Source organism: Pongo pygmaeus, chromosome 8 (assembly GCF_028885625.2).
Source record: "Pongo pygmaeus isolate AG05252 chromosome 8, NHGRI_mPonPyg2-v2.0_pri, whole genome shotgun sequence".
NCBI lineage: Eukaryota > Metazoa > Chordata > Mammalia > Primates > Hominidae > Pongo > Pongo pygmaeus.
In genome coordinates, this window is record NC_072381.2 from 10485125 (window position 1) to 10629303 (window position 144179).

The 144179-nt window shown below is 38.8% G+C and overlaps 1 long non-coding RNA gene across 1 annotated transcript; it reads right to left on the reverse strand.

Annotated features, from left to right (window-relative positions):
- Nucleotides 1–34318: 34318 nt before the first annotated feature.
- LOC129006662 (uncharacterized) lies at nucleotides 34319–106838 on the reverse strand. Its single transcript, XR_008492046.1, has 3 exons — nucleotides 106759–106838; nucleotides 67494–67670; nucleotides 34319–34442 (listed from the first exon to the last, which is right to left on the reverse strand). It is a non-coding gene; the product is annotated as an uncharacterized LOC129006662 (long non-coding RNA).
- Nucleotides 106839–144179: the final 37341 nt, after the last annotated feature.

Below are 144179 nucleotides of genomic sequence, written 5' to 3' on the forward strand. Positions count from 1 at the left end.
GGAGCTACTAAAATCTCTTTCCACTGTCTCAGCTTTAAATGGCTCTTTTCTCCTGAGCCCCTTGGTGTCTCATCTCACAAATACACGGTTCAAGGTTTAAGGTATTTGAAAGGTATTTGTAGGCCAATTTGGGGGTTCTTCCTTCTGTGGTTCTATTCTTTCTGGGATTCCTTCTACCTCTCTCAATTTACAGCTACCTTGTATCCCCTGACTTTATCCTCTACGTCATCAGGCTAATAATATTGTGTTTCCATGGTTGATTGTATGTATCCATCCCTGGTAGGGGGAATCGGGGATTGTCTTCAGGGGAAAGCTGTGTTGCCCAGATTCCACCCATTGTGTTTTCCTGCGTTCAAGAGTCGAATCCTTTCCAGCTTCTATCTGAATTGGGTCATTCTCCAGTGCCTTCAAACAACTTTTTAAATATAATTGTTATTAGTAGAAAACTGCCCAGTGCAAGCGACTCTGAAATCACTGAAAATTGGAACCAATGATACATTCTAAAACATTTTATCTAAAACAATTAATTATGTCTATAAAAGAACACAAGGATCAGATGATAACCGTGAATAGATCTGGCTCTGAATCCTAACTTACTTCTGTGATTGCAGGAAAGTTACTTCATCTGTAGATTTCATTTCTAAGGTAGCTATTTTCCCAGGAATATTGTAAGTCTCAAAAATATTAATTCCTTATCCCATCCCATTGTTAAGGGCAACTGAAGAAGATTGAGTTTAACATTTTGAAGCAATTTGAACACTGCAGAGGAGACAGAACCTCTCAGAGTTAATATAGCTCCCCAGGTTGCTAAAGCAACTGAGAGGCTTATGTACTGTAAGAATATGATTCGTTCAGTTCTATAAATAACACTGCATCCTTGCACTTGGCATAGCTTCTTTTTTGGGAACAGGGAGGGGAAGGAAAGAACGTCAAGACAAATTTACTTTTCCAAATAATTTTTAATGAATAAAAGTGATGGTACTAGTATGTCTTCTCTCATTTTCATTAAGTCCTCTTTGAGAAACAAAGGAATAGAAATTTGTGGGTTCTTTAGAAGCATAAGTCACACACACATAAAAATGACAGCAAGAGGTTTTTTTAAAAAAAAAACCCATAATTATTTTTCTATTTCAGATATATCTTAGAGATGGGTCGTTAGGTTGATTGAAGCCAGTAAGCATGTCAGATGACCCCTCTTTTGCTCAAAACATTTTGTTTTCCAACCTATAGATAGTGGTACTTTCTAGCTCTCTCAATTTGCTTTTTTGTGTTATCTGTGTAGTCAACCATTGAAAAATAGTTTTTAAAGTATTGCATATATGTGTATTTTATTTACTACTAGGAGAAAATTCTACTTGTGAAATGTTGGATATTGAAGCTTATAAACCAGATTTGGATTTGTGATAAAGTTTATATTCCCAAAGTTTTGATGTCTCCTAGTCCATGAATTTGTATATATATGTATATATAATATATATATACACACATAAATATATATGTTTATGCATATACATATATACATATACATATTCATATATACATATATATGACTTTACACAATGTAGACATGAAACTAAAATTGAAAAGGAAAATAGGAATAAAACATGCACGTTTTCTTGCCTATACTTAGGATTTGTGCTTAAGTTTGGGCAGAAAGGGGTGAGGAAGCTAAGACAGTGGTTTTGGAGTGAGACTGCACTCTTCAGCAATGATACTTTTCAAAAGTCTTTGAGGATAGAAGACATACTAAACTTACTAAATTAGGCAGAAATGCAGGTATTTCAGGTAGGGACAATATGCATGTGAAAAAAGAGGAAGGAAGGAGACAGGAAGGGAGGGAAGGAGGAAGAATAAAGAACATGAGATTATAAAACTACTGTAATACTAAGAAGGTGAAGTAGTATTACATTATGAGACTAGGTCATGTCATAAAAAAGAATACTCTTAATGATCAGTCAGCTGGGTTTGAATCTTGATTCTGCCTAATTCTTGGTGAAATTATGAAAATTCTCTGAGTTTTAGTCCTCATCTGTAGAAATGGAAATAATATCCAACCCCCACATGTGTTTCAATGTTATGATGGAGATTAAATTAACTGATGTGAGAATATGTGCCACAATATCATATGGCAAATGTCCATAGGTAAATTGCAGAGGAGTGATCAAATCAGTCAACCAGACTTCCACATTCACTCTTACTTAGACATAGGCTTTTGGCCCTTTTTTTTTTCTTTTCAGAGAAAAACAAAACAGGCAAACAAAAAATCTGACTCCACAGTTTATACAGAATAATTACTTTTTGTCCAATACATAATTATCCTGCAATATACAGCTATGTCACTAAGGTTGCTTTAGCATTTTATGTTTTTTCAATAAACAAGTTAACATTTGTATTTCTAAGTGTTAGAGAGAAGACTGAAAACAAGCTGCTGCGAAAGATACTTTTGAAATTATGTGTTCTGACAAGGATCAGAGCTAAAGAGATAGCTAACAGTTATTAGTGTTCAAATCCTCAATGATGTTCCAGGTGGTAAAACAATACATGACCCAATTCATCCACCCATCCCTTCGATCAATGCAATGGAAGGTTTAGCAGCAGTGTTCGCTGGAGATGACCTCATATAGACAGGATGTGCTTGGTTCATCCCTTCTGTAGCTCCATTTTACTGAACATTTATTGACCTTAAGAATCTTATCTATATAACTTCATATAATGCTGTCAATAATCCCCTAAGGCTTGTTCCTTCTTCACAGGGGAGGCAGCTGAGGCTCAATAAAGTTTCCCAAAGTCACACTACCATCAAGAAGTGAAGCTAGGTTCAAAATCAGACCATTTGCCCATCAGAGCTCCACAGTGGCATATACCTTCCCCAAGTGGACTGTCATGGAAATTTCTGTGGTTTCTCTCTATTGGATGGAGGGATCAGAATAATACATGCTGGCCTTTTATTCTACCTGTTTCCCCTTGGCTGTTTCAAAGTGTTGTAAGTTGGAGGTATGTGAAACTAAACACAAATGGAGTCTTTGAATGAGAAAGCCGGCTGCCAGGGGACAGCCTCAGGAATGTGTGAATGTACTGAGGCTTTGTGAATATGCATGCTTCTCCCTGCAAGTCGGGAGGGCTTCCAGATACTGTACTTTGCCCACATTCATTTGTCTCAAGATAATTGTATGTGTATACTGGCCTCAGGTGATTTTGTTTCTGTAGCAATAGTCAGATGGAGGTTACCTATTACCCTTTCCCTTGACTTCTTCTCCCTCGAATGCAACCTGAACTCATTGACTAAAAACTCTGAGTCTATGCCCAGACCCCCAGTGGCAGCAGCATATGAGTCCTTAAAAACATGGTCTGAGAACATCCGGACACAGATTCACCAGGGAAAGGCTTTGTCCACATCATTAAACAGATGGTTTCAAAGAAAGACTATTTTTCTACAGATGATTAGTGATCAGAATAGACATCAGATAAGTTTCTCAGAAGAAAGAGAGATTTTAGTCTGAAGGCTAAGAAAATATTGTCTGTGTAGATGCCTGTATGTTTGCAGGCTTCAGAACTTTAACCTTTCAGCATACTTTGCAACCCCCTATATTACTTGAAAATTTCATGTTCTCCAATGTAATTGTTTAGAACAAAAGTAGTACTGGACACCTCCATAAGGTTAATTGGCACAAACTAGGTTTTCATAAAAGGAAGGATGAAACAAGAAGTTACCAAAAACTTCTCAGGGTACCCATGAAGGAATACGTTAAGGTATTTCTATTTAATGGTTTATTTTATGTGCAGGTCCACTTTTATTAATTTGTGTTTCAATACATATTTGCTGGAGATAAAATAATGAATAAAACTGTACAGTTTTGCCCTCTTAAAATGAAGAGACAAGTAAATAGACAATTACAATGCAGTAGGATGTGAACTTTAATAATAGAGCATGCCTTGATAGCCCTTAAGAGAGGCCCCTGAATCAAGGATAAGGAGGCTTTCTTGGTGGAATTAGTGATTAAAATGTGCTTAAAGAATAAGTAGGGGCCAAGACAGGCATATCACGAGGTCAACAGTTCGAGACCAGCCTGGCCAACACGGCGAAACCGTGTCTTTACTAAAGACAGAAAAATTAGCTGGGTGTGGTGGTGGGCACCTGTAATCCCAGCTACTTGGGAGGCTGAGGCAGGAGAATTGCTTGAATCTGGGAGGCAGAGTTTGCAGTGAGCTGAGATCATGCCACTGCACTCAAGCCTGGGTGACAGAGCAAGACTCTGTCTCAGAAAAAAAAAAAAAAAAAGTAGGAGATTTACAGAGAAGGAATCAATGGGAAGGAACACTGTGAGGAGAAGTCAGTTTCACTTTGCACATGCTGTCTTGAAGGTGTCTCAAATACATACTAATAATAGCTCACATTTCTGCTGAGTTCTGGGAATGTGTCAGACAAGTTTTAAATGTTGTCTCCAATGCTCTCAACAACCTAAGGAGGAAGATTTTCTTTTATCGTGCATTTTATGAGGTTGAAATAAATGTTTGTGAGTCGTTCACATATTGACTGTAATGGAAACGATGGGAGGGTGTAAGGGTGCCCAAGGGAGGTACAAAGTGAAAGAAGAAGAGAATCATGGAAGGTCCTGAGGATGATCACCCAGGTGACAGAGGCTGAACAACTGAACAGATGGAAGACAAGCCAGGACAATGCCCTATCGTGGAATCAAGAAAAGGGTTGGCATCAAGAAAGCAGGTGTCATCATCCACCATGCTGGATGAGAAGACAGTCACTCCGAGGGCGGAGTGTGGTTGCCGGGAGTCGGAACATCTTCCAGGAAACTGAAGGGAGGACAGAAAGTAAGGAAGGAGAGACAGGAAGGAGAGCAACTTTCCTCTTAATAAATACCAGGCTGAAAGGAGAGAAGAAATAGAGGGCAGTACGAAAGTGGAGCACGGGATTGGGAAGCTTTGCTGGTGTGTGTTTTTTAGGTTGGAAGAGACCAAAGCGTATTTACATACTGAGGATGAGAACAGCAGGAGTGAAGGAAAGGTTGAAGAAGGAACAGGGGAGAAAGTGGAAGTACCTATAGGAAGGCATCTCAGGGAACCAAAGGAGGTGGGAACTGGATGCAAGCAGGGCCTTAGCTTAGGCTGGGAGGAGGAGGAAAGATTATTTAATACAGCCAAAAGGAAGGAGAGAAGGCTGCAATGTGGACATGGATAGATCGCTATATTCGGCTCTCTCTGCCATAACCCTCACTCCTCATGTAGATTGTTTGACAAAATTTAATCCCGTACAGCAGGTCCTCCAATGTGGTCATTTCATTGCACAGTTTCATTACAACATTGATGATAAAAACAAATAATAATGATTCTTTGCTTGGGCCACTGTCTGTGTGGAGTTTGCACATTATTCCCATATCTGTGTGGGTTTTCTCTGGGGACTCCAGTTTGTTCCCACGTCCCCAAGATATGCATGTTAGGTGAATTGATGTGTCTAAACTGTCGCCATCTGTGTGAGCATGGGTGCGTGTGTGAGTGAGCCCTGCGGTGGGATGGGGTCCTGTTTGGGTTGACTCTGAACTGTAATAATTGGGTAAATAATTCTCTGACTTGTTTTTATGAATCTTTAAAAAATATGAGTGTAGCTCACGTTTAGTTTAATGTTTAATATTAGAAGGGTTTTGGTCTTTGTATAGACATTTGGTGTCATTTTTGTGGCCAGAAATATGCCACAGGAATGTAACTTGTTTATATCAATTAGTCTATGGAAAAATTGGTTTCACTCTACACAGTTTCGTTTAGAGTTGCAGTTTTCAGAAACCTATAGACAACATTAAGTGAGGGCTTACTAGAATGGATTAGTTAACCAAAACTACCACAATGTAATTGAGATTCACTGAGATGTTTAGTTGTGTTTGCTTCTTGTTCAGCCAGACACATACTAGTTAGTATTTGCTAACCAACAGCAAAAACAGTTTAAAAAATCAAGGGTGAGCATAAAATTAACATATTCCAACACCTCACTTATTCATATGTCTGGCTTGGTCAGCCTTCTTAAACATTAGGAAATATTGTCAGGATTTTCCACCTACATTAATATGTCAAAATCAGGGGGAGTGAAGAAGTTTGGTGACTTAGATACAGCTTTGAAACAAACAGGTCTACACCATCTTGGTTCTTGTATTGGAATACTTTTTGTTCAGCATTGCCGCTGAAGTTATTTTCGGAACATCATATGGATTTTTCATTGAAACATCTGTGTTAACTTTTATTATCCCTGGTCTGTTTTGTAATTTTGGAAACAGATATAAAAAATTGCAACCCAAAGCACAGTAATATAGTGGGAAGCATCCTTCATAAGTCAATTGAGGAATTTAATAATCTCTTTAGAAATAAGCTCTGCAGCTATGAGAAAAATGTGTGGGTTAAAGGCCTTCCAATTAAGAAAGGTTTCTCTGTGGATTTATAGGCTGGTGGTTCACTCTTCCTGTTCGTGTTTCCATAGCAACTGTCAGGTAGATTTTCTGCTGCTTGCTAGGAAGTTGGAAATGTTGAGTCTGGTTGAGCCTTTTCAATTCAGTGAAGCTTAAATGAAATTCTTTGCAAGGAACTGGCATTTAGCCTGGGTCATTTATTCATATCTAGAAAAAAAAAATCAATTATAGTAATCAAATGTGCAAATTTTTTATTGGGATTATTTTTGGTACATATTTTGTGCTGTAATCTATTTTTAATGGCAGGGTACTAAAGGTTTGAAGGGCTGCAGCTGGACTCTTCACTATCTGATGGCTTGTGGCTTTAATTACAGCCCAAGACATAGGAAGGCATGCCTTTTTCTAGTATACTTTTGCAAGCTATAATCACCCCTGGTGATATTCAGAAGCAAACTAGGATCCAGGAGCCTCATTAGGTTGAGACATCTATATTGCAGCAAATACAATATATAATCTTTTATTCTTTCATTTTTCCTGTCCTGTTGGTTATTTGAACTAAAGCTTTGGAAAATAAATCATGTATATGCCACCGTTTAAACTTCTTTGGAGTATATTGTCTTCATTTTCCCTTCAGATTAAACCCACTTGAGCGTCACTCACTATGGTTAATTTCAACCCACATTGACTGATGCCTGACAGCTCCACGTAGGACGGTCTCCTTTAATCCAAAGAAAAAAAAATCAAGCATGTAGGTGGGCAAAATGAACTCTTTACATAACATACAACACATGCCACACAAAGGGAAGATATCTAAGGGACCATGCTTAGTGCGTTCTTTTGTTAGCATCTTTTCTCACTGGCAGAGAAACAGCAGCTTCTACAGAAAATAAGTCACAGTCCTTATTTCACACAGTGGTGCTATTTTTATCTCCCAGCTCTCCTGTGGATATTTATTATAAGATATATTATTTACAACAATGGCTTTAGATGCATATTTTAGTTCATTTTGTTACATTTCTCCTTTGTCATTTGTATACCATGCCTTTACCTATTACAATGATGCTTCATACGATATATAGTAATTGATTGCTGGCAGGAATACAAATAAAACAGAGAAAGAGAGAGAGGGAGAGAGATTTAAAAAGTCAGAGCTGAAATGTCCTTTACTTACTTGCCTTGCCTTGTCTTATTTTCTTCCTCTTTGGTCTAGAAACTGTGCTTTCTTCTATTAAGCCAAATAAAAACTTTCTGAGAAGAGCAATTGAAGCTGAAGGAAGCTCACTCTTCAGTTCCTACAGTAGGAAGTGGAAATGAAGTTGCTGGGTTCTGCTCTCAACTTTATTTACTCTAAAAGGTGGGCAATTTTCTCTTAAAATAAATCGTACTTGGAGTTACCATGGCTCAGCCAGCCCAAGATGCATCTATACCCAGGAGCTGAGAGTCAGAGAAAGGGGATGTTCCGTTGAGATCTGGAGAGCTGGACAGGAAACAGACTTGCTTGGTTACAGCATATGCTAGAATATCCACATGCATGAATGGATGCATCGTTTGACCCAACATATACTAGAATATCCACATGCACAGATGGATGCATCGTTTGACCACAGACATCACTGGAACTCGGCTCTACCACTTGTAAACAGAGCCATCCTTAGTAAAAGCATGTGGTGGAAGCCTCTTGCTTTGGGGAAACAGAAAGACAGATGTTGGCCGCCACCCATCTGAGGCAAACATCAGGCATTCCTTGCTGCCAGCATCTATATGTTGAGTCAGAGCTCTCCCCTCCTCCACCTGCTCCTCAGTCCAGGCAAATGCCTCTGCCACCTCCAGTAGCTTTGGTCCAGTATGTGATCAGACTGTCCCTGAGCTGTCCCCATGGCCACTCAGGGGATGGGGGACAAACCATTGAGGGGGCCACTGCCCTATGCTACTCCTTAGCTCAGTGCAGCTTTAATTCAGAAAAGGTGCCCTTTGGGGCCCTCTCTGTGTCCTTGACTTCCAGGCCGCATGCCCAGTCCATGAGGCTGTGACACCTGCTGCATGCACTCCAGGCCTCCAGGCTGCCCTGAGCTCTCTCCTTCTAGACTTTAGTTCCTGGGAAAATGGAGACCTCTTCTGAGTGGGCCTCAGAACCACTTCTTGGGCTTTGCAGTGAGATGACTTTCCATGGACTATGCCTCCCGCCTACCCAGCTCCTGTCCTGCCTCTGGCTCATGGCAGGCATCTTGCTTAGTGCCACTGAGCTGAGCTGCAAAGACACTAGGGTCCTCTCTTCCCTCCACTTCCCCACCTTCACTCCCAGTACCCTGGCCTGATTTTTCTCTTTCTTTTTGTAAGGCTGTTTCCTCCAGTCCCTCTGCTCTGGCTTAGCTCATTCTTCATTTTCCCAGTGACAACATGGCAGGGTCAGGAGTCCTCACAGTAGTCAAGCGTCCGCTCCCTGCAGTTCAGATCACCACCTCTTCCTGCCACTCCCCAGTACCCACACATCAAGACTTTGTGTAAATACCAATTCAAATGTTAGTAAAAATCACTCTTTACCCCTGGCAGTTGTCTCTCAAATGTCTCTTTTCAGAGCTGTAATGATTATTAGCAAGTTACTTACATTCTCTAAGCCTCAGGTTCTGAATTCATGAAGTAGGCATAATTGTTTATAAATCACATTGCTGTGAAGATTGAATTAACTGATGCATATAAAATCTGTAAAGAAGTGGTTGGCACTTTCTAAAGTGCTTGATAAATATTAGCTTTTATTGTTGTTCTTTGTGGGGTTTTTGTTTGCAAAGAGCCGAAGCTTTCAAATCCTACAGATATGTGTTTGAATCTGTCCTCTGCCATTGACTGCCTGTATAATTTTGAGTAAGTTTTAAAATTTTGCTGAGCCTGTTTTTCTTCTAGTAAAATGAGGGAATTCAGACTTGCTTCCTAGGACTGCTAAGGGCATTAAATGAAAGGAGGCTTTTGTGTTTTCTAGAAAAGCAGTTCCCATCATCCCACAGTAATAACTGGTTTTTCTCCTTCAGCAGGTTGTTTTTTAAAAACTCTTAGTATTCTTTTTTATCTTTAGCTCCCCATTGGGTGCTTAAAACACTAACTCATAATCCTCCTCCATCTTATTAGCTCTCTTCTTGGAAATGATTTCCCTTTCCTCTTTGATCCTTAGCAAAACCTCTGCTCCATCCATGCCACCCCTCTTAGAATACCAGAAGGCAAGTGATCCACCTTTCAGCGCCTTCCCCCTTGTAAAGCTGGGTGAGTTTTTTTTTGTTTGTTTTTGTTTTGTTTTGTTTTGTTTTGTTTGAGACGGAGTTTAGCTCTTGTTGCCCAGGCTGGAGTGGAATGGCGCGATCTCGGCTCACTGCAAGCTCTGCCTCCCAGGTTCAAGCGATTCTCCTGCCTCAGCCTCCCGAGTAGCTGGGATGACAGGCATGCACCACCATGCCTGGCTAATTTTGCATTTTTAGTAGAGACAGGGTTTCTCCATGTTGGCCAGGCTGGTCTCGAACTCCTGACCTCAGGTGATCCACCCGCCTCAGCCTCCCAAAGTGCTGGGATTATAGGTGTGAGCTACCGCACCCGGCCTGGGTGAGTATTTTTAAGAGGCTGCTTCTAAAAGCAACACAGTGGCTCCCCTCACTGGGGTAGGATGCCATGTCAGAATGAGGACATGTGTTAGCACAATGCAGAGAGTAGTGACTAAAAAGGATGCCTTCCAAGCACCTCTCACCCCAGGGAGCCCACTCCCAACTCTAAGCATGAGGCTGCCCCACTGGCAAAGGTGGGAAATGCCCAGGATATCTTATGTCCAGTTTCTCCTATCTCTAGCCCAGTTTCACATTTGGGATTTTTAGGGTTTTTATTTTCCTAGCTCCTCAATCCCAGGTGTGGTCCTCATTTCCTTGCTATGCCTGCAATCCCTGCAAGTGCAGAATGTGGAATTATTCTTGTCAAATCTGCCCCTTCCAGATGGGCTAACTTGAAGATCAGAGCTTTCTGCAGAAGAAAAGACTTCCTGGCTCAATGTGTCAGCTCCGTTTCATGTAGCTAGATCTTTCAATTTGTAGCATAACCCCTGCAGCACTAGAGAGAAAAGATGATATGTCTGAAATGCTGAACTATGGTCACCCCTGTCTACCATTATGTTTCCACAGGCATTTCTATAAAAAGCTGCAAAACCAAGGGGTCTGAGATCTGACACCTGAAATGGCTGCAGTCACACAAAGGCACCCCTTTTCACGTCCCTTGTTGATTGACCCATCCCATCCTGCCTTTCAACACACAGCCTGTAACTCTATATTTAGGGCAATGGCCAGCCATGTGCTGTATACATGTTCCAGACACGTCTCACTCCTCTCTTGGATGGCTTCCCCTGTGAATTTGGTGTTAAACTCAGGACTGTGTTCCTAGCTCAGCTCAGCTGCTTATTGTGTGACATTACACACTTTTCTGGAGCTTTCCTATGTTTCATGCTCTACAAAATAATAAACAATAGTGACGGCTCATATATTGAGTGCTTTCTGTCTGCCCAGATCTTATTTTAAATGTGTCCTATGCGTGAGTTTCTGTGGATGCACCAATTCCTTTACACTTCACAACAGTCTTATGAATGAGATATTACTGCAGGGAGGAAATGGAATCCGAAGTGCTCCCAGGTAGTAAAAGGTAAAGCTGGAATTTGCACTCAGAGCCTATATGCTTAATCCTAAATTATTTGATTTCTTTGAATTTGCAGGTTGTAATACATGCAACTACAATCAATTCTCGTTATTCACAGTAGTTATATTCTATAAAGTCACTGCAAACACTGAATTAGCAAATACTGAACACTTGCTGCTAGGAGAAATACAGGGCTAGGTGCCCATGAGTGTCTGATTACAACATTTTCATCAACTAATCAATATGTGACCTTGTTTTGTGTATGTTCTTGTTTAAAGCCATTTGATATACATGTCGATGCATTAACGTTGAACTTATGGCCCACAGCACCAAAACTCATGCCTGAAGAAAGCTTATATAACACACAGATTTTCTCCAAAAGGCACACCACAGCCTTCTTGCACTTAGGGACACTAGATAAGACTCCAACATTACTCTTGGGGGCTGTTTTAAACAGTAAAATCACTAACAAAAGGCACAAAACCATGAAAAATAGACCACGAGAAGGATACTTGTCTACAGTATGAGAACTGAGACACAGGTACAGCCTCGTGCCTTATTCAGCCTCACCTGGGAAGGCAGGTGGGCAACTTTAGATTTTTTGGTTGTTCTGCATTTGTTTGCAGACTGCTGAAAAAGCAACAGTGAGTACTCATTTGGAGGGTTACAAATACATTTCAGTGAGTAGGTGAATTTGCAAATATGCAATCTGTGAATAATAAAAATCTGTACATATTAATGAGGGGAAGAACGTCTCAGAAGATCTTAAAACAAGATCTTCTTCATTACAGAATACATTAGAATATCCACATGCATAGATGGATGCATCGTGTGGCCACAGAGTTCACTGTGACTCACCTCTGCCACTTGTAAACAGAGCCATTGTGAGTAAAAGCCTGTGTTGAACTAGGAGTTGGATTTGAGGGGAGCATAGTAGAGGCAGGGGCTCTCCTACTTGCAAAGGCACAGGTCTATTCTACTGTTTTTCTGACTGAAAAAAAAAAGGAAATATTTTGGTCACCTCTTTGCATGATGGATGAAGCTTTATCTCTCAGAAATACCTGTGTATCTTGACTGCTCTTTTTGGATTTTAGAAACATGTTTTCATTTGTGGATACACAGGCTCTGTGTCTACGAGTTATATTTCTGTTTCTCGGCAATGGATTGGAATGGCATCGAGTAGCAGATACTAAGTCGTATTTTCTCTAGGGAGAAGATAAATGACTGGTAAAATAAAACAATGGAGATTACTCCATTCCCATCCCATAAGCTAGCTCTTGGGATTTGTAAGCCAAGAAGTAGAAGTGGCTGAACTGGGATTAGAGGGAAGCTAGGTTCCTGGTGTGGTTCTTTATAATCTTGCTATTCAAAGATGGTCTGTGGACCAGCATCAGTAGTCTCACCTAGGAGGCTGCAAAAAAAAAAAAAAAAAAAAAAAATGCAGATGCTTAGGCCTCCCTGCAGATCCGCTGAATTCAAATCTGAATTTTAAAAAGATCCAAGTGCGCTTCCTAGGTCCATGAAATTGAGAGAAGCAGAACTTTGCAAAACCAACCCCACATCCCAGCTTGCCATTGCTTCATAATACCATTCACCTGTGAATTCTCTTCTGGGCTCTCTAGTCATCTCTCTGACCACAGCTTTTGCGCAGTGCCAAGGTCACTGGGACCCCACTATAAAACTCTAGAACCCTCTGTGGCTCTGGCACTGGGACATCACTGAGCCTTCTTGCTCTCAGCGGCTAGTTGTGTTCATTATCCGCGACCAATATCTATGATGAAATATTTAAGTTACAAAATAGCTCACTCGGCCCTCTTGATCAACCACATGGTGTTCCCCTTGTCGTAGATCCTAGAAGTCAAATTGTGACTTTCTTAGCTAACTAACTCATAGCAGAATAGATGCATGAGAGTTTAATATGTCAAATTTTTTAAAATCAAAGTTGTACCAAGTTTTTGTCTAACTCAGACATCCATGACTCTCAACGCTAGACTATCATCAAGGATCAGAAATTCAGTGCAGATTCTTAACTTTAACTTCTCTTATCTACAGTTTCCCAATCTGTAAAATAAATGGAAGATAATGGACTCCTCTATTTCACAGACGCTTTATAAAGATCAAATTAGAATGTGAAGAAGTACACTCTAAAACATGACATGCTATGCAAATGCCCATTATAGTAATTGCTATTTCTAGTAAAGATAACACAGTATTAATACTCCTAAAAATTCAACAATTTACTAATACACAGGAGAATATAAATGTATATATTCATTTTCAGGCAGAAAAATGTTATTAAAATTTTTGGTGTTACATTTCTAGAATTGCCTTTTGCAATGTATGGAATGAGATCACATCTTGTAGCCATTTAGATATTGCCTTTGACAGTGACTGCTGGTCGACTGGAACGGACAGAGAGACATCTTGGCTTCTTTCTGTAGTCTGAGGTTTTTAAAATGCAATGAAAGTATTTGGGCCATTTTTAATGGAAATGTCATTCTTGATACTTGTGAAACCATCAGAGACCAGCAAACCTTCTAAAAAGCTCCTTTTTGTGTTGCCCTTGCAAAGCACGAATGGTTGTCACATTAAATACCCAGCCATGTAGTCCTTCCCTGCGCAGACAGCAATATATTTTCCAAGAAAGCTCATGGGTGGCTGTAATGGATAACCTTAACTCCTCCTCAGATTCAAAATCTGACTGGCCCTCCGTTTGCAAAAGTTAAGTAAGATGTGTGCCATTTGGAAAGCCATTGAATAGCTTCTGAACACACAACCCTTTAACTCATATTGGTTAATGAAGAGTGGTCCCTACTGCATAACTCATTTCCTTCTGGTAAGTGAGGTGTTTGTTGGGGCACGCTTACTTGTCTGAGCCATTAGAAACTAATTTATGCCATCCTGCCTCTGGAATGCAGTGTAACCAGCACATCTGGCCATGTCTGCTCAAACACTCAGTGGTGCCCAGTGGAATGAAGGAGTGTGGAATGCACCACCCAGAGCTGGGAGCTCAGGCTAGCAAGCAGTGGGTTCATCACTGGAGATCACAGAACCTAAAGGTTTGGGGTTTATTTTTCCCTCTTTCCTTAATACCCAGGAGTATTGTTTCCTCCTGGATACCATGTGGTCTACAGCTCTGTGTTCCTACGCAGCATGTTACCCCATGTGCCCACAGGAACAATATCCAGAAACTGCTCAAATCTGTGCTGCAAAGAGCAGGCAATAGTATCTTCTTTTTAAAACTTGACACTGCCTTCTTTTCAGTATTCTTTTTCACTTTTAAGTTTGATTCAAAATGAGATGTCTAATAAGAACATTTAATAAAAAAATTTCTTAACTGAAAAAGAGTTAGCAGACAACTACACCAGAAGTAATAGCATCATATCAATAACCTTAAATTATATTACCTAATATTTAATCCTGTTAAAAGGTTGGCTTTCTCTCCTCAGAGAAGTTTTAGTTTGTTTGTTTTGTTTTGTTTTGTTTGTTTTGAGACAGGGTCTCACTCTGACACCCAGGCTGGAGTGCAAGTGGCATGATCTTGGCTCACTGCAACCTCTCCCTCCTGGGTTAAAGCAATTCTCAAGCCTCAGCCTCCTGAGTAGCTGGGATTACAGGTGTGCACCACCACACCCAGTTAATTTTTGATGTTTTTAGTAGAGGGTGGGTTTTTCCATGTTGCCCAGGCTGGTCTTAAACTTCTGGCCTCAAATGACCTGCCCTCCTCAGCCTCCCAAAGTGCTGGGATTTCAGGCATAAGCCACCGCACCCAGCCATCTCAGAGAGGCTTGATGCCAGGCACTGAAGATTCAAAGATAGGAAAGATCTGTTCCTGACTTTGTGATGGTTACAGTAGAGCAAAGACCCAAACATAGATTGAATAGGGTGATGGGTGCTATGGTAAAGATTAGTAACAGCTTCTATGGAAGCAGAGAGACAGGGAACTCACCTAGTGTATCCTGGAGGCCTCCTGGAAGAGAGGCTGCTTGTGGTTTAATAGGATGAGTAAAAAAAAAAATCAGAGGAAGGACTTAGGAAAGAAAATGACAGGAAAGAGTGATTGCACCAGCAAAGACACAAAAGTGAGAAGAGGCTTCATGTGCAACAACGACAAGCAGCGTGGAATTACTAGACATAGGCATCTCTTTGGAGCATGAAGGAAAGTGAGGGTGGAGAGGAGGGCAGAGGCCGGGTCAATGTCGTGTGAAACAGTTTTGATGGTCTTTAGTCAGCGGGAGTGATGGAAGAGGATTGGGTGAGAAAATGAGAGTTTATTGTTAACATTAGTGCTCTGCCATTACTCTGTGGAGGATACAGATGGGAGCCAAGACCAGAAGAAGAGAGAGAGACCACTGGGGAAACTACTGTAGTCACCCAGATAGGAAGGAAGGAGGGGTTCGTTTTGTTTTGTTTTGTTTTGAGACAGAGTTTCCCTCCTGTTTCCCAGGCTGGAGTGCAGTGGCGTGATCTCAGCTCTCTGCAACCTCCACCTCCCGGGTTCAAGAGATTCTCCTGCCTCACGAGTAGCTGGGATTACAGGTGTCCTCCACCAAGCCCGGCTAATTTTTGTATTTTCAGCAGAGACAGTGTTTTGCCATGTTGGCCAGGCTGGTCTCGAACTCCTGATCTCGGGCAATCTGCCTGCCTTGGCCTTCCGGAGTCCTGAGATTACAGGTGTGAGCCACTGCGCCTGGACAGAGGGGTTCATTTTAGAAAGCTGAAGTCAGAAAGAAGACAGGGCAACGAATTCAGAAAATAATTAGTAGGCAAACAATTGTCAGGTTATTGAGTGGTTTTGAACGGGTGCAGAGGGAGTCTTTTTATTTTTTTGAGACGGAGTCTCCCTCTGTCGCCCAGGCTGGAGTGCAGTGGCACCATCTCTGCTCACTGCAAGCTCCGCCTCCCAGGTTCACGCCATTCTCCTGCCTCAGCCTCCGGAGTAGCTGGGATTACAAGCGCCCGCCACCACGCCCGGCTAATTTTTGTATTTTTAGTAGAGACGGGGTTTCACCATGTTGGCCAGGATGGTCTCGATCTCTTGACCTCGTGATCCGCCCGGAGGAGGGAGTCTTTAAGGATACTGTAAGACACTCTGTAAGAAGGTCCTGGTGTTTCTTAAGCCCGTGGACAAATGTGCTGCCATTTATGGAGATGGAAAAGCAGGAAGGGAGAATAGGTAGAGGGTGGTTGGAGACCATAACTTCAGCTCGGGGCTGCAGAACCTGTGAAACATCCAAGCAGAGCCGAGCACTCAGATGAAGCTTTAAGTCCAAAGCTACAAGGGAAAGCATAGGATATAACTGTAGGACTTTTAGAAAAACACAGTATTGCTTGGTGACTCTCCTAATTGAGTATCTGAATGTTTCAATTCAATATTTTAAAAACCAACTTAAATTCTCCATCCTAACCAGTATAATAGTATGCTCATCATTTCAACGTCTGTAATTCTTCTATTTCCTTCAGAGTCTTTCTTAATTTCTTCAACGGTTAATTTTTCTTTTAAATGAGGTACATTTTGGTCATTAATGTATTGTTTATTTAAAAAACATAAAACATGCTCCTTTGTTATTGGAAGTTATATATAAAAAAGGAAAGCATTCAGCGTTTAAGAGATGATTATTTATATTTCAAGTTTCTGGTATTTTTCTCTTAAAATAAATCTGACTCCATTTCATATCCAAATAGCAAAAACAAAATATTATTTGCCCTACCCTGGAAGGTTTCATGTTATTTGGAAATATATGTGACTTGATGGTTTTGCGTGTGTGTGTGATAGTTCAATGACTTTTTATTAAGAAAGATTCTTATATTCCCATTTTAACATATTCTTTCAAGTATCTTAGAGGATCACAAAAATATTCTCCTAGACATCAATGGCAAAGTTTATTATAAAATATTTCAGCTTCTGCATTTTTTTAATAATAAAAAGAGAATAAGTGAATCTATAACACTTGTTGCTATGGTAACTCACATATTTCTATATTGAGAAAGAACATGGAAATTTCTAAATGCATTTTTATCCTTAAGACATATGTCTCTGTATAGACAAGACCATATACTTTGAGTGACTTTAAGTCCAGGAGACTAGGAGATGGCTTCTTTTAGATATTTCATATTAACTTTCCTGCAGAGACAGATGCCATCAGACCTGGGTCTTGTAATTAGTTGGTGTATATATATATATTGTACACATGGTTCAAGAAGAAAATTGATCGCTGTTATTTTAAAGTAAGATTAGAAATTATCCCTAACAGAATATTTATGCTTTAACTGTTTATTAAATCTGTTTAATTTTTGCTTTAACTATTTATTAAAACTGTTTTTTCGAGGCATTTCAAATTTGAAATTTATTGGTAAATAAATCATCTGTCTGCCTGAACCTTAGCCTAGGTTGGCTCTAAATCAAACATGTTGCACATACATTCATTTATTAAGAAATGTTTATGACAACTACATTTAAAATCTCTGCTAGATTTATAATCTGGAGGAGGTGACAGTCACAAGCGGATCATTATACAAAATATGCAAAATGATATGTGCCAGGAAAGAAGTATAAACAGGTATCATTGGAACACAGAGAAAGGTCATTAATTTAGCCTGAAGGCATCAGGAAAACTTTGGTAGGAAGAAGAGTAGGGAGAGGAAAGAGAGAGAGAGAGCTGATGCCTGAATTAAGTCTTAATGAATGAGGCTCACCCTATAGGATATTTTTGTCTAAATAAAAATGAATACTTATATAGACAACAACTAATATTAAATGCTAATATTTAACAACTACCAGAAAATACCCTTTATGTACCCACAAAAGCAGCTCTTTGTGCATGAAGGAAAAAAATCAAGAGAGATGCGTGATTGGGTAACGAGAGTTCAGTTCAGTTTATTGAGTTTCTATTATTGCCAGACATGACCCAGAAACAAAGGTGGCTCCCAAGGAGTTCACCTTGTATGAAACTTAAACAAGCTTAGAAAGGAGTTATAACCTTACCCTACAATCGAACTCCTTAAATACAGCTCTATTTAAGTAGAATTTCACTAAAAACTAATGGTGAATAAATGTAAATATTCAGAACATTTATATGATTTAAATCTTCTCCTTAAAAACAGGAATGGGTGAGAAAAATCAGAAAACAGAGCAATTACATTGGTAATCAACCTGAGGAAATAACTATCTCTCTTTTTTCCTTTATCTTTATTTCTTTGCTGTTGTTGTTGACAACAGAAACTGTAGTGTCTACACAGGTAAATGAGAAATTCAAATGATCTGAAAAACAAATTAAAAGTAAGAAACAATGGACTAGACTTTAAAAGATATGAGAACTATTTCTACCTCTGCTGTTTATTAATTTGCAATATGGCTTGGGCAATGCCCTCACCTCATGCTATGATCTGAATATTTGTGTCTCTCCAAAACTCATGTTGAAAGCTCATCCCCATTGTTGACATAGTAAGACATGGTGACTTTAGGGGATGATTTGATCATGAGGGCTCCACCCTCATGAATGAGATTAATGCCTTTAAAAAAGTGACTTGAAGAAGGCTCCTGCCCCTTCTCCTACAAGAGGAGGCAGCAAGAAGGAATCATTTAGAAGCAGACGACAGCCCTCACCAGACACTGTATCTGCTGATGCCTTAGAATTGCACTATATATAGTGCAATTCTAAGCACTATATATAGTGCTTAGAGAACTATAAGCAATAAGTTTATAGTGCATATAAATCACCAGTCCAAGATATTCTGTTATATCAACCTGGACTGATTAAGACACCCCATAAAATCAGATACTAGATCTAAGCTAGGCGCAGAGGAATCAAGAATGGGGGTGGTGCTTGACCTTGGGACACATACAGTCTAGGGTAGAGATAACAGGAAGAATCAACAGGGCAATGAGGCTGCTGTGGAACGGAAAGAAAGGAACCTAAAACCAGCCATTCTATGACTCCATTTCTTTATACCAGATAATGCCATATGAGCAACGGGGTCATTTCACCTGAAACTTACCGACTCATTACAGAATGAGGTACAAAGCCAGAACATTTTTTTAAGTAGAATTATATGAAACGTTACTCTTACATATTTACAATATTTTAAGGGCTGTGGAGGGAATATGCAGAAACATCAACAGAACAAATTGAAAGTATAAAATGTTCCCCAAATAGTACTTTTATCATAAGTTAAAGCCAGCACTTCAAATCAATAAGAAAATGAAATATTATTTAAGAAATATTGTTAACCAACTACATGGCAACTTGTCTGAATTAAATATTTAAATATTAACATGAAAAACAATTCCCTAAATGTAAAAATAATATGAAAGATGTTCTATTTTTTTGTTTGTTTGGTTTTGAAACAGAGTCTCACTCTGTCATCCAGGCTGGAGTGCAGTGGTGCAATCTCGGCTTACTGCAACCTCTACCTCTTGGGTTCAAGTGATTCTCCTGCCACAGCCTCCCGAGTAGCTGGGATTACAGACACCCACCACCAAGCCCAGATAATTTTTGTATTTTTAGTAGAGATAGGGTTTCACCATGTTGGCCAGGCTGGTCTCAAACTCCTGACCTCAGGTGATCCTCCTGCCTCAGCCTCCCAAATGCTGGAATTATAGGCGTGAGTCATCATGCCCAGCCGAAAGATGTTCTAAAATGATATCTACACTGGAAAACTAACATGGGAAGAAAAAACCAACAAATAGAATACTTGAGTCCACAAATTTTTTTAAAGCTTCTGTGACATAAGATTTAAATCATAAAATTTAGAGATTCCACAAACTGAGAAAATAGTTAGAAAGTATATGTTAGGAAAAAAAATCTAATGTCCTTAATAATTCTTAATGCATAATATTTTTTACCTATTTATTTAGAAGTTTAGTTTTTTAAAATTGCTAATACCCAGCATTGGCTTGCCTGAGAAGAAAGTATTTAATACACTACTCACAGAGGTAAAAATTGATAAAACTTTCTGTAGGATAATTTTGGAATGGTAATAAATAGTCCTTGCAATATGCAAAAATGTCAATGCAGCATTCCCAGCTTGAGGAACATATTTTAAGGAAATAACTAAGCATCGATGTGTACAAGGAAGCAGTCACGATAATTTTCCACCGAGTGCTATTAGTAAAAGTGAAAAGAAATACCACCACCCAAAATAGCCAAAAATAGATGACTGAGTCAATAAATGATCATATACAGCTTTACATATGTTGTTATGGACTAATAATTTTATTATATATATATTGATTAAATATTGATAATATTGATTATCAAAAAATATTAGTGACCAAGCCACTACATAGAACATAGGTATAATATGCCAGTACATAGAATAATAGGTATAAATATGCCTACATTTTTGGATTTCTTAAATTATCTGCTATTCTGAGATAACCACCATTGACTGCTTATATTGCAGTTTAAAATGTATTTTGTATCTAAAACTGTATTGTACTATAGAGGCCAAAGACATGGAGAAAAAGTAGAATCACAAAAATGGAACAGGAGACACAATGGTGAAAAAGATTTATCAATATTTCAAGAGTCCTCTGGAATAGGAGAATTCCACTGGGAAGAGATTGGTATAGAACAAGTAAAGAAAAGCAGGAGTTGGAAATAAGTTTCAGGTAAAGAATAAGAAGAACTTTGCGTAAGAAAACATGGCAGGAGTAGGCAAAGGACAGGAGATGAAGATCAAGTTGAATAACATATTGATGATTAATCTAGGCTTCTGGCTTGGAAAGTCAGTCATACAATAGAAAACCTAATCTGAAGAACAAAGATGGAGTCTGAGGAAGACAGGAACAAAACTTCCTGAGGGAGAAAAAGTAGAATGTTTAAGGAGCCTTGGAGCAAGGGTTGGCAAACGATGACAGTCCTGTTTCTGTATAAACTGTGAGTTAAGAATTTTTAAGTGGCTTTAAAAAATTAAAAGAGTAATATTTCTTGAAACAAGAAAACTATATGAGATTCAGATCCCACTGTCAATAAATAAAGTTTTATTGGAATACTGCCATGCTCATTTTATGTTGCCATGGCTGCTTTAGGTCCACAAAACAGAGTTGAGTGCTATTAGTAGCAACAGGTATCTCACAAAACTTAAAATATTTACTATCTGGCTCTCCACGGAGTTTTCTGACACCCCTTCCCCTGCCCCAGTCTAAAGTCTAAAGGAGACATTAAGGAGCACGCAAATCTTTAGGAAAGACATTAAATAAGGATTGCCCTCATGAAATCTAGAGCATAGGAGATTCCGAAAACTAAAATAACTATTATTCATGCTTGAGAAGATGTGGAAGACATATTAGGCAGTTCTTGTATTGCTATAAAGAAATACCTGAGGCTGGGTAATTTATAAGAAAAGAGGTTTAATTGGCTTACGGTTCTGTGGGCTATACAGGAGGCATAGCATCGGGTGTCTGCTCACCTTCTGATGAGGCCTCAGGAAGCTTACATTCATGGTGGAAGGCAAAGGGGCAGCAGACATATCCCATGGTGAAAGCAGGGGCAAGAGAGAAAGTAAGAGAGAGAGAGAGACAGAGAGAGGTAGGGGGACGCACCATACAATTTTAATGACCAGATCTCACAAGAGCTCAGAGCCAGAGCTCACTTATGAGCAAGGTGATGGCCCAAACCATTTGTGATCCAAACACCTCCCACCAGGCCCCACCTCTAGTATTGGAAATTTGGGCAAGGACAAATAGCCAGACTACATCAGAAGGTGAGAACCTTGTTCCAAACTCAGCCCTATCACGCACTAGTTTTGTGACCTTGGGCACGTTGCTCGATTGCTTCAACTTCAGTGTCCTGGATTATAAAATGGAAAAATGATTATATCTACTTCATAAGAAATTCGTAAGGATTAAATGAGATAGAACGAGTAAAGCTCTTGGCACAATCACTAGCATAAAACAAGTTCTCAAAAATTATAGCTATTATTATCATTCTTTATTATAGGCATGTAGTTAATGTCATGGATTGTACTTTTATGGATATAAACTTGAAGGAATTGTTTATCCAGGGGCAAATTGTAGTCACTGACATAGAGCTGTTCCACTTTGCTTATAGCTGCAAAGTGTCCAATATCCAACACACCCACTCTGCTTACATTTGGCTTTAACTTTGCATTTAGAGGGATGTGCTCTATAATGTCCTAGCAAACTACTATTGCTGCCTTCCCCACCAACTTAAGAGTCCCCCATCAGCTCCATTCCACCCTGATGACACAATCAGTCCCACATTGTCTCGAGGGTCTGTTGGTCCAAACCCTGGTATTAAATGTTGAGTATAATCAAGGCTCTTTGGCTTTCAAGGCTCAGAAATCCTCCCTAACTGGCCCAAATAAAAAGTTAAGTTTGTGATAAAGTCATACAACGAGCTTAAGAAAGTGAAGTTCAGGCAGGGTGTGGTGGCTCACGCCTGTAATTTCAGCTCTTTGGGAGGCCGAGGTGGGCGAATCACAAGGTCAGGAGTCCAAGACCAGCCTGGCCAACCTGGTGAAACCTCGTCTCTACTAAAGATACAAAAAAAAAAAAAAAAAAAAAAATTAGCTGGGCATGGTGGCAGGCGCCTGTAATCCCGGTTACTCAGGAGGCTGAGGCAGGAGAATCGCTTGAACCAGGGAGGTGAAGGTTGCAGTGAGCTGAGATCGCGCCACTGTACTCCACCCAGGTGACAGTGCAAGACTCCAACTCAAAAAAATAAAATAAAATAAAAATTTAAAAAAAATAAGTGAAGTTCAAGTGGACCTTATAGGAACTAGAAAATTACCAGGTTCTAAGGAGCCCAGTTTCTCAGCTTCTCCATTCCCTTCCCTCGGGGTCCTGCATCTTTCTTCTCTTCCTGCTCTCATTAAAGATGGGATTTTCCTGTTGATTGTTTAACTTACACATAGCAACAGGTGGAAGCCAACTCACTGTGTCTACCATAACCTCCTGCTTTCGAGTACAATGCTAAGGACTGGACCACTCCCCATATTACTGGGAAGAGAATGACATGCCTTATCCCAAGCAGTGAATTCATTGCTCTGATTCAGTCAACTGTGGAGGGCTGGGTGAGTTATAAAGTTACTTCTCACTCCCTAGGGCCTTAAACGGGATAAGTAATGTTAGGTAAGGGGAGAAGGTGGTAATGTGTATACTACATTTATGTAGACCTTTCCTTCAAGCCTCAGCTCCAGCCACCTCCTCCAAGAAGCCTTCACTCACCACACACACTAATTCGCATGCCCTTTCTCAACACACCCAGAGCATATTGGTTATACCTCAAGCCTGAATAAGTTCACTAAGGATAAAGTTTCTCCTTTATCACTTGGGTCTAGTCCACATTTTCAACATATTTTGCGTTTAATAAACATTGAATTGAAAGAGTTAATTAGTATAAAATGAATAACAAGCCATTGTGGGGTGAAACACAGGCAAAGTTCAATAGGTATATGAAAAAATATTCCACATCGCTCATCACCAGGGAAATGCAAAATCAAAAACCACAATGAGGTATCACCTCACCCAAGTTAGGAGAGCTATTATCAAAAACACAAAAAATAATAAATGCTGGTGAGGGTGCAAAGAAAAGGGAACTCTTATACATTGTTGATGGGAATGTAAACTAGTCAGTCCTTATGGAGAACAATATGAAGATTCCTCAAAAAACTAAATGTAGAACTACCATATGATTCAGCAACACACTACTGGATATATATCCAAAGAAAATGAAATCAGTATGTTGAAGAGACATCTGCAATAAACCCCATGTTTATTGCAGCACTATTCACAATAGCTAAGATGTGGAATCAACTTCACTGTCCATCAACAGGTGAATGAATAAAGAAAATGTGGTATATATACACAGTGGAATACTATTCAGCCATAAAAAGAATGAAATCCTGTCATTCCCAGCAACTTAGATGAGCCTGGAGGACATTATGCTAAGTGAAATAAGTCAAGAACAGAAAGATAAACATTGCATGTTGTCACTCACGTGTGGAAGATATAAAGTTGATCTCACAGAAGAGAGGAGTAAAAGAGTGGTTACTAGAGTCTGGGAAGGATGGAGGGGGCAGAGGATAGAGAGCTATTGGTTGAAGGATATAAAATTACAGCTGGATAGGAGAAATAAGTTCAAATGCTGTATAGCACTGTAGAATGACAATAGTTAACAATAATATATTTTCAAATAGCTAGAAGAGAGGAGTTTGAATGTTCTAATACAAAAAATACTGTGTTCGAGGTCATGGATATGCTAATTACCCTGATTTACTCACCATACATTGTGTATATCAGAACATCATTATGTACCTCATAAATACATACAATTATTATATTATGTGTCAATTAAAAAATGACTTTAAAAAAGTAAAATTGATTAGGTAGATGAGAGGTAGACTAGATATTTTTAAGGATATTCAAATTAAATTAATTTTTGACTTAATTTAAGGAACTGAACTGCCTTTTATAAACCCTAAATATATGTGCATTATATATATAATATATGAGTGTGTGTGTTTGTGCGTGTATATATATATATATATATATATATATATTTCAACTTTAGGAAAGCAAATAAAGTTAGTGATGATAAGAACAAATAATTTCTATGAATTAACATTGTCCCATTGGGAATGCAAGACTGGTTCAACATTAAAAATTCAGTCAATGTAATTTACTATAACATGCTTAAGAAGAAAAAAAGTCACCTCAATGGGGGTTCCAGAAACATGGCAAACTGGGAATAGAAGTTTACCTTATAAAGAGTTTACCTATCAGAAGTATACCTGATAAAAAGCACCCATTTATATCAATAGATAGCATATGCTTAATGAGGAAAAACTGAGTAATTGCTCTTAAGATCATGGATAAGGCAAAAATGTTCTCTTACCACTCCTATTCAACATCATACTGGGAGCATTAGACAGTGTAATAAGCCATATTAAAAACTTCCCAAAAATCTTTAAAATTACTCTGAGAACTATTAAGTGAATTTTAGAAAAGTCACAGAATACAAGGATAATATACAAAAATAAATATTTGTATATGGCAGTGGTAAAAAATTGAAAATCTAAAATTTTTAGTTAAACTTTACGTATAATAACACCGAAACACAACAATATTTAGGTATAAGAAAATCTAAAAATGTGTAGGATTTCTATGTTAACAACTACAAAACACCAATTAAATAAGTCAAAGAAGATCTAAATAAATGGAGATACAAACTGTGTTTGAGGCACAGAAGAGTCGGTACTGTTACGATGTCAATCTTCCCAAACTGAAAAATTGGTTAAATGCAATCCCAGGCAAAATCCCATCAGATTTTCTTGTAAATATCACCAGCAATTATAAAATGTATGTAGAAAGTCAAAGGAATTAAAATCAAGAAAATAATTTCTGACAAATAACTTGTATCCAGAATACATAAAGAACTCTCAAAACTCAACAAGAAAACATCAAACAAACAAAAAAAATTTTGAGAATGGGCAAAACATTTGTACAGACACTTCACCAAAGAAGACATACAGATGGAAAATGAGCACATAAACAGATGCTCAAAATTATTAGCCATTAGGGAAATGCAAATTAAAACAACAATGAAATACACATTTCATTAAAAAAAAAAAAAAAACAAAAAACACTGACGATACCAAATGCTGACAAAGATTTAGAGCAAATGAAATTCTCTTACACTACTGGTAGGAATGCAAAATGGTAGAGAAACTGTAAAAAACAGTTTGGCAGTTGCTTACAAAGCTACACTTACACTTACGATATGACCCACTTATTCCAGTCTTCAATATTTACCCTAGCCAAGTGAAAACTTACTTTCACACAAACACCTGGGCACAAGTGTTTATTGAAACTTTATTTATAACTACCGCTGATTGGAAACAATCCAAATGTCCTTAAATCAAGGAAAAGATTACAAATAGAAAATGAATGTTTTCCATGCATACAATGGAATACTATGCAGCAGTAAAAATGAATGAGCTGTTGATTCATGCAGCGACATGAATAAATCTTAAATGCACTTTGCTCAGTGAAAGAAGCATGTCGCCAAAAGCTAAATAGCCTGTGATTTATTATGCACGACATTCTGGTAAAGGCAAAACTACTGTGGTGGTTGCCAGGATTTGGTGAGGGGTGAGCAGGTGGATGAAAGGACTGGTCACATAGGGGCATCACAAAGGCAACGTTCGGGTGAGAGATTGTTATGTATGGAAATGTAGTGATCGTTACATGACTACGTGTCTATCAAAACCCTTAGAACTGAACACCAGAAAGAGTGAATTTTACCCCAGGTAAATAATTTTTTTAAAAAAATTCCTATTGGTCATGAAATAAAAAGGTTATCCTCTCCCTCTCCCTCTCCCTCTCCCTCTCCCTCTCCCCCTCCCCCTCCCCCTCCCCCTCCCCCTCCCCCTCCCCCTCCCCCTCTCCCTCTCCCTTCTTCAGTCTCCCTCTCCCTTCTTCGGTCTCCCTCTCCTTCTTTTTTCGGTCTCCCGCTGTTATCGAAGCTGGACTGTACTGCCATGATCTCGGCTCGCTGCAACCTCCCTGCCTCGGGCTCCTGTGACTCTCCTGCCTCGGCCTGCCGAGTGCATGGGATTGCAGGCGCACGCCGCCACGCCTGAATGGTTTTTGTATTTTTGGTGGAGACGGGGTTTCGCAGTGTTGACCGGGCTGGTCTCCAGCTCCTGGCCTCGAGTGATCTGCCTGCCTCGGCCTCCCGAGGTACTGGGATTGCAGACGGAGTCTTGCTAACTCAACGCTCAATGGTGCTCAGGCTGGAGTGCAGTGGTGTGATCTCGGCTCGCTGCAACCTCCACCTACCAGCCTCCTGCCTTGGCCTCTTAAAGTGCTAAGATTACAGCCTCTGCCCCGCCGCCACCCCATCTAGGAAGTGAGGAGCATCTCTGCCTGGCCGCCCATCGTCTGGGATGTGAGGAGCCCCTCTGCCCGGCCGCCCTATCTGGGAAGTGAAGAGCGCCTCTGCCTGGCCGCCCATCGTCTGGGATGTGAGGAGCACCTCTGCCCGGCTGCCACCCCGTCTGGGAGGAAGTGAGGAGCGCCTCTGCCCGGCTGCCCCGTCTGGGAGATGAGGAGCACCTCTGCCCGGCCGCCCCGTCTGGGAGGTGAGGAGCGCCTCTGCCTGGCTGCCACCCCGTCTGGGAGGAAGTGAGGAGCGCCTCTGCCCGGCTGCCCCGTCTGGGAGATGAGGAGCACCTCTGCCCGGCTGCCCCGTCTGGGAGATGAGGAGCACCTCTGCCCGGTTGCCCCATCTGGGAAGTGAGGAGCGTCTCTGCCCGGCTGCCACCCCATATGGGAAGTGAGGAGCGCCTCTGCCCAGCCACCCCTTCCTTCTGGGAGGTGAGGTGCGCCTCTGCCCAGCCGCCCCGTCTGGGAGGTGAGGAGCGCCTCTGCCTGGCCACTACCCCGTCTGGGAGGAAGTGAGGAGCGCCTCTGCCCGGCCGCCCACGCTGGGAGGTGAGGAGTGCCTCTGCCCGGCCGCCCCGTCTGGGAGGTGAGGAGCGCCTCTGCCTGGCCGCCACCCCGTCTGGGAGGAAGTGAGGAGCACCTCTGCCCAGCTGCCCCATCTGGGAAGTGAGGAGCGCCTCTGCCCGGCTGCCACCCCCTATGGGAAGTGAGGAGCGCCTCTGCCCGGCCGCCCACTCTGGGAAGTGAGGAGCGCCTCTGCCCGGCCGCCCCGTCTGGGAGGTGAGGAGCGCCTCTGCCTGGCCACTCCGTCTGGGAAGGGAGGAGCGCCTCTGCCCGGCCGCCACCCCGTCTGGGAGGAAGTGAGGAGCACCTCTGCCCAGCCACCCCGTCTGGGAAGTGAGGAGCGCCTCTGCCCGGCCGCCCCGTCTGGGAGGTGAGGAGCACCTCTGCCCGGCCGCCACCCCGTCTGGGAGGAAGTGAGGAGCACCTCTGCCCAGCCGCCCCGTCTGGGAAGTGAGGAGCGCCTCTGCCTGGCCGCCACCCCGTCTGGGAGGAAGTGAGGAGCGCCTCTGCCCGGCTGCCCCATCTGGGAAGTGAGGAGCGCCTCTGCCCGGTTGCCACCCCGTATGGGAAGTGAGGAGCCCCTCTGCCCGGCCGCCCCGTCTGGGAGATGAGGAGCACCTCTGCCCGGCCGCCCCGTCTGGGAGGTGAGGAGTGCCTCTGCCTGGCTGCCACCCCGTCTGGGAGGAAGTGAGGAGCACCTCTGCCCGGCTGCCCCGTCTGGGAGATGAGGAGCACCTCTGCCCGGCTGCCCCGTCTGGGAGGTGAGGAGTGCCTCTGCCCGGCTGCCACCCCGTCTGGGAGGAAGTGAGGAGCACCTCTGCCCGGCTGCCCCGTCTGGGAGATGAGGAGCACCTCTGCCCGGCCGCCCCGTCTGGGAGGTGAGGAGCGCCTCTGCCTGGCTGCCACCCCGTCTGGGAGGAAGTGAGGAGCACCTCTGCCCGGCTGCCCCGTCTGGGAGATGAGGAGCACCTCTGCCCGGCCGCCCCGTCTGGGAGGTGAGGAGCGCCTCTGCCTGGCTGCCACCCCGTCTGGGAGGAAGTGAGGAGCACCTCTGCCCGGCTGCCCCGTCTGGGAGATGAGGAGCACCTCTGCCCGGCCGCCCCGTCTGGGAGGTGAGGAGTGCCTCTGCCTGGCCGCCACCCCGTCTGGGAGGAAGTGAGGAGCGCCTCTGCCCGGCTGCCCCATCTGGGAAGTGAGGAGCGCCTCTGCCCGGCCGCCACCCCATATGGGAAGTGAGGAGCGCCTCTGCCTGACCGCTCCGTCTGGGAGGTGAGGAGCGCCTCTGCCCGGCCGCCCCGTCTGGGAGGTGAGGAGTGCCTCTGCCCGGCCGTCACCCCGTCTGGGAGGAAGTGAGGAGCACCTCTGCCTGGCTGCCCCATCTGGGAAGGGAAGAGCGCCTCTGCCCAGCCGCCACACCGTCTGGGAAGTGAGGAGCGCCTCTGCCCGGCCGCCCCCTCTAGGAAGTGAGGAGAGCCTCTGCTCGGCCGCCCCGTCTGGGAAGTGAGGAGCGCCTCTGCCCGGCCGCCCCGTCTGGGAGGTGAGGAGCGCCTCTGCCCGGCTGCCCTGTCTGGGAGGTGTACCCAACAGCTCCGAAGAGACAGCGACCATCGGGAGCGGGCCATGAGGACGATGGCGGTTTTGTTGAAGAGAAGGGGAGGAAGTGTGGGGAAAGGAAGGAGAGATCAGATTGTTGCTGTGTCTGTGTAGAAAGGGGTGGGCATAGGAGACTCCATTTTGTTCTGACTAGGAGAAGTTCTTCTACCTTGGGATGCTGTTGATCTATGGCCTTTCCCCCAGCCCCATGCTCTCTGAAACATGTGCTGTGTCAACTCAGGGTTAAACGGATTAAGGGCGGTGCAAGATGTGCTTTGTTAAACAGATGCTTGAAGGCAGCATGCTCTTTAAGAGTCATCACCACTCCCTAATCTCAAGTACCCAGGGACACAAACACTGCAGAAGGCCGCAGGGACCTCTGCCTAGGAAAACCAGAGACCTTTGTTCATGTGTTTATCTCCTGACCTTCTCTCCACTATTATCCTATGACCCTGCCATATCCCCCTCTCTGAGAAAGACCCAAGAATGATCAACAAATACTTCATGAATTAAAAAAATAATAATAAAAAAGAAATAAAATAATAATAATAATAAAAAAAGAACTAATGATAAAAAAAAAAAAAGAAAGAGGGGATATCATTACAGATTCTATAGACATTAAGAAGATAATAGGGGAGGCTGGGCACAGTGGCTCACACCTGTAGTCTCAGCACTTTGGGAGGCCGAGGCAGGTGGATCACCTGAGGTCAGGAGTCCAAGACCACCCTGACCAACATGATGAAAGCCCGTCTTTACTAAAAATACCAAAGCATTAGCTGGGTGTGGTGGTGGGCGCCTGTGGTCCTGGCTATTCGGGAGGCTGAGGCAGGAAAATTGCTTGAGCCCGGGAGGCAGAGGTTGCAGTGAGCCAAGATCACACCACTGCACTCCAGCCTGGGCAGAAGAGCGAGACTCTGTCTTAAAATAAAATAAAATAAAATAAAAATAAAAATAAATTAAAAAAAGATAATAGGGGAACATTATTAACAACTTCACAGCAATAAATTTGACAACACATGTGAAATTAATAAATTCCTTGAAAAATGTAACTTATCAAATCTGACACAGGAGAAACTAAAAAATCTGAAGAGCCTTATATTTAGTAAGGAAATTTAGATTTGTAATTAAAACTACCTCACAAAGAAAAAAATAAAATAAAATAAAAGGAGAGGCCTCTTAAGTACTCTTGTTGATAGTCCCTGCTTGAGTTCATTTTTTCATCACTTGAGCTCAGGTGCCAGAGGTGAAAATGAAGAAGCCATCTTGGAAATAGATCTTCGAGCTGCAGCTGTTTTGAGACACCCTTGGCCATTTAAGTCATCCTAGCTGAGGCCCAGATATAATAGAACAGAGGGGAAATATCCCTGCTACCCTTTCTGAATTTCTGACCCAGAGAATATGTGACCATAAGAAAATGGTTATTTTACACCACTACATTTTGGGGTGGTTTCTTACACAGCAGTAGATGACTAGAACAACCATTTGCCATACATAGATGCTTAGATACCTCTCCTGCGACACTTCCAAACTAGCTTTTCCAAAGTACAGTGGAAAACTGGGAACGGGGCAGCAGTGTGGTAGGTGAACATTCCCAGAATTAGCATGAGAACTAGTGCTTGCTACTTCTGGTCTTGAGTAGCGTACTTCTGTAGAAACACTTGAAATCAGATCACATGAATCCTCCAGTTTTGCTCCTTTTCCAGAATTGTGCTAGCTGCTCTAGTTCCTTTGCCTTTGCATGCTAATTTTACAATACTCTTGTCTATAGCTACAAAAACTCTTGCTGGGGTTTTGGTAGAAATTGTTTGGCCTACATATCAATTTGGAGAGAATTGACAGCTTCACTATATTGAGTCTTCCAATGCATGAACACAGTGTAGCTCTTTATTTATTTAGATCTTTCATCTGTGTTTTGTATGTTTTAGCATACAGATACTGAATATGGTATTTTTAGATGTGTATCTAAGTATTCAATTTTAGATTCATACCTAAGTAATTTTGTGTTGCTGTGTTTTTTATTTTGGTTTTCATGTATGTCTTGCTAGTCTGTAGATATATAATTAATTTACGTGCATTGAATTTGTCCTGCTGCTTTACTTAATTCACTTATTAGATCTAGAAATGTTTTTGAAAATTCCTTGGGATTTTCTACATAGCAATCATGTTACCTGTAAATAGGGGCAGCTTATTTTTTCCTTTCTGTTCTGTATCCTGTTATTTTTTTTTCTTGCCTTATTACACTGGCTAGTACTTCCAGTATTATGTTGAATATGAGTATGGATGACAGACATCCTTGCCTTTTCCCCCATTTTAGTGTGAAAGCATTCAGCATTAACGTTTGCTGGTGGAAATGGTGCACAAGTTGCCCTTGGCTCAGTGCTCCTTGGATCCCCTCATCAGATCTGTAACTGGACAACAGATGGATATGCTCAGCCTACAGCCAGTTCTCACAATCCAGTGTATTTTTATCTACTGGGAACTGGTTAACTGAAATGGCATCTTCTCTTATCTTGCTTTTCTGGTACATGAAACAAATAAAGTACATTGAAAACTGAAAAAAAAAAAAAAAAAGGTTATAAAAATTATATAAGTAAATAACTTGTATTATGTAAATGTATAATTCAAATAGGATCAGTGTGCGAGGTCAGTATTGCTGAGCGCATCATAATTGATCAGTGTTTAAATTTTATCAGAAAAAGTAAATACGGCAAATATACAGAGACAAATTGATAGGAATAATATGTGACTTCAATTTTCTTCAAAAATAAGCCTGTGAGAATGTATGCAGTGTAGCAAAAACAAAATTAGTCTGGATTGACCCAGTCATTTGGACACATATCACTGCTAGATAGATTTAAATGAAAAATTCCTAATCTTTCACATCAGCTAATTCATAAAATTGTGAGGATAGTCTACTGCACATTTCAGGAACATATTAGCCAAGAGTTTGGTTATTGTTATAGAAATGTGCACTGATTGAGACATTTTTGGCCCTACTGGTAACACAAGGCATCCTTATAAAGAATTTGTGAATGCTTTGAACTGTACCCAGCTGGTTTCTGCAGAACAGAGCGTGCTCCACCTGCTAGTAACCTCAGGAGGTTACTACGGTGTTTTGCTTTATAGATTATCAGTCTGTTGTACTACCATTAGGGTTGACAAGGGTAATATCCCACTGAGGTTTCTTTTTCTGACCTCCAGAGATTATAAAATGACATTCGGTAGATTTTAGGTATTTGGAACATGCTGGTACTGTTAACCATTATTTTCTTTTTCAGTTGCAAAGCTAACTGGGTAAAAATTCCAAAGACTCTACCCAGGTTCCTATAAAGCAGTAATATAAAAAGATGCTTCTTTTTTTCCATCTAATGTTCTTCTCTTTAATGGTGAAACTATCCTGTGCACTATTTCTCTATTTATAGCCCAGACAATTCAACTCCAGGCAGTTGGTTCTATTAAAAGATAAACTCCTAAGAAACCCCCACTGGTTTGTAAATGGCCAATTGTGCTGACATGACAGGCTGCAGGTGACTGAGCCCATCTGGGGATGTTGGTCATTTGCTACTGAGCTTGGACCACACAGTGTCTTTGGCCAAAGAGCAGCTGGTTATCTCAGCAATTTTATCTCTTAACAAAAAATCAAAACCAATGGCCATATAAACAGGTTACAAATATTGGTTGGGTTTTTATCGGATATACCAAACTCCAAAATACCATCTTTACTTCCATTGCCTAATTGGCTCATTGGTTTTGAGGATCATTTAGAGGACTTTGTTGAAAAGACTTGCCTTTAAAAATGTGAGTTGGTCCAGTTGGAACAGCTTCAGGCATCTCAGCCTCACACGCCTCCCTCTCTCATTCTCCTTTCCCTAGTCTTGCCTGACCACTGGGGCAAGATCTTGTACCTTCTTACTTAAATAAAGAGGATAAAGAACGGCAGCTCCTCTCTCAGGAGTGGATTTCTGCATGCCCTTTTTCCATTTCCCATTCTAACCCATGGTTTGCTTGGATCTTCATATCACCCAGTTAATAAACTCACATTGGATCTTCTTGACTGCTGATTAATTAAACACACTACTATAATATCTGGCTACTCCTTTGGTCACAAGTCCATTCTTCCCAATTGTATGTTGACTGCCTCTCATCCAAGGCTTTAAGTATCAAGAATGTCTACTGGCACGCTAACATCTTTCCAAGATATGGCTCAATCCAGTGCGCAATTATTGTTCATAAAGGAAATGGAGAAACTGCCCTTGAAAAAGCAAACAAGGAAGAGACAGTTACGATATAGTTGGTGTGTCTGGATATGGTACTGAAACAATCCTTTGTGATACTGGGAACATTTTTAGACATAAAAGGGAGAAGTAATTTATGGTAGCAGATGAAGGTGACAAGGTATTTTAGGGTCAAAACACGGAGGAATTTACAGGATGGTGGGAGTCCCTGAAAGTTTATGGCACAAAACCAGCGCCTTCAGATTTCTTTTTATATAAGAGTATACTTTGGTAGCAGTACGAAGGCTGGGTTTGAGACAGAGATGACTCTGGACAATAAAACCAGCTACTGGGTTGCTATCATAATTCAGGAGAGAGGATATACCAAGAGCAGTGGGAGCAGAAAGAAGTATCTGCAAGATTTTAAGAAGTATTTAAAATAAAATCCTAGGTTCTCAGCACCTAAAACAGTCTACATAAGAAACAGAAACACGGACTTGGAACAACTTTTAATAACGAAAATCCCAGAACAAAAATCTACTGTCTTTTCACTTTTGCTTAATAATTAAGATTACTTACTGGAGATGAGAGAAGTCAGTTTAATAACAGTGTACAAACACAGAATGAAAATAAAACGAATACTAATCAATTGTTAAGCTACTATAGCTCATAAGAGGAAGAATTTAGATAGAGTCTAAGACTGCAGATTGGATGAAACTTTATGAACTTTTAATCATCAGCATTATTAAGCAGAAGGATATAGTCATGATAGGGGTCATAGCTTCTTATACATCAGGATATATAAGAACACTTAGACTTTTCTGAATAGTGAAATGAAAAGGAAATGAATTACACATTTTTAAAGACAAATTTTATTATTTTTTCATTTTATTTAAATTTATATTTTTATATAGCATTTCAATTTTTATATGTAATTATATAATAATAATTTTATTGTTCATTTTCCAGAGTGTTAGTTTATTGATTTACAATCCTATGCTCCATGTTAAGGCCATGTTGTCCTGCTGTCTCTGTCTCTGCTGATGTTAAGACCATCTGTCTCTGCTGGTGCAAGGGAGTAGCCAGACACAACTTCTAAAAAATAGACAAACACACAAAAGTAAAACCATAAACTTTTACAGCTGGAGGAGGTTTCATGGGATAAGCTATGGCATTAAGAGTCAACACGTGATATTCATCATCTTCCTCCTCTACTACTCATTCCAATTTGCTCCAACCTTCAGCTCTGCTCCTGTTGGTCTAGGTTATCTGTCTGGCAAGATGACCTAGACTTTTATTTCGGAGGAATCTGATCCCCTGGCCATCATGTTCTTCTTGGCTGTGGTTGTTTCAACTGACCACTCACAGATGTCACCAGGCATGAAAGCATCCGGAGGTGTTCCAGTAACTCTCATGGATTCTGGACTTTCTTTTCTCTGCCTCTATACTACAGGAGTGACCCTCTATCTTCCTGATAATCAGCATCAATTCCTCCTGTCAATATAGTAATTCTTTTTTTTTGTCCCTCTACTACTGACATGAGGACCCAAATGGCCCTGTGGTAATTGACTTAGGTTTAGTGGAATCCTTTTTGTGTCCCCTGAAGGAAGTATACCCCTCCCATCAGGAACTAGGATCTCTAATCCAGAAACACCTAGAGTTGCATGAATGGCAAGCACAGTCTCCAAGTGACTTGATTAGAATTAATAGAGAGAGGATCAGCTTCTGTTTCCTTCCTTGGTTCCCAGATACGGGCTTTTAACTGTCAGTGACACAGCACCATATAAGAGCATCTTGTGTGATAGCACTCCATCTCACAGGGTATTCTCTCCATACTGTGGCTTAGCTTTGCCCTTAAGAAGATTCCTTTGTTTCTCTATTAGGGTGTCAGCTTCTGGTGAGCCATTTATGGGAAGACCAATGGAACCCACAGTCATATGTCCACTGCCCTACCTCCTTTGGTGTACAGTGGATGCCTTCAGCTGTCTGACAGTGTGGCTCAGTCACTGCAGTCAAGGGAGACAAAGCCATACTTAAGATATGGATCATTCTCAATAAGGATGAATCATAGAAAGGTGGATGGTGTCTAATGTTAGCAGCTTGTCACCAAGTGCCCAGATGGTCTCCTTGAGGGATTGTAGGGGCAGGACTTTCAGCAGCAATGGCAGCTAGAATAAGCTCGGTGAGATGCAGTTGATGGCAATTAGGCTATCCATGCTTCCATCCCTGCCAGCATGACTCCTCTGTTTATGAACAAACAAAGGGGCCGTGAGAGCAGAGGCACCTAAATGAGACATCTTGTTCATCTGGTTTCCAGCCTCTTCTTGGGAATAGGTGTTCCTTGGTGGCCACTGACATGCAATACAGTGTTCTGCACACATTGTGTTCATGTCATAGGTCCATCCACATACCTCTCCTCAGCTCTCCTCTCCAAGCCACTCAACACTCCCTGGAGTCCATGTGTATTCCTACCTCGGAAAACTTCTCCCTCCAAACAAAACACATGATCAGACGTACTACTCAAAGCACTGCTACTGAGAAGATTTCTCCTAATCACCATATTTCAAGGGCACCCCGATAGGTCATTAGTGCAATAGCAGCTATTTGTACCCTTGCATTAACAAACAAGCTCACCTGCCTATCAGCTGGCAATGGTGTAAAGTGAGGTAAGGCATTAATGTGACATCAGACGTGGAATCTGAGCCACTTGTTTCTGTAACTTATGTGTATTCTCAGGACCTGCTTGGAACCAATTCTGAATGAATCATTTGCACCGCATAATGGATCACTATTGTGCCTACTTCACTTTATGACTTAGGGTTATGCCAATACCAGCTCATGATGAATAACTCAGGTGCCATCATTGATTCGTGTTGCCTGGTTGAGTCTTCATTATCTCTTAGGGACCTGTAGCATGTTAGTAATTGCCTATTAAATTACATGGCCGGGGCAGGCCCGGTGGCTCTCACCTGTAATCCCAGCACTTTGGGAGGCCAAGGCAGGCAAATCACGAGGTCAGGAGTTCGAGACCAGCCTGGCCAGCATAGTGAAACCCCCTCCCTACTAAAAATATAAAAATTAGCCGGGTGTGGTGGCGGGCACCTGTAGTCCCAGCTACTCGGGAGGCTGCAGAAGGCGAATCACTTGAACCCGGGAGGCAGCGGAGGTTGCAGTGAGTCGAGATCGTGCCATTGCACTCCAACCTGGGTGACAGAGCAAGACTCCATCTCAAAAAAAAAAGTATATGGCCCAGCTTCAGAATCCTGTAGTTCTCTACCACCACTACCCTACCTAGATTTTTATCTACTGTATTGGTCAAAATTGTCGAGAACAAATAGTGTGGATGGATAGATGGATGGACGGATGGAAGGATGGGTGGGTAGATGAACAGACAGATAAAAGATAGATAAGAGGAGAAATAGATTTTAAGGAACTGATACACACAGGCAATGGTGGGCCTGGCAAGTCAAAATATGTAGGGCAGCCCCAAAATTCAAGTAGAATTTCTATGTTGCAGTATTGAGGCAGAATTTCCTCTTCCTCAGGAAGCCCAGTTTTTGTTCTTAAGGTGTTTAGTTGATTGGATGAGGCCTTCTCAAATTATGGGAAGTAATATGTTTTACTTCAAGTCAACTAATTGTAAATGTGGAAATTTAATACAGAAAATACGTTCACAGCAAAATTTAGACTAGTGTTTGACCAAAAAACTGGGCACCACACCCTAGCCAAACTGACATAAAATTAATCATGAGATCCACTATTTATAGCTATAAAACCTTCGCATTTATCAGGCTACATAATCTATGCAGAAGAACTCTTACGTCTTCTATCAAAGTTCTCCCTAGGATAGTCTGCTAAGCAGCCTTAGCGAAGGACTGGAGAAGTTAAGTTGTACTCTATATGCTTTCTGTCATATATCAGCGCTCTTCCTTTGGGGCCTCAGATTCTCTTTCAACAGAAGGGCTCTGGGTTTGAGAATTTGCTCAGGTCTAGAATCAGAGGAAGAGCTCATGATTGTCAAACTGTAACAGTTGATATCTGCCTTCTGCTTCCTTGTCCTTGATTTCTTGTTTCTGTTATGAAATCAAGTCGTGCTTTTGCTGCTGGTCCACCAGTCTCACACATTGGAACACTGTGGTCAGTTAGCCATCACCACAGAGCTTTGTGAGTCAAGACCCCAGGAGCCATTCTGGCTTTGCTGCATGTGACAGTGAATATGTCCATCTAGCTTCAGGTGGCGAAAGGCTGTCACTTGGCCTTGAATATTTTAGAATCTTCTCATCCAAATGACACCTATGGATGCCCAGTTTCAAAGGACATCTACAGATCTCCCAGTATCAAACCTGACTCACAAAGGACAGTCACTCCCGAGCTCTCTCCATATATAAAATAAGATTGAAGATGAAAAGAAGTATATCACTGGTTAATATTTGTGTGACAAAGGTACGATTTAAACACCTGGCTGAGTGTGGAGAAAATGATTCGTTGGCTATTATAAAGTGAGTTGGGAGTGCTTCTAATCTATGTCTGGAAAGGTTCCTAAGCTATTCCTCTCCCCTGAAACCAAGAAGAAGTTACTGCTTACTGTCTCTCCTCATTTGCTAGCTGAAGGATCACATTTTCTTTCCCAAGTAGCAACTAACTGGTAGCATATACAGTGATAAAAATTGGTTAGGTATGGAGTGTGAAGGCAATTTTAATACTGAATTTATTTAGTCTGGAACATTTCTTTTTGTATATGTAAGTGTAACTTAAACAAATCAATTCCAACTGATTAAACTCACTTTACATGGATAATGTACCGTGGACACTCTTTCTACTCGGGTGCTTTCCCCAAAGATCACAGGAAGAGCATTTAGATGTTCCTTTTGCATGTCACCCTGAAACACACAAAATCCAACAGATTCAAAAGGAAACATTGCATTAAATTAATTCAGCTTCAAGTTCAAAGGCTCATCATGTATGATAAACAAAACCAAAGGAAATGATAAGATGCAGTGTCACATTTCATTTAATATCTAAATCCACTCACAACAAGGTAATATTTAATTCACTAGAGCCTTGCTATCTGCTCATATGGCATAGCCCCTTAGGGAAAGAAAAAAACTCAAAGAACCTGGAGTTGGCAAATATAATGTGAAGTTATGAATGATTTAGAGCAGCGGTTCTCAACCTTGGCTGAACTTTATAATCACCTAGGGAGCTAGTAAAATCCCTAATTCTCTGGCCTCACCTGAGACTAATTAATTCAGAATTTCTGGGGTGAAGACCCAGGCATCAATATTTCTTTAAAACTCCCCAGGTAATTCTCCTGCATGAGCAAGGTTGAGATCCTCTGATTTAGAGAGTGGTTCTCACAGGGTTGGTAGCCTTCAATGCAGCTGGAGGGCTTGTTTAAGCTCACATTACTGGATCCCATCCCTAGAATTGTGGCATGAGTAGGTCTGTAAATTGTATTTTAAACGAGTTCTCAGGTGATGTTCTTGCTGCTGGTCCAGGGACCACACTTTGAGAACAATTATTTTAGAAGAATCCAGTAAACCTCAGAGAGGAAGTAAATCCTGAGGGACTGCCATTGATGTGGCCATATAAGAAAGATAAAACATGCTTCTCAGCAATTCTATGGGAAAGCAAAACAAAGCTAATCATCTGTATGTGAGTTATCTAGAAAGATAAGCTGGTCTAAATAAATAAATGTTCCAGTTATGGAAAACTGAAGTCCTGTAGAAGGAAAAATTCAACAAGCATAAGAATTTAAATATGAGCGTGTGCCTGAAAAGGAGAGAAGAACATGATTCTGATTTATAATATTTTAACCAAATAAGAAAAGAAGGAAAATCTAAATCTTAATTAAGTAGGCACTCTCAGGAACAATTTTATAAGTGGCTTCTATTATGAGCATTAGTGGAACAAAACAAACCAGCAAATATGCCTCTAATAATAATGATGATGATGATACATTTAAATTGGTCTTGGAATATATTTCACAAGCTATATTTGACTTCTTGTGTTTTCATGTTCTGTAAATGTAAAATGTTCTGTAAATCTGAAATATTGCATAACATATAACTAAGCCTCAAACAGAAGAGGAACTGTTTTATGTATTATTATGCTCTATGTGAATTAGTCCGTTTTCATGCTGTGGATAAAGACATACCCGAGACTGGGTAATTTATAAAGAAAAACAGGTTTAATGGACTCACAGTTCCACATGGCTGGGGATGCCTCACAATCATGGGGAAAGGCGAAAGGTATGTCTTACATGGTGGCAGACGAGAGAGAATGGAGAACCAATTGAAAGGGGTTTCCCCTTATAAAACCATCAAATCTTGTGAGACTTGTTCACCACCACAAGAATGGTATGGGGTAAACTGCGCCCATGATTCAATGATCTCCCACCTGTTCCTTCCCACCACGCATGGGGATTATGGGAGCTACAATTCAAGATGAGATTTGGATGGAGACACAGCCAAACCATATCACTATGCTAATACCAAGAATGGATAGCATTATCAGTATGGTGCCTGCCACAAAGTAAACCCAGGGAAGAGAGCCATTAAGCACATGCTGATGGATGGATAGACAGCTGTGTGTGGGAGTAGATGTTTTCACCTTGAACTTTGAGGTTGGTTGGTTGGTTGGTTAGTTGGTTTTCTGGCACATATTATGTGTGAATGTGGTGTGATTTAGTCCAGGGAACTCTAAACTGGTTCACAAAAGAAGACTTCCTGGGCTTGCCTTCTCTGTCACCCAGTCCATGATGTCGTTGATGTTCATCAGGAAAGCCAGAATCTCAGGGAGGACAACCTGACAGAGGCTACCTATAGGGAAGTGACAATGAGACAAGACAGGCACAGAACTCTTTGCTGTGAGAGAATCCATACTGTTGGGAGACAGTTCTCCATGGATCTCTGTACTTGTGCACATCTTGTAAACAGAGACACTGGCAACTTCTGCTTCAGACTATCTTTTCAGGGATGTTTGTGTGGTGAAGACAGATTGTTTCCAGGAGAAGGCAGATTTGTTTGCCCACCAATATGATAAAGATAATGGCTCCCTCTGGGGCAAAGATGGGAGAGGCTTGATGGTGGCCCTTTTAAAAGATTGGGGTTTCCTAGGTTTGGGCTTCCTCAACTCTGACACAAACCCAGTGCATAAGCAGAAGCTGCCTGGTCCTGCAGTCAAAATGATGTCCAAAGGAAGGTGTTAGCATGGAGCTCTGCTGGCTACGGTACTGTGAGTGATAAAATCCTTTCTGTTTGATGCAGGAGATTGGAGTCTTCTGCTGACATCAAGGAAGCTGTGTCAGGCTAACTTGTTGGCTTGAAGTAAGGTAAAATTTCAGACCTTTCATTGTGTTAACAAATACCAAAGCAACATCTGTGCATGCGTGGTTAATGTGACTACGTCATCACAGAAGAAAAGTAGGGAAAAAAAACAAACTATGAATAGGGGCCATGTTGTTAAAGAAATTATGGTACAGCCCAACAATGGAACACTATATTGCCTTAAAGAAGAATGTCATAGACATGTAGATACCAACATGGAAATAAATTCAATATGTTTTGTTACGTTAGCAAATATATATTACGTTAGCAAATATATTATATATTACATAATATATATTATATATTACATTGAAATTATTATAAAGAAATTAAACTGAAAGTATTTACCCTAAACTACTGCCGATGCTTCTTGGAATTTTAGGAAAAATTTAGTTTTGTTTTTTGTATTTTGCAATTATTGCATTGTTTACTACATCACTTCTTTTCCATTTCAAAAATAATAAAGACAACTTTTAAAAGTACATTTTAAAATGATTTAAATAAAGGTTAATGACAAACTGAGAATATAGTTTCCAGAAGCAAAGACTCCATTTCCCCTTCACAAAAAATCGCTATCATGTGACCATGTTCCTGTCGATGAAGTATTAGCAGATGTGTCCTGTGTGCCTTCCACTGAGTATATTTGAAGGGACAAAGTATGTCTTTTTTGCCCCTTCCTTTTCCCAGGAATGCAGACTGGATGGCTGGAACATGGGCAACTAACTGGGGCCATGAAGCAAAAGCCACATGTTGAGGGTGGCAGAGGTGAAAAAAAAAATCAAGAGACTTTGGAATCCTAACAGCACACAGTGCCATGCCTGCATAGCTTTTCCTGAATCCAGACTTCCAGAACAAGAGAGAAAAATGAACTTCAATTGCTTTTAGCTACTAAGCTGAGCCATACTCTAAAAGTTACAATGGCAAAGGATCAGGCCTCTATTTCAAACATTGGTTCCTAGGATGTTGGTAGAATAAACATAAATGCAGTAAGAATATCACAACTAGCATATGACTTTGGAAGGAGAAGAAAAATACTCCGTCCTAATTTCTGAAGTCCTAGCAGGACTCTGAGGCTTCTATCACTGTTTACAGAAAACTAATATCCTGCTGATATCATGACAGAAGAAGCTGAAAAGTTTTCTTTTGAAGCTGTCTTCCAGAATGTAGGAAGTGAATCACACTTCTCTGTTCATTAAACAGGTTGCATTAACTTCCTGTAAGACCACAAAATTAATACAGAATAGAGGAGCCTAACTCCCAGTGAAAGGACATTTAATTAGTAGATCTATGAGAGTTACTTTCCTAGCTAGAGTTTTTCAATTTGGAACTTTTCTGAACAGCTATTACATCATCTTAACAAGAATGTACAGAAAATCAATAAACTGAAAAGTTCAATGTAGTATAATATGACTAAACTTGGAAATATTGTGCAATACAGCATTGTACTGAGCTAATCCTACCAGATTCTTTTGTTGTTACTACAATCCCTCCTAATGCATTATAGTCCTCAGGTAATGTACTTTTACTTTAAGGCAAAGTCATTTCTGTGCAGCAGGGAGTGATCCCTTGAGGAAATTTGATCTCAAGTCTTTTTTTTTTTATTTAAAGCAAAATGAATGTCAGGTAAAGTGTCTAGATAACCCCTTGAAAACTCAGAACTCATGCACAGTGAATAATTGCTATGTAAAGTAAAGAATGAGTAAATGCATGAAACAGCAAATACAGTAGGATTGTTTTCAGATCAGTAAATTGTGCATAGGTTGTGCAATGCTAGGACTAGGACCATTCTGGAGCACAGGAGTGTATGTTTTTCCCATGGATTTGTGAAGGAGAGATCAGCTTTTAAGATTTCTTTTAGTGGGGAGTGGAGTTCTTTTTATTCTTTGAATTTGGGAGTTGGATCTCAAGATCATCCTGTAATAGTCAACGGGCCCTAAATCCAATGGCATGTGTCCTTTTAAAAGACTCACAAAGGAGGCCAACCAAAGAGAAAGAAGCAGTGTAACTATGGAGGCAGAGATTGGAGTGATGCAGCCACAAGCTGAGGAATGCCAGCCACCACCATTAGCTGGAGGAGGCAAGGAATGAAAGACAATTTCCCCTAGAGCTTCCAGTAGGTCCAGGACCTGGAAAATAGACTGAAAAGGTGAGACAGCCAAGAAGACAGGCATTCTCAGGCAGGCCATCAGACAGAGTCTCTGGAACAGGGACAGGAGAGATGCTCCCTCAAACTCAACTGGTACAACTTGAAGAATCCTGCTCCAGAAACCCCAACATCAAAACAGAGGTTACCTTTTGTTGGGAAACAATGAAAGACCCCAGTGGAAACTGAATCCTGAGACTTGGGACTCAATATGGCAACTTAAAGAAAATGAGAAGCCTTCAAAAAATAAGTTGAAAAGAAAACCAAGGAAAAAAAGTAGAAGGGAGAAGGAAAAGAAAAGGAGGGAGAGTGGGACAAGGGAAGGAGAAATATTTAATAATCCTTTATTATAGGCAAGAAATTGTTCCAGCTATTCTACTTGTATTCACTCATTGAATCTTTACAACCCCATTTTAGTGAGTTGAATGGTGCCCCAAAGAGATATATAATGTTCTAATTCCCAGAACCCATTCATGTTACACTATTTGAAAAAAAAAATCTTTGCATATATAATTAAGGATCTCGAGATCATCCTGAAATAGTCAATGGGCCCTAAAGCCAATGATAGGTGTCCTTTTAAGGGACTCACACAGGGGGCCAAGAGAAGAGCAAGAAGCAGTGTAACTATGGAGGCAGAGATTGGAGTGATGCAGCCACAAGCTGAGGAATGCCAGCCACCACCATTAGCTGGAGGAGGCAAGGAATGAAAGACAATTTCCCCTAGAGCCTCCAGAGGGAGTGTGCCCCCACTGACTCCGGCAGTTTGGACTTCTGGCCTCCAGAACTCTGAGACAATACATTTCTCTTGGATTCAGCAACAGGTTTCTCATCATTTGTTCTGGCGGACACAGAAATCTAATCCACCCATAAGGTAAATACCATCCTTATTCACATTTTACAGACAAAGAAACAAAACCTCAGGTGGAGAGAGACGCCCAAGGTGATCCAGCTCAAAAGTGGCAGGACGAGGACTGGAAGGAATTCACGCAATCTGGGTCCAGAACCCACACCCTCAACCCCTATACTAACTAGACCATTGATTCACAAAACAGGAGAATTACTCAATGTATCATCTCATGCTGTAAGGAAGCTGGAGCTGCCTCCCTGCTTTCATCATGGCCAGAAAACAACACAGGCTGGAACTTGCAAGCTGTTAGTGACTTTAGCCAAGAAACTGGGAAAATAAAAGATGAAGAAATGATGCAGGCGGGAACACTGCTGCTCCAACAATGAAACATCTGTTAGGAGCTCTCTTATTATCCTATCTGCCTAACATAATCAAAGAAGATTTAGATTAACAATCATGATGTTTGGGATGTAATCTAAAGCCAGATAATGATAAAACTATGAATCCGATATAATGTTTTAAAAAACACCAGTATGATTATAAAGATGTATCATCTCCTTTGTCAGAAATAGTTTATCTCAACATTACTGAATAGATTCAGGAAAGGATAAAAAATATGTACGTCACTTCTGTATCCAAAATAGAAGTAAAGATTAGAAATAACATATACCAGAACTGAAACAGATGGACTCGGATTTATGGGGCATGAACAGCACAGGTATGGAGCTCTGTGTGAAGATTCAGGAGCCCTGCAAGGAAGTGCAGAGGGAAGTCATGAACCTCATGTGTAACTCAGCTCCCCTTAGAAGCCATCTGCTCCCTTGAGACTTTTTTTTCTCTAATTCCTTCTTCATCATGTCCTGGGCCACATAATATACCTCCTTATCTTTTGATATTCATGTGCGTGAGTTGGGGAGTGGCCAACCGTTACTGGTAACTATTTAACAACCTGGCTCCCCACAACCAGAAAGCCCAACATGTAGTGTTTGCCAGTGCCTATGGTGTAAATACTCCCACCACGATAAATTCACGCTACCCAAATGCCATAGGTGAACCATCACCCACCCCTATATACTGTTGCCACCATACGGATACACTATGCATGAATAACCTCAGAGCATGTATAATGGTAAAACGTAGTAAAATAATCAGAAAGTGATATTCTGAGGATTTGTTACTTCTGTTATTTAATACAACTTATTTAATTATGCTTGTATAACTTTTAATTTTTGTGGGTACATAGTAGATGCATATATTTATGGGGCACATGAGATATTTTGGTACAGACATGCAATGCATAATAATCACATCATCGAGAACAGGGTCTCCATCCCCTCAAGCATTTATCCTCAGTGTTACAAACAACTAAGGGTTTTGGTCGTAACACTAAGGTGCTCAAGTATAATCAATTATACTCTTTAGTAGTTTTAAAATGTACAATTATTATTGACTATAGTCACCCTGTTTTGCTGTAAAATAACAGGTCTTATTCATTATTTATAACTTTTTTTTGTACCCATTAACTATCCCTGCCTCCCCACCACCCCACTCCTACCCTTCCCAGACTCTGGTAACCATTTTTTTACTCTTTATATCTGTGAGTTCAATTGTTTTGGGAATTTTTGTTTGTTTGTTTTTGAGACACAGTCTCACTCTGTCACCCAGGCTGGAGTGCAGTGGTGCAATCCCAGATCACTGCAACCTCCACCTCCTGGGTTCAAACAGTTCTCTTGCCTCAGCCTCTCGAGTAGCTGGGATTACAGGCACACAGCATCACGCCTGGCTAATTTTTGTATTTTTAGTGGAGACAGGGTTTCACTACATTGGCTCTGCTGGTCTCGAACTCCTGACCTCAGGTGATCTGCCTGCCTTGGCCTCCCAAAGTGCTAGGATTACAGGCATGAGCCACCACGTCTGGCCCTGATTTTATTTTTAGATCCCACAAATAAGCGAGATGTAAAGTGATAGGTAATGTTCTCACTTATTTGCAGAATGTTTGTCTTTCTGTGTCTGGGTTATTTCACTTAACCTATGATCTCCAGTTTCCCTCATGTTGTTGTGAATGACAGGAACTCACTCTTTTTAGTGGCTGAACGTACTCCATTATGTATTTGTGCCACATTTTCTTTATCCGTTCATCTACTGATGGACACTTAGGTTGCTTCCAAATCTTGGCTATTGTGAGCAGTGCTGCAACACTGCAGATAGCTCTTCAATATACTGATTGCCTTTCTTTAGGGTACACACCCAGCAGTGGGATTGCTGGGTCATATAGTAGCTCTGTTTTTAGTGTTTTAGGGGACTTCCAAACTGTTCTCCATAGTGGTTGCACTAATTTACATTCCTACCAAAACTGTACAAGGATTCCCCTTTCTCCACATCCTCACCAGCATTTGTTATTGTCTGTCTTTTGGATATAAACTCCTTTAACTGGGGTGTGATGATGTCTTTTTTTTTTTTTTTTTTTTTTTTTTGAGATGGATACTCAGTCTCCCAGGCTGGAGTGCAATGGCACAATCTCAGCTCACTGCAACCTCTGCATCCTGGGATCAAGCAATTGTCCTACCTCAGCCTCCCAAGTAAGTGGGATTACAGGCACCTGCCATCATGCCCAGCTAATTTTTGTATTGTTGTAGAGATGGGGTTTCACCATGTTGGCCAGGCTGGCTTTGAACTCCTGACCTCATGTGATCCACCCACCTCCTCAGACTCCTAAAGTGCTGGGATTACAGGTGTGAGCCACCGTGCCCAGCCTGAGACCATATCTCATTGCAGTTTTAATAATAGCTGTGTTTAACATCAGACTTACAAAATTCCTGAGAATATTCATGGGCAAGCAGGAGCTCCCTCCAGCACACAACTGGGAGTTGGATGCAGGCTCCTCCTCATCTCCATCTTTGAAGTCCTGTTTTTCTTCGATCGCTTTGGATTTTGAATTCTTTCATCATGACATGCCCACCGTCCCTTGGTGGCTCCACTCAGTGCTTATTCTGAACACTAAATTCTTTATTCTCTGACATATAACTGGCACAATGCTATGTCATAGACATTTACAGGTGGGAGGATGCAGTGTTTTATATTAAATACCTTCCAGAACTCAAAATTGAATATTGTTACGGGGCCACCCTGACCCTGGGAGTTCTCTCTGACCACCTATCTCCATGGAGCTTCTCTTTGACTCATTGACCACTCCTTTTTTCTTCTTGTTTGTTCCTGACTAAAAAATCCTATTTATTCATTATACAAGAAATAGCAGTCAGCACTTGCCCCCAATCCCCTTCCAAAACAGGTCCACATACCTGGAACTTTCACATCTAAAGAAGTTCATTGAGGTTTTTGTTTTATTTGTTTGAAAACAAATAATTTTCAGCCTAAGAGGAATCCGGAGCTATTTGGTACATTAATATTAATATTGCCAATGCTTACTATGGCAGCAAGTAAAGATAATGCCATACATTGGTTTCATAGAATCACTGCCTCAACATCCACTTTTTTCTTTTTTTTTTTTTTTTTTGAGATGGAGTCTTGCTCTGTTGCCCAGGCTGGATTGCAGTGGTGTGATCTCGGCTCACTGCAACCTCCACCTCCCAGATTCAATCGATTCTCCTGCCTCAGCCTCCCAAGTAGCTGGGATTATAGGTGCCCGCCACCACGTCCTGCTAATTTTTGTATTTTTTAGTAGAGACTGGGTTTCACCATGTTGGCCAGGCTGGTCTTGACCTCCTGACCTCAGGTGATCTGTGCACCTCTGCCTTCCAAAGTGTTGGGATTACAGGCGTGAGCCACCGCTCCTGGCTGGCATCCACTTTTAGGCCTGATATAAGTTGTCTGAAACCCAGTGGTGTCTCATCACCTTCGGCCTGGTTAAGATTGTCCTGCCATGTGTCATGTTTGCTATACAGCCCACGTGTTCCTCATCTCACTGATGCAAACCCCAACACACCCCACAGCTGCTGACCATGATTGAACCTAATGATCAACACCAGAGTCCTGTCAATAACGTCCCTCTTTGCATGTGTTTCCTCTAAACCAATCAATGCATAACCTCCCCTGAGGGAGCATGCCTGCGGGCCCTAGTGAAGCCCCAGTTCCAGAAGCTCTCTCTCTTTGGCTTCGACTCCTTGGCTGAGATACCTGCTGCCTCCAGACCTCCCGTCGACAGCACCCTGGCCTCCCTGGAATCTGTAAGTAAGACATTTTTTCTGTTTTATGCATTTTGGCTTCACCTCCTCGTTGTGTCTCGCCTGACACACCAAACCTACCCAGGCCTCTTCTAGAGAGCGCCTATCTTGGCTTATGGTCCTTCTCGACAGAAATCAAGACCCAAATTGGAAAGGAACTGTAACAGCAGAAATAACAGCAGATAAGGAGCATGTTATTATCAGAGACCACGACAACATGGTCCATTTTCTTAAAATTGAATAGTGGTTATAGAATCAAATTTATGTGAATTATGTATTTTCAGAAGCATGGATAATTAAACCCGGCATTTTTGGATTCCTAAATATATTGCCCACCTTACATATAAACAAACATGTTTTATATCTTCAGTTATTTAATGCGAGTTTTTAACAAATTCAGTTATTATGAGGTAGATCCAATAAATTTTCTTTCTAATTGTAAACCTAAAATTAGAGTTTGCAGATTCTCTTGAGACAGTCTTCAATTAAATATCATACTAATGCATTTTATATAATTCATTCAATATACATATTATTAAAATAATATATTCCAGTCAGCTCAGCATGGGTCTACACAGATGAAAGATGCACTTTCTCCTTAGATGAGCCTATATTCCATTGGGGGAAGGAAAAATAAAAGAGGCAAAAGTCAGCAATCCCAGCTGAAAGAATCAGGGGACATTTCTTCGGAAGAGATGGTAGAAGAACAATTGAGGGAGCTTGGGTATGGCCAGGCATGTAAGGAATAAAAAAGGACCTTGTATGTTCTGTTGTGAGATTATCACAATTTGACCTATTTTTTTTTCTTATTCTTTTTGAGATTGAGTTTCACTCTCGTTGCCCAGGCTGGAGTGGAATGGTGCCTTCTTGGCTCACCGCAACCTCCACCCCCCAGGTTCAAGTGATTCTCCTCCCTCAGCCTCCAGAGTAGCTGGGATTACAGGCGCCCACCACCAAGCCTGGCTAATTTTGTATTTTTAGAAGAGACTGGGTTTCTCCATGTTGGTCAGGCTGGTCTCAAGCTCCCAACCCCAGGTGATCCACCCGCCTCAGCCTCCCAAAGTGCTGGGATTACAGGCATGAGTCACCATGCCTAGCCTACAATTTGACCTATTTTAAGAGGAGCGTTACTTTTCTACATTTGTCCCTTAGAATGGAATGAATCTGAGGTAAGCAATAGAACCAAGAGGACCAGTTAGGATAACATACAGTAATGCAAGTGAAAATTCTGAGGCTCTGACTCAGTAACAGGAGGAATGGAAAGAAGAGGGGCATGTGGCAGCCGCAGAGGTGCACTCGGGTTTGCCTTCAAGAAAGGACTTGTTCAATCCCAAGGAGTACAGTTCCCCAACCTCCTCTAGCGGCAATGATCTGGGCATCTGCCATTGCACTGGAATTGAGTTCCCACTCACCCCGCATAGCCCTAAGCCAATGGCTGAACATGGCCACAACACTAGGATTTGGCCATTCTTGTCCAACTTTGTTCTCTTCTAGTGGCCAGTCCTGAGGCTTAAGTTTCCTACTGAGTTGACCTAGACTTTTGTAGGTGCCTGGTTGTCTAAAACTTCCTGACTGATCCTGTTTCCTCTTCCCTTTCTCTTCTCCGATGTCAGATCTACAACAGAGTCTGAACACTCTTCCTGCCCAGTTCTGCTGCTTCTCTCCTCTATCTTTCACAAGCATTGCCCCTGAATAAACTGCTTGCACTCATGTCTCTATCTCAATCTCTACTTCCTGGGAAATACACTTGCCACAGGATATTTGAGAATAATTACAAGACAAAATTCACAGGAATGTTGGACTGGGCATAAAATAAGGATGATTCAAAGACAACACTGGCTTTCTGCTTGAATGTTACTTCGGCTCACCAAAACAAGGTCACAGGAAAGAGAGTGAGTCTGGACCTGGGAGGTTTGGGATGTGGTAAAACGGATTCCTGTGGGGTGTGCAATAGACTGGCCCTGTAAGCAATTATAAACATAGGCTGAGGGCTCAGAAGAGAGCTCCCAGGTCTGTCTGTATGTGTTAAGGAGGAATATCTTGTAGTTACAAGCATTTAGCTCACTAGCCCTGATTAATGGTGGTACAACTGTAAAATGCAACTGTTACACAATTCTACCATTAGCGTGAATATTTGTAGTTACTATTTGTAATTTTACATTGTGTTATAGACAATACACCCATGTCTTCTACAACATAATAATAAGGAGTTAGCACACAGACCCTACACCCAAAACAGAGCTCTTCTGTTCACTGGTTATACGAACTGGGGTAACATTGTTTTTAACATTGGTACAAACCAGGGTTAGAACAATTGTGTGCCTCAGTTTATTTTTCAGTTGTAAAATGGAATAAAAATAGTACTGACCTCACAGAGTTCCTGTGAAGATAAAATGCAATAACAAGCCTTTAGAGTAGTGCCTGAAACATAGAAATGTTTCTACAAACCATGACATGCTTCTCTATCTCCTGTAGTGCCTAGCAGGGTGATTTTTGAGAGAAAGTGGGAGAAATAGAGAAGGAGGAAGAGAGAGGGGGACATGGAGAGAGAGGGAAAGAGAGTGGGGTGAGGACATGGAGAGAGAGAGAGAGGGAAAGAGAGAAAGGCAAGAAAAAGACAGTCTAAATGTAATATGTTTCCAGACAATAAACCAGACACAAGTAAAAGGAAAAATAAGAGTTATTACCCTAAAGAACAAGATTTGTAAATGTCAGTGCTACCTGGTTTAACTCCAAGCTGTTCTCTGCCACATCTCTCCCCCAGTTTCCTAGAATTCACAGCAAGGAAGGAGCAAGAGGGTAAATCCTCCCAATCTCTGCCTAAGAACATTATTGCCAGGATCACTTTGCTTGTTCCTATACCCCTGGGAAATTTTACAGTCATCTACTCCAGCACCCTCCATTTGTGTGATACTGTGAAATAGTATTTCTCGTTAGCCCTGTTTCCTGGCATACACCTCCAAAAATCGTTGGAATATCCACAGTGATGTCTTTTGCACACTAATGAGATGACCGGTGGTTTGGTTCCCTAGGTGGCTTCAGGATGGGTGCTGGCCACTGAGAAGACCAAGGCAGGGTTAGAGGTTTGGGAATTTCAACCCCACTCCACCACCTCTGGAGAGGCAAGAAGGGCTGAAGGTGATGACAGTTATTACCAATGACCAATGGTTTAATCAGACATGCCTACAGAATGAAGCCTCCATGAAAACTCAAAAGGACAGGGTTCAGGGAGACTCTGGATAGCTGAACATGTGGAGGTTGCAGAAGGTGGCACACAAGGAGAGCATGGGAGCTCCACGCCCCTTCCAAAATCTCACCCTATGCATCTCTTCTGTATCCTTCATAATAGATCAGTATGTTTGTTTTCCTGAGTTCTGAGAGCCACTCTAGCAAATTCATCAAACCCTAGGAGGGGGTCGTGGGATCCCCAATTTAGCCATTAGGTGAGCCTAAGCAAGGTAGGCATCCATGCCAAAGTTGGGGAGCTGTAGTGGCATAGAGCAGAGTGTTGGAACCTGACCAGGTTCAGAAGGTGTGGGATGGGGAAGACTATCAGTTTGGGCTTTCAGACCCCCAGAGTATGGGGTTTCATAGCCGGTTGGTCAGAAGCACGGGTAAAAACCTAGGGCTTGAGATAGGCATTGGAGGTGGAGGGCAGTCCTAGGACTGAGCTCTCAACCTACGGGATCTGATTCTACCTCCAGGTAGAGGGTGTCAGAATTGAATTGGATTGGTGGATACCCAGCTGGTGCCCACTGCAGAGCTGATTGCTTGCTTACTGGTAGGGACAAAGTTCCACACATTGGGTCACAGAAGATATCTGTGTAGATTGCTGTTGAGTGAAAGAATTAACAAATCAATTTGAATATGTGTTTCCTCCCCACACATGCACATGTGTGTTTATTGCAGCACTATTCACAATAGCAAAGACTTGGAACCAACCCAAATGTCCAACAATGATACACTGGATTAAGAAAATGTGGCACATATACCATGGAATACTATGCAGCCATAAAAACGATGAGTTCATGTCCTTCGTAGGGACATGGATGAAGCTGGAAATCGTCATTCTCAGCAAACTATCCCAAGGACAAAAAACCGAACACCACGTGTTCTCACTCATAGGTGGGAATTGAACAATGAGAACACATGGACACAGGAAGGGGGATATCACACACTGGGGCCTGTTGTGGGGTGGGGGGAAGGGGGAGGGATAGCATTAGGAGATATACCTAGTGTTAAATGACGAGTTAATGGGTGCAGCACACCAACGTGGCACATATATACATATGTGACAAAACTGTACATTGTGCACATGTACCCTAAAACTTAAAGTATAACAAAAAAATAATAATCTGTGATCTGAGGCTCAATGGAAATGTAAGGTTTTACTTTGTCCCTTAATAGACTAATGGTGACTTTTTTTTTTTTTTTTTTTTTGAGACAGGGTCTTGCTCTGTCACCCGGGCTGGAGTGCAGTGGCATGATCTTGGCTCACTGCAACCTCCACCTCCTGGGTTCAAGTGATTCTCCTGCCTCAGCCTCCAGAGTAGCTGGGATTATTCTTATAGGAAAAATAATTGAGTCACTGACAACTCAACAAAACCATTTTATCTGTTTTTATTTGTGTCACAACAAATGAACTGAATTATATATGGTTATTTTTGCTAATTGGGACCAACGGTAAAGCCTTAACTTTCACTCTAGGTCCTATCTTAAGGAGCCTAATTTGAATGCCAAGACAATTTACACATTGGCCTCTTTATTCCTCTCTTGAAAATACAACGCAATCACTGATATCAAGATCATATTTTCTAACCCCTCTGTTAGAACATATGACCTGATAATGATATTTTGTTCCATTTAAGGCTGCCTAGAGATAGTCTAACAAAGTCAATGTATATACCAACATGTTGGAGTTTTGTGATATCTCAATCTTCAATGGAATAATAAGATTGGATACTTGAATTAAAGCCTATCTGAAATTCTAGAGTAAATTGTCGTTCTACGTGTCAAATCTAATCACTAACAACAATCCTACAATATTAAGTCATTCTATGCGAATGAACTCAGAGCCTGTATAGTAACTTACAGATAAAAATGCATATTACTGGAACCCAGTGACCAGTATATCTATAAACACTAGTAGCAGAAAATAAGTGCTTTGGTGTTGTTCATACTACATATTCCTTGCAAGTAGTTCTACATTTCTTTAAATACTAAGTCTGTGCTGATTATTTTTAGTGTGTATATTATTTAGACTGTAACTTAGCATTTATGACCTCTACTTTGCTTTATTTCAGATAGGAGGAGCGTTACAAGTTCAAATGTAAAATTGTTATATATTGCGAATGAAATATTGTACCTGTTTAGAAATTCAATTTACACAATATTAACTTTAGCTACATTCTGTGTTAGTTTGTTTCACTCTAGTATTCAGAGGCACCAAGTTCATTCTGCATGTAATTTCAAGTCAACGCAGACTGTTTAATTAGCAACTAGTTGAACTAGTAGAATTGCAGAGCAATTCCACTCTGACAGTTTTAACAACTATAATATCTCATACAGAGCTGCCTCACAGAAATGGTAACTGATGGTGTCTGGCTCAACCTCGTGCCCAATGCAAAAAGGGCAACTAGCCTTCCAGCTTGCACTTACCTTCAGTGACGGGGCCTCACCACCTGATGAGGTTGTGCATTTTATGATTTGACAGCTCTAGATTTTAGACATCCTGTAGAGTTTAAATATTTAAAGTTTAGCGTATTTCTTTGCAATTTACTCTTAAGGCAGAAATAAAATAATCTATTAAAATAATAAAAACTATTTAAGCTAGGCACCATGGCTCATGCCTGCCATGCCAGTGCTTAGGAGGCCAAGATGAGAGGATGCTTGAGCCCAGGAGTTCAGCAATGCAGTGGGCTATGATTGCACCACTGCATTCTAGCCTGGGTGACAGAGCAAGACTTCATCTCTCAAAAAAATATATATTAACTTACTTGTACATGTAGAGTAAATGCATATGGGAGAACATAGGCTGTATCAACAGAGGTTAACCTCTGTGTCTTGTCCAGAAAGACAAGGTAGTGATAACCACCCCCAATATTAAAACCAGTAGGCACTTCCCTTTATACTCTATTTCAAGGGTTCATGCTTAAATCCCAACACTTTCAACCTTAAATATCATGTATTTGACCCTAAATACTCAATTGTTTTTTTCCACTACTTTATAGATAACTAAATTGCCTCACCCTGCATCTTTGCCCTCAGTTTGGTGACATAACCTCATTTTTGGATTTGCTCTTACTTCAAGATTAAAATTTGCAATTCTTGATACTCCAATGTGTCTTGGTTTTCATTGGCCCAACTCCTGATTCTGCATGAGAAACTCAAAACCTTTTGTTGCCTATTTATACAAGTAATCTATTAGTGGCTGAATATTTCCTTCAAGCTGTACTCTGTATCCACAGAGTACAGCTTGAAGGAAATATTCAGCCCATTTTGGGGGGCAACAAAAGGGATAGAAGGGTGAAATCAGCTACATGAGCCGTGGCCAAAGATGAATGATGGTGGACAGCCTACTCTCACTTCTTTCAATTAAATTTTCTCCTTAAGTGAGCACACTTTCAATTGGAATTATGTAGAAGAAAAAAGTAGTGTGTATGGAAGGTGATGTGTGCTTCTCATGCTAATTAGATGCCCTCAATATTTCTTAGCTGGAACTTCAGTTTCAGAAATAAAGATCAAGCACACACCACCTCCCAACAAGTCCCACTGAGGAATGCGTGGACCTGAAGCAGGTAGGAGTCTCAGGAGATCATTATCTGGCTGGATGTGCTTTAAGAAGAATGTCTGTGGCAGAGATCTAAGGAGCTCACAAAATTCAAAGGAAAGCGTTTGGATCTCTAGTCAAAAAATTTTGACAAATCCTGCAAGGTGCAGAGGCAAGAATTACAAAGGTCCCATTTCTCAGCTTCACCTGCCAAGCCCCCTGCAGAACTCTCATTGGTTTCAAAGACATTCCAGGCTTGGATCAGCAATGTGGGGCATGGATCATCTCTGTGGGGCATGGACCAGCTCTGTGGGGCATGGATCATCTCTGTGGGGCATGGACCAGCTCTGTGGGGCATGAACGAGGAAACAAAGTTCTATGGAAGAATTTTAGGACAAAAGATCACTCCTTTTATTAAGATAATAGTTTTAATAACAATACAATACCAAAATTGGAAATAACCGGAGATTTTAAGTGAATTATCAAACAATCATAAATAGACAGTTGATAGAATTCTGCAGGTAAGATCATTAAATCCTTCAAGTAATTTCAAAATTGTATTCCTCTTTGATGAAAAAAAACTTAGTTTTAATTTTATTTTACTTGAAGTTCCAGTATGCACGTGCAAGATGTACAAGTGTGTTACATAGGTAAATGGAGCACTCTTCATGCCGACAGGAGTGCTAATGCAGCTGATGGAGGCATCCAACATATTTATGAAACACATTCATCAGACATACTATGTCATAAAAGATGGATATATATGATTATGTAGCATAGACAAGATGGGCATTTTTCATATAATATTTATACTGAGGAAAACATGTAGAAGCAGGGTATTAGTGAACGCCACCATAAATCCATTTAAAAATGCGTTTTATCAATTCACCACTGATGACTATTTTTCATCACAGAGACCATAGTGAGAGATACCTCATTATCGAAATCCATTTAGAGCATAAAAGAGCATAGAGAAAAAGACTGACTTTCCTGGGGGTGGGGATAATACGTATTTACAAGAAGACTTTGGAGAATAGACATATCTTTCCTCTGTAAGTCCCAATTATTAACTCTTCCCATTTAGGTATTGGATTATGTGGCATTCTTGTGGACACTTTGGCATAGGAAACTAATTTTCTTTGTGTGGATACTCATTTATCCCAAATGCTTATTAAATGACTTTTCTCTAATAATACACAATATTCACTCTCAATTAAGCCCCTGCCTATGCTTGGGTTCTCTCCTGAGTGTCATTTTTTTTGTTTGTTTTTTTGTTTTGTTTTGTTTTCTGTTCACCTATGCCTATGCTAATACCAAGCTATCTTAGTTGCTACAGATAAAAAAAAAAAAATTGCTACGTAGTAGTAACCCTCACGCATACCTTTCTGTTTTTCAAAATTGGCTTGTATTTGCTTTGTCAAGCAAATTTGGGATCAGGTGGTTAAATCCTACTGAAACTGTTAATTTTTGACTTAAAATATATTTAAATTATAGAACAACTTGGAGTGAATTTACATCTTTAGTTGTCTCATCCATTAATACAGTATCAGAGGAAAATTTCCAAAGACTCTAAACAGCACATTTTGTCAGCTACCAGTGTCTGCACCAGAATGCCTAGGTGTTGATGACTATTCCTGCTCCCATCTGAAGCCAGTCTTGTGCTTTCTGCACCCAGTTGCCATCTCTTTTTACCTTGACAGGAACATCTCTCTATTCAACCTAAGAAAGCTGATTTTTAAAAGAAAAAAGGAACATCTAACAATTTCTGTACTGTTCTTTTGCATCAGTTTTTCATTTCTATCAGACTATTCCCATCAGCACAGAAATATGATGCTATTTCTGCCATCTTAAAATATACTTATCTTGACTTCATTTATTTTTCCAGCTACCATTCCAGTTCTCTATTTCCCTAGGCCCACAAAATTATCCAAAGCATTGTTTTTACTCCACTTCCTCTCCTTCTAATCGTCTCTAAATGCCTTTGGATCAGCTTTTCTCACCACTTCACTAATACTGCTCTTGTCAATATGACCAATGACCTCCACGTTGAAAAATCAAATTGCAGGTTTATTTCTCTGGGAAATGATCCAATCCACCTCATTTTCAAAGGTATTAGTATATAATTAAGTATTATGTAATCTTACAGCCTTCTCAGTGTTTCTAACATGTAAAGGAAATGATTATGCCTTTGGTTTCCACCTTGTACTTTTTGGAGTTTTTTATTTAGAGGGCAGAGAAGGATTCCTTTCATTGTGTTTTGTCTTCCTTTCTTTTCAAAGAACCAAAAGTTTCTATTCAATTCTCAATTTTCATCTGTGTCAGATTATTCCCATCAGTATACAGATATAGTTCTATTTCTACCATTTTTGATCCATTTAATTTTATGAGGCCAGTGGATCTCTCCTAGATGGTATAGCATACTGCCTTCCTGGCTAGTCATTGACTGCCTCCTTGACTTGAGTGTTGGCAGCTAACAGTTTTCAGCTGGGTCCCTCCATGGGCATTTCTAGTGGCCTAAGAGAGCTACAATCTCTCCAAGGTCATACCAACCCAGGGCAAACTTGTACAAAGGCTGGGCTGTTCAGGATATAAATGCCCATCACTCTGGCCTCACAGACAAGGCTGAGGGGTCGTCCAGGCTCAAGGACTCCTTCAGATCATCCGTGGCCTCTGTTGCGCTACAACACAATGAAACTTTCTTCACTCCCCTAGAGAAGTTGTTTGCCTGCAAGCAAAACTGTCTCAGTCTTTTTCTCGGGAAACCTAATCTAAAGCAATCTTGATACCAAAGCCTGAAAATGGCATTACAAAAAGTATCTCAAGTCATATCTTTCATGGGCATGGATATAAAAATCCTAACAAGACAGAAAATATATTCTGGCAATATGTAATGGGGATAACCCATCTTGACCACCGTAGGCTTATTTCAAGCAGTTATTTAATGTTTGAAAATCAATCCTTGTAATTTACCACATTCAAACACAAAAATATCATTTCAATGTATAAGAAAAGGCATTGATTAAAATTTAACATTTAGTTAGGCCAAAACCTCTTGGCAAACCAGCAAAAAACCTGAAGTCTTTAATCTGATGGAGAGAATCTATAAAGTTCTGTAGCAAACATAGTATTAGTAATGGAATATTGAAGAAATTTCCCTATTTGTGAATGAGAAAAAGATGATGTTTATCCTAGTTTTATTCGTTTTTATCCTCTAGGTCCCAGCAAGTGCAAGAAGATAAGAGAAATAGAAGAGTGGTAAAAGGGGGGAATATAATACATTTTGCAGTCAGACATGGTGACTCACACACCTGTAATTCCAGCACTCTGGGAGGCTGAGGTAGGAGGATCTCTTGAGCCCAGGAATTCCAGGACTAGCCTGGACAACACAGGGAGACCCTGTCTCTACTATACATATAAATATATGTAAATATATATAAATATATTAAATGACTTTTCCCTGATAATATACAAATTTCACTCTCACATGAAATCCCTGTATATGCTTGAGTTCTCTACTGAGTGTCATTTTTTTCTATTTATGCCTGTGCTAATATATATGCACACATACATACGTATTTTGTAAATTATAAGTTTTACATGTAAAAACTACAAATGGAATATTGGGATTAATGAGTAAAATTGGCAAGGTTATTAGATATAAGGCCAATATATAAGAACTAACTATAGTTTTATATACCAACAACACAAAACTTTTTAAAGATACTATATATAATAGCTCCAGAAAAATCAAACAAGCACAAAATAGTTGCAAGAATTTTCCACTAAAATTACAAAACATTACTAAAAACAGTTAAGATCTAAATAATCTCCAGTAAATGTTTGTATATTGGAAGTCTCAATATCTCAAATTCTTTACAAATTGATTTATAGATTCTATGCAATTCTAGTCAGTCCTACATTATTCTAACCTCTCTTTATGCAGAAATTGATAAGCTTACTCTAAAATTTATGTAGATGTACACAGGGCTAAGAATAGCTAAGATAATCTCAAAAGATAAATCCGAAAGTTCCTTACTAACACCAGTAGTTACTTTTAAACTTCAGTCAATAAGGCAGTCTACAACTGGTGCAAGTTCAGATACTTGACAAATGGAACAAAACAGAATTCGTAAGATGACATATATATATATATACACAAACACACATACATATATATATAGAGAGAGAGACACACACATATATACATACCTAGTCAACTGACCTATGGCAGAGTTTGCACCACAATGTAGTAGGAAAAGGATAATCTTTGCAATAAATGGTTATGGGTTAGCCAAATATCAAGGAAAAATCATGAGCCCTACATCCTACTATACAAAAATACCAATTAGATGGACATGCATCTAAGTGAGACATTTAAATTCCAGAAGAAAATCAGGGAGGACCTCTTCATGATCTTGATACAGGCAAATTTTCGCAGTCAAGTCACACACAGCATTAGCCAGGGAGGAAAACATTAAGGAAATTGAACTGTATTAAAATTAAGAGCTTCTGTCCATCAAAAGACAACAGAGTGTGTAAGACGGCAAACTAGAGTGAGGCACAGTCGATCATCCTCATTGCATATTCTGAACTTGTGAATTCACCTACTTGCCAAAATTTATTTGTAATCCCAAGATCAGTACAGCACTTTCAGTCATTCACAGACTTATGCAGAGCAGCAAAATATTTGAGTCGCCCAACACACACATTTCCATGTGAGGTTGAACAGGACGTCATATGATGCTCTGCCTTCCATTGACTCTTCTTCTGTAAGCAAGTGCCCTTTGTGTGATATATTTAGTGCTACATCTTTTGTATTCTGGGGCTTTTTATTGGATATTTTGCTGATGTAAATGACCAAGTGTATTCCTAAGCTCTAGAGGGTTGTGATGTGACTTACAGAGAAAGTACACATTTTGGATAAGCTTCCTTTAGGCATGAGTTGTGCCAGTAGCAGTGATTTCTATATTAATGAAACAACAATGCATATCAAGTTAGGTGTCTTGAAACAGAAAACGAGGTTATGCGTTGATCAGTTGACAAAAAAGGTGACCAGAGGCTTATAGTAACCTAACCCTGTATTTCCATGCAGAAAAATGGTTCTGTATTTGCTAGTGTTCATGGTAACTTGATGGACCATAACTACCGCACATCATGAGCATCAACCGTACTTGCAATATGTACACTTTATAGAGGACTCGTATCCAAATATTTTAAAGAACTCTTACAAAACAATGAGAAAATGAGACAATCCTACATAAACATGGGCAAAAGATTAAACAGCTACCTCAAGGAAAGGAAAATCCAAATAGCCAGTGAACTGATGGGATGGTAGACTTTGATATTTGTCTCATCTCTGTTCTGTCTCTCAATGTCACTCACAAAAATTGTAATCTACAATTTGGATAAGATATCTTTCACTTTCAATCTGGCAAGCTCCCAATGCAAATATATCCTTGTTGTAGTAGTTTTCCTCTACAAACAAGGGAGAGGCTATGCCTGATAAAGTGTCAACTGTTATGATAGAATAAACATACAGCTACAATTATCCAAAGTTAATCAAATATCACAAGGCCATATTTTAGTTATCAAGCTATAAAAAAGTTTGAGACTAGTGTTCGGGATACACATAATAACTAGATGTATAGGTTTTTAATGGAGGGTGTTGGTGTTTTCTGGGAAAATAATAAGAATGATAACATTAAAATCTTGTGGAAAAAAATAAACTGAAAGATTGTAAGATTTTAAGACTGAGTGATTCCACTCAGACAACTTTTGTTAGGATCTCTTTGGATCTGCTATTTGTGTTCCACTGCTGTGGCTTTGCTCGTGCGTTTGCCTGCGTGCTACCACCCACTGCAATACTGACCGTTATTTCTGCTAAGCTAAAAGTATTGCCACTCCTTTGAAGTTTGTTCTGGTTTCTCCTCTAGGAGTAATCCATTTTGCTTCTGAGCTCCAACTGTACTGTCCAGACTTTAGCCCTTTCTGCTCTGTTATGTATTCATTTGTGTATATTCTATCTTCCACACTAGATTACAAATTCTGCCCAGGGTACAAACAATGCACACTACCTATTTAAATCCTTTTAGTATCTACCTCTTGCAGTGACTTCAAATTTGAGCTGAGTTTAATAAATGATTAATTTAAAGAAAATCTGATACAGTTTGGCGGTGTCCCCACCCAATCTTATCTTAAATTGTAGCTCCCATAGTCCCCACATATCATGGGAGGGACCTGGTAGGAGGTAATTGAATCATGGGGGCGGGTCTTTCCAATGCTGTTCTCATGACAGTGAATAAGTCTCATGAGATCAGAAGGTTTTATAAAAGGCAGTTCCCCTGCACAGGCTGTCTTGCCTGCTGCCATGTAAGATGTGGTTTTGCTCCTCCTTCACCTCCTACTGTGATTGCAAAGCCTCTCCAGCCATGTGGAACTGTGAGTCCATTGAACCTCTTTTTCTTTATAAATTACGCAGTCCCAGGTATTTCTTCATAGCAGTAGGAAAATTGACTAATACAACAAATACTTGCTCTATAAAATCAGTTTTAATCATCATTCTCTAGAGAATTAAAAATAACCAGAAGAAAGTAGAGAATAACTAGGATAAAAATAAAACTCCAGAAGAAGAAAATACGTAAAGCAAAACTGACAAAAGCACTTAAAGACAATGTGTAATCAGGTAAAGAAAAGCCCCTTTACTTCCACATTCAGTTCTTCCCATCTCACCTTTGTTTCTGGTTTTCTTTGTTTGGTTTTCGCCTTTCACTCTACCTGTCTACCAAAGTCAGCTTTCCCTACCTCTTGCCACCCAGCTGGTTTGGGCTGATGCCAGGCTAGAGCTCATCCTTATCGCAGCAGTAGCTGGATCTCTGGCTACCCCAGTTTTTATCACTTGTCCCCCGCCATAAAGCTTGGTGCAACACTAACTCCAAAGTACCCCACCAGTATGCTCAGAGACAACAGAAATGTTCTGGCTACCTTCAAGGAGGCAGTCTTTCTTTTTAATTTTGACAGCCAATTGAAAAACGATTCTAGGTACCACATTGCTACATGACAAAAATATGTCTAACTTGGAAAAGTCAGTTGATCGTTTACTTCTAAAATCAATCTCTGAAAAAATAATTGGGCATTCAGAGCAATCAGAGTCAAATTTCTTCTGGTTATCCACATAGATTAACACTTTAATTTTAGGCATCTATCAATAAATACATTTTTGGAGGCTTTAGATTTTGAACTGGATAGATCACTGGTCTGCTAGAATACAGAAAATGCCTAAAAACTGTAGCACCTGATGGAGTCCCTAAGGCAAAAGGGTGATTGTGGGTGATGCTTTAAGCAATATTTTTCCCCCTCAATCTTGGGAGAATCCTTTCTCCCATGCTCTAGAGACACCTGTTTCATCATGGCAACAGCTAGAAATATGGTACCCTGTGTCTGCACCACATCACTTCGTGGACCCTCTGGGTCCCAGGAGAGACTAGTTAGAGCCTCTTGCTGCAAACAAAGGAAACATCAAAGGAAATGGCAGAACAAAGAGGGTGAATGAATTCATGGAGACATCCAAATTACTTCAGGCCCAAGGCCTCGGAAAAAAAATTTGGCCTTACCTAAACAATGCTGTAAGTGGATAAAGTATCCATCTGATTAAAGATTCATCATTATCACCATAATTCCTACGTCATCAAAAGCCCGGAGTGGATAGCTGCAGAGCCAGGGCCCAGTGGCTGGCTCAGAGGAGAAGCAGGAAGAGACACACACTGAGTCTTCCTCCCAGCAGCCCAGATTTGCACCTCTGATTGCCTCCTGGGAGGTAGTCTCAGATTGTCCCTGGAGTGCTAAGATGTAAACTTTTAACTGAAAAGGTCCAAAATGAACTTATTTTCGCCTACAAAGAGGTTCTTGACCTCTTATTTCATTCCTTTCCTTGTTAGTGGCACCAACATACATCAAGGTAGGACTTGAGAATAGCTCTAGACACTTCCCTGTCCCCACCCTCAGGTCTGTAAATACTCACCAGGTTCTTCAGGCTGTGTTAGCTAAATATGTCTTTAACTCCCAGCTGCCTCCATCTTAGTCATGTCTTTGTCATCCTCTAATTCATTTTCCACGTTTTAACTCATAATAATGTCTGTTGCTAACTTACCCAAACCATAGCATAACTTCCCATCGGCCCTAGGATAAAATCCAGACCCTCTAATAAAATAAGCTAAAGTCTATCTTCTGAGTCTAAGCATTACTTCCTGCTGATCTTCACTATTTTATATCTTATGCTTTATTGGTGCTAAACTATTTTCATTTCCCTACATTGGATCAAATAGTACATATTCCAGTCCTTTCTTTTTACTTGCTTTCCTTCCACTTGAAATATAATTTCCCTTCCTTTCCTTTCCACTACCCCTGCCTAAGGAACTTCAACTCAGCCCTGAGCCTAGCACAGGTGACACCCTGCTAAGGGATGCCCTGAACCCTGTATCTTCTTGCCTTGCTACCTGTTACCTTGGTCATTCTTTCTTGTTACACATAGTCTGCTGTGCTTGGATTGTGTGTCAGTCTCTTCATCTGTATATGAAATTATTTACTAGAAGCCAGGGACCAAGTTGTCTTCTATTTATCACCAGTGCCTGGCAGTCCCTGACCTGTGGTAGGTACAAAATAAATATTTTAAGCTGAGTGAGGTCGAAGTGAATGACAATCCAGTTGCTGAGGCAGTGCATGAAATAAAAAGATTCAAATTCAAAGTGCCAAATGGGAGCTTAGTGACTCAAAAGAGAGAACAATTACTCTGGACTAGGGAGGGTTGGATAAGGCAGAATATTCGATAGAATCAGCGTTGTGTTGCATGGGCTTTTATGTTCCTTTCAGTCTTCACAGAGCTACAGTAAATGGAGGAAGTGGTTGATTCGAAAGTTTCAGGGTGGGAACAGCAGGCCTCTCTTCTGGTGTGTAATGTGTCCCTTAAAGCATGTGCAAAATCAAGCACAGAACAGGCTTTTATGTGAATAAACAAAATAATTAATATCCCTGGCCAGGGTATTTTTATTTAGTTTATCAGTATCCAGAGTTAATATAAAGAAAGTAAGTAGGTTCTCTTCTTGCATTGCTAAACCATAAGGGTCTACCAAAATAACTTTTGCTGGGCTCCAGCGTCAGCCTGTAAGACAGGTGGCCACTTCTATCCATAGAGCATTAAGAGACACCTTTCTGGCAGTTTTGGAAAAGCACTGTGTCCCTGTTCCCAGACTTCAAGGTTTAAGTAATACTGAGTTCCAATTTCAGAGCATCCTGCTAAAAAATAATTTTTTTTAATTAAAAAAGGTACACATTTATGGTATATAACTGCTTTCAAATATTTAATCATTGGAAATGGCTAAATTGAGCCATTAACATATGCATTACCTCACATGCTTATTTTTTGTGGTGAGTATATTAAAAATCTTAGCAATTTTCAAGAATATAATACAGTGTTGTTAACTATAGTCACCATGTTGTGCAATAGATCTCTTAAATCTTATTTCTCCTAACTGAAATTTTATATTATTTGACCAACACCTCCTCACCTCTCCCTCCGGCCTACTGCTAGTTCCTGGGAACCATTATTCTACTCTCTGATGAGTTCAACTGTTACAGATTCTACACATAGGTGAGCTCATGAGGCATTTGTCTTTTGGTGCTTCGTTTATTCTACTCAGCACAGTATCTCCCAGCTTCATCCAAGTATCTCCCAGCTTCATCCATGTTGTCAAGAATGACAGAATTGACCACGTGCAGTGGCTGCCATCAATAATCCCAACACTTTGGGAGGCTGAGGCAGGAGGATCACTTGAGCTCAGGAGTTCCAGACCCACCTTGGCGACATAGGGAGATCTTGTTTCTGTAAAAACTAAAAAACAAAACCATTAGCTGAGCATGGTGGTGCGTGCCTGTAGTCCCAGCTACTCAGGAGGCTGAGGTAGGAGGATCATTTGTGCCTGGGAGGTCAAGGTTGCAGTGAGCTTTGATCACACCACTGCACTCTAATCTGGGTGACAGAGTAAGACCCTGATCACACCACTGCACTCTAGTCTGGGTGACAGAGTAAGACCCTGTCTCAAAAAACAAAAAAAAATCCTTCTATTTCTTTTTTTTGGGGGGCAGGGGGATGGAGTCTTGCTCTGTCACCCAGGCTGTAGTGCAATGAAGTGATCTCGGCTCACTGCAAGCTCCGCCTCCCGGGTTCACGCCATTCTCCTGCCTCAGCCTCCCGAGTAGCTGGGACTACAGGCACCCGCCACCACAACTGGCTAATTTTTTGTATTTTTAGTAGAGACAGGGTTTCACCATGTTAGCCAGCATGGTCTCGATCTCCTGACCTCGTGATCTGCTGGCCTCAGCCTCCTCTTTTTTTTTTTTTTTTTTAAGGAAGTAGTGTAAGTAGTATACCATCGTGTGTATATAGCACACTTTCTCCATCTGTCAGTGGACACAGGTTGATTCCCTATCTTGGCTATTGTAAATAGTGCTACCATTACATGTGAGTGCAGACACCCCTTTGACATATGGATTTCGGTTCCTTTGGATAGTGGGATTGCAGATAGTTTCATTCTTAATATCTCGGGAAACCCCCATACGGTTTTTCATAATGGCTGTATTAATGGACATTTACACCGACAGCGTGGAAGTGTTGAAGTGTTCTGTTCTCTGCATTCTTGCCAACACTCAATATATATTGTCTTCTTGATAATAGTCTTTCTAACTGGGGTGAGGTAATATCTTATTGTGACTTTAATTTGCGTTTCCCCAGTGATTAGTGGTGTTAAACATTTTTTCATATGCCTGTTGGCCATTTGTACATATTCTTTTGAGAAATACCTATTCAGATCCTTTGCCCATTTTAATTGAGCTGTTTTCTTACTGTTGAGTTCTTTATTTTAGATGTTAACCCATTATCAAATGTATGGTTTCCAAATATTTTCTCCCATTCTGCAGGTTGTCTCTTCGCTCTGTTGACTGTTTCTTTTGCTGTGTAGAAACTTTTAGTTTGATGTAACTGCATTTGTCTATTTTTGCTTTTATTGCCTATGCTTTTGGGGTCACTTTTTAAAAAAATAATTGCCCAGACCAATGTCATGGAGCTTGGCCCCATTGTTTTCTTCTAGGAGTTGCTGTACCACTTCGTGCAAATTTTGATACCTATCAAACCATAACGATGATTCCTTCAGGGACTCTCTCTCTCTCTAAACCCAGGTAACCATTCAGCCACGTGAAAACATCATAGATGTCAGCCAGGCCAGCAGGCTGCTCCCAGTTATTTTAGGAAACTAGAGGTTCTGAACATCTTGAACTGCTCCAATGCCCTTCCCACATCTCACAACTTCTAAGCTTTACACATGTCACAGGAAGCCCACTAATTCCTGAAAGAGGATGGGGAAAGATGTCTGTCATTCTCAGTCACTCCACAGTTGACTTGAGTCATAATTGCCAGACCCTGTCAATCATTTTGAACAAACTTTGGGCTGCCTGGATGAAGTTCCCCAACTGTTTTTATGGCTCCATTGCAGATCTGTGCTTGACTTCAGCAGGGAGAGGAAGTGGGAGGATGTGAACATTTCACAAGGAGGAGAGATTGCTTCTGATCATGAGAAAACCATAGAAACAAAGCTCATGTCTGATTCAGCACGCTCCAGCCCCTAATCCCTACAGGTTTGAATTAGGGGTCATTGCACATCAGGAAAGCAGAATGAAGGCTTGGTGGCCCACACACATTGTCCCCCAGCATCCCAGTTCTGGCCTTCCAGAACTGCCAGCAGCCATAACACCTACACTGGCAAAAACCCCACTGTCATCTTGACTGAATTCAGATTTTCCTTCCAGAAATCACTTCTCTCATGCAGAGCCTCATTAGAAATTCTGAATATTCATTCCTTTCATGAACCTCATAACTAAATTCTGCTTAAGAAAGGTTGCTTAGGAGCACTGATACCTATTGTAGGAAGTCGTGAGTTGCGTAAAAGAAGTAATGGGCTCTTTGTAGACAGTTTTAATAAGGATAGTTCCTCCTGTCTGAAAAGCCTCCTTACATAATTCCTCAAAGCTGCCAGTGTAACATAGACTTGAGAAGCCCTCTTTTATGCTGGGTAACTTGGTCTCACAGTCCTCAATTGGGGGGATGAAGGCTTGTTGACCACTGCCAGCCTCTGCAGTGTCTCCACTAGTAATTTTTTATTCTCTAGGAGTAGGGGCAGTGGATTTACCTTTCTGTGAGAACCATGCAAGATGACCAAGAAATGAAATGCCACCCTCCTTTACCCGAAAACATCCCGCTGTTCCAGTCTTGCTCACCAAACACAAAACATTCAATAGAAGGACATAGTTTTCTATGCAACAGTCAAGTAGCCCAGGAGTTCGAGAGTAGCCTGGGCAAGACAGCAAGTCCCCAGCTCTACAAAAACTTAAAAAAAAAGTTTGGTAGGGTAGTGCGTGACTGGAGTCCCAGTGACTCAGAAGACTAAGGCAGGAGGATCACTTGAGCCCAGGAGTTCATGATTGCAGTGAGCTAGGATTACACCACTGCACTCCAGCCTGGGCACCAGAGTGAGACCCTGTCTCAACAAATAAATTAGATATACTTGACTGTGTTATTAAACTATAATACAGGGTAAGAAATATATAATTTATATAATCTTAATGGGTATATAGAGAGTTATATTTCTTAGATAACTAAACTTGTATTTAGCTTATTTATTCCCAACATCAGAAGGGGACCATGTAGAGTTAGGCATTCTGTGAAAGGTATTCCCTTTCTGGTTCCAAAAAAGAGTGTTTATAAATGTTCATCCTCTCCCCGAAGACTGCCTCCCTCCGCCCCTCAGGCCTGTGTTTCAGAATTCAGGACTCACCTTTTGCTTTCCATATCCAGCTCAGGCTCCACTGCAGCAAGTCCTGTACTGGTTAAGTCCTTAGCTGAACTGAGTCGTCGGTGCATCTCGGCAAGGCCAGTGATGCTTTTCCCCAGATAGCACAGCCTGGTCTCACTTGGGGAAAGACTATCACTCTTGTTAGGATGACTCCAGCTTCTGGAAAACAAAAGCCACAACAGTATTGTTTTAAGGAATACTGATTCTTTTCTGGGCCCGTCTTACATTGAAAGAACCACCATATAACTATCCATGTCTTCTTCCTCATCCTTCAATGAGGATTGCAAGCATGAGCTCGGATGAGGTTACTTTTATGCCACATATGGCTTACCTCCTGTATCAGTCCATTCTCACATTGCTGTAAAGAAATACGGAGAATAGGTATTTTTTTTTTTTAAAAGGCTTAATTGGCTCACTGTTCTGTAGGCTGTAAAGAAAGCATAGTGGTATCTGCTGGGGAGGCCTTGGGGAGCTTCCAGTAACGGCAGAAGGCAAAAGGGAGTGAGCTTCTTACATGGCAGGAAAAGGAGCAAGAGAGCAAGACAGGAGGTGCTACATATTTTTTTTTTTTTTTTGAAACGGAGTCTCGCTCTGTTGCCCAGGCTGGAGGGCAGTGGGGCAATCCTGGCTCACTGCAACCTCCACCTCCCGGGTTCAAGCAATTCTCCTGCCACAGCCTCCTGAGTAGCTGGGACTACAGGTAGATGCCACCATGCCCAGCCCATTTTTGTATTTTTAGTAGAGATGGGCTTTCACCATGTTGGCCAGGCTGGTCTTGAACTCCTGACCTTGGGTGATCTGCCCACCTTGGCCTCCCAGCTACTGTGCCCGGCCAGTGCTACACATTTTTAAACAACCAGATCTTGTGAGAACTCGCTATCATGAAAAGCAGCACCAAGGGGATGGTGCTAAACCATTCATGAAAGACCACTAGCATGAACTCATCACCTCTACCAGGCCCCACCTCCAACACTGGGGATTATGATTTCACAGGTTTGGGTGGGGAACACAGATCCAAAACATATCACTTCCATTCCCACCCCATTCCCAATTAAAGAGGAAAAAAAAGTTTAGGTTATTCTACCATATTAATTTAGTACAAAATAGATTTTTCAGAAAGTTCTAACAGATATGTCTAAAGAATCTATTGAAGGAGTGAATAGATCTGAGATCACTACATAAACCATGGAACAAGTGCAATTTTCTGATAAAAGCCATGTAGGATTGGGGATTTTGGCTAAGATTCCTCCTTAGTAGGGGACATTCAATGTATATAGTCACAGACATGAACAAGCTAATATAGAAGAGCTCAGGATAGAGTCTCTGTAAGCTGGAATGTATTCAATTGCCCAGGAAAATGTTGATCTCAAGACCAGCAGGAAATCAGAGTAATTATTGTCATTTAATTGAAAAACATAAATCATTGACTAATGGGGATAAGAGTGTAACATAATAGTAGGGAATGGGTTGCAGCTATTTTCCTTGGAAGAAATGCATAGCATGAAAGGGTTAAAAAACAAACTTTACATTTACTTATGTGTTTAATTATATATTCATTTGTATTTAGAGAAATGACACAATGCCACTATTATTACCACCAACTTGTTAAAATATCCTGATAATAAAGAACTGGAAATAAAAAGTGAAGATGGGCTGCCTGGAAGTGGATCAACTGTAGAATTTCATGGAACATTTCTGAGAAAGGCTAGATTTTTGTCCAGATTCTATGGCAAAAAGGGTTATTTACTTAGTCCTCAATACAAAGAACACCACTTTGGAAAGCAAATGATGCTTCTGCAAAATACTCTATGAACTCTTTCCGATCTTTACGGTACCACTTTGAAGAACAGAGGACACAAGGATACAAGTTTTATTTTCCCCAAGGTTACAAAGAAAGTTTTCCAAAGTTAAACTTTTTGAATTGTGAATGTAATGTACAACATGTAACACACAGCATCGTTGTGAAAGTTGACCTAATTATCATAAGCAGTAACACTATTTTGCCATAGAATCTGGACAAAAATCTAGCCTTTCTCAGAAATGTTCCATGACATTCTATAGCTGAACCACTTCCAGATAGCTCATCTTCACTTTTTATTTCCAGTTCTTTATTATTAGGATATTTTAACAAGTTGGAGGTAATAACAGTGGCATTGTGTCATTTTTCTAAATACAAATGAATATGTAATTAAATTTAAATACATAAGTAAATGTAAAGTTAGTTTTTAAAAGTGTTCCTCTGGCCCTTCATTTATTGATTTAATAGAAGCTCATGGAATATCTTTAATGTTCAAGGGTGACATCAGGGTGATGGGGTGGTGTAAAGAGTATAGGGTAAGCAAAGAGGAGAGACACTGGCCCTGCTTGCAAGCCTCTTGCAACACAGATGGAATTAGAGGGAAACACATGAAGAATGACATATTAGTCAGAATGCCATAGGTATTGAGAAAGGCACACAAAATAATGCTATAGGGTTTAGAGGATGAGTCATTCATATCTAAAAAGTGAAACTAAATAGGATTCAGGATATTGGATTTGAATTAGGTTTCAACAGTTACCTGGGGTATATTGGGAAAATGTAGATACATAGAATGGGGTGAAAAGAGGCCTAATTCAGGAAAGTGTCGAGTAATTCCACAGGTCCTCACAGTCCACACAACTACCCCCATGAAATTCTGTATGGAATTTTTCTGTGGGGAAAGTCCCCAGCTTTCACCAAATGTTCAAAAATATTCTAAATCCCCAAATGTTGAGAAACCCTCTGCTGTAGATCATATTTTGGGAGTAACAAAAAATGCAAGTTGTTTAATATGTAATACACATTTTACCCTAAAAACAATTAAAGTACAAAATCATCAAATAATAAAAAAAGGAAATAATTTTAACCTCTGCATTTTGAAAGTGAGAAAAAGGGACTCTGGGAAGTGAGGGGTCTTGATTATAACCACTGAGCTCATTACTAGATAAAGCTAAGGCTAAGTTTTAGAGAGCCTTTCTTTAAAATATGTGAAGAATGGAGTTTATTTACTAGGCAGTAGGGAGTCATTAAATCATTTTGTACAAGGAGCATATATAAAAGATCTGCCTGGAAGAGCTAACTGTTCATTAGATTGGAGAGGGAAGAGTCTAGACTAAAAGCCAATTGGAATTCATTACAATGACTCAAAGCAGAATCAATGATGGTCTAAATCTGAAATGGTGGTAGAGGAAATGAAATCGAGGTATAGGTTGAGAATTTCTTATCCAAAATGCTTAAGACCAGAAGTTTTAGGATTCTTGGAATATTTGCATTATACTTTCTCACCCATTGAACATCCCAAACCCGGAATCTGATATCCACAATACAAAATGTTCCAATGAACATTTTGAGTGTCATGTCAGTACTCAGAAAGGGTTCAGATTTTGGAGAATTTCACATGACAGTTTTGAACTGGGATTAATCAACCTGTAATGTATTCAAAAACCTTAATAAAGGTGAAAGTCACAGGATTCAGAATAGAATAGGTAGGAACACTAAAGAGAGGCAGGTGTCAAAGACAACTCACAGATTTAAAGTCTTGGAAACTGGGAGGATGTTGCTGAAATAGGTACCAGTTTCAGGAGGAAGGTAATAGTTTGGGATATGGACAGTTTGATTAACAAAGAAAATTGCCAACTTCCTTACAAAATCGGTGGCTCTACAGTTAGTTTTCAAATGGAACTGAACATCAGCCCAATGACAATTATACAATCTGAGCTGATACCCATTTACTGGCCTGGTACTGACTTCATACGGGTGCACGCACGCTGCATACAAGCAATAAAAACACAATTGAATCTGTCTGGGCTTTATAGATGAAAGTAGAAAGAAAAAATTGGAATAACTTTTACTCATAGGTTTATGAACATTTATTTCTGTAGCCATATCAATCAATGCTACTGACTCAATACATATGCATTTCATCAGCTCCTGTGATATATTAGTAATGGTTACAGGTAAATTTGTGGGGGGATGTGTGCAAAAGTCAGTAGTTTTGAACTGGAAGTAACTGACAGGTTAGTAGGGTTGTCAAACATAAATACGATTACTTCTTCCTCAACACCACATTGTTTAATCGTAACATGCTACAAGCCTTGTAAAATATGCACATCCCATTTGTTCTTCCCTTAAAAATAGTTTTACTCTGTTAGAATTTGGAGGCTGGTAAGAATTAATCAAAAATTCAAAAACAAACTTTGTCTCTATAGGATAAGGAAACCACACATGAAAATGTGTTCCTTCCGCTTTTGTAGTTATTAAACATGAAGGTGATACTAGCCTTTGACTGCCAGAGTGGTAAGCCAAGTTTTGGCCTTAGGATATCAACAGTAATTCAGTATTATCTCTTCTAGTATCTGATTGTTCTTAGCTCTGTGTTTGTACAAACACATGAAAACCTGACAAGTTCACTTGCCCTTAAACTCTCTAATTTCTGTCCCACATGAGAGGCTGATGTGTTTAATATTCTTGAATTTCTACCTTACTTTGTATCATTCTTTGTTAATGGAAACTTTTGCACCTGTCTATCCTGTTGTATGTGAAAGTTTAACTTTTGTTAGTTTTGAGGACAGAGTGAAACTAAATCATGTAAAATGAAAAGATAAAACCAGAGTGTATGTCAGTTACTGAGAACTCTCCTCCCACCATGCCTTTTGTCCTCCTCCAAGCTGCTGGCCTCTGTGAAGAGCTTCCAGCCTTTATTCGAAGCCCCAGAGCTCTGGACCAGCAGCTGGGATATGTCATGATTACTTTAGAGTGAGATTAATTTGAGGGCATCATGCAATAATGAGGTTTGCCTGAAAAATTATTAACACATCTTAAAAGATTGAGAGCAAGTTTGCCTCTCCTTACTCTTTTTTTTTTTTTTTTTTTTTGAGATGGAAGTCTCACTCTGTTGCCAGGCTGGAGTACAGTGGCACGATCTTGGCTCACTGCAACCTCTGCCACCCGGGTTCAAGTGATTCTCCTGCCTCAGCCTCCCGAGTAGCTGGGATTTCAGCACATGCCACCACGCCCAGCTAATTTTTGTATTTTTAGTAGAGACGGGGTTTCACCATGTTGGCCAGGATGGTGTCGATCTCCTGACTTTGTGATCCACCTGCCTTGACCTCCCAAAGTGCTGGGATTATAGGCATGAGCCACTGCACCCAGCCCAAGAGTTAGTGATATCTTTTTTTGTATCTTCTTCATCACCATCTTCTCAAGAAGAGTCGATTTGTATATATCTTTTCCCTTGCCAATAGGTATAATTCCATTCTGTTACATTCCTCCTTTATTAAATTGAAATCAGCTAAGGAAATGCAATTAGACTTTAAGAAATATAATTAGAAAGAGAAATATTCTACAAAGACAATGTATTAGAGCACATTTAATGTTTTAATGTAAGGGCATAATTTGCTATTTTAATCTTATAGTATAAAAATCCAATTTCAATGATTCCTACTGTTAAAAAAAAAGTGGCTCAAATTAATTTCTCAATTTTCTAAAAGTTGATCATTATCCTGAAAGTTGGATCGTGGAAATAAGTTTGTGAATCCATTTACAGTTACAAATTTTACCTTAAGTCTAGCAGGAGAAATCAATGTACATAAACACTGTAATGTAAAGTAGAAAATTGGTTATAAAAGATGTTCAGATAAGGTGCTATGGAAGCTCTGAGGAGAAAAAATAAATTATCTAGTACAGAATTAGAGTCAGCTTCTTTGAGAGAGATGAGCTGAGTCTTGCAAGATCTGAATATGCAACTGTAGTTCAACAAATATTTGTTGAATACACTGTAGAAATGTAGTATATACAGTCAATATGTTTATCTGTACTTTGCTGTTAAACTCCTACCCGTTTTTTAAAAATTTTTTATTTCCTTAGGTTATTGGGGGAACAGTTGGTGTTTGGCTACATGAGTAAATTCTTTAGTGGTTATTTGTGAGGTTTTGGTGCACCCATCACCCGAGCAGTGTACACTGCACCCATTTTGTATTCTTTTATCTCTCACCCCCCTTCCCACTCTTTTCCTTGAGTCCCAAAGTCCATTGTGTCATTCTTATGCCTTTGCATCCTCATAGCTTAGCTCCTATTTATGAGTGAGAGCATGTGATATTTGGTTTTCCATTGCTGAGTTACTTTACTTAGAATAATAGTCTCTAATCTCATCCAGATTGCTGTGAATGCCATTAATTCATTCCTTTTTATGGCTGAGTAGTACTCTATCACATTCCCACCAGCAGTGTAGAAGTGTTCCCTGTTTCATTGCATCTATGCCAACTTCTATTATTTTTTGATTTTTTGATTATGGCCATTCTTGGCAGGAGGAAGGTGGTATTACCTTGCAGTTTTAATTTGCTTTTCCCTGATCATTAGCGATGTTGGGCATTTTTTTTTTTTGTATGTTTCTTGGCCATTTGTATATCTTCTTTTGAGAATTGTTTATGTCCTTAGCTCACTTTTCAATGAGATTGTTTGTTTTTTTCTTGCCAATTTTGTTAAACTCTTATCCTATCGTGCAATTGTTATTTTACTTTCATTTCTACCTCATATATTCCTAGAGCAGCTTGTGATGGTTTGAATTTTTGATTGCTGCCTCTGATCTCTAATAAACATTGAAAAGCATTCTCTCTTAAAGAGCCAGGTAGTAAATATTTCTAGCTGCGAGGGCCAAGGGTTTCTGTGGCACCTACTCCACTCTGCTGTGATAACATGAAAGTAGCCATAGCCAGCATATCAATGATGTGTGTGGCTCTGTTCAAATAAAACTTTGTTTACAAAACAAAGTTTTTGTAGGGAGCAGGCCAGATTCAGCTTACAGATGGCAATTTCCTAATCTCTGGTCCATACCATAGGCTTACTGTATCAGTCCAAAGAAAATATTTCTGATCTGTAATGTCCATAAAAAATGGTACTGTGACAAGTAGAAAAGCATCATTCCTACTGGGCCACACACCTGTCTGTCAAGAACAGTCAAGAATATGAGATTTTACCCTACTTGCAAGTGCATAAGTTAGCCTGACAGTTTCATCGATGCTCTAGCTAATGACACAGATTCCTGGGTCAGAAAAAAAGGACAGCTTACTACTCATGGTAAGAGCAGAGTCACAGCATCAGCATTTCTTGTGCCGGGTTCTCAAGCTCTGGTCCCCCCGGGCAACAGAGAGCCAGAGAATAACCACATACAGTTCATTGGATTTTAGGAAAAGAACCCTGAGTTTAGGAAACAGAAACCTTCTATAATTGGCAATAAATATGCATGACCTTAGCCCCAGAGAGAGATGCTAACTTCATTACACTGAACAGCAAGCATGTCTGCCCTTTGCCGTAGAGGTAGACAGCAACCATCTCTGTTTGCCAAGACTGTTTGCCAAACACACATCCTTGACTAGAGAATGTAGACTAAAGGCTGATAGTGCCTCTGCCTGCAAGATGCACAGAAATACAAGAAACTCACAGCAAGTTGGTTACCAACCCCAGCCTCTCAAACTATAGTCATATCCCTGTAGGTTTTGAAATCTTTGATAGAAATACAGGGTTAAGACAATCATACTTAAATGCCCACTGAATTTACCAAAACATTAACAGAAATAATCAGGAAATGGCAGAGGCACTCTGTACATATTTAATTCGAGACCCTAACTACTCAACAACTAAGAAGAGCATTGACTCAACTCCAACCTGTTGTTCTTACCTTCGGATACATATTCCTTGAAACATAATCACATTAAAATAAAACTATCTCAATGCTGCTTATTTATACTATAATTTTCAAAACTCTCTGATATCTGTGTGTACCTGTTTGTACATGTATGGAAAAGGGTAGCTTGTATACTTATCAGAAGTTACAGGGTTAAAAAAAAAAAGAGGAAAACATTGGTACAGAACTGAAAAGAAGTTGAGATGCTTCACATTTTAAATAGGCTTGCCAGGATTTCAGAATCATTTAATGAGATTAACCCTTTCAGAATTTAATTTAAATGAGTTTCCAAAAATTCACATTAGCTTTATTCACATGTATATGATAAGAGATGACCCATCTTCTCCCCATATGTAACAGTGAGAAGTGGTGCTTAATGAACATAGAGTAATTTGATCAAGGCCAATAGGTAGAGTTAGAACAAAGTCCTAATTAAAATTTTTTTTTCCCAAGCCACAGAGCTCACATATTTATTACTGAACAAACCTACTAGATAAGTATAAATACAAATAAAAATGTCATTATTTTATCAATAAAACCTGTCCAACTATCCAGATCGTGCTGATTTTTTCAGTTTGATGTGGTAAGATGCTAAGGACCCTGTAAATGGCTGCCATGAATATGTGAGCCATTTTACATGCAAGACCTCACAGGCCCAACTTAGCTCTTCTCCAATGTATGCTTGTGGAACTGTACCTGACTTTATGACCAGTTCTCATCCTAATCTCCTGGAGACTGGATTCTGCTTGATTCTTGGCCAGGAATTACTGGATCCTGAAAGTCTTCTGAGAAGACACGTTGAGGAGGAAAGCCAACCACATACACCATATCATGGTGGAGAAGGATTTTTTTTTTAACCAACAACTGTAAAGTTTTATCAGGGACCTAACACCGTGACTCACACCTGGAATCCCAGTGCTTTGGGAGGCTTAGGTGGGAGGATCATTTGTGCCCAGGAGTTCAAGACCAGCAAGGACAACCTAGTGAGACTTTGGCTGTATTTTTAAAAAAAAAAAAAAAAACAGGCATGGTGGCCCACACCTTTAGTCCAAGCTACTCAAGAGGATTACTTGAGCCCAGGTGTTTGAAGCTGCAGTGAACTATTGTCAAACACAGCACTCCAGCCTGGGTGACAGAGCAAGACCCTATCTCAGAAAAAGATAAAGCTCAATGATTGATATATTTTATTGCAGTGAGAAATGCGTTATTTATATTGATACATAACACTGGCACATATTTACAGAGAACACATTTTCTTGCATAGAACAGGTATTGATGAAGTCAGCATATTTAGGATATTTATCAACTCTGGCTACAGTTAACAATGTATTGTATGTTTCAAAAATGTGCTGATTGTTCTCTTGTAGTCACTTCTTAGGCTTTCATGTGTTGCTATGATAGTAGACTAGGTTCTATGGAGAAGACAGAATGACAGTCCTTGTAACAAAGCTGTCTCAACATCAGGACACACATCCTCTACTACACCCATGGATAAGTAGAATCCATAAACATGAGAGCAGCCTGATCTGTAGCAAGCAGAACCCTAACGCCTTCTAGGAGCACATTTCTGCCTGTTTTGAACAATCCACTGAATGCAAGGAGATGGTGCGTGTGTACGAATGGCAGACGAGTGTGTGTTTTCATTTCAAAAGAATTCTTCCTCCTTACTACCACGTTAACCCTTTTGGACACGTTAACTATGTCACTCCAGTCATTTTTAAATGGAACGTTTAGAGCTAAAGATTGATTGATGTGACAGAGCAAATCGTGTTCCTGCCTGTGTACAGACACTTTTTAAGCATGTCCCTGTTTGTACATATGGACATGAAGACTCCTAGAAAATGCTGTGGGTACATTTCTCTCCTGCCTCATGAAAGTGCTTGAGATGATTTGCAGTGAAAAAATAGGCACCAAGTTTTAAGTTTTATTTTCACCATGCTTGTACTTTGTTCCTCTTTTAGCAGCTGCGTGATGTCAGTCACATTTAAATCAGATGAAAACCTGAATTTTTCATATTAATTAAAGTTCAATGGATTCCTTATAAAGAATACATGAAAAGATCAGCACTGATGGGGGGCGTGTGGGGGGAGTCACGTGGGATGGATTTTCTGAAGATTAACTGTGGCTGAGTTGAGCTTCCTCCTGGGTTTTCTGGACTAATTCCAAATTTAGAAAGAGATTGACAAGCAATGGTACCTTATCCTGCATGAATTTTTTTTCCTCTGAAGAGAAGCAGAAATGAAGAGAAAATAAATGTTTCCAATGAGTAGTGATGTAGACAAGTTCTTGTGTGTGAACTCGCATGTGTGTGTTTACTGGTAACTTCCACAAAATAACAAATTTGTGCAAAAAAAATTGAACTAACAAAGGTTCTGTGTGCAGGTGTCTCTGCCAGCATAAGACAGGCAACATTAAGGGCTGTGACTGAAAAGTCCTTTTTCCAGTGATAACAGGTGTCTATGACTAGCAGCCTGAAGATGTGATCACAGCAATTCCTGCCAAGTTCTTAGATCATCACCATGTGACCAGCAGAATTCATCTGAGTTCAGTTATTTATGTTTAAACTCATAAACGGAGATCTTTATGGCATTTCTTGGCAAACATAGACATAGACAAGAAAAAAATAATACAATGGAGGCATGTATTATCTTACTAAAAAGTGAATTTGGACTCAAAGGAAATTCATGGAAATGAATCTCTTTGAACTACCTGTTATGCATTCTGACGGTTGATAGAATCTGTCACTCTGAGTGAAGGAGACAGTTTTTGTCCTTGATCTAGTCTGGTAGGGTCCTATCTTCCCTGATCCCATCAGCTATTTTCTTCCCAGAGGGTTTCCAGAAACGCACTGACTGTAGGACATAGCCAGAACCTCTGTGCCGGCTTCCCAATGCCTAGGGCTTCCTGCTGTAATAGTTGATGTTAGTCACTGCTATTTCATTGATACCGATGTGCCTACTTTATCTATCTCTGTCTTTTTATACTTGAACTGCTGATGAGAAGACAATGATATCTAGTTAGGAAATCCTAAATTATTCTTTTAATCTTTCACACTATGCTTTTGGTGCAGTGCATCGGATTGTAATGAATCCCACTTCCGCACGTAGAACTCACATTTCTTGTGATTCAGTTTCAATCTCCTTTCTCACATTTGCTTGCTGTTTGATCAGTTGGCCTTAGCAAAGTGGAATTTAGGGCACAGTACTTATGACCCAATATGCCCCTTGACAGTGATGCTGTAATTGTGGAGCATGACCTGGTAATAGTACACTTAGGTAAACTAGATATGACAGAGTTTACATTGCCATTATTGAGCATTGACAAAAAACACATAAATATGATTGTGGCTAATCATAAAGACAAAAAGTAAAAATTTGGCTTCTACCATGGTGGTATCAAGATTCTTTGATATGGTGATGGCCTGATATCAGACCTGAAAAAGTCAAGAACCAAGGCTCCGGTCACGAACAATGTGCTTTTCCTAGAACTCATCAGCCTTCCTTGCCATGACCATTATTACATTCTCACAGTTCAGCTCTATCTCTACTGTCATTTACTAGAATTAATCACTTACTTTGTCCTTGTGCTTTTGATAGGAATCAATCACTTTCAGTGCCTCTCCCCTGGAAACCACCTGAACTTGTCTCTGCTGCTTTTTGATAATTTTCAAATGTTCTAACCTCTATGCAATGGGGCAAAGGATAAAATGGCCATGAGAATATGCATTTGCAAAGCTTTCATAACAAAAGTTGTCTGTGATGCTGAATATTACTAATCATTAGGGAAAGGCAAATCAAAACCACAATGAGATACCATCTTGTACCAGTCAGAATGGCTGTTATTAAAAAGTCAAAAAAATGAAAGATGCTGGACAGATTCCAGAGAAAAGAGAACACTTACGCACTGCTGGTGGGAAGGTAAGTTAATTCAGCCAGTGTGGAAAGCAGTCTGGAGATTTCTCAAAGAACTTAAGGCAGAAGTACCACTTGACTCAGCAATCCCATTACTGGGTATATACCCAAAAGACTATAAGTCGTTCTACCATAAAGACACATGCCATGTGTATGTTCTTTGCGGTGCTATTCACAATTGCAAAGACATGAAATCAATCTACATGCACATCAGTGGACTGGATAAAGAAAATGTGGTACATGTACACCATGGAATACTACATAGCAATGAAAGAGGATAGAATCACGTTTTTTGCAGCAATGTGGATGCAGCTGGAAGCCATTATCCTAAGCAAATTAACACAGCAACAGAAAACCAGATTCTGCATAGTCTCGCTTACAAGTGGGACATAAACATTGAATACACATGGACAAAAAGAACAACAATAGATACCAGTCCTTGTTGAGGGTGGAGGGTGGGAGAAAAGTAAAGATTGAAAAACTACCTATCACTACCTGGGAGACAAAGTTGTACACCAAACCCCTACAACATGCAATTTAGCCATGTAACAAACCCACACATGTACCCCTTGAACCTAAAATAAAAGTTGGAAAGAAAAGAATGTTTTGCCTTTTTATGCTTCCACATTGTCTTAATAACACATTGTTGAATTACTCATAGCAGATAAGTTAACTCCTGCTAAGATTTCATTCATCCTGTTGATATCCACAAGCTCTTTAAATTGTGGAGGGAGAGTAGGTTAAAAAAAAAAAAACTAAAAGAAACATGACTTAAAGTTGTATACGTAAAACCAGAAAGAAAAAAAAAAGTTTAATGAATTGGGGAAATAGCTAATAGGGTATGTAAGGACGAAATGAGTGTTGTTGTTGTTGTTGTTGTTGTTTTGTTTCGTGTTTTTTTTTTTTTTTTTTTTTTGAGACGGAATCTCTGTCACCCAGGCTGGAGTGCAGTGGCGCGATCTCGGCTCACTACATGCTCCGCCTGCCGGGTTCACGCCATTCTCCTGCCTCAGCCTCCCAAGTACCTGGGACTACAGGTGCCCTCCAGCATGCCCAGATAATTTTTTGTATTTTTGGTAGAGACGGGGTTTCACCGTGTTAGCCAGGATGGTCTCAATCTCCTGACCTCATCATCTGCCCGCCTCGGCTTCCCAAAGTGCTGGGATTACAGGCATGAGCCACCGTACCCGGCTGAAATGAGTGGTTTTATGAATTCTACCATCAGGCAACTTGGTTGAGTTGAATTTTATAAATTAAATAAATAATGCACCTGATATAAAAGCTGCAACAGTAAACGATTAGAAAAAAGTAAAGTTTCACGGCTTTTTGTCACTGATGTATATTACTTGAGAAATGATACGCAAACCCATTCATACTTTTTCCCTCCTTCGGTTGCATCTAACTTCTGTGCATCCTTCTGGTTAGAACTTACTGAAACAGGCAAGTAAGTAATTATAACTGAACCAGTGGATATGCTATGTAAAGAGAAGACACACATTTTCAAATACGAAGGTCAAAATGCAAATTTCTAATATAAAAATAAATTTTAAAGAAGAGTTGAGTGCTTGCTGTGTCCCTACCAGTAACTCACCTACACTAGTATACTCTTAGTAAGCAAAATAAAGGTTGACACACCAAGGGACAGTAAAACTAAAACATCCAGAATGAACACTTAGAATGAATATTTAAGCCCTTAAACATCATGGAGGTTTGTTTGTACTGATTTATATGATTAAAAAATAGAAAATTTATTTAGAGAATTGTTTTTGAATGTTCAATGACAAATCTGAATAAACCCAGCCATCACGAATCTGCTAAACTTACTATGAATCACAGCAAATGGGACACCAATGCTTTCCTTGACTTTAATACTAAAAGACATGACTCAAATGGTTTATTTGATAATAATTGAAAACCTTGATAATGAGAAAATTTATTTTCTACTGTGAGGTATTTTTTATGGAACAAATATATTTTCTAAATCCGTCATTCAAAGGCTGTTTTCATTCATCAATTTGAAATGTACTCTTTTTTTAACACTGCTCTTCTTTCTGTAAGAAAAACATAGAAAAATCTTTAAATTTGCATATGTATTTGTCTACTTTCTGATTGTTTGACCAGATGAAAATATGATGGTTTTGTGCCTTTTATTCTTTGGGGAGAGGGAAGGTAACTACTTCTATATTATTTCCTTCTTTTCTATTTGCTGTTTTTCGTGGGGCATCGTGTGGTAAAACAACGTCAAATACACATAATAAATTTAATAAATTGGGGAATTCAACCCAGCTGACAAAGAATGTTATTAAAAGAAAACCACCCAAATACCTGGTTTTCAGCCAAGAGAACAAAAGATGTGAGGCTTTTTTGGTTGAACCTTCTTCAGCATCACAGCAGTAAGCAGAGTCCTCGTTTTTCTGCCCTCTTGCATTTGCAGAGGGAGTAATGCTATGAGTTGTCAAGAATAGAATAAGCCAGTTCATTCATGAAAACTTTAATGGGAGCCAAATAGAATTTCTGTTTTGGCTGAGGACATTGGTGTGAACAACAATGGCAACTATTTATTTCTTGCCTGCTATATGTCTACCATGTCTTTAATTCTGCAATCACCTCTTAAGTCAAACTTTATTATCTTACTAGAGATGAGCAAAACAGGATTCAGAGAGGTTAAAGGATATGCCCTACGAAAAACAGCAACTTCCGAAGCCAGGATTCTAACAAAGAGCTCCATCTAAAAAGATGAGGACTCTTCATTTCCTCCTCAGTGAATGGGATCCTGGGTTTGGAAAAAATAATGTTTCCTAACATGACTCCCCAATTTAAAGCAAAGCAAATTCAATCAAAAGCCAGAAGAAAAATATAATATTAACAGGTTTCCTAAAGCATACATAAAACCAATGTTTTTAAAATCACTCTCAAGAGTTAATTAAAAAAAAAATGGGTAAGACACATTTGCGTCTAGTTTGAAGTTCCTTTTTCTAGACACTGACACAAAGTCACTGAATATTTCATTTAACTTTTTAAAGAGACATTTATAAAGTTTTTTAATATGTTATCACTGATATGATGTGAATGTTTGATAAAAATCGGGAATAATACCTGCCTCTTTGACTGTTATTCTTCACCACAGTGTGAACAAATTGAATACAGACATTCAAAATCACCAAGCTTTATTTTAAGCTTACTTCTCAATACATGCTTTGTACTTTCATATTTTGTGTTTGGCTTTTCTGTTATACAAAAGAGAACTATATGGTCTTATAAAGCATCCCTTAAAGTTTAATATTAAAGCAGAAAAAACTATAGCATCATAATATTTTATCTAATTAAATGTTAAGTCTGATTTAAGGGTATAAATATTTTATATGATTAACCCTTCAGAATCTGGACATACAGAAAGCATGGACACTGTTTGTGACAGATAAGCTCTAAAAACCACCATCTTTTGGAGTAAATGATTCTAAAATGAGATCAGACCTCCAAATGGTTCAAATTTTATTTTTAGTCTAGATTCTTTAATCAATTAATGAAATTAACTAATATAAGCCAAGCCTTGTATTAATTGGAAAGATACTAAATCTTACTTTCTTCCGTTGTATGTATAAGTTAAAATTTAGTTTGCAGATAGCATAACTTGCTTAAGCAAAAAGAATTTATTTTTTAAATGCTCTACCTCTTAGAATTTAAGAAACAAAATATGACTGGGCTGTGGGAAAAACAGACACAAGTGCACAAATAATATCAAAACTCTGTCTTCATCTGAACGTTTCTACTCTTTTTTTCTTCCTCATATCCTCCTTCTCACCCTGCCTCTTCTCTCTCTCATTGTAGACATGCAATCTTTCTTTTTCTGGTCCATGTGGGAAGACTCATGTCCTGTAACACCCAAGCTGTTGCTCGTATAGCTACAGTGACTTGAGAAATACCATATTGGAAATCTGAGTCCTAAATGTAGCTTCCTTCAGACTCAGATGTTGCTTCTGAACCAATCAACTGGGTATAGACATACACAGGGTCATGTGTATAAAAAGGATCACAGTGATATTTATGTGAATAGAGATTGTAATCCCAAAATTGGGGAGTAGACTTCAGGGAAGAAGAATCCCAAAATTGTCACTATCCTATGAATCCAAATCACTGCCCCCAGTTTACAGTGTAGAAGTTATCACATTAACTTATTCTCCCTTCCCCTTCCCCTCCACACCTTAAGGTATATGGGCCAGTGTTGTTTGACTCACCGCACATCAGTCAGTTTAAGATGAACACTGCTTAGTTCAGTTGTTTTCAGGGTTGGGATTCATGGTGCATTCCAACTGTACTTGGCATGAGTTACTGAGTACACTTAGAGAAGCTGCCAAAATGTGCAGAGTGTCTTTGGCAGAAGAAAAAAAACAGATGGTCCCATCAAATGGATCATGTTTCATGGGTACTAAATTAGATTCAAAGAGAAGAGAGTGGTATCTACCTGGGGAATATGTTTTCAAAGGTTAGATATCTCAGTTATCATAAGCTAAGGCTTAATGCTTCAAAAAGTTGATTAGGAATTGGAGCATATAGGCCACATTCCAGCTATTGAAGTGATGGAGGGAAAGGGTGCTTCCAGAAGACACTCAAGCATGATCAGAAATTACAGCAGAGTTGCTGAGGGCTAGGAAGCAGTGACAAGTTGACAGATCACACTGGCAAAAGCGTTCAGACATGAGCATAGTCGACGTGGATAACACATCAATATGTATGACCACAAGACAAGAAAACAGAACTTCAAAGGGCCTAAGGTACACAAGCAACATAATAGGTTTCCAATCGACTCTGTAGAGACTTTTGAGCATGAAGAGCTTTTGGAGATTGGTCAGTCTAAATGCATTTTGCAGATGAGAAAATTGAGTTCAAAAGAGGTAAGCGTTTAGTATCAGGTCTCCTGATGCTGGAAAGAGTGCTGTTCTATACCTCATTAAACAAGAACTTTGAGTTAAAAATCCAAAGAAAAATGATCTACTGGGGAAGACTACCTTCAAATAAATGCAACCAGGACTGCTTTGTTTAATAACAGCTTGTTTCTGGCATCCTTTCTGTTTTAGTAATGGACGTAATGAGAGTCATTCAAGGGTCATCAATAGGGGAGTGTGAGTTGTCAATCCTGGGATAGGACTCGGCCAAAGATTCAATTTATGGTTTAATGAACTTGATGAAAACCCATGTGTGGGTAGCCACTTAATAAGAAACAGTGAACTTGATATTAAAGGACAGATCTAACACATATCTCCTAATCTAACTGACACATGGGATGGGGCAGGGATAACTGTGGGAATCGTGCTTTCTTCTTGCATAGCATAGAGTTGCCCTAGAAAGCAACTGCCCAGCCAGAGTCTATGTTTCCCAGTAGTCCTTGCGCTAGGTCCAGAATGACAACAGAAGTGATAAATATGGTGCTTGCAACCCATGGTACTTAAGAAACAGTCATTCTGAGCAAACTATCGCAAGGACAGAAAACCAAACACCGCATGTTCTCACTCATAGGTGGGAATCGAACAATGAGAGCACTTGGACACAGAGTGGGGAACATCACACACCGGGGCCTGTCCTGGGGCGGGGGAGCGGGGAGCGATAGCATTAGGAGATATACCTAATGTAAATGACGAGTTAATGGGTGCAGCACACCAACATGGCACATGTATACATATGTAACAAACTTGCACGTTGTGCACATGGACCCTAGAACTTAAAGTATAATAAAAAATAAAAAAAAGAAAAAGAAACTGTGTGCATTTTCCATGCTGTTTCCCCACTGTCTATTGGCTGGAAGCAGAGAATTCTCAGACCTTGTTCATGAATGACAGAGCCACAAGTGGGAAGGAACACAGGTCCCTATGCCACAGCTTGGAGGAAAGATTTCCAAAGTTCAGGAACATCCAGATTACATGGTTACTTGAGGAAGAAACAGGTTGAAGTCCTGAAAGTTTGGGAGTTAATTCGTTAAAGCTGCTAATGAACCTAATTAATATAATAGACTATTTCCTTGTATCCATGTAGACTCCATGTTGGGGGCATCTGAAAATCCATGATAATAGACCATGCTCCCAAAGGAGTGTGTTTAAGTGAAGAAGATCTGATAGAAATGCATAAATACATAGAAATTACCAGCCTGAGCATCTTTCTATCATAGTTCCTCCAGCATTGCTTCAGCATTCAGTCTCTTTGCTCTGTCTCTTTGCATATCAGAAGACAAAGTTGTACACTAAAATTATGACTTATAATTTGATTCCATGACTTGACTCAAAGAATAGTATGAGAGAGATTTCCAAAGAACTGCTGGCAATTGCATAAGCTGCTATTTCTGAAATAATTCTCTAACCATTGCCTTTAGGGCCAGTGCATCCTAATTTGTTAATGCCAACAAGAAAATCTCAAAGATGACCAAGATACTGAAATAGCCCAACAAGTGGAAGACAGCCTCAGGGGTATTAATATAGTAAAAGATACACAGAATATCAGATCAGGAGAGGGCCCTAATAAGCATCCAATAATCATGCTCCATTCCTTCAATTTACGTAAGATTGGCTTTATTTTTTACTGTCACTCAGAACGAATGACTTACATTCTGAGATTCCTGACTTAGAGATTTTTCACTAAGAAACACTATATCCAGTTCGGACTCATCACAAATCCATACATCTCTTTAGTGATCTCTCTTCTTTTTGTCTTAAATTGTATCATCAATTGACTTAGGTACACAGGGAACATGTTCTAAGGATATGAGAGTCATACAGCAATGTTAACATCTTACAATCGTCAAAACTATTATAGGGAAATATAGCAATACTTGCCACCAAATATCCCTATGAATAGCATAACAACATGATTTTATTAACCATATTTTAACCATGAAAAAAATCAAAGGTAACACAAATGTTGGAGGAACTTCTGCCAGTTCCTTCTAATATGCACTGACATATGAAGTGATTTGCATAAGATAATTCTACAAGGGTAGAATTGGTATTTACAACAGAATTCTTGCCCTTGACATACTTTCTTAGAATTAAGAGATTCTAGGTACTTGCAGTGTAATATCATTCAGTAGATTGTTTTTCAAATAAGACTATGTTTGAGAATTGATGATGTCATCTTTTCCATTAAAGGCTCATAATTATAGGGAAAAAACAGCCAATAGTTATTTTATTTAGGGTCAATTCAAGTTCTTAAAAAATCTTGAAGTAAAATATGTCAAGTTACTAACATGATACAAGGAGAACTAAGAGTTGTGTCTTCATCCAAATGGCTTTTTCAATCATTTTTAATAAAGATTAAACAAAAATGACCATGATACTAATGCATTGACACCTGGAGAATTCTTATTTTTGAAGTAAAATCAGTGAATCATATGCTAGATATTTTGATTTTATGCATATAGATATTTTATATTTAGATGTTTTATATCTGTAGATATTTTATATCTATAAAGATATTTTGATTGTGTCATTGCATGACACCTCTAAGGACATAACCACATACATGGCAGAAATTCCTCCACTGGAAAAATACTGGAAAAGCACGAAGAATTGCAATCTGCTATTGATTATTAAAATGACTGTAGTGTCTTTCTCTGCCAAGAGAAATTGTGAAAATAGGAGACCAATGGGCAGAATGGAGAGGAAACTCTCAGAAACGGAAATGACAAAAGACACAAGTCTTCCTTGTCCTCTATACAAATAAAGGAAGAAAGAAGATATTTAGACAAAAGGAATGACTAATTCACACTGCTTACTGTGGCAGCCAAATGACCCATAAGAAAAGCCCCTTAGACATAAAGTTCAAGGTAGATGAAACCACTGTACACCAAAAATTTATAGAGCTCTGTGTGTGTATGTGTGATTATGTGCTGTGATTCTTAATACAGGCTAAGAAGTGGCTGGATAACCCCATGCTCCATCCTAAAAATCACCCTTTAGGATTGCACATAGAAAAATGCAATGAAATAGCATTCAACCTTAAAAGAGGAGATCCTACCATTTACCACAATGCAGATGAACTTGGAGGACATTATGCTAAGTGAAGTAAGCCAGACATAGGGGGAAAAAGTACTGTGTGATCTCATTTGTATGCAGAATCTAAAACAAGTTGAATAAATAGAAACAGTAGAATTGTGGATACTGGGAATGAGAGGAAGGAAATGAGATGTAGGCCAAAGGGTACAAATTTGCAGTTGTGAGAATGAATAAATCTAGAGATCCAACCCAAAACATGAAGACTATAGTTGATAATATTGTATACTGAAAATTTGCTATGATTTTAGGTTCTCTTATCACAAAAGGTAACTACAGGTGATAGATTGGTTTATTTGACTTTCATAATTTCACTGTGAATATATCAAAATATATTGTATACCTTAAATATATACAATAAATAAATTTTTAGAATAATGCTCTTTAAATAGCAAGATGAAAAATCAATAAAGAATTTTAGCTGGACACTGAGGTATATGCCTGTTATCCAAACAACCTTGGAAGGCTGAGGCAGGAGGATTGTTTCAGCCCAGCGTTTTAAGCCTGGGCCACATAAAAATTAAAATATACATGTCATAATGCAAATCAAATTTTCATAAATCATCCAAAGAACTCTGGATTTACAAGTTCTCATCCTAAAAATTTCTAAATTTTTGTCCAAAAATATGAAACATAATTTTACCTATGACAAAAAGATATAGTAAGATATAAAATGTAAATATCTGTGATCAAATCACTTAATCTTCAAGGAAATCTCTCATCCATTTCTGGATCCAATCATATTTTCAGAAATCTATGTTAAATAGTGAAACAAAATTAAGGATGTTATCACATTATTATTTAAGTAATAGTAGCAATCAGAAACAGATATAATTGAGGAGTTAATAGAATAGTATATACATTATAAATCTAATTTTGGTATTTAAAATTTCAGTTATATACACGTGGTTAAAAAAATCAGTTTTTAAAAAGGGGAGGCCTCAGTTAAAAGTTTATCTAATTTCTACTCTGACTTTTCAGTTATTCTCTCTAGTGGCAAATAAATTTATCATTCCAGAGATATTTTTTATATACCAGAATGTAGGTCTCCATATCCACCTTTTGAATTTCACACAAATGGTGGCATACTATTCATACTGGCTATTCTATGATTGCCTTTCCCTCTTAACAATACAGTTCATAAATCATTCAATATAAAGACACATAGGTATTGCTCATTCCTCTATCTTCTTGACACAAGGAAAATATGGAAAACTTCTTGGCATGCGGAAAACTAAAATCAGAAGTTCATCGAGTTGTTTAAACCTGATGAACTTTCAGAAACTGAATATTCATGTGTATCTACCACGTAGATCAAGAACCAGAACATCACAGCAACTCAGCCACACTCTTGGGGCTTCCTCCAGTCACCACTCACAAAGGGTGACTGCCATCGTGACTTCAAATACCTTTCCTGAATTTTGTCTGTGTTAAAACTTTATAGAATTGGCCAGGCATGGTCGTTCACGCCTGTAATCCCAGCACTTTGGGAGGCCGAGGCAGGCAGATCACGAGGTCAGGAGATCGAGACCATCCTGGCTCATATGGTGAAACCCCATCTCTACTAAAAATACAAAAAATTAGCTGGGCATGGTGGTGGGTACCTGTAGTCCCAGCTACTCAGGAGGCTGAGGCAGGAGAATGGCGTGAACCCAGGAGGCAGATCTTGCAGTGAGCCAAGATTAAGCCACTGCACTCCAGCCTGGGCGACAGAGCAAAACTCTGTCTCCAAAAAAAAAAAAAAAAAAAAAAAAAAAAAAAAACTTTATAGAATTAAATCACATAGTGTATCCATTAGGTACTGCCACAATGATGCTGCATAATAAGTCATGCCAAAATTGAGTGGCTTAGGAAAACAATTATTCCTACTTATGCTCAGTGTGGGGCTGCATTTCAGATTTAAGGTATTTTTGTTCATTTTTTATCATGATAGCATCGGTTATACCAGGGTTCAACAACATGGTATGATAGAAACAGGCAGTAGGCCATATTTTCCCAGCCTCTGGGTATATTAACGTTGTACATGACCCCAAAATCTCAGTGGCTTAACACAACCAAAGTTTTACTTCTTGCTCACAGAGGCATGACCGACACAGGTTATTTGGGGCAGGAATAGACATACATCAACACTTTGATAATGACCATTGGCTAACAGTTACCACCGAGAAGTTATGCATGTGACTTTGCCCTTTTACTGGCCAAAGCACGTCAAATAGACTTAGCCTCATTTCGAAAAGGGCAGGGAAATGCAATCCATTTCTGTGCCTACATGGAGAGGAGATCTAGAATATTGGTGAATGTACTCATAATTATAGTTTTTGCTGTATCTGGACGATATGTGGTCAGGTACTCTGAGGAGCCTCCACACTGCGTGTCTGTTAATGTAACAGATCATCACAGATTTGGGGTATGCAAGTATTGATGTGGTGACTATAATTGATACAGTAAATTATTTTCAAAATTCAGGGGTAAAGGGGACCAAAGCCGTATGTTTTTACATGGGAACAGAAGTGCACATGTGCTGTCTTTCCTCTAGGTTGTGTCAGTTCTCCTGTTCTTTGTCACAACATATTCTGTAAAGACTTGGATCATCTTGTCATTCTGAAAACTACCATGTTTAGCCACCATATTAATCATATATTAAAATGCTGTAGTGAGCAGAAAGTGGCAAGTATTCTTGATACCCTTAAAAGGTACATAACATGCCAGTGGGCACTATGTACTCTACAAAATTAAAATTCAGACACCTGCCACTTTCGTAATGTTCACAAGATTTCATTAATCTGGAGCATGCTGTGGTACTCTATTCTATCTAAGGGAAAGGGTTATTGAACCATACGTTCCTTACCACTAAGAGAAACATGGCCACAGGCTTAGTAGTTTTCTCTGTATTTTGGAGGTAGCATAAACCATTTTTGCACAAAGTGCCCTGATCATTTATGAAGTGACTCAGAGGCTGCCAGTTTTAAGGGCAAAGAATGAGAGAGAACTTTGTCACAGGTCCAGACTGTATGACCTGGCAGATCCAATGGGGCTAGAGGGATCTATGGTGGATAATATAAAGCCTCTGGTCATCCCCAGTAAATGAGGCACTGCATAGAACACAAGAGTTCTGAAGCAAGGTACTGTCCGGGGTTTGAAAAGCAACTTCTGGCATGCCACCCAGCTCTAGCAGACAGCAAGTGCCTAACCACTGGAACTACATAATGAGTTGAGTATAGTCAGATTCACCAAGTTACAAAGTTGGACAGGTGCAGTCACAATCCATGATACAATGTGAGTTATACATTAAGAATTTGTCCTGAGCATTTCCAGATGACCCTCAAAATTACAAGAACAGGTGCCTCAGATCTCCATATTGCCAACATTTTTTGTGTTGATGGGTGTCCCACACACAAGTAGAGCCTCCTTGGCCATTCTCTAAAGCCACCTAACAATGAACCAAGAAGAAAATAAAAGTCTTCCTCTGGAAGTAGGTTGGCTAAGACAGAATTGGTCTGATGCTGTACTACAGCCCAACTCAGGAATGACCTCAAAGAACAATGAGGAGAAGAAAATCAGTTTGTAGAGCCACAAGCAGTAGACAGACTCCATCATGTTTTCTGTATGGAAAGAAAAATAACCTGAGGTAAGAAGATGTATACATTTCTGGGCAGTAGCAATGATTTGCTTTACTGATTAATAAGGGCCTGGTAATAGCCACACTGAAAGATTGGAAATGAAGAGGAGGAAAATAGAGGGAAGACCCAAGAGTGTAGGCATAATCAATATGTATCAGTAAAGGAGGCCTTCAACAGGTAGATAGACAGGATGCATTTAGGGGCAAATGGCAGGCAGACTCTATCCTGTCTTCCACAGTGGCCCCATAAATGGAGGAGTTATGATGAGAGAAGTGGTGGTTATGAATAAGCCAGATACCCCCAATTTCTTCATGCAAAGACTCAGCTACCTATTGTTACTCCTGAATGTTCCGCCCTGTCAGTAGCAGAGCCCAGATTGGAGGTCTCAATATATAACATTGTGCAAAGAGGACACTCCGTCACCTTGTGGAAAATCTAATACATCCGAATGTCTTCGATCCCAGAGGGGCAGCAATTCATTCATGCCAGAACTAACACTCAGGTTATGAGTCTGCCTTACATACCCTGTTCCCCTGCAAGCACCACCCTCAGATGAATTACAGAATGCTGAATTTACTGACATAAAATACCACAGAACATAACTTTGAATTAAATGACCCATTTTACTGCACACTTGCTGTGACAATGGATGCCAGATTTCATGGTTGGATCTGTTTTTAAGTGTTCTGTTTTGTTCCACTGATCAATTTCTTTATCCCTAGGCCAATAACACACTATCTGTTGCTTAATAATAGGTTTTGATACCTGGTAGAGCAACTCATGCACATAAACACATTGTGTTCTTAGAATTTTTTTTGGCAAATTTTGGTCTAGTGTATTCTATATAAGAATGAGAATCAACTTAGAAAGTCTTTTTGAATTTTATTGGCATGTCATTGAATCTATAAATATGTTTGAGTAAGAATTATATATAATATGAGCCTTACAATTCATGAATATGATATCTCTTTTTAGTTAAATCATTTTTTGAAGCTTTCAACACAATTATCTGGTTTTCTCCAGTCTTGTCTTGCACAATTTTTGTTAGATTTTTCTTGTAACTTTATTGTCTTTGTAAATGGCATACATATTTTTGTAATTTTTGTTTCTCATTTGTTCATGTAAAGAAATAGAATTTTGTCCTTGCAAACCAAACACCGCATGTTCTCACTCATAGGTGGGAATTGAACAATGAGAACACATGGACACAGGAAGGGGAACATCACACACCGGGGCCTGTTGTGGGGTGGGGGGTGGGGGGAGGGATAGCATTAGGAGATATACCTAAGGTTAAATGACGAGTTAATGCGTGCAGCACACCAGCATGGCACATATATACATATGTAACTAACCTGCACGTTGTGCACATGTACCCTAAAACTTAAAGTATAATAAACAAAAAAAGAAAAAGAATTTTATGTGTCAATCCCATAACCAGCTAATTCCCATTCTTATTCACAGTAATTAATAACAGCTGAGATTGGCTTCAAGATTCTGCTGGTCTCATGATATTAGGGTATTTCTGTTTTTTACCATATTCTGGAAAATGCAGAATAATGGGAATGCTTTCCTTCGAAGTTACATAGAATTTGCTGACAAAATCACTTGGGATGGTAATTTTTTTGTGATAATTTTTAACACTAATTTTATTTCTATGGTTATTAGGCTATTTAAGCTTGCTATTTCTTCTTCAGCATCCTATCATTTTATTTTTCTAAGAATTTGTTTGGTCCAAGGTTTCTGACTTACTGGCTTCAAGTCATTTATGGGATTCTCCAATAATACGTTAAATCTCCTCTCTTCTAATGACATCCCCTCATGTTTTATGAAAGGTGTTTTTTGTTTTGTTTTGTTTTGTTTTACTTTTTATTTTTTGAGGTGGAGTTTTGCTATTGTTGCCCAGGCTGGATTGCAATGGCACAATCTCGGCTCACCACTACCTCTGCCCCCCGGTTTCAAGCAATTCTCCTGCCTCTGCCTCCCGAGTAGCTGGGATTACAGGCATACGCAACCACACCCGGCTAATTTTGTATTTTTATTAGAGACAGGGTTTCTTCATGTTGGTTAGGCTGGTCTCAAACTCCCGACCTCAGGTGATCCACTCGCCTGGGCCTCCCAAAGCACTGGAATTACAGGCGTGAGCCACCATGCTCGGCCTGTTTTTTTACTTCTTAAGAAAACTATTAATTTTTTAATATATCTGTGGTATCTTTATTTTCTATTTCATCGGTTTCTAATTTTTATTGCCTTTCTCTACTTCTTTTGGTTGACTAATCTATAAACATTCATGACTCTAAATTTTTCTCAATTTATGTGCTACTATCAATACTTTCAACGTCTTGATTTATTTCATTTTACTCAATTCTAATTGTAATTAACTCAACTCTGTTTTTATTATGATTTTTTGCTAAAATAATAATTATATGTACATTTAATTTACAAGCATAGTAAATATGTGGAAATCATTAATCTTGAAAGAATAAAATATTTTCTCAATGCAATAAAGAAAAACATAAAGGAAACACATTTGAGTGCATTAAACCTTTAAGCTTCTTAATGAAAAATTTGTTTATAGGCAGTACTTGAACTATATTAAAACTTGAAATAATATTTACAAATTGAAGTTCTATGTTTTTAATATATGAAAGCTCTTATGAGTCAAAAATAACATAAACATGCTAGTAGAAATTGTGTAAAACATGAAAAACTCATACACGAGTATGCATCATGACTGGTATGAAAGAAACCCATATTATTTAAATCTGGAGTTCAAAATTAAAATAATCTACATTCACTATATTTCATCTATTCAAATTGGTAAAACCTTCTTAAAATATTGAAAATTATATCTATATTTTAAGTGCAAGTTTAATTTTTCAGGAAATAAACTCAATAATATACATAATAAATATCAAACCTTGAAAATTATTTAATTTCTAAATCAGTAATTCCTCCTTATAAGTTTTACTTAAGACAAATGATAGCAAGTAGCAAAGACTTTATTGGCAAAAATATCTATTACTGTATTTAAAAGCATTATGGTGTACATATTTATGTCTAATCATTATTTAAAACCATAAAAGATAAGAATTCTCCACGCTAGGGCTCGAGGTCCTCTTTGAATGATTTCATCATTTATTCACCATGAACCCCACAGTAGTTCTTTCCATGTTTGCTGTAAACTTTGGGGCCTGTTTTATAAGTTGCACACAAGTTTGTAAAGCTGTAAGTTCCCAGTGAATAGAATATTTTTATTGTCTAATGATCCTCTCTACCCTCACTATCTTTTTATCTTAAACTGTATTTCTATATAAATATAGCTACCTAACCTTTATTTTGGTTTGCGTTTACCTCTTTTTCCATTCTTTGACATTCTTTGACATTCAATTTTGCCATATTTTACATTTACCACTTCCAGTGGCACAGGGCTATAACTTTTGAAATTCCCTTGAGAAGTATTTTTACCAGTAACTTCTTTCACATTTATTGAAATTATTGTCATTTTGGAATTCCTTTCATTATATCTCTCTTAAATTTATCTTTGTCCTGCCTTTCAAGGAAGAATAGGATATTGGCTCCAAAACGGATTTTGTAACAAAACTTCCTAAGTTTGAATCTGCCATTAAGTAAAGTAGCTTTTTGACATTATGTGTCACACTTTCCTTCTCTATAAGATGAGGGTAATAGTGCAGCCATGAATCTGTGGGAAGGATTCAAATCGTTATATGTATGAGGCGATTAACCTGTGTGGGGGGTTGTAAGAATCACTATGTGAATGTCCCTAACAACTACAATTCTTTCTCTTTTATTATATTTTCGTTTTATCTATTTTATTTTTAATATTTTTCTCTCTCCTGATTTGATATTTAAGCTGCTTCTTTTCTATTAGTGGCTACTCTTGAAATTTTTCCATAAACATGTAACCTTACCAGAGTCAGAACCATAGGAGAACCTTTCTAGAAAACAAGACCCAAAGACTTTAACTCAGATCATCTTTCCCCTGACATACATGCTATTTTTCTCTAACATTTCAGTTCTCTTTTTTCACGAAAATTTCACAAATTAGATATTTATAACATTTTACAGAGACAAAATTTAAACGTACATACTTGTTTAGAATATCCTTTGTGTTTTTTCTGTTAATACTCCATTTTCTTCCAGGTTACATTGTTGTATTTAGCATATATCCAGTTATTCCCATTGTCCTTCTTTCACAGGTGTTCTGGTTTCTCTATTTTTCACTTTTATTATAAACTTTACATACAAAATATAAAATGATGTGCATAGATTTCAGTGTGCAGTTCAGTGAGTGCTGACAAATACACACATCCATGTAACAAGCAGCCCCAGTGCTTCTTTCCCCTGAAAGTTTCCTTTTCACCTTGGCATGGTCCAGTCTCCTCACCCCAACTCCTCTTACCGTTGTTCTAATCTCTATTAGCATAGATTAGTTTCGCCTGTTACAGAGCATCATATTAACAGAAAAAAGCTCTATGTATTATTTTATATCTGGCTCCTTTTATTAAATACAATACCTAGAAAATATCTGTTCTCTATATATCATCAGTTTGATTATTTTTATTGCTACATACTTACTCCATTGTAAGGATCACCAAAATTTGTTTCTTCATCCACTTGTTAACATATTCTTATTTCTAGTTCTTGGCTATTGTGGATAAGTTAATTATGATTATCAACTATGATTCTTTGGGTAATAAGTGTTTTCATTTCTCTTGAGTAAATTCCTGGGAGTTGAATTGAGGAGAAATAGGGTAGATAACTTTGTTTACAAGAAAATTTAATGCTGTACATTTTTTTCTTACAATGACCATGCCAGTTTTTATTATAGTCAGCGTGGTGTCATTACAGATAGCCTCATAATGTTAATTAGGGAAGTGTCCTCTGCTATTTTGAAAACAGTTTGTGTGAAAATGGACATGATTCATTTGTTAGGATGCATCAGTGTATCTGGGCTTTTGTTTGCAGGAAAGTATATTATTACAAATCTGTTTAATACGTAAATAGTTTTCCGGTATTCTGTATCTTCTGGTGTCGATTTTAGTAAACTGAGTTTTTAAGAAACGTGTATTCTCATCTAATTTGTTGCTGACATTGACTTGTAGATAATATTTCCTTATTCTTACATAACGAGAGGATATGTAGTGATGTAGCCTCTTTTTTGTCTGACGATGTAATTTTTTTCTTTTTTTCTCATTAGTCTTGAAATGTGTTAACACTCATTTTATTGCCCAGCATATGGTATATCTGGGACAATTTCATATGCACTTGGGAAAAAAGCATGTTTTCTGCAGTTGCTGGGTATAATGGTCTGAGGTCAGATTTTCTATATCCTTATTGATTTATTGTCTCCTTTTTCAATTCATTTCTGAGAGAAGAGTCAAAATCTACAACTCCAAGTTGGAATTTCTTCTACTTCTCTCTTTAGTTCTGCCAGATTCACTCATATTTTTCAAGACAGTTATTAGCCACAGACACATGGAGGATTGTTACATTTCTCTGTTGATTTTGCTCTTTTAGCATGAAATGTTCTTTTTCATCTCTCATGCTTCTTATCTTGAAATCCACTTAGTCTGATATACATGTATCCTTCTATGACTTCCATGTGCTTAATGTGTACATGATGTACTTTTGTCATACTTTTACTTTAAACCTAGTTGTGTCTTTATATTTTATTTTTGTTTTCCTCTAACAGTTTTATTTTTTGATACATAATTAATGTACACATTTTGGGATACATGAGGTAATTTGATATATGTATGTATATGATATGCAAAGACTGAATTTGGATTTTTTTTTTTTTTTTTTTTTTTGAGACGGAGTCTCACTCTGTCGCCCAGGCTGGAGTGCAGTGGCCTGATCTTGGCTCACTGCAAGCTCCAGCTCCCAGGTTCACGCCATTCTCCTGCCTCAGGCTCCAGAGTAGCTGGGACCACAGACTCCCGCCACTATGCCTGGCTAATTTTTTGTATTTTTAGTAGAGACGGGGTTTCACCATGTTAGCCAGAATGGTCTCGATCTCCTGACCTCGTGATCTGCCTGCCTCAGCCTCCCGGAGTGCTGGGATTACAGGCGTGAGCCACCGTGCCTGGCCTGAATTTGGATATTTAGGATATCCATCACTGTCAGTATTTACCTTTTCTTTATGCTAGGAACATTTATTCTTTTATGGTTACTTTGAAATGTACAATAGATACATGTTAACGATAGTCACCTTGCTGACTTATCAAACACTAGGTCTTACTCTTTCTGTCTAACTATTTGTGTCTATGAATCAACCCCTCTTCAACCTCCTTCCCCACTACACTTCCCAGCCTCTGGTAACCACCAGTCTATTCTCTATCTTCACGAAATCCCCTCTTTTAACTCCCATATATCAGTGAGAACATGCAATATTTGTGTGTCTGTGCTTGGCTTATTTCATTAACATAATGACCTCTGTTTCCATCCATGTTGCTGCAGATGACAGGATTTTATTTTTTATATCTGAATAATATTTAATTGTGTATATAGATACCACGTTTTCTTTATCCATTCATCCATTAATGGTCGCTTAGGTTGATTCTCTATATTGTGAATAGTGCTGGAATAAACATTGGAGTGCAGATAGCTCTCCAATAAATTGAGTTCTTTTCTGTCTGTCTATCTATCGGTCTGTCTATACACCTCTACACACACAGTAGTGGAATTGCTGGATCATATGGTAGTATCTTTCTATTTTAAAGTGAATCTCTGTAGATTGCATTTTGTTGGGTCTCACTTTATTACACAGTTCCATAATCTGCATTTTAATTAGAGTGCTTGGTGCATTTACATTTATTGCAGTTATTGATATATTTGGGTTTATGTATACCATATTTCTACTTGTTTTCTATCCTATCTCTTGTCATATTGTTTCTCTTTTTCAGTCTTCTTTTTGGATTAAATAAATAGATATTTCTCTTCTTGCCTATTCTCATGTCTAGGGAATAAGCAAGAATGCTGCTTATTGTGAATGATCAATTGTTGTTAAGTCTGGATTAATGTCTTTTTTAGAGCATTGAATTTTGTTTTAATGGGATGCAAATTTGCTAGCATCTCTACCGTATTTTGTCGAGGCTTCATTTTAGGTTTTCTTAAGGAAGGTTACATAACTTTCAGGTACGGTTTTTGCTCCTAAGGTGTGACCTTGCTGGTATATCAGCTGAATGCCCAGGTATTAACTTAACAATGCCCTTCCATTCTAACTGGGCCACAGTACTACATCTACCACAGCTATGCAATATCAGCTCCACTCTGAACCTTGCGCTTTGTGCTAGGCAATGCAGAATCCCACCCTGGCCTTAAGGACTTTTGAGGAATACATACACATACTTAGGAGTCCCTCTGTCCACTATGTTCTCCTTTCTGGTAATCTGCCATGCAAAGTTCAGCTGTTTCAGTAGCCTCGAACTCTCTGCCTCCTCATTAGCGACTCCGTAAAGCTCTGTTTTAGCTTTGCTTCCCTCTGCTGCATTTTGGGACCTCTCCCTGGAGAGCTATGGTGAGTAGGGGGTCATTTCATGTGTTTTACCTCTCTCGCTGATGAGAGTTCTCAGCTGCTTATGATCCAAGGCTTGTACACGGCTGATTTGTGTTTTTTACCTGGTTTTATTGTTCGTGTCAGGAATGTAAGTCCCACACTGTGTTACTGGGTCATGGCTAGAAGTAGAAGCCTGCTTTCCTTTTTCTGTCTTCATTACGTTTCATTGTAAAATTATTTTTGTTGATTTCTTTAAAGTATGCTATGCTTCCTAAAGCTGTGGCTTCATATTTCTTATTAACAAATAGCTGAAAATTTTTTATATAGTATTCCCCCAAATATTATATTTTGTAAAGGATCCTTAGTGTACAGTTGAAGTAATAAATTTTAGATGCAGACTCCATGAGTTGTAATGTGTAATAATTTGATTGATTTTACTTTGCATTTATAGATTAGTTCTCTATAACATTGTATAACTCATATATTCCCATTCTATATTATATATTTTGTTAACATTTTATAATTTTGTCCAAAAAGATCTTGCACATGTTTTATTAAATTTATTTTTCATAGTTTTGTTACTGGCATATAGAGGCTTTTGTCTTCTATTACATTCTGTGGGTATTGCTGAGGTACAAGAATATTCTTGATTTTTATATATTTACTTTGTATCAGTAACTTTGATCTCCTCTGAGTTATATGTAGGGTCTTGTGTATTCTATATAGATAAGTGTATCATCCAAAAAAGACAAATGAATGAGTTTGCCTCTACTGTCTCAAAATATGTATTGTTTACTGTTAACTCGTCTCCAAAACAATGTTGGATAACAAAGATAACAGAAATCACTCTTACCTTGTTTCTGATTGTAATGAGAATGCTTCTGAGTTTCAACATTAAATATGATGCCCTTCATAAGTTCTAGGTAGATGATGTTAACTGTATTAAGCAATGTTATTCTATCAACATTTAAGAAATTATGAGTTAGTTAAAAATTTGTTTCGATAACTCTGTTCTAGGGACTAGAGATACAACTGTTAACTCACTGGAGGAAAGGTGTTCACTTCTTTCTTCCCTTCGAGTGTGGCTGTTTCATCTATTCCCATTTTCCTAGTCTCTTCCTCATGAGTTTTTTCTCCCTTCCAGGCTCCTACACAGATGTCACTTCCCCTTGAAAACCATCCCTCAAGCCTCATTTGGGAACACGCTTTGCCTTCACATCTCATGCTGCGCTTTCCCTCTCCTTCTACTCATCATGCACTATGGCAATTGTCTGTTAACTTGTCTGTGTCCCCAGTAGTCTGAGAGCCACAGTAAGTCCTGTTGCCAGTTGTATCTCTGGTGACAAGGACAGTGCCTAACTGAAATTAACTGCTTCATATAGTCTAATTGATTACTCAATTGCTTACTATGCCTTTTCATTTACTTTTAGGTCTGTAGTGGAGTGTTTGATTATATTTATTTATTTATTATTTATTTATTTATTTTCTTTTTTGAGATGGAGTTTCACTCTTGTTGCCCAGGCTGGAGTGCAATGGCACAATCTCGACTCACTGCAACCTCTCTACCTCCCAGATTCAAGCGATTCTCCTGCCTCAAGCTCCCGAGTAGCTGGGATTACAGGCACCCACCACCACGCCCAGCTAATTTTTGTATTTTTAGTAGAGATAGGGTTTCACCATGTTGGCCAGGCTGATCTCAAACTCCTGACCTGAGATGATGCGCCTGCCTTGTCCTACCAAAATGCTGGGACTACAGACGTGAGCCACCGCGCCCGGCCACGTTTGATTTTCTTTCAGGCTAAAATTATAATCACCTTGAGCTTTGATAAAAACTGGGTCCTTTTATGACCAAAATCAGACCCATTGTATGTAAAATATAAATGTGTGTGCCAAACATTGTTTAACATACCATTCTGATACCTCTCTGTGAGAAAGTAGATAAATTCCTCTGTAATTTCTCATGTCAAAGAGCTATAATTCTCCTAAACAAGTGGTTTGTTTTCATCTTCTAGATATTTTGATGCATGCAGCTAATGATATTTTCTATTTCACATTGTCTGGGAAGCTATAGAACCAAAGCTTAGCTTACTTCTATCAAGGGTATTCAACATTAGAGTATGATGTTGTATATTAATTTAATTCCTGCTTGTCTTCTGCTTTTATATTCTTATGTTTTCCCTCTTCCCCCAAAATTGTATTTTCTATTGTCAAATCATATTTCCCTGTACACTACCCTAAATCCTTTTGCCACCAAGCAAGGTAAAATATTTTCAGGGTAATATGTTATTGAAATAATCTCACCACTTCAATCTATTTTAAATACTGCTGGAAGGTTTGTCTTTCAACAATATGTATAATGACGTCGTGCTTCTGCTTAAAATACCTTAGTGGCCTCCCATTGCTTCTAGGGTGAAATACAAACTCCTCAGGAAGCTGCACGTGAGTCTTCATGGCACTTTTCTGAGTGCAGAATTGAAAAGTTCATTTAAGCACATCAAGTCTGCATTTTGACTAAACCACTTGGAAAATGAAACAATTTTTTTATGATAATATAACAGCTTACCTTCCCATCAAAATTCTAGAGTGAAGCATTTTCTTTTCTTTTTAGAAGAGATGGGGTTTCACTATGTTGGCCAGGCTAGTCTCGAACTCCTGACCTCATGATCTGTGTGCCTCAGCCTCCCAAAGTGCTGGGATTACAGGCATAAGCCACCACACCCGGCTGCCTGAGTAAAGTATTTTCACAACAACAAGCTTGCAAAAAGTTCGTTTTGTTTCTATTTTGTTTTTGTTTTTCCCACAGTAGTGTATATTGAACTCTAGCAAAAAAGGGTAATGTTAGAAAGTTTATGTAATGTTGTGGAAAATGGAAGGAGAACAAGAGGGGGCCTAACAATATATTCTATCAACTGTTCAACTTTTATCTAAATAAACTGTGTAACAAACTGGTATATAAGCCCCTGAATGGATAATAAAATTAACTCAGTGTCTAGGAAAACTGTACCCACAATTCCCATGTTTGAAGTGGCTTTAAGTTAAATGAAAGTGGTAAATTGTTTCAGAAAAACATTGGAAGATTATTTTCAGGATTCAAATATAATCTCTCCCCACCTATCATCTCCTCTTGATTTTCTTTCTAGATCTAAAAGAGAAAAATTCAATAAATTCTGGTAAGTACAGAAAATCATGGTTTAGGGCCAAAAAACTGCCCTAAAAAAGACTTTCTCACCAATGGCTTAAAAAGAAGTTCTGAGTTTTGGAATGAAATGCTATGCTACTTCTTTGCTAAAATGCCAAAATAGCAAGTCATTTAATTCTGCCTTACTAACAATATCAGAAAACAGAAGCTATGTCAATGAGCATTTTGCAGAGCATCTGTGGGCTAGGAGAGCTACACTTCCTTATAAATTGTTTCATAAAGATTCAAATTTGAGAAAACTCAGAAGCAACTACTAAAAGTCAAGTCCTGAAATGAGGAAAGAATATTGCCAGTTCAGACCAGTATTGACAGTTACGTAGGTCACCATTCGAAGTGATAACATACATGTACATGTGTCTGATTCCTGGAAAGTTTAAAGTACATTATAGTGTCATTTATATTCCTTTACTTAGTGATCCAGCAAGCATTTACTCACTCTATTTATTAGGTATGCCATTAAATCTCCTTTAAAATTATATGCATACATAGTCCCTGCCAAGTTGAATGCCACACATTGGTAAGAGATACTTATGTATTATGCACAGCTATGTATGTTGTCTTATCTATCATATCATGGTGTTCTCTATACAAAATAGAATGGTTTCTCATATGAAATCTAAAATGCAATTGTATACATTACAAATAGATTGTCGACTCTTTTAAGATAGGAACCTAGAAGTCAGTTTAGAATCCTTTACTACCTATGTAAAACCTAAATTAAACTACATGGCCGGGTAGGACCACAGTAAGATAATTAATAAGTCCTTATTACATTTAATTGTATGGTGGTTAATGCCATGACATTTTGCCTTTCACAATTCACCTTTTCACCAGTGCTATCTGGCAACTGCCCCTACCATTACAATAAAAATCACTTTAGTAATCGCTTTCTACTAGTTAATTCCTACTGATATTTCCCATTCTATTCTGGCCAGATTATAAATAGAAATCTGTGCAGCATTTGATGCCCTGGTCTAGTCCAGATCATTTTTGCTTGAATTATTTGATCTCACTTTGTTCCACATTTCTTCTTACCTCTCAAGTCACTTAATCTCTCACCTGAGCTTCCTCTTTGCTGTTCCTGGGATTCTGCTCTATTTCTTGACGCTCTTTTGAAGAGCTCATTATTGTGTGGTTTCTGTTGTACTCCGTTGACTCTGATCATCATTGCTTCTCCACTGATAACTTCTCTGAATGCTGGATCCAAATACCCCATCTCCTCCACTTTGTCCAACAGAGTTCTCAGATGGGTTTGTTACAAACTGACCTCCTCATCACTCACTACTCCCAATCGCCAACCCCCTTCCCATCTCCCACAGGGAGTGTACTGCTCTCCACTTTGTTACCCAAGTGAGAAGTCACCCTCTTCTCAGAGCACTGAATCTGTTCTACTGATCCCATCTCATCACCCCTGTGCCGTCCTTTTCTCACCTCAATATTGCAATTCCTTGAGCTTTCATCTTTGCTTAAATGTTCTCAAAGTCAAATCTCTTATCAACTGACTTGTAAGAAAACTTCGCTTATTTGCAATATGCACTTCCAAATTCTTGCATCCAGTTTGGCCAGGTAGTGGGCGTGTCTGTAAAATGTTCTAGTTTTTACATGTCTCTCTAAGTCAGGGTTTTCTGTTTATACTTTCTGTGGCATGGCATGTTCTCGGTTTACATTCTGTATGTTTTCTGTGCCTTTTAGCAGAGCAGGGTGCACTTTTAGTTTAGAAATAGAAATTAATAAAATGCCATGAAACTTCAGGTATCACATAGACCCAGCACCAATGGTACAGGGACATTGATTCTCCGTGTGGGCCATTCGCACGTGAGCTACCTTGTATTTCGGAACTGGGTTCAGTCGAAAAACATAGTTCATCTGCGGTGTGTTTTCCTGTCCGCCTGTCCGTGTAAGAATACGACAGTAAGATGGAAATGACCTGCTGAGGTCTAAGGCCTCCTCATGGTCTTTCTTCTATCCTAGGCCAAGTATCAGTGTCTGTTTTGATTTCTTTGTGATCTAAATACCCAGATAAAATCACCCACAATTCTATACCTACGTGGTCACAAAGAAATTATTGTGAACATCTCCTTAAAATCAAGAATTCTGTGTCTGTGTATGTTTTAAAAATCAAATTAGACCTTTCATAAACTTCAGTTGATTCAATGATGAGGACATGGTTCCAAACATGAGTAAAAGACCATTTTATGGCAGCACTGAGAAAATACTTTCTGAAGATTCAGATATAAAGGGGTTAATTAATTATGATAGCTAAGTGGTACAACATAAGCAAACAATTTTTCCAAATTCTATTAAAATGGAAAACTATACATTAGTTATTGTAGTCAATAAGACATCACAGCCACAACATATGATTTATTAGACAGTATTATACTGCCCAAAAGACAAAACAGTAAAATCACACTGAAGACAGTTGACTCAGAATGAGGAATACATTTATCAAAAAGTAATAATTTTAATATATGCAAGAAGTTTGAAAATGATATCTAATTATCAGTTATAACTGGAAAGACTAAAATGTATAGATTTGATACAGCTTTTAAAAAATGAATTAGCATTTCCCAACTTGATATTTTCTCTGAGCATGACAATTTAAATAGCATATGACAATATACCAATTCCAAGAAGTTCTTTAAAATATATCTCCAGGAAACTTGTTCAGTGTATTTCTTTAAAACACATTTCCGTGATGTGAAAGCCACCTAAATGTGTATCACTCCACAGAATTCCCTAACAATTTAGTGGGATATTTATTATTGAAGTGGATTTTTTTTTCCAGTATGGCTGTGAGATATGCAATATATTACTTAATCTCTCGAGCACCAAGTAAAATTCTCTGAAATAATAGGTTAAATATCTAGTGGAATCACGTGTCTCACACATTTGCTAAAACCTAGTTGACATTAGCCAAACAAAAATGTTCCTTCTATGAAGTTTAATGTCAGGGTTATTTTATTTTAATTCAAATTAACATTCTTCCATAATCCCAGCACTTTGGGAGACTGAGACAGGAAGTTTTCTTGTAACCAGTAGTTTGAGACCTGCCTGGGCAACACAGGCTCCTATCTCAACAAAAAATGAAATAAAGAATTAGCAAGCATGGTGGTGTTCACCTGTAGCCCCAGCTTCTCAGAAGGCTTGAGCCCAGGATTTTGAGTCTGTAGTGAGCCATTATCATGTCACTACACTCCAGCCTGGGTAACAGAGTGAGACTCTGTCTCTTAAAAAATTAATATTTTTCTAACTGAACTCAATAAACATTGATGAACATTAAAGTGTTATTTCTTCATTTAAAATAGACATTCAGAATATAAACCAATATGCACCACTCTGTATATTTTAATATTCCCTAACATGTTCTAAGTACATTATGTTCAAAATTATACCAAAGTAACTAATATTGGCAAATTAGTCGTATTTGTAATAAGATATTTTTTAAGTCATTACTTTATTTTCGGGTGGTTTTTTTTTTTTTTTTTTTTGTCTAGAACTAGTCTTAAAAGAGAAAGGATTGAAAGAATTGCCACTTAATTGTAGAATGCTTCAGGAAAATAAAATCTCTCTTCAATTATATCTTTTGAAATAATCTATGCATAGCACTTTCCAAGTCAAGGCATGGGTTGTTTCATTGCATCTTATGCTATGACAAAGTCCTATAATTAGCACATTGGTGTAATTTACCACTGTTTCATTAAAACTGTTTGCCTAACTATTTGGAAAGTTAACATGGCTTCTTCAGTACTTGACCTGCCCTTTTTTTTTTCTATGCTACAGCTGTTAGTAGGAAGTGAGCAAAGGCATTCATTGCTGAACAGTAGTAGAGAAATAATCCTGGTAAAGGTTACAATACAATTCAAAGATGGAGTTTCACTCTGTGCATCCTCAGACCTTTCCATTTATAATTGGTTTGGTTTTCTGATGAGACCTCAAATGACAGAACAAATATTTGACAGCTAAATTTTTACCAATTTAAAAAGTGAACTCATATTTATTTAAATTACATTGTTAATCATTTATCTTTTGAAAGTCTGATTTTTAAAAGTGAAATGTATTAAAGCAGTGTGTCCTTGAATTTAAGAGATTCTACAAGTTGTGCAGAAATGGTGAAATCCATTTAAATGGCTTGAGGTAGGGATAAGAGGTAAATAATAGTTTATTTTAAAAAGTAGATTAAGCACAGTCATGTTATCAAGAGTAACTCTCTTCTGTGTCTTTGGCCACTGTTGAAGAACTGTGTACAATTATATATTTTACTCCTTAGCAACCCACCCCCAGCTATGGGACATGACACATCAGTCAGCATCGTCCTCTCAAGTTAGGGTAGTAGGATGATCAGAGAAAAATCCAGACTTGAATAGGAGCACCAATGCCATAAACCTTTATAAAAGCAGTGCTTCGGATCAAGAGGCAACTTTATAGCTGTTCCCTACTACATACAGTCTTCCGATAGCTTTAATATTGAAGTAGTCACTAACACCCTTGTCTGAAAAGAGCATTTAGAAAAGAACAACAACACACAAAAAAAACTTTGTTGAAAATTCTGCATAAGCAATTTACATCCTGACAGAAGAAGGATGGGGTTTATTCTCTTTCATAATTCCTCTGCTACACACTTGCAGTACCCTGCACGTTAAGTATCAGGTTTTTGTTGCTAAAATTAAAGCGGTTTTCTATAGGAGACACCTTAGGTAAAATTGGCAATGGAGAACAAGTTTATTTCCATTATTTTTAGTTATTTGCACAGTACATAAATACGAAAATAAACTTCTTACATTTCGTTGTGGAGACTTTTTCATTTGAATATTTCATCCTTCCTAGAAATTTCTGGGGTTGATGGGACCTTCATCCTAGGCCCTCTGTCCCTTAAATTATTCTTAGTATGATGCACCTCCCTGTAGCCCTCCCACAATCCCCAAAAAAAGAAAGAGTCAGAGGAGAAGTGGAAACTTTACTAATCTTGGTATTTCCATCTCTATGTTCCTAGAAATTTCAGTGTTTAGGAATTAAAGGAAAATACAGGAAAGAATGTGTTTTGGAGCAGGAGACAGGAACAATAAGAAATGCACAAGATGTCACTAAACTGTCATGTTAAAAATAGTATTAATAATTATAGATGTTTAGAAAAAGAAAAAAAATACACCCCAAACAGAAATCAAACCCCAACGTCATGTACTATGGTGTATCAATTAAAATGAATGGGAATTACATGCAAATACCTCAAATAAAATACCTCAAATAAAAAATGTAGAATACCTTTCCACTGATGATTTTTAGTTGTCAGGACAAGTGAGACCCAAACAGCAGACAGAATGGTCCCAGCATGCTTGTTGCCTTTTTTTGTTTGCACAGTGGCTGTCAGTTCCAGCCTTGCAGGTAGTGGAACCCAGCCGGAAGAAGGGGCGGGACCCAGCGTTGCAGCCTGAACTGAGAGCAAATTTAAATTACTGAGCCTTTTTTTTCCTTTTTTTATTTTTCTACTCTGCGACAAACTGAAAAGATTCCAGCACGCTAATTTAACCACCCTGCTTCTTCTTTGCTTTTTTTTTTTTTTTGATTTTTTTTTTCTCCCTGCTTCTAGGATAATTAAAAGAGAAACCTGTAAAAGGCAACATTCCTGTGAGCGAGTTGGTGCTGCAACGTGCTGGTAAGAAAACGAGTTTAATTTTTTTCATCTTTTTTTTTTTTTTTTTTTTTTTTTGCTTTTTCTTTTTTTAAAGAGCTGAAGGCTTTGTCTGTCTAATGCAGTCATAAGCGTAGCTTCCCTGCCGTGAGGGGTTAGCATGTAATGAAAAGGTGTAATAGCCTGATGTACGACCTTCGCGTCATACTTATAATGGTTAATAACGGCATTCCTGTCTACCCCGATGATGCTTCTCTCTGCAAATGGACTATTTGCCCAGTTGTAACAGGGCTAAGATTGTCGCACTATGACAATGAGTTGTTGATTGTTTGGAGTTGCGGTGTCCTGTCAGAAAGATTTCTTGACTTTCTCCAAGTTACTCCCTTCCAGGGATGCTACGGGTTTTAATAGGTACCTTGAAGACCATAACGAGTTTGCTGTTTACTCATCAAACAGGAAGTGCAATGATGAAACTTTTTTTTTAAGGAACCCTAATTGTCATAGACTTCCTTAGTTCAGATAACGAAACAGACTAAAGTGAGTGCTCAGTAGTCATTTTAATCCCTTTCATCTGTAACTAGTCAGGAGTTCATTAGCCAACTAAGAAGAACCTACATCATTTGCAGACCTTGTATTTGAGATGCCAACTTTGTTCTTCAAAAGGACAAATTTTTATTCAACCCAATTAAATTCAACAAGTATTTCTGTGTATACTCTGCCTGGAACTGCTGCTAAGAATGTGCTTGCCTGTTACTCTGTTGTGGGGGAATAACTGAAATTAGTGTAAATTTTCAGCAACCAGATTTTCTTACTACCTTTAGCACTGACCAGATCACTTAAGACGTTTCAGAATGTGTGACCGTTGGCTATAAGATAAAGTTCTCAAGGTTACATATCCTACAATCAATGAACTTCTGTTCTTTCTCTGCATGTAACTTTTGCTTATGTGAAAAATGCAACTCTGGCTAGTATATTTTACATCACATCTTAATGTTATAAAGAAGAAAAAAATAGACATCTCTTTTTTTGTACACCAAACATGTCATTTGAAAATATATCCATGTGTCAAACTTTGAGCTTATCCATATTTTAGTCTCAGAAGCAGGAAGACACATGGAGAGGTTTAGGCTTGTCAATGAGTCTGCTTGGATTTGGGTCAAGAAACTTAGGAACTACAATTTTTCTGTTTGTTTGGTTGTTTGTTTCCTTTAAAAGCACGTGTGAAACAGCAAGGAATATATTTTGCCGTCCCCCCATTGTTCTTTGTATACTGGTGTAGTTTTTATTTTTTGTCCTTTGGTTTTGAATAGATCACTAGAAATGTAATGGGGAGGTTGTCAAAAACAGAATGTAGTTACCAAATGTCCGTTAAAACCTTTTTCTAAAAAAAAAAAACTCCGATGGATTTTGAAGGTTGTATGCTATTTGCATCTTATAGAGAATGTGGCATTCCATACGCTGGTAACATTTGGTCTCCGGTCTCTGTAGCTATTCTATCTAATTGTGTCACTCTACATTTAACAGCTCTGAACCATGCCGCCCCTGGGTCCTCACCGGTGCCCCCGGAGCGCTTGAAATGTCTAAAAAGACCTTAGAACATTACAAAGTGTCAATTGTTAGAATAATTTCTGCCTCTTTACAACAAGAGAAAATGCTGTGGATTTAATAGTTCATTTTTAAAGTCTGTTCTTATCCACCAGTAACTGTCTATTAGCAACATTTCAGTTATAATTGGAATAAATTGTTGCCCAGTAACAAGCAACTAACTCCTTAGCGACTTTCCATAGAATCAGTGACTAGAAATAGCTACAAAGAGCTAAATGCAAGTCAAACCACAGCACTTGTCTTTTTTTATTATGGAAAAAAATTCATTTCTTTATAATTTTACCATTCTATTCTCAAATTTTCAAATTGAGGTGCCTCTTCTTTGTAATTTTCTAATTGACCAAAATCCCGTACGTGAAAAATAAAGGCCAATAGATCTTTGAAAATTTTTCTTTCTGGCTTAAAATAAGAAAGGATAAGCACAACCTCTCAGACTATGAGTGTTAACAAGATTCTGAGCTAGCAACACCATTAAATGTGAAGAACTGCCATCATCTTTTGCAGAACGCAATGTAAAATTATGGGTTTCACTGTAGGACTCTGTCATTTGAACTAGTAATCAGTCCATAACACTACAGATTGCTGCAGTTAAAGTGATGCTTTCCCCCATTAATAAAATATTGAATAACACTGAAATTATGTTAGTTAGATTTTACCCTATTTTTCCAATAGAGAGTCAGGAATAGCCGCAAATCCTTTTACCTAAGGATACGTAATATCAGTATGTCTTTTCTTCTTCCCTCACTGAAGTGCTATGACATTACAGTCTGAAGAGAAAAATTTCTTAACAATAGTTCTGCATTTGCCATGAGTTCTTGCGGCATTTGGGAAGGGTTTTCACCTTCTACTTGCACAGGTGTTGAAATAGAAAATACCTTATGACGAGAATACACATTGTTATTTTACACACAGACATATGGACAAAAATATATATAGTGCCAGAATAAACATTAAAGGCAACATGAAAGTATACAGATTGCTTCCTGAAAATATGACATTTGACATTTGCTCAATTTATTATAAATGTTCACTGAGGATCAACTATGTGACAGGAGTATATCAGAATCTGTAGGAAACAAGAAAAACGAAAAAGCCATGTCTTGGTCATCAGGGGAATTACAATGTAGTAAGAAATGCAGCAGGTAGACTAGAAAATGTAATTTGATTAATTAGTCTATGATGACCTTAGCATTGTATCAGGTTATTGGGATCAAGAAAAGTTGTAACTGTATTTCTGAGTATCTGGAGCTGACATAATGTTTGCTTCTCTCATTTGCTTCAATTCTTCACCTATAGCCACACATGTTTTCTATTTCCTGTGTTTTTTGAAAAAATTTTTATGAATGTAAGTAGTCTTAACAGCTGTAATTTTGGTGTGTTTTTACTGTAAAATAAAAATGGGCAGGAAACGCTGAACGGGGTATCAGGAGGTATCAAGTCTCATTTCTCATCACCCACTGCCTTTGTCATTCATAATCTACTTAGTCCTCTGTGCTCCTCATCTTTACAAAGAGGAAATGACCTCATCCAACACTATAATTCTTTTATTCCATCCTAGTGGAAGATGGGTAACTTTTAAGGAAAAGAGATGGTTATGGCGGGGTTGTCCACCTGTGGCTTAAACAAAATACAAAACAATTACCAGCTAACAAGCTCTAAGTCTTACCCTCTGTGTTCATGTTGAATCGATGTGTGGTTATATCTGCCCCATGATTTTATACCTTCTGTTGTTTTCAGTATCATGCCCCCAAGACTGTAGAGGAAAATTGCAACAGAATAGTAAGTATATGTTGAGAATGCTGTTCTAGCATCTGTTCAAATGCTTCTTACATGTGATCCAAGAAAAAAAAAGAGAATGTCTTTCTCCAGAAACAGCGTTGCATAATCTGATATTTCTATGTACCTTTTAAAGTACCACTTGAGCAATCTGATGAGCTTTCATTGATTTATACAGCTGTGAAGCCACAACAATCAAGCTGCAGAGAATTTCCGTTCATACAAAAGTTTCTTTTGTCACTGTGACTCTTGCCTCCACACCTGGCCTTCAGACAGGCCTTCAGATTTGCATTCTGTCACTATAAATTAATTTATGTTTTATAAAATGTCATATAAATGGAATTATGCAGTATGGATTTTATGTCTGGCTTTTTCATTTTGCGTACTGAATTTCAGATTGATACATACTGTTGCATACATCAGTAGATTTTTTATTGCTGAGTAGTATTTCACTATATAAATAAGCAACAGTTTGTTCATCCATTTACCTGTGGATGAACATTTGGGTACTTTCCATTTGGGAACTGTTATAAGTAAAGCTGTATGAATATTCATGTGCAAGCCTTAATGTAGGCATAGGTGTTTCTCTCAGGTAAACAGCTAGAAGTGAAAAGGCTGGATCATATGGTAGACGTGTGTTGAAATGTATAAGAAAAAACCCAGCAGTTTCCAAAGTGGCTGTAACATTTGATGCTTTCTCCTGCAATGTTGGAGAATTCCAGTTGCTGGATATCTTTGCCAACATTTTGTGTATTGGCAGTTTTTCAATGTTAGCCATTCCATTGGGTATGTAGTATTAACTCACTGTGGTTTTAATAAACCTTCCCTGAAATTGCATAATGTGGGGTATCTTTTCATGTACACATTTGCTTATGGTAGAGTATCTGTTCTAATATTTTGTCCAATTTTTATTGGGCTCCGTGTGTCATCTTAATATTGAGTTGTAGGAGTTATTTTTTCTCCTGGATAGACAGCTTTTTTCAGATGAGTGTATGGAAAACATTTCCTCCCAGTATGTGACTTTCCTATTATTTTTAATGATGTCTTTTCAAAGCACAATATTTTTTCATTTGAATTAATCCAAATTACCAATATAACACCAATATACCAATATACCACAATATACCACAACATACCAGTATACCTCTTATAATATACTAGCATAAAAATTTATTTCATGGTTCATACTTTTTTGTGTGGACAAAGTGGAAATGCTAAGATTTTTCTCCTAAGTGCTTCTCTATAAATTTTATAATTTCAGTGTTCACACACAGTTCTATGGTGCATTTTGAGCTAATGTTTATGTTTAGTATGAAATAAAAACCAAGGTTCAATTTTTTTGTCATATGGAGAGCCAGTTGCTTCAGCACCACTACCAAAAAGACTATTCTTTACCCCCATTTAATTACCTTAGTTTATTTGTCAAAAATCACTTGACAGTAGGTGTGTTTGTCATTTTCTGGGATCTGTACCATGGATTTATACATTTATTCTTTCACTAATTCCACATAGTATTGATTAGCTTTATAGTAAGTCTTGGAAAAAGATACTGTATATTCTCCAACTTTCTCTTTTTAAAAATTGCTTTGGCTCTTCTAAGTTCTCATTTTGATACAAATTTTAGAATTTGCTTGTAAATATTTACCCCAGTAAAACTTCTGGTGAAATTTTTATTAGAATTGAATCGAATATAAATTCAATTTGCAAAATTGACATTTTAACTCTATCGAGTCCTCCATCCATAAACAATTCAGTTGTTCTTCATTTATGTAGTTGTTCTTTAATTTCTTCAATCAATGGATTGTAGTTTTTGGTACACAGGTATTTCACTATTGTTGTGAAATTTTTCCTATTCAAGGGGACTTCAAGAAGGTAATGGAAAAACGGAATTAAAAGTTAAAAATAAAAAATGTAAACTTTATTTCTCAACATAAGCACCATCAAGGTCAAGAGACTTTTATAAGCAATGATACCAGCCACTTAGTTTATCTCTAAAGAACTGTGAATCCTGAGAATTTAACTTATGACAAAGCAACATTTTTTACACTATTAACTGAAGATAAAATGGTGTCCTTTAAATAATTTTTAGGATTAGAAAACAAAAAGGCAGAAACAGACAAATTAGGAATGCAAGGCAGATGCCTAATCACTTTCCACTGAAACTCTTGCAAAATTGCCCTTGTTTCAGAGGAATGAGCAGGAGCATTGTTTTGGCGAAGGACTCTGTGATAAAGCTTTGGCTTTCTCAAAACACTCTTATACAATAAACAGATACTATCTTTCTTTGGCCCTCCACAAAGTCAACAAGCAAAATGGCTTGAGCATCCCCAAAAAACTGTTGCCATGACCTTTGCTCTTGAGTGGTCTGCTTTTGCTTTAATTGGACCACTTTCACCTCTTGGAGCCATTGCTTTGGTTGTACTTTGTCTTCACCATCATACTGGTAAAGCCATGTTGCATCTCCTGTTACAATTCCTCAAAGAAATGCTTCAGAATCTTCATCCTACTTGTTTAAAAATTCTATTGAAAGCACTGCTCTTGATTGCTGTTGATCTGGATACAATGGTTTTGGCACCCATTGAGTGGAAAGTTTGCTCAACTTTAATTTCTCAGTCAGAATTGTGTAAGGTGAACCATTCGAGATGTCTATGGTGTTGGTTATTGTTCCTGCTGTGAATTGTTGGGCCTCTTCAACTAGGGTGTGAACAAGAAAAATGTTTTCCTCACAAATTGATGTGGACCATCTGCTGCTGTGGGTTTCATCCTCAACACTGTTCTCATCCCTCCTTTAAACAAGTTATCCATTTGTAAATTGTGAGTTTATTTGGGTAACTATCCCCATAAACTTTACATAAAGCATCAGTGATTTCATTCTTCTACCCAAGCTTCATTCTAAATTTGATGTTTGTTCTTTCTTCAGTTTTCATGGAATTCATGTTGCTCTAGTAGGGGCTCTTTTCAAACTCATCTTGTATCCTTCATAGTGCCTCAAACTAGATCCTGTTCAGATGTTTTATAAAAAGTTAGTATGAATTTATTACAGTGCAAAAAAATGGAAATCCATGCATAATTTTTTCACAATATGCATTTTTCATGAACACTTTGAAGACCCCTTGTATAACGTTTTAGTGTCTTAATAAGTGAAATTTTTTTCCAAGTGCTTGTGGCTATAATATGCAAATACTATTGATGTTTGTTTACTGACCTCTTATACTGCTATCTTAACAATTTTCCATGTTATCGTGAAATATTTTTAAATTCATATTAGGATTTTCTAAATACACCATCAACTTTTTGATCAAAATGCTTCATTCTTTCCAACTGTATGTCTTTTATCCTTTCTCTTAGCTGTCTGAAATATCTAGGACTTCGAGTGAAATGTTAAGTAGAAATAATGAAAGTGAACATCCTTGACATGTTCCCAGTCTTAAGGGAAACACATTTAGTCTATCACTGTAGAGAATGAGGTATTTTTATGCAGAGACTTTACCACATAAAGGAGGTGAAGTCCCCTTCTATGCCTGGTTTGCTGAGAGTTTTTGTAATGAAAGAGCATTGTCCTTCTATGAACTGAGGATCTGATTTGCTAATACTTTTATTAAGAATTTGGTGTCTTTTTTCATAAAGGATACCGGTTGTCACCTTGCCTTCTTGTAATGTTTTTGGTGTGGCATTGGAGTAATACTAGTGTCATAAAATTAGTTGGGAAGTATTCCTTCCTTCTCTGTTTTATGCAATATTTTGTGTAGAATTGGAAATTTTTTTTCTTCCTTAAGTGTTTGATGGAATTTTCCAGTAAGCTATCTGTGCCTGGCCTTTTCCTTGTGGGGAGACTTTTAATTAAATATTAAATTTCATTAGTAGATACAGGGTTACTTAAATTTTTCATTTTTCCTTACACTAGTTTTGGTCATTTATGTTATTCAAAGAACTTGTATAATTCATCTGAGTAATCCCAAGTACAGGTTGAGCATCCCTAATCTGAAAATCTGAAATCCAAAATGCTCTGAAATTCAAAACTTCTTGAGCACCCAACATGATGCTCAAAGAAAATGCTCATTGGAGAATTTTGGATTTCAGATTTTCAGATTAGGGATTCTGAACTAGTACATAGGAATAATGCAAACATTCTATTCCAAAATCTTTTAGAAATCAAAAATCCCAAACCCTTCTGGTCTCAAGCATTTTAGATAAGGGATACTCAACCTTCATGGCCATAAAATATTCATATTCCCTTATCCCCTGATTATTATAGGATGTCTAGTAGTATCTCCACTGTCATCCTTAGCATTAATAGTTTGTGTCTTCTACCCCTTTTTTTTAAATGAGTTTATTAGTTTTACACTTCTGCCATAACAAATTGCCAAAATCTTAGTGGCTTAAACTATACAAGTTTCTTCTTTTTGAGTTCTGTAGATCAGAAGTCTGATACAGATCTCACCAGACAAAAATCAAAGTGTCAGCAGGACTGTAGTCCTTTCAGAAGACACTAGAGAAGGATCCATTTTCTTAGGGTTGTAGAACTCAGATCCCTGTTTCTTGGCTGCTTATCAGCTGAGGGCCATTCTCACCTTCTGGAAGTCACACATATCCCATGACCTGTAGACTTCCTCCTCAATCTTCAAAGGCAGGAATACTGAGTCAAATACTTCTTACACTTCAAATCTCCCTTCTTCATTCATCTATCTCCTACCTTTAATTCAACTGCGAAAGGTTCTGCGCTTTTAAGGCCCCATGTGATGATACTGGACCCACCCAAATACTCCAGAATAATCTCCCTATCTCAAAGTCCATGCCACTAATCACATCTGCAAAGTTTCTTTTGCCATCTAGTATTGCATATTTAAATATTTCAGGGATTAAAGCATGGACAGCTTTGGAAATCCATTCTTCTACCTTCCGTGGTAGAAACCTATATAATTAATTTAGTCCTTTTCTCTTTTTCTAATATATACCTTTAAAGTTATAAATTTCCACCCAACCACCACTTTAGCTTTATCTCTAAATTTTATTTCATTTTGATGTCTAATTTCTTTTGCAATTGCTTTTTTTCATTGATTTTTGAGAAAAGTATTATTTAATTCCCAGGTACTTAGGGCCTTTCTAAATGTTTCATTATTGCTGATTTTTAATTTAATCCCATTTATCAGAGAATATGCTCAATAATCAATAATATATTTTGATTTATGTCCTAACATATGGCTTATCTTGATGAAAACTCCAGAGGTACATAAAAAGAATGAGTAATCCACAGTTATCTGATGTAGTATTCTATTTCCATTTAGGTTGATACTGTCCTTATGATCCATTTTCCTACTTTTTTTTTTTGAGGGGGGAACATATCTGTTCTATCAGTTACTGAGAGTGGTATAAAATCCTTATTATTAAATATTTGTCTATTTCTCCCCCTAAGTTCTCTCAGATTTTGTTCCATGTATTTTGAAGCTCTGTTACTAGGTGTGTATACATTTATGATTGTTACATTATACTGCGTGTTGACCATTTTTTATTATAAAGTATCCCTCTTTTCTTCAGTAGAAAATTGTAGAGATTACAATATTCATTTTAAACTTAACCCAGTGTACTCAGAGTTAATGCCATGAACATTCCAAAAGTATATTTCCACTTACTTTCTGGCTTTTGAGCTATATATATAATAATATATGTTATTTGTATCTATAATATAAACACAAATAAGTTGTTTTTGCTTTAAACAATCATTTCTCTTTTAAAGAATTTAAGAGAAAATATGTTTATATAGCCTGTCTATAAAAGATGTTTATATACATCTTTTTCATTACTTGGAATGCTATCCTCCTGGTAATAAATTTTCTCACTTTATATTTATCTAAAAATGTTTTGATTTCATCTTCCTTTTTTGGATAGCTTCACTAAGCATAGAGTTAATTATTGACCAATTGCTTAAATGTGTAGCCATTTGCTTTGTCATTCCAATATTATCCAGGCTCCATACTTTCTTAGGAGAGTTAGTAGTTAATCAAAGCCTTCTTCTCCTGTAATTAATGTGTGTGTTTTCTCTAGCTGAGTTCAAGACTTTTTTTTCTTTGACTTTCAGCAGTTTAATTACAATGTGCTTAAGATAGTTTTCTTTGTTTTAGTTCTGTTTGACATTCATTAAGTTTTCTGAATCTGAATTAAATGTTCTATGCCAAATTTGGGGGAAATTCTGTAACTGTTTTTTTTCAAAATATTTTCATGCTTGTTTCTGTCTCTTTTCTCTTGGGAATTGCAATTGCATATTGGATAGCCTGAGTGATACTCTTCCACAAGCCTCTCAGGCTCTATTATTTTTCTATCAATGTGTATCCTCTTTATTCTTCAAATTGGGTAATTGGTATTGATTTATCTTCAAGTTTACTCATACTTTACTCTGCCGTCTCCAATCTGCTGAGTTGCTCTGGTAAATTATTAAAATTTATCAATTTTTTTAGTTCTCAAATTTGTAATTTTTCTATAAATTTATTTCTCTGGAGGTTCTCTTTGTATTGATTACATATTACTTTTTAAAATTATTTGAACATACTTAAAATTGCTGCTGTTAAGCTTTTGTCTGCTAAATCCAACATCTGTGACCGTTGTGAGCCAGTTTCTATTTATTGTTTGCTCCTGTATATGGCCCGTATTTTCCTGTTTCTCTGCATGTCTAGTAATTTTTGGTTGTAAACTAGACATTGATAATAATCCATTGTCATGACAATGAATTCTGTAATCGTCTGAGAATTCTTGCTCGTTATTACACAGTATTTAATTAATTTGCCGGACATTAATGCAGTGTTTGTCTTCTCATTGGTGTGCAGCTACTAATATATCTGTTCTGTTCATATAGCTCACAAATGCTGCTTTTATTAGTCTGGCCTCCTGGAGGTTTCCCCTATGCCCATGTAATTTGGCAACTTAGAATTTAGGCAAAGAGTTTACTCCTATTTTGGAGTTCTCCCTTTCTATGGGTTCTTCTATGAATTTTCTTCTATATCCAGATGCTATAGACATATTTGCAGGACCTCACTTCTGACACTGCAAATTCCTGAAGCTTCAGCTTTGTGCTGCCTGATGTTATGAGTACTGTTGTGGATTGAATCGTGCCCCCCTCAAAAAATACGTTGAAGTCATAATTTCTATTGTCTAACAATGTGAGCTTATTTGAAAAAAAGGTCATTGCTGATGCAGTTAGTTAAGATGAAATGATACAGGAGTAAGCTGGGCCCCTAATCCAGTCAGACTGGTATTTTAAAGATGATAGCCATGTGAAGGCAGAGATACACAGGGAGATGCATTGTGAAAGTGAAGGCAGAGACCAGAGTTACATGCCACTGCAAGCCAAGGAAAGACAAAGATTTCCAGGAAACCACCAATATCTAGGAAAAGGTAAGAGTTTCTTTACAGGCTTCAGAAGGAATGTGCCCTGCTAACCCGCTTATTTTGAACTTCTGGCCTGTAGAATTGTGATGTGATATATTTGTTGTTTTAAGCCACCCAATTTGTGGTACTTTTTTCAACAGCCGTAGGAAACTAATACAAGTACTATTGTTACATATACCCTTAGCAGGTTTTTTGTAAAGACAGTCACACCTTTTAAAAAGTCTGGGATTTAAGAATGTAAAATTAAATTCTGATGAGAATGATACATGTTTAATGTGTTCTGGGGATGTTAGGTTGTTCTTGCTGTTTTCGTTGAGACATTTGTTTCATGTACTGGTTATGCCTATGGTTAACCATCATATTTACTATGCAGATCAAAGGAAATAATTATTCAGTCATTGAAAGAAAAAGTGAGGCTTAATTATACTAAATTATTGGTCCAGAGTCACATACTAAGCTCTTGGAAGAACTGGGAAAAAGAGAATCATGTCATTTTCCACTCCTAGTTCGTCCTCTAAACTATATCTGAGCTATTGACTATTAAATATCTGATATTTAACACTGCTTCTTAACAGTGAAAAAGTTCAACATCTAAATGGGAAGGGTTTGAATTCAGACAAACCAGTGATTATATTTTAGAAACAAACTACTACTTGTGTCCTGTTCTTATTTTTATAACAGTGCTATTTCCTATAGGTGGTCAAGGAAGCCCTCCCTCAGAAAGGTAACAATTAAATTCTAGAGTAATGTGAGGAAAGAAGTCCTCGGATATTCAGGGAAATAGCATCCAAGGGCAAAGGAAACAACATATAAAATAGTACCGTAGGCCAGGAGCAGTGGCTCATGCTTGTAATCCCAGTTCTTAAGGAGGCAGAGGCGGGAGGATAGCTTGAGCCCAGGAGTTCAAGACCTGACTGGGCAATATAGCAAGATCCCATTCTCCACAAAAAGGGGGAAAAAAAGACAAAATAATACCGTAACAAGAACAAGCTTAACAGAGTAAGTTAGCATGGTGGGAGCAGAGTAACAACATGAATGGTAGAAAAACAGAAGTCACACAGTCTGAGCAGAAGTTGACAAACTGTAAAAAGCCGAAAAGTTAAACATAGTAGGCTTTGCAGACCATAACGTCTACGGGTCAACAATTCTGTGTTTTAGTGTGAGTGAAAGCAGCAATACACAATATATAAATGAGTAAATGTGACAGTTTTGCAATAAAACTTATTTATGCACACTGAAATTTGAATTCAATATAATTTTTGTGTGACAACCGTGTAAAATTGGAAAAATGATTCTTACCTGCAGGCAATACAGAAAAGGTCATTTGTCACCCCCTGCTGTGGGGGTTATTACTACAAAGGATAAAATTCTCTGCAGGAGAGGAAGTCACCAGTAAGGGTTTGAACTGAAGATTTTTTGTTTTTAAAGGATTGCTGTGACTGTTCTATTGAGAGTAGACTGTAGGGAAGAAACATGTGGCAGCAAGGTGAACAGTCAGGTGAGTCCTATCAGATGTGATGAGGTCAGGACTAAAATATTAGTTGTGGAAATAATGGGAAGAGGACAGACTTCGGGCATACTTTAGTAGTAGATCTGAAGGGTTCACTGGTGAATTAGGAATGATGTTCTTAACACAGAGGTCAATAGGATAATGCTTTCTTTGGAAAAGATGGAGAGCAGACAGACTGAGAAGACGCCAAGTTCCGAATGTCCAAAGGAGTATTCCAAGGAGCATTTCAGGAATTCTTTTTCTTGGAAAAGATTCATATAAGCCATATGTGGAACAATTCCCTACTTTTATATTTCTAGAGCACTTTTTTTGTGAACACATTTGATGATGTCCAGGTACATTACCCTGTACGTCTCTGATTTTGGGAGGGCAGTTATTATATCCTTGCTCAAAATGAAACAGATAGATGGAAAAAGATGACAGAATTTTCTCAGTAGCATTTCAGTGGGTTCCTAATGGTCTAGTCTTATATCCCATGTCCCCTGAAACTTTGACCCAGGACCCTTTCTAAACACCAATCTGCCCATGTCTCACTCATATGGAAGGAGATATGTAAAACTGGTGAAGGTACTGACTTACCAAGGTCGCAATTATTGGCAGAATTGTTTGAGCTCCTGTGCTGGACCACTCAAAAAAAAAAGTAATTTTCTACTTCCAGATCAAGTTTTCAGGGTAGCATCATTATTTGGGAAGACAGGGATATTCAATTATATAATCTGAGGGCCTATTTCTGGAACACAAATATAATCAATCCATCAGTAGAAGGACGAAGAACATGTCATGCAGTAATTAAAACATTTTCTCCCAATTGTGCTCAATATACGTTGTCCTCATAGGTAATTTGAGGCTAAGAAGTGCTTCTAATTACTTGTTAACACTTTGCTCAGGCCTTCTCTGTATTTTTTTATGCATAAAAGGCTTAACTTTTAAGTAATGAACCCTTAAACTCTCAATTGTGAGCAATTAAGATCATGGAGTGCATTTTTCCTTGAGTGGGCAGACATTTTCTTCCTTTTATTATTTTCTGTACTCTGCTTTTAAGCTGTTTAGCTCTTTCTTTTGTAATGGTTGTTGACAATACCTTTTCATTTTGTATACCATTGCTTCTGAGTCACTTTGGCACCTGGTTCTGCTAAAGTTAACTAGAGACTGCTGCTTTCCACCGCAGAGACTGCTGGGTTTTTGTTCTCTTGAATACACATTCCAAGGCAAAGAGTTGGTTAGCACAGCTTAGTTAGGAGTAATTGACAGATATTCTGGTAAACTTCCTCAAACTCAAGAACATTCTGGGAAAATACCATATAATTTCAACGTGTTTCAGTGTAATGCCATTTGTGTTTACAAGGAAAGATTATTTATCATTTTATATCTCTACTTTCTGATTTAACTTTAGTCATACAGCTCTGCCCCTCTGTGTCATCCCAAGTAGGTTCAGTCACATGGTGTGAATTATTCAACATTACGTTTACTATCGAGAAGGTATTTGAGAGCTAAGTTTGATGCAGAGGCAAAGGGCTACTTGAATTTCAAGGCTGTCTTTTATTACCAAGCTGAGAATTGTAACAGTATTATGATGTCTATTCACATCTGCTGGGAAAGGGGATTTGATCCAAAAATCGGGAAGGGAGGTATCAAAGTAATGCCATCTGGCTGGGACCCTAACATCTGTATTTGGATGGTAGCTATGCCCTTATCCTACTCTCCAATATCTTTAACCCAAAGATTTTTATGGTAAGTTAAAAATCTGCACTAAATATACTTGTTGGCATGCAAGTTTTAAAAAAGAAAAGCATCAAATGCCCTAACAGATATCCAACTTCTTGGTGGGAAAATATAAATTTATTTCTTATGGCATTTTCTGAATATAAGATATTTTTAAAATGAGAACCTTTGCATATTCTTCAATCATACTTTTTTTTATTTTTCAAAACTATGGTTTTTCTATATTCCTTGTGTTCTTTCTTACAGAGTTAGCAAACTATCATTGTTGGCCCCATTCTGGCCTTTAATGTTTAGCTTCAAGGAACTTAACTGTTCTTCATTTTGTGAATGGTTCATTTGGTGACTAATACTGTTTTAAAAAGTGATCCTTTGGTAAGTCAGGTATTATAAGGACCAACAATGTAATTGAAATTATTCTTACATAAAAAAATTCCAGAAATGTAGGTAACTTAAAGGTATTATTTCTTTATTTCTATCACAGCCAATTCAGATATCTGTACAAATGCAGAAGGAGACAGATAATTCAAACTAGTTAACCTACACATCATTTCTGTTGTTCTTCAAAATGGACAAATATATCATCAATCAAACCATGAGGCTGAGAACAGTGGCCAGTCCATGTTCTTAGCCTGGCCTCTGATTAGAAGTTTCAGCTACATTTCTGCAGCACATTCCATAAGATGGGGTTGGGGGGAGGCATAAATTTATCATATTTTAAAATTAAGGTTATTGGAAAGAATGGAGAACTGAGAATACAATTCTGCCCACTCCAATACTGGCGCTGCCTTTGATTCAGAGAGTTTTTGCATGACAGCAAAAATACAATGGGTGGGCCCAGAAGTGTTTCATCTCTCTGGTTTGCCTAAGTCACAGTCACAGCTAAGTAGGTAGAAAAAATAGAAACATCTGGTGGGCATTCAGTCATCCAGAATTTTGAAGCTAATCCCCTCTTAATTATAAACCTCATCAATCACATTTGCATCCTCACCCTGTCTTAGCTTTTTGACTGAGCAGTTTTCTAGGCCAAGTGCTGTTATGACCTAATACCCCTAAAAAGTAAATAGGATTAAGAGCTCGACAGACTGTTTTTATATGACCCTTGAGCTAAGAATGATTTCACATTTTTAAGAGGGAAGAAAGGAAGGAAGGGAGGAAAATAGAGAAAGATGAGATAAAAACTATATGTGGCCTGCAACACTAAAAAAAAAAAAATGTCATCATCTTGCCCTTTATAAAAAGAATTGGCCAATTCATAAATGACATAGAAACTGGTGTTTAAAACAATGTAGCATAGGAATCTTTTCATTCCTGATGTTCCCCAAGGAAAATGGATCCCTCATATAATGGGGCAGTTTATTATTTCTGTCCTCAGAATACCTGTAATACAATTTAATGCTCTAGACATGAGATTATCCCTGAGGTTGTTTTGAGTCTCACTTCTTACTGTTGAGTCATTGAAAGCATCAGTTAAAAACGTGGCCAGACACCAGATTCTATATAAACAGTTTGCTTACATACCCTTCCAGGAAAAAAGTTAGCCATCAGATTTGCTATCTTTTGTCTGAGAAAAATTAGGTTATGTGGCACAAAAATTGACTGTCAGCAGGTAAGCCAAGACTTGAATGGGAAAAACCATAGATTCCAATGCTATTTAATTATCAATTACATTACGAGTTTCCACCCACTGAAGGCTGGGATCTGGCCAATGAAAAGCTTTATTTATTTGTTGAAGCTCACAACCCCAGTTAGGTATTTTTATCATTAAGTATATTACGCATTTTGGATATTTGATTTGTGCCAATTGATATTCAAACAAACGTGTACCAGAAAATTCCTGTTTCCAAAGGAAGAAGCTAATGTACACGTTCCTCTTGATAGCATCTGATGCAGTTAGAGCATTATTACATTTAATTTTGGATTGGAGAAAAAAATCAGTAATACATGATAAAACTCTCTCTAAATGTGCCTAAATCTAAAAATACAGTTATATAGTCATTAGAGGAAAATGATGTTTTGGTTGTAATTGGACTCACCATGTATTTGGACTCACTCATAGCATGTGAGATCGCCCTAAATAAATTATTAAATCAGAATGACAGATGAAGCTACCCATGCAGGGATTGTGACAGTAAGAAGTCAGAAATTCATGACACACTTGAATGGGTCTTTATTTGGCCCCAGACATTTTTGGAAGCAGACCTCCATCATTTCTGGCTGGGACAGTTTCAGTTTTAAAAGCATTCACAGCAAAGTGTAAATCACTGGAAGCAACTGAATTTTTTTCTGTTTTAGGAGCAATAATAAGGTAAAAGCACAAAGAGTAGGTTAATTGGTTTGGTTTGGTATGGCTTGGTAAAATTGGAAAGACTTCTAAATCTTTGATTTGTTCATGCTTCAATGTGCCCATCCCCACTCTTCTCCTGGCATTATCTTACTGACAGGTCGCTTGTCTGCTCTGATTTTTTTACATTGCTTCCTTTTTCCTCAAGCAAGGACCGCCTCTTAGAATCTGAGATAGATGGAGAATAACAAGTATTCTCTTTCTCCATCTTCTCGTCTTTATTAGAGATGGTTCATCTAAACTAATTTTTTGTTTTGTTTTGTTTTTTGAGATGGAGTCTTGCTTTGTCACCCAGGCTGGAGTGCAGTGGCACAATCTCAGGTCACTGCAACCTCTGACTCTCAGATTCAAGTGATTCTCCTGCCTCAGTCTCCCGAGTAACTGGGACTGCAGCCGTACACCACCATGCCTGGCTAATTTTTGTATTTTTAGTAGAGACAGGATTTCACCATGCTGGCCAGGATGGTCTTGATCTCCTGACCTCGTGATCCACCCACCTCGACCTCCCAAAGTGCTGGGATTACAGGCATGAGCCACCGCACCTGGCCCCTCTAGACTAATTTTCAAACTACACAGAAGTTATGATGGAAACGAGATAAGTATCATGATGGTAAGGAGATAAGTATCACGATGGTTTCATCACCTTTTCTGTAATTCTCACCACTGAAATCAGGCAAAGAGCTCTGTTTTTTCTAAGGTAGGGTCTGATTGAAAGCTGTGATTAAGAATACGAGCTCTGGAACCACACAGATCTCAGTTTAGGTTCTTGATCTACCAGGGGACTTTGGACAAGTCATTTAATATTTTAAAACTCAAGTTTACACACTTGGAAAGTGAAAATATTAATATCTTCCTCATTCGTTATGTGGAATAAATTGCATAAAGTTTGCAATCCTAAAATGTCATGGTTTCTTAATAAATGGGAATTATTATTACTATTAGTCACAATTTTACCCTTTTTACCTTTTTCTGTGCAAAGAAAACATAACTGTGTATTCATTGTCTTAACCAAGCATCATCAAGCCTGACCTAGAGATTTAGCCTGATCACTTCTCAGCCTTTTGGCTAAGATCGAGTGGAGATTTAGCCTGGCTCCCAGGATCTCACCTATGATTTCTGGTATCTAGAATCTTATTTATGAATCTGACCTCAGTGGGTCTTCGGAAATAATTGTTCCTGGTTCTTTCTTCACCACATAGCTCAGTGGTGTTTAATCTATTTAGAAGCAGAATCTTTAACTTAGTTCAGTCATACATGTAACCACAAAATATAAAACAGTCAAAAGAAGAGTGTTTCTGTGAAAACACGGGAGCCCAAACCCTCATCCAACAGGCCTCTGAGTCATGTCTGAAGGACCTATGACCTCCATTAATCCCTCCAGAGGAGCACTGAAGCAGTGGATCCCCCTTAACTTAGCACAATAACCAGGTTTATTTGAGAGTCAGCTCCCGTTATCTAACAGAACTCCTTTCTCTGCACACAGCTACCCATAGCCCAAGCTCTCCTGACCCGCTGTGTGGCTCTCTCAATTTGGGGGTAATTCAGAGAAACATAGCAAACAATCTCTTAATAAAAGCCTAGAGTCCCATGCACTGAAATATAATCCTTAGTAGAATCACAGGGGGTACACATGAGCTATTCATATTTTCACAAATTTCCTAAGTGAGCAAGATGCTACCTAATTTGAGAATCATTGCTATAAAGGATATAGATGGTCATAGATTGCTAAACTCCCAAATCGAAGGAAACAAACTCACTCTTAAGCATTTGAAGATGGGTATGTAACAACTACCTTTGAAAGTAAGTATGAAAATCGATAACTAAAAACTATATTATACAGAAACCTCAAAGTGCAAAGAGAATCATCAACACCCCAATAAATTGTTCTTGTGGGGACTGCTTTCTAAACATCACATTAGCTTGATTTTCATCTCCAAACACCATAAATTTTATTTTAATTGGTGTTTACACTGTAGTATCATTCACATGATAAATCTTGCCCAGTGGTGGCAGGCACCTGTAATCCCAGCTACTCGGGAGGCTGAGGCAGCAGAATCATTTGAACCTGGGAGGCGGAGGTTGCAGTGAGCCGAGATCACACCATTGAACTCCAGCCTGGTTGACAAGAGTGTGACTTCATCTCAGGGGTAAAAAAAAGATCTTGCTCAGTGTTAGTACTTTGAAAAAAAATTCAAGAGGAATGTTCTTCCCAGCTCCTTCTTATTTAGTCTAAATAATCATATCCTTATAGAGACTTTCCTCAACCACTGAAACTAGAGTAGCTAAGTCACTTGCCATCACATCAAAGTGCTTTCTGTGTGCCATTTATTCCTACATTTTCATGTTTATTTGCATGCTTAATTATTTATTACTTGTCTCCACTTCAAAATTTGTTCCATAGCACAGGGAATTTCTTTGTTTTCCATCATGTACCTAGTATATGTTGGCCCATAATAAATATTTATTGAATGAGTACATGAGCTAATTAAGTGAGCCCTCACTTTTATCCGCCATAAACAGACTTCTTTGGGGAAAGACATGACAAGAAGAAAGTTCTCTCAACTCCAATTTAACTCCAAATCTCAGGTAATCAACTTTCCCACACTCCATTTCCCCCTTGAAGCCGGATTATTTTAGATTTGAAGATGGCATCCCACTCCCTGATACTCTGAAGGAACTAAAAGTCATTCCAGTACCTTGCCATTTGAATGACATATGACACTATTGGAAAATTTGTTTTTTATTATACTTTAAGTTTTAGGGTACATGTGCACAACGTGCAGGTTAGTTACATATGTATACATGTGCCATGCTGGTGTGCTGCACCCATTAACTCCTCATTTAGCATTAGGTATATCTCCTAATGCTATCCCTCCCCCCTCCCCCCACCCCACAACAGTCCCCAGAGTGTGATGTTCCCCTTCCTGTGTCCATGTGTTCTCATTGTTCAATTCCCATCTATGAGTGAGAACATGCGGTGTTTGGCTTTATGTCCTGGTGATAGTTTACTGAGAATGATGGTTTCCAATTTCATCCATGTCCCTACAAAGGACATGAACTCATCATTTTTTATGGCTGCATAGTATTCCATGGTGTATATATGCCACATTTTCTTAATCCAGTCTATCATTGTTGGACATTTGGGTTGCTTCCAAGTCTTTGCTATTGTGAATAGTGCCGCAATAAACATATGTGTGCATGTCTTTATAGCAGCATGATTTATAGTCCTTTGGGTATATACCCAGTAATGGGATGGCTGGGTCAAATGGTATTTCTAGTTCTAGATCCCTGAGGAATCGCCACACTGACTTCCACAATGGTTGAACTAGTTTACAGTCCCACCAACAGTGTAAAATTGTTCCTATTTCTCCACATCCTGTCCAGCACCTGTTGTTTCCTGACTTTTGAATGATTGCCATTCTAACTGGTGTGAGATGGTATCTCATTGTGGTTTTGATTTGCATTTCTCTGATGGCCAGTGATGATGAGCATTTTTTCACGTGTCTTTTGGCTGCATAAATGTCTTCTTTTGAGAAGTGTCTGTTCATATCCTTTGCCCACTTTTTGATGGGGTTGTTTGTGTTTTTCTTGTAAATTTGTTGGAGTTCATTGTAGATTCTGGATATTAGCCCTTTGTCAGATGAGTAGGTTGCAAAAATTTTCTCCCATTTTGTAGGTTGCCTGTTCACTCTGATGGTAGTTTCTTTTGCTGTGCAGAAGCTCTTTAGTTTAATTAGATCCCATTTGTCAATTTTGGCTTTTGTTGCCATTGCTTTTGGTGTTTTAGACATGAAGTCCTTGCCCATGCCTATGTCCTGAATGGTAATGCCTAGGTTTTCTTCTAGGGTTTTCATGGTTTTCGGTCTAACTTTTAAGTCTTTAATCCATCTTGAATTAATTTTTGTATAAGGTGTAAGGAAGGGATCCAATTTCAGCTTTCTACACATGGCTAGCCAGTTTTCCCAGCACCATTTATTATTGGGTCAGCAAGACTTGGGGAGAAGAGAAAAGGAAACAATGTCATTTCTTTGTCTTCAGATCTCAATATTTTGTGTGATGATTTTTTTCCCTTTTAATTGTAAATTGTCGACTCAATTCTGTAGTTTGAGGGAAATCATGCAAATGTTACGCTTCATTTTCCCTCTAATAACTGAAAATAATTATTCACTGGCAGAAACACAGGCTTAGCAATACGTGAAATAATACAGAATCAGGTCTCATTGCATATGTAGAAGGTCCAATTTAGGCAAAAGTTATTTCTAGCAATGCATGATTCTGAATCCTCAATGGCCACATTTTGGATGTTCTTAAACTTAAGGATCATTTTCCTATCTTTTTAAGCAGATATAGGAGTTAGCATTATAGAAATTGCTATAATAGGTGAACAATATTGATTTGCACATACACTCTGCGTCTGTGAGAAAGAGTGGTTTGCATAGTAAATGTCTTTCAGAAGATTCCATTTTGGAAATTGTTGATTATGTATTCATGCATTTCATTGCACGGGGAAAGATTCTGTTAGAATTGTTCAGAAATATCCCAATGCATATGGTATGTTTTTTGCAACATTATAGATTATTTTCAATGCATAAAATGTATAGAGTATATGTTTTGCTTAATGTTCAATCACAGATTTATATAACTCACCTAATTTAAAATACGTGAAAAGTTGGTTAAGGAAGGTATTTACCAAACTATGCTTTTATAACATTAATGTTCTGCTAATGTTAATAGGAGTTGGCTGTAAATGGTCAAATCAATATAAGAAACTCTGGGTTAAAGTGTTAAAAAAGTTTCCTTCGCTGTAAGACTTTCATGCAACCTTAACTATGCTAATAGGTATTGTAAATATTCAAGCCAAGTACAAAGTTTGCAACATTTATCAACCTTACACCAAAGACAATTTTCTTTTTCAAACAACAGTGTATTGATTATGCTTTTTATTTTCTGTGTCTTATGAGGCTTTGACATTTTGGAGCATCTTACTAATCCTGGAGAGACTGCCCCTCCCAGAGCTAATTCCTACAGATAGTAAACAACTCGCCTGTGAACACACCTGCCCTGTACAAACCAACCACTCCAAAGCTCACACCGCCAGCCACCTCCTTCATCTAACTCACACAGCAAGGCAATATTTCCCTGCCCTAAATCGCTCCAGTGCCAGGTACTAGATGACAAAGGACGCCTTCCCTGTCACTGTTTGATAGCTCAGAGCTCACTGAAATTATTCAAACTAGCCAGTTTTAAACCTGCTCAGCTGCTTCACCTGCCTGGCCCCTTCCTTCCCATGAAAACACAATAAAGGCACTGGACCTGTTTTCTCCTCCCTTCTTCTGCCTCCTTAATGAACCAGGTACTTCCTCATGTGGCTGGTGTGTCCCCTTCTCTTAGAAACCATAAGTGGTAAAAACTTTTCTCAACAGCTTTTGGTTCTCCGTGTTGCCTCTGTCACCTTTACAAGTTACAGTCTCACAGGTACAATCTAAACAAATGTTTGGCAAACAGTTCAGTCCACACTGGTAAAATACCAAAAAAAAAAAGCATGGACTTTGGAGTCAAACTTGGGTTCAAATTGAACTCTGTTACTTAGGACCTAAAATATCATGGGATGACCTCTTCAAATATCTATGTCCTCATTTATAAAATGGAGAGAAAAACAATTCCTCTGAAAGCACTTTGAAGATTTAATAGTAAGTTGGGCTAAGCATAACACAGTTCCTGGTAGCACATAGGAGTCCACTGTGTATGTAAATACATGTTTAGTCTATAAATTGAGGAATGCACAAACCGAAATGTGGGTAAAATGTTCTATTAGCCAATTATTATCTCCAAGATCTGAAAATGTCCCCTTTCTTTGCCTATAATATAAAATCAACCAGTTTATGTAAGACAATTTTAAGATTGCTGTCTGTGTCTTTACTTTTGCTTAACCTTAATTTAGCAGTGAAATAAAGACAGAAGTCAGATCTCTCTATGATCAATTTTATTTTCTAAACTTTCTGTCTACCAGGCTGGTGTCCAGTCCAGTGAGAGGCTGAAAGGAGGACTCTGAAAATGCAGCAAATTGAACAACGCAAAATATTCTGTAAAGAAAATCAGTTTAATCCTTAACTCTACAAGTTAAAAAATTGTATTCCTGTTGCAGAAAGCCTGCCTGCCTGCCTGCCTGCCTTCTCTCTCTCTCGTTTCTCTCTGTCTCTCATATCTCTCTCTCTCTCATCTCTCTCTGTTTCATCTCTCTCTCATCTCTCTGTCTCTCATCTCTCTCTCTTCTCTCTCTCTCTCGTCTCTCTCTCCTCTCTCTCACCTCTCTCTCCTCTCTCTCACCTCTCTCTCCTCTCTCTCACCTCTCTCTCCTCTCTCTCACCTCTCTCTCTTTCTCTCTTTCTCCTCTCTCTCTCATCTCTCTCACCTCTCTCTCTTTCTCCTCTCTCTCTCATCTCTCTCATCTCTCTCTCTCTCTCGTCTCTCTCTCTCTCTCCCATCTCTCTCTCTCTCCCTCCCTCTGCCCCCTCCCCCCCTTACACTCTTGTCTCACTCTGTCGCCCAGGCTGGAGTGCAGTGGTGCGATCTTGGCTCACTGCAACCTCTGCCCCCTGGGTTCAAGCGATTCTCCTGCCTCAGCCCCCCAAGTAGCTGGGACTACAGGCACTTGCCACCATGACCAGCTAATTTTTGTATTTTTAGTAGAGACGGAGTTTCACCATGTTGGCCAGGCTGGTCTCAAACTCCTGGACTTAAGTGATCCACCCACCTCGGTCTCCCAAAGTGCTGGGATTACAGGCATGAGCCACCATGCCCTGCCAGAGAGCTTTTCAACTGCAGTACTTGTGACTTTTCAGTCGGTTAGGAATACAAGCCTAGCCCCAGTCAATGCAGCTGGTCATGTGTGCACATTTTAATAACCAAAAATGTTAATGTGGCTTTCAGTAGGTGATGAACCTAAAAATTAAACATACCAAATAAAATACTATCAAATCACACAATGACATTCTTAATTAGCACATCTAATAATTAGGCAGTATATCTACCTTCCTGGATATGGACTTTATTTTAAAATCCTGCATTATGTATCAGCCCTGAAGAAGAGGATATTTTCCAATGAAAATATCCCTTTCATTGAATTTCTCTTTTCAGATAGCTTCTGGATAATGCTTTATGAGCAGCTTGTACTTTATATCTCTTTATGTACTCTTTCTGATGCTACCAGGAATTGCCCTGTAGGGATGCTCTGACATTTCACTGGGGCAACCCAGTAATATTTTTTTACATGATCTGCCAAGGGGATTGGCCTTACAGAAGAGTCAACTCCTCATTCAGTGATTAATAATAGATTCAATTACATTGCCTACCATTTCTGATCATTATTGCTAAGATAAAATTCATGTTGTTACAGTATAATCTTGATTAAAATGTTTAAGGCAGTGATGAGTAATGCCAAGGACCTGCAATTAGAAGGCGTGATCGTCCAGAGGTAACAGGTGTTCATAGCATTATTCAACAGATGCTCTTCTCTAATAAACAGTTCTACTCATTTTTATTTTAGCATCCCATGTTAGCCTTTTCCAATTTGGTTTGCAGTGGGAAGCACCTGTACACATATAAACTTTTAAGCCCAGGATATTGCTTTTTGTCTCAAGCAAGTCTTTTGGTTACAAGTGTGAACAATCAGACAAATACATGCAAGGCTGCCATTCACAAAGCAATCCAATGGATAATTCCTCTTAAGAAATGTGAGGAAAATGGTGTCATTCCTCATGCAGGGAGAGAAAATCATCTCTGTTCTATTTGTGGCACTAGCAGCTTTATATTAACAATGTTCACAGTGCATCCACCTCATGAGATGTTATGAGGGTGAATACAACCATTTTTGCAGAATGCTTTGTGTTTATATAGCACCTCTTCCCAGAATACTCCCGGGAGGGTTGCAGTGATTGTCACTGGATTTAACTGTCTTTATCCTATCCGTTCCTAAAATAGACATGAAAGTGCAAAACAGAGCCCTACAACATCATTATAATCAGGATAAATAGGAAGCTTACTTGTGTTAAAAATAATAACTGACAATTGCAATGTGGGGAAATACAGGAGAGGAAGTGAAATCACCCCTGTATTCATCAAAGTTTGTGATCAGAAACTTGTACATTCTATACTCAGCAGTCATGTCAAGAAAGACCATTTTCCAATGAGTTAATTGCATGCATCAGAGCATGGAGTAGAATTAGAATCATGGAAACATAGAATAATGGCATTCAGATATTGAAGAAATGCTACAGCCTCTCCAGTAGTACGCTCTTTATTCTACTGGAAATGTCAATGAGGCTCCAAGAGCCTGTGGTAGAGGTGGAAATGGTGGTCTTCATTCTTGAGCTTCTAAATCTGGACTGGAAAAAGCACTAAGGAAAACAATCAACAGATAATACAAACACTAGTAAAGAACTCCAACCTTTTCCTTTTCTCATTGGTTAATTAAACCCACAGAAGAATGCAAGTGCACATAGAAAGGCTCAGAAACTGGCCCCATAATGATTTTAATACCATGATTTAATTTGTGATCTAGAGACAGCAACTGCTAAACATCAGAGTTCAAATGAGTCTTCTCTAATAAATTTTATTTTTTGTCTTCGTACAAAAGTAACTTTTACATTTTACACCATTGCATGCTATTTACTATTCATTATACAGCAGGTTGAGTATTCCTTATCTCAAAAGCTTGAGATCCAATGTGTTTCAGATTTTTGGCCTTTTATTGCGGGGGGAATTTTGGTATATTTGCATTATGTTTACCTGATTGAGCACTCCAAACCTGAAAATCTGAAATCTGAAAAGCTCCAATGGGCATTTCCTTTGAGCGTCATGTCGGTGGTGATCAAAACGTTTTGAATTGTGGAGCATTTTGGATTTTCAGATTTAGAATGCTCAACCTATATTGGATTTTGAAAAGTAATCTAGATAAACATTCTTGGGTTTGCTGTCCTGGAGTTTGTACCCTAACTTAGGAAGCTATTGACATGGGTTAAAGGCAGAAGGATCTAACGATGATGGAGAAGACTCAGTCCACTAAAGGTCAGGAAAGGCAAAAAGGGAGCAGAGAGGAATTACTACAAAAGGCTCAAAGCAACAATTTGATATTTATCTTCCTATCCCATCTCTTCATTCTCCTAGTATAAAATTAAATTTCCCTGTCCATCGTATGTGCCTAGGGGTGTGTTTCACTTGCATAGAGAATGTAGAAGCGTTTTATGCTTAAAGGTATCAGGACAAGTAGACATGTTTCGGAATAGACATCTTGCTGGCTTCCTGTGATTTTTGTGATGGCTCTCAGCAAATGCGGATGCTGCAATGTCTTCTTTTGTCCTTTCAAGACAGCTCCTCTTGGATTGTATATTCTACTTTGTTACTATTATTATTAGATATTAGTTGCCAATGTTTTACTTATAGCACAGTTGTAAAATTTAAACTGTAGAATGGCCAAGTGGCCATGTCAGAGGTCAGAGCAGCATGAAGGCTGGGAGGTTATTTACAATCAAAAGCTTCCCTCTCTTAAGTTACATCTCAGCCATTTACAAAGCCAGACAGCAGCCTGGTGGATTTTGCCTTGCATGGATTGGACTGGTTCTAAAGCTTTGTACATTAAACCCCAGGAATTTTAAATCAAACACACTACAGTATGTTTTTCTGCATTATTAACTGTGGATAGTTTTACCCTGGCTTTTTCATGACGTCCATGACCCCATCCTTCCATTGGGTATTACAGTATCCCCTGTGAAAAGAAAAAAATGCTTTGGCTCTTTCCTCACCTTTGGAAGCTTCATAACCAAAACCTTATACTTTGATGCATATTTGAGAAGATGTTGAAATTATACTAGACAATTTAACTGGTAAATTCCAGTGGAATTGTAAAGAAATAATATATTCACATTTATACCAAATTAATGCATCACGATTAAAGGTCTTAAAATGAATACCAAATGAATTAGTAATGGTGGTCTTTGTGCTTAACCCTTTAAATTGTATAAAAATATATCTGTATCAAATAGTTGGACAGAAGAATGAGAAACTGAAGTCAGTAGTATTTGTAATACAAAGATTGCAAATGTTATTAGGGTTCTTTTGTTTAATAATGCATAATCATTACATAATCATTATGTGATCATTACATGTTTGTTACATAAAAATGTAACAATGAAAGCCAATATATTATTAATTGAATGAGCTAATTTCAATGGTTTGTGAGAAAACAAAATTCCCCAAAGTGAAAATAAACTTGTCACATTCTATAACCATAAAACATTAATTTTGATAAATCAAATGTAATCAACTTGATTTATAATTTATTTTGAAGTATTAGTTAAGGATATCCTTATTATATTGCCTTTTCAGTGCAATCTAATGGAGGTACTAATCCCAATCCTTATTTGGAAATCAATATAGTGATTAAAACAAATGACTGAACTAGTGAAAGAGTTGAAAACATGAGTCAGACAAATCAAACTTCAAATTCTAGGAGAGTTACTTGTTCTGTGACCTCATCAGATTATTTAATTTCCCTATGTGTCAGTTTCCTCATCTGCAACAAAGAAGCTGAAAATACTTGCCTGATAGACTTGTGTTCATGGACAGAAGAGGTGATTTGTGGAGAACGCTTAGCATACCTGGTACCTAGCTGTATTGAATCTTTATTCAGTATTAGCTATAACGTATAAACTACATAAATACTTTATGTGTATTTGCTCACTTAATCATGTAGTTACTATATCTTCCTCATTTTATAGACAAGAAACTAATGCACAAGGAGATTAATTGCTCAAGAAATGGCAGGTATTATTATTACCGTATTTCTACACTTTTATTCTCTTTTCTACTCTTTCTCAACAGAGATTTGTTTGTATAATGATGGTATTAAGAAACGTAACAGGTATATCCTTAAAAACTGATAACATTAATTTGACATAACAAATTAACATAGATGTTAAACTGAAGTACATTCATTATCAAATCTTTCCATTCTTTTCCTTCAAGGTTTGAAAAACCTTATAACCAAAGCAAGAAGGAGCTTGGGATCAAAATCCTGACTCCAAAATCCCCAACAGAGACACAAAGAACAACATATCTGAACACCCTCCTCTAATGAAAGTGGCAAAATTTAGAGTAGGGAATGGTGATAGTGGCCAGCTTAATTTCCTCCAAGCAAGGCTATGGAGAATCTTCCATTAAATATCAATGTAATTTCAGGGAATGCGGTTCTGATACACATCTCAAACACCCAGCCCTGTAAAGTGCTGTCAAGAAGCTCCAGACATCTCACTGATGAACACTTTCACACCAACTTCTTCACCAAAAAAAAACTTCCCATAACCTACACTCTACAGAACTTAATACTGAAGGATAATAATGATTCAACCTAACAAAAACGAAACCTCACTTCTCTAAAGGATTTTTCTTAGAGAGTCCAGATATGTTCGTACTGTCATTATCTTCATCCAGAATGACAAACAACCCTGGGATTTCCAAATTATAACTGGAACACTGCAGGTATATTTGTAGCATAATAAGAGTCTTCATCACTGATAATTTTAAAACTAGACCACATTTTTCAGTGTCAGCTCAGTCTAGTATTGATTGTTTTGGCAGTGTCCGATCATATTGTATTTTTCGTGTTTCTTCATTTCTTAGTGTTATTTAATCATTTCAATTAGCTCTCCCATTTGTTCACATAACTCAATGAGTATACGGTGTATATTAGAAATGAATTCAATTTTGACTTATATGTCAGTCAAAAATAGCAACTGCAGCTAAAGACGATTGCTTAGGCATGAGAGACCTATACTTTGGGACAATGCTTTGGATTTTTAATATTCTGGAGCAATTTTATAGAGTAGTCCATTAATTATTTGAGAGTGATGTGTGCTAATATATCCTGTGTGGCCTATCCTTAAAACAAAACGTGACGAAAATCAGCAAAGTGGTAAGATTTCAGGTAGAGTTGACAATTTCAAGCAAACAACCTCATGAACTCTAGAATTCCAGAAAAATAACTTTTCCATTCACATTTTTAAATTAAAAATCTACGTGAGTACAGGTTTGGGGGGAGGGTGAGTGGATTTCTATGCATCATGCAGAAGGAACACTTATTTATGTAACTTACAGAGATTCAGATGTCAGAAGGAAAGATGCAGAGTACTTTATGGCATGACTAACATAAACCTTTGTTATTTATCTGAAACATCACATTTGATTATTCTTCCAATAAAATTCTCTGGGATGTCATGGGGGAAAAAATCACTCCTATCAGGTCATAAACTAAAGACAACTAAAATACTTCAAGTTGTTTATCATTTCTGAGACTGATGTCCATTTGTAACAGTAACAGAACCCTTTAGGCTTGCCTAAATACTAGGTTTTGCCTAAATACCAGATTTAGGCCAATTTTGCCTAAATTAGAAACAATCCTATCATTCAAAGAGATGGGAAATGAAAAACTACAGTTGGAAATTTGGTTTTAAGGCTTGCAAAATTGTTATGAGCAGAAATCACTGTTTTCCTTTATCACATGGCATCTGCCAAGTGTCCCTAATGTGATTCTGTGGAAAATGCCTTTGTCTGTCCAGGAATGTCTTACTATGGTTACTTTTTTGGACTTCATTCAGCCAAACGCACTAATGGGTATTCACTGCAAAGTCAAACCTGTCTGTGATGATTTTGGAGGAAAAGGGGTATTTTTAAAGAAACAAAAGTGCCGTCTCTGTCATCCCAGAGATTATCATTTATAATCTAATCTATCTGGTGGAGGGGGGGTAGAGCATGTGCACAATAGTCTGGAAATTATTCACAGATATTAATGTAAACACAGGTACACACACATTACATAAAATAAAGAAGAGTAGAAAAAAGGGAAGAACATAGGGATATGTGGATAGGTTAAAATTAGCATAAGGCCCTAGACTGGGAGTGGTCATTTCTTTCCCCATGTCTAAACCCTGTTAAGTAAACAGCCTTCTTCCCACATGAATACCAAGATACAAAAGGTTGACCCAAATTGCCCAAGGGAGTTAATAACGGCTACTTGGGATTAAAGACAAGCTTCTATACAAATGGAAGAGTTTTACAGCCAGAGATATTTCACCTCCAAAAGATGTCAAACTACAAATGAGAAGGTCACATAAAAACAACATTAGAGGAGCAAATGGTATGAAGTTTTCACATAATTAGTTATTGTTTCCCAGCGACTATTGTAAGAAAAACCACTACTATTTAAATGTCTGTAGGGAATGGACTAAAGAAAACTTAAATCTGATCGCAGCTAGAAAATCGTCGATTCCTCCTCCTCTGAACCAGCTTAGCTCCCTCAAGGTCAAGGTTAGAGGAACTTACTTGGCAAAGAGGTTTCCCTAGCAAAGCACACAAATGAGTCTAGGTACCTCAATCCAGCCCCTTTCGCTGACATTAAAATCTATTCAATATATTTTATTCAGTGTGTTTCAAAAACTTCATCTAGACACACTGAATAGATGCAGAATTGTCTTGCACAGAAATTATACTTGTTTGCATAGCATATCCATTCTAAAATATGACTAAATGAGGTTTCCTGCAGTGTGTGCACTAGAAATAGTTTTGAATTCATTTGGTGCTCTTTGCCTCTTGCTCTTCGGTATCTTCAGGAAGATAATCTTCATTCTAACTGTTCTTACAAACATACGCTGACAGCCCTGTGTTTTCCTAAATATGGGTGGCTCCTGGACTGTATAGCTAATCTTAGGGTTTTCTCAGCTCAATTTCATGAAGCCCATTGTTCCAAACTGTAGGTATTAATTTTCTTACTTTCAGGATGGAGCATTCATGAATTCTTTTAGAATGTGAATTCCTATCTCTAATCTCTGAAACAAAAAGTTTGTGTTGCATTCACACCCAAAACCAGTGAAATCTTTGTGCTTGGTTAAATAGCCAATCCAGTTAAGCCACATTGACAAAAGTGGTTCATCTAGCTGGTGCTAGTAAACAGCTAGTTGTCTATGTCTTTCTTGTCCTGACTTTCTCCACCATGTCTAAAGAACATCTTTTTAACTGCATTTGTTTTTACATACAAGCTCAAAAGATCATCTTTTCATAACCATGATCTTTTCATATACATGGGATCATTTTTTGCCAGGTCTTCTTTCCTTTCTTCTTGAATCCCCCATCCCTCTCTTTCCCACTACTCTTCTTACCCCCTCTTCCTCCCTTCCTCTCACTTCTTGTGCTATTCCATTCTCCATCCCTTCCCAGTTAACTCAATAATTTAGGATTTATTCTATTTTTAATTTTCCTCCATGTCAGAGACTAGCTATTGGTGATGCCATATCACCAACATCATTAAGCACTTGACTGTACTTCTCTAAAAATCTCTGCAATTCATCCTCTGTCCTGTTCCACAACAGACAGCCTCTGATCACATCTCCATCTCTAATCTGTTTGCACAACAGCTCAAATCCAACCTTGCCCCTCTTTTCCATTCTCCTCAGAGCAGGAAATGAGTTCCCTAAACCAAGCTGATTAGTCTGTCTTTCCGGGATAGCATTAGGAGATATACCTAATGTAAATGACGAGTTAGTGGGTGCAGCACACCAACATGGCATATGTATACATATGTAACAAACCTGCGCGTTGTGTACATGTACCCTAGAACTTAAAGTATAATAAATATATATATATATATATTTAAAAAAGCAAACTGCACTTGGAAAGCAGACAAAAGTATGGCAGTTCTTCCAAAAAAATAAACCATGGAACTACCATATGATCTAGCAGTTTCACTTCTGGGTACATAGCCAAAGGAATTGAAAGAAAGAAACTGAAGGGAGGTTTGTCCACCCACGTTTACAGCAGCATTATTCACAATAACAAAAAGGTGGAAGTAACCCAAGTGACCACAATAAACAAAAAGTGACATATAAATACAACGAAGTATTAGTTACTGAAATGGTTTGGCTGTGTCCCCACCCAAATTTCATCTTGAATTGTAGCTCCCATAATTCCCACATGTTGTGGGAAGGATCTGGTTGGAGATGACTGAATCATGGGGGCAGTTTCCCCCATACTGTTCTCATGGTAGTGAATAAGTCTCAGGAGAGCTGATGGTTTGATAAGAGGAAACCTCTTTCACTTGGTTCTCATTCTCTCTCTTGCCTGCCACCATGTAGTAAGATGTGCCTTTCACCTCCTGCTGTGATTGTGAGGCCTCCCCAGCCATGTGGGACTGAGAGTCCATGAAACCTGTTTTTCTTTATAAATTAGCCAGTCTCAGGTATGTCTTTATCAGCAGCATGAGAACAAACTGATACGGACACCCTCTAAAGGAAGGACATTCTGACACATGTTACAACATGGATGAACCTTGAGGGCATTATGCTAAGTGGAATAAGCCAATTACAAAATAACAAATACTGTATGATTTTTCTTAAATGAGGTACTGGAGTAGTCAAATTCATAGAAACAGAAAAGTAGAATGGTGATTGCCAGGGTCTGGGGAGAGGGGGAATGGATGGCTATGGGCGAATAGGTGCAGAGTTTCAGTTTTGCAAGATGGAAAAAGTTCTGGAGATGGATGGTGGAGACGGTTCCACAAAAGTGTTAAGGTACTTCATGCCACTAAACGGTACACCTAAAAATGGTTAAAATGGTAAATTTTATGTATACTTTACCAAAAAAGATAGGTTTCACAGCCTTTAGCAAAAGCCCAAATTCTTTTTTTTGTTTGTTTGGGTTTTGGGGGTTTTTTTGTTTCTTTTTTTCTTGAGATGGAGTCTCACTCTGTTGCCCAGGCTGGAGTGCAGTGGCATGATCTAGGCTTACTGCAGCCTCCACCTCCCAGATTCAAGCAATTCTCCCACCTCAGCCTCCTGAGTAGCTGGGATTACAGGTGCCTGACACCACATCCAGCTAATTTTTGTATTTTTTGTAGAGAGAGGGTTTCGCCATGTTGGCCATGCTGGTCTCAAACTCCCGACCTCAAGTGATCCACCTACCTTGGCCTCCCAAAGTGCTGGGATTACAGGCCTGAGCCACCATGCCCAGCTGCAAAAGCCCAAACTGTTTCACAAGCCATAGGCTGCTCTGTGCCCATCCCTTTGAGTCTGGATCATAATGTTGTTCTCTGCCTAGAACGTACCATTTTGCCAACCTGCCTCGAACCTCCCCCTGACCATCCAAAGCAGAAGATGTGCTGTCTCCCTGGTGATCCCGTGGTTCTTTGTTCTCAGGGGCCCTGAAGTGTTTACAGGGTAAGATCTCTGAAAAGTTTACACTAATGTCTCTCCCAAGAGAGGCTGACTGCCTCCAAAGCACAGCAGTCCTTGCCTGGCACAGAATGAATGCTTCACAAACAGTGAATTAATGAATAAATTTCAGCCTAAACCGTGTAGACCACGCTGCAGGAATCACTCTCTCTCCAGTTTACGATGTTTCCTTTCAAAGGAAGGGATGAAAAGGTAGCAGCCTCAAGATCAATGGAACAGGGTTTTGAAATACTGGAATTCAGAGTGTTTTCCTGTAAAGTTGAATTCTAATAACACATGGACATTTTCTTTTAGTAAGCTTTGTTACTGAATGGTAGAATATGAAGGGTAACTCAACATCTTTGACTATTCCCACTCAGAAAAATGGGCATTCTGAGAAATACCAGAGCGCATTACAAGTTCCCTTAATACTGTAGCCAGTTGCTTTCCAATAAATGGTGTTTTACATATGGGAAGAACAAGACATAGAAAAACTGATTGGTTTGTTCTAATTAACAAAAAGGAAAGCAATAAGTATATGATAGGGAGATTTGACATCTTCTTCCTCAAATCATTGTTTTATACACGTTAGACACCCTCAGCATAATCTTCTACAGTGAAGCTCTTCTCTTAAACCAATCACAGAGGGTTTTTTGAGCATCTGTTCTGTGTTCATCACTGTACCTGATCTTAGAGTTTCTCATCTAAATGCCATATTTACTATCAAAGGCCTCTATAAAAAATAATATGATTAGACTCTGGGATTTGATGTCTCAGATAAAAATTAATATGAATCTACATACAACAAAAGGTCCAAATTAAGCTAAATGACAGTAGAGAAAATCACGCTAGGGTGGATTGAGATACCACTGCTTGGGCTATTTTAAGTTAATATTAGCCTATAAGCAATTAAAGGCTGAATTGAAAGTCCACCGTGTCCCATCAAAAATTTACCTCTTTGTGGCCAGGTGCAGTGGTTCATGCCTGTAATCCCAGCACTTTGGGAGGCCGAGGCGGGCAGATCATAAGGTCAGGAGATCGAGACCATCCTGGCTAACATGGTGAAACCCCGTCTCTACTAAAAAAAATGCAAAAAATTAGCCGGGCATGGTGGCGGGCGCCTGTAGTCCCAGCTACTCAGGAGGCTGAGGCAGGAGAATGGCGTGAACCCAGAAGGCGGATGTTGCAGTGAGCTGAGATGGTGCCACTGCACTTCAGCCTGGGTGACAGAGCGAGACTCTGTCTCAAAAAAGAATTTACCTCTTTGTAAACAAGAACGTCAAAAAGAGTTCATATTATGTATGGAACATTAAACAGCTGTGAGTCGTATCTTTGAAGAGTTCTGTGGCCTTACCATGGTGTATGTGGACAGGAGAATGGCTGTTTGGGTGTTTCCACCCAGTATTTAGACATTGCCCCTTTACTAAGAACTAGTGGAGAACTTAAGGTTACTAAAGAAGACTCATGTAGAGGACCTCAAGGGTACCTTAAACATCATCCACACTTTCATCCCTGTCCTCTGTACCTGAGCAGCCACAGGGTCCGCAGACAACCAGAATTGCTCCACTGAATGCCTCTTGCTTTCTCCCCTTCCTCAAAAGATAAAAATCTCTGGCAGAAGAAATAGTTACCTGCTGCCATCCATCAGTACTGCAATTACCATGACTCTAAGTGACCTTCTTGCCCAATGTTTAATGCACAATGGACCGTGCCCAGGGAGACCTGGGCATTTCTGTTGCTTGTTCTACAATGATCCCTTCTGTTCTAGCAGCATGAGCTCACTGGTGGTCATACTCTCTGAGGACTGTAGGCATTTTCACCCTATATCCACATGTACCAGAAAACATGGACATAATTTAAAGTTTATTTCTACTGAATAGAGTGATATTCCAACCTGTGTGGAAATATCCATTTGTCACTCTTTCAAGAATGGTATTTAACATTTATTATAATGTAAGCAGTAGCATTTTAGAGTCAGTTAGTGCCAGACTTTGTGCTAATCACTTTACAGGCATTGATTCATTCTGTCCATGGAAACTCTATCTCAATTTTGCTCATGTCCCCATTTGACAGCTAAGGAAACTAAAGCTTAGAGAGGTTAAGTAAATTGCCTAAAGCCGTGCAGGTCTTAAGCAGAAGAGCTTGAAGGAGACAAACTCAGATCTGTACAATCCTGAACTCTTATAAGCCACCCTTTCCTTCTATGACAAGTTACTTCATTCGGTAAATACTGTTGAAAGACTATTATAGCTAAGCATTCTTTTAGATATCTCTCACATTCGTCTACTCATGTCTACCATAAACACCTCCTTTAGAAGCTACCTTAATTTCTTGCCTATACTACCATAGTAGTCTCCTTTTCTTGCTGCATACCTGATCTTCATAACAAAAAATGACAAAGTCTTCTGATTGCTTTTAAAGCCTCTCTGTTCTTATCTAACCCCACATTCCCAGAGCCCTAGTATGGAACCTGGCACACAATAGGTGCTTGACAGATAGCTGTTGATAAATGCATGCATGGATGAAAAGATGGAGGGTGGATGAATACAAATAAATAATGCACAGTTCTTGCCCCTAAGGAGGTCACCAGACAGAAGGAAAGAAGAAGACATACACACTTATCCCTATAACATAAGCTAGAACCTGAAGTCCTTATGATAAACTGTATTGAAATTGTCTCTGTGTGAATATACACTGCATCCTTGTGTCTCTTGCCCTACAGGAACTGGGGTGCTTAACACTCCTAACTACAGTCTCAGAAACCCATGAGAAGTTTGGGGGTGTGGAGGTTCATTGGACGCAGGGTCAATAATGAAGGGAAGGAAGATGGTGGAAGAAAGGTTGAAGGAAAGTTATATAATAAAAACAGGATGACCAGCTGGGCAAAGTGGTTCATGCCTGTAATCCCAGCACTTTGGGAGGCCAAGGTGGGCGGATCACTTCAAGCCAGGAGTTTGAGATCAGCCTGGATAACATGACAAAACTCTGTCTCTACTAAAAAATACAAAACTTAGCTGGGCGAGGTGGCACACGCCTATAATCCCAGGGGAAGCTGAGGGAGGAGAATTGCTTGAATTTCAACTCAGGAGGCAGAGGTTGCAATGAACCGAGATCGCACCACCGCACTCCAGCTTGGGCGACAGAGCAACTGAATAAGACTCCATCTAAAAAAAAGAAAAAAAAAATGACAGCACCAAGGAAAAACTTTAGGGAGCTATCTACATTCACAAAGCTGAGGAAGAAAAAAGATCCAAGAAAGGAGAGGACGCAACAGAGGAAGAAAGACAAAGGATGGAGGAGAGAATCATGCATTCAGTTCATGCAAAAATATTTACTGCATGTCAATTATGTGCCAGGCACTAGGTGCTGAAAATACAGCAATGGAACAACAAAAAAGACACGATTATCTGCCTACTGAATTCACAGCCTAGTGGAAGAGAAAGGCTCTACACAATGTATACTATATATGATATCCCACAGAAACCAGTGAAAAGTGCTACAGGTTTAAAAAAGAGGAAAGGGAGAGATAAAGGGTTGGGGATGAGGGTTTTTAGTGTCTAGATGGATGGCCAGGGGAGGAGGAGCCGGCCACACTGCTGTCTGCAAGAGAGTGTTTCAGCCAGTGGGAAGCAAGGGCAAGGCCATGGAGCAGGGGTCTGCTGGGCATGTTCCACAAGAGCAAGGAGACTGGTGTGACTGGGTCAGAGAAAAGGATGATGAATCAGGACAAGAGGGCACCGATGCTGTAAGCATCCTAAGGACTGTCTTTTACTTCAGTGAGACAGGAAGCCGTGGGAGCGTTTTGAGCAAGGACATAACTGGACCGCCTTACAATTTAACATCTTCACTCTGGATTTTCTGTTGAGAATAAATAGACAAGGTGCAAAAGAAGAAATTGATTAGCAGAACAGACCAAAAAGAGACTGTTGTAGTAATTCAGGTCAGAGGGGAAGGAGGGTCCCCAGACAGTCATGATGAGAGGTGGTAAGAAGCGCTCTAATTCTAGATCTATTTTGTGGAAAGGAAAGCAGGGTTTGCTTACAGACCAGTTGTGAAGAGGAAGAGAAAGAAGAGTCAAGGACTACACCAAAGCATCTGGCCTGAACAAGAAGGAGATGAGGATGGCCGTGAATTGTGGAGAGGAAAGAGGTGGAAGGAGCCCATTTCAGGAGAATGTCAGCTCAGAAACGTGCCATCTGAAATGCCAGTGCCCTATGCAGAGGCAGATGACAAGTTAGACACTATGCAGACTCAGAGTAAGGAGAACCAGGAAGGGCAACCTCAAAGATACTGGAGGAGAAGAGTTGTTCAAGGAAGGAAGTAGGTGATCAGGCCAAAACCTGCAGAATGGCTAACAATGGTGAAAGTTGGCCAAGTCTCTTGGGTATGATTAAGAGACAGCAATTTGAGCTTGGCTCCTGGAGGCAGAACTCTGCCAGTGGTTAAAAGGACAGTAAGAGATGAAGT